The 144,179-nt window shown below is 42.1% G+C and overlaps 1 protein-coding gene across 2 annotated transcripts; it reads left to right on the top strand.

Annotated features, from left to right (window-relative positions):
* The first annotated feature begins 29,130 nt into the window (after positions 1–29,130).
* Positions 29,131–112,171, top strand: ENPEP (glutamyl aminopeptidase). Of its 2 annotated transcripts, none has more exons than XM_061585392.1 (20): positions 29,131–29,475; positions 39,081–39,222; positions 44,178–44,309; positions 51,712–51,832; positions 56,086–56,240; positions 57,194–57,307; positions 58,128–58,262; positions 61,031–61,096; positions 66,375–66,440; positions 68,890–69,041; positions 69,388–69,467; positions 76,400–76,539; positions 76,636–76,691; positions 92,424–92,574; positions 96,854–96,927; positions 100,333–100,434; positions 100,565–100,735; positions 101,813–101,953; positions 106,206–106,287; positions 109,441–112,171. In XM_061585392.1, the coding sequence occupies exons 1-20, from the start codon at positions 29,438–29,440 to the stop codon at positions 109,576–109,578; spliced, it is 2,256 nt and encodes a 751-aa protein (XP_061441376.1). In that variant the 5' UTR covers positions 29,131–29,437; the 3' UTR covers positions 109,579–112,171. The 2 variants fall into 2 exon arrangements, with proteins under 2 accessions (XP_061441376.1, XP_061441375.1); XM_061585391.1 differs by having other exon boundaries at positions 29,131–30,069.
* Positions 112,172–144,179: the final 32,008 nt, after the last annotated feature.

Below are 144,179 nucleotides of genomic sequence, written 5' to 3'. Positions count from 1 at the left end.
ATATTCATCAAAACCACAAATTCATACGACATGTTTTATGTGTCTTTGGATAGATAAAACACAGAAGCATAAAAATTAAAATTAATCAACAATAAAATAATGAATTAGCAAACCTCAATGCAGTAATACCACCAGAACACCCCAACTACCTGTGTAAAAAAACCAGGATTTAACTTGGTGCTGCTGGTGTGTCCTGGGCCTCTGAGGGGAAGGAATTTCATAACTGGGGTTCTACAGCAGAAAAGACTGTCTCTCACAACCCCACATAATGAATCGCTCCCCCAGAGGACATGCACATGCAGCCCCACTGCCTGCACAGTTGTTAATGCTTGGGCAGAGCAATATAGAAAAAGGAGTTTTGGAGAACATGGTATGGAGAAAGTGGATAGAGAAAAGTTTTTTCTCCCTTTCTCATAACATAAGCTAGAGGTGGGGGAGTAATTCACTCCAGTTTCCATTTTAATGAGAACTCAGCTTACCTAATTTGCACTTCCCAAAACAATGCAAGAACTGAAACACAGCTAGCCTACAAAATCTGCACTTCTCCAAATTTTGTGATGCACTTCTCCACTTAAAAATTGTGCATAAAAATATGTATATTAATGAAAATAACATACAACGTATATTAGTGAAAATGACACAAAAATGCACTTTATTAGGGGAATTTGCCTGCAAAAATGTATATATCAGAAGAAGAGCATACTAAAATGCTGATGATTTTTCATGAGGACTTAAATTGCATAAGAATGCAAACTGATGTGGAAATGTGGAGAACTAATGATTCACAAACTAATGACTCGAAAAATGAGAAATGAAGAGAATCTGAAATTGGCCGATTTATTCACTCCTGGTAGAAGCTAAAAGGAAACCATGTGTAAACTTCTGCCCCTCCATTGTAACTCTTGCCTCCTTTGAAATATATTGCAAACTGCCTCGAGAACTTTGACTCATGTGCAGTGTAGAAATACTCCAAACAGATATATAACTATTGATGGCAGAAGCATCTCAATGGTGGAATGGAGCCGCTATGCAAGCTTCCTGAGCATTGTTGCTTTCTGGGAAGGAGATGGGGAGGGGTGAAGAGGTAGTGGTTGTTGTGGGGCAAAACTGCACCAGCAGGGCCAATCCAGCACTCCTGATGGTGCCTTTGCATCATGTGGACCTCCCCATTGCTTTCTCCCCCCTCCTCTCCATCCTGGTAAGCAACTGTGACCCACCTACCAGGAAGCTAGGGTAGTGGCGTGGTTCTGCTCTTTCAGGCAAGCTGCTTCTGGTTGATGGGCAACTTCAATGGCCCTGCTCTCCCTTTAAGCAAAGACCACCTTAATGAACTGTTGTAGCAGCCTTGAAGATAAGATTGCAGCCGGGGAGTGGCATACTATCTGTTGGTCGTCTACAGCAGCTTAGAGCAGCTCAGAGCCGGGGTTGCTATTGAGAGCAACCGAAAACAACTCAGAAAGGAACATCATAGGAGTTAACCCACACTATAACTAAATCACTGTGGAACTAAGAAGAAAAAGACAAAAAGATATTTTAAGTTTATCATCTACTTTGACTGTTGAGCTGGTTCCACCCTGTTGGGTGAATACTGCTGATGAATGTTTGTGAGAGGCCTCTGTAGGCCATGCTCTGTTATCTATGATTCAGCAGTCTTGAGTGGAGGAGGACGCTGATTGAATATAGCCCAACAGGAGAGCTGATATTGAATAACGTTGTGGTGTTGTGGCGGCTAGCGTTTAGCTGAGTTGCATCTGTGACACTCTGTGGGGTATCTGCACTTTCCTGCTTCGGCGGATGCTCATTGACTGTTGCAGATCTGGGCCCTGGGAGTGACGGACACCTATAGATTACAAGAACATCTATGAGGAAAGAGACCATCTACAGGCGCCTGTTACATCTTAAACTAAATCTGGCAGAAGCTGGAAGAAGTAGAAGACCATCCGGCAGTTTTAGAAGCCTACAAGAACATCTATGAGGAGAGATACCATCTACAGGCTGCTATTGTTTGAGTGTGAACTGTGTTTATGTGAACGAGCTCGAGTGAACGTGCTTGGAGGATTCCATCTGAGGTCAAGGCGCGCCAAAGAGGAGAGATTTAGTGCTGGCTGCTTTTGGTTGTGTATGGAGTGTGTGGTATGAATGTGTTGAGTGATTGTGTATGTCTATGCAGTCCCAGGACTGGAAGGACTGGTTAGCCCCAGTGATGCTCTGTATTGTGTTGCTGGACCTGATTGACCCATCCCTTAATATCTCTAATAACATCTTTTGACTTTTAATATCTAGGCTTGTTGATTGGCGGACGGGATAGGGGCATGTGTAAACCAGGGGGGGAGGAAGGGGGGAGGGTTGGGGGCCAAAACATAACGAGATTGTGCGGCAGGCGCTGGAATGGTGCTGGGGGCAGACCACGTCAATCTAGAGGAACAAGGAATAGATACATAATATCCATCCCTTTTTCCAGGTCTGTCCAGAACCAGAAGGAAGCTGGGGGACGCAGGATTCCTACCAACCTCCGGCTGCTGATGTGTAATGCCAGGTCTGTAGTACAAAAAACATCTACCATCCGTGATGTGATCTTGGATGAATGTGCAGACCTGGCATGTATTACGGAGACCTGGTTGGATGAAGCCTCAGCTCCTATTCTTGAGGCCATGTGTCCACCAGGTTTCCGCTATGCACAGCAGCCGAGGGTGGGAAGGCGGGGAGGGGGAGTGGCAGTTATTTATCGAGAGTCATTGATCTTTGCCAGACCTCCCCTTCGTGGGACTAACTTTGTTGATTGTATGTACTGGAGGTTGGGCTCGAAGGGCAGTTTAGGGATCCTGCTCGTGTACCGCCCACCCCGCTGCACGGCAGACTCCCTGGCCGAGGTGCTGGAGGTGATCTCAGATGTGTGAATGTTGTCCCCGGAGCTGTTAGTTCTGGGTAACTTTAACATACATGGCGAGACCACTCTCATCGGAGCCCCTTGGGATTTCCTGGAAACCATGGCTTCCTGGGAACTGCGCCTTAGTAATACTGAGCCCACCCATGTAGCCGGTCATACTCTTGACCTTATATTTGTCCCGGGGGGGAGGGTAGTGTGCTGAAATTAGGGGTTATTTCTTCTACCCCCGTGTCATGGTCAGACCACTATCTGGTAAAGATGGATCTCTCGATGCCACACGCCCTCCGCAGGGGTAAAGGTCCTATTAGAATGGTCCGCCCCAGGCGCCTGATGGATCCAGATGGTTTCCTGACGGCGCTTGGGGAATTGGAACCTGCTGAAGGTCGCCCGGTCGAAGCCCTGGTGATGGAGTGGAACGAGAGGATCACCGGGGCGTTAGACCGAGTGGCTCCGAAACGTCCTCTCCCCCTGAACAGAACTCAAGTAGCACCATAGTACACACCACGGTTGCGTACTTTGAGACAGGAGGTGAGACGACTAGAGCGCCGGTGGCGGAAGTTGCGCTCCGAAGATGCTCGGACACAGGTTAGAGCAGCAATAGCTGCCTACCAGGTGGCGGTAAGGGCAGCAAAGAGGGAATTCTTTGCTGCCTCTATTGCATCAGCAGAGTGCTGTCCCAGGAGGTTGTTCCAGGTGGTCCGAAGCCTGGTCGGTCCAGTTGCTCAGGAACCCTTGGAACAGTCCAAGGCCTCCTGTGACAATTTGGCAAAGCACTGTGCTGATAAAATCGAGCACCTGAGGAGCTCGATTCCGTGCGCCGTGGATACAGTGAGTGAGCTAGAGTTGGCCAGTTGCAAACCGGTCAAATGGGATCGATTTCGGCCTCTTCCTTCTGAAGATGTGGACAAGGTGCTCTCATCTGTAAGGCCTACCACTTGTCTACTTGATCCTTGCCTGTCGTGGCTCCTCATGAGCTGCAAAGAGAGATTGGGTGAGGGGATCAAGGCAATGGTCAATGCATCCTTGCAAGAGGGTGTTATGCCACTAGCCCTCAAGGAGGCTATTATAAAGCCCATCTTAAAGAAGTCCTCCTTGGATCCCCAAATATTAAACAACTTTCGCCCAATTTCGAATCTACCATTCTTGGGCAAGGTCATTGAGCGAGTGGTGGCTAATCAGCTGCAGACACACTTGGATGAAACGGATTATCTAGATCCATACCAATTGGGTTTCAGGACTGGACATGGAACTGAAACAGACTTGGTCGCTCTGGTAGATGATATGAGGAGGGCATTGGATAGGGGAGAATTCACCTTCCTTGTCCTCCTAGATCTCTCAGCGGCTTTTGATACCATCGACCACGGTATCCTTTTAGATCGCCTGGAGAGTTTGGGATTGGGAGGCATGGTTTTATGGTGGTTCCATTCCTTTCTCCCCGATAGGCGTCAACAGGTAGCATTGGGTGATGAGGTTTCAGACCCTTGGCCTCTCAATTGCGGTGTGCCACAGGGTTCTATCCTCTCTCCCATGCTATTTAACATCTATGTAAAGCCGCTGGGAGCGATCATCAGGAGATTTGGGCTGCAGTGCCACCAATATGCGGATGACACTCAGCTCTATCTTTCATTCAAATCTTCACCGGAGAGGGCTGTGGAGACCATATCCAAGTGCCTGGAATCCGTGAGTGGATGGATGGGCAGGAACAGGCTGAAGCTGAACCCTGACAAGACCGAGGTACTACTTGTGGGAGACAAGGGAAGGTTGGGAGATGTTGACCTGGTGTTTGGCGGGATGAGGCTGCCCCTACAGGACCAGGTCCGTAGCCTTGGGGTAATTCTTGATTCCAAGCTGTCAATGGAGGCTCAGATTTCGGCCGTGAGCCGGGCAGCTTGGTATCAGTTACACCTTATACGTAGGCTACAACCCTACCTCCCTGTTCAACAGCTCCCACTCGTAATACATGCCCTGGTCGCCTCTCGATTGGACTGCTGTAATGCGCTCTACGTGGGGTTACCCTTGAAAACGACCTGGAAATTGCAACTTATACAGAATGCAGTTGCACGCTTACTTACCAACAGCCGCCGCCGTGATCACATTACGCCGGTGTTATTTGATCTACACTGGCTGCCGGTTGTTTTCCGGGCCCGATTCAAGGTGTTGGTATTAGCCTTTAAAACCCTGTACAGTTTCGGCCCAGTTTACCTGAAAGAGCGCCTCCACCGCCACCAATTATGCCGCCCGACCAGATCAGCCACGCAAGGCCTTCTCTCAATCCCACCAACCAAAACAGCTAGGTTGGTGGGTACTAGGGAGAGGGCTTTTTCTGTGGTGGCCCCCACTCTCTGGAACTCCCTCCCGTTTGATCTCCGACATGCCCCTTCTCTGGATGTATTCCTCAAGGCCCTGAAGACGTGGCTATTTCAACAGGCCTTTGAGATCTTTGGGATGGGTTAATCTCCATGATTTTGTCATCTATTATATGCTGTATATGTAAATGTTTTTATAAATGTACTGATGACTGTCCAGTATTTTATTTATTGAGATTAATGTGACTGCATTTGATACTATTGTATTTTATCCCATTTTAATGTACGTTGCCTAGAGTGGCTATCTGCCAGATAGGCGACACACAAATTTATTATTATTATTATTATTATTATTATTATTATTATTATTATTATTATTATTATTATTATTATTATTGTAGCTGAAGGCACTGGGCTAGGTGAAGGGAGAATGAGTGCATGAAAGGGCTCTTCAGCTGCCTCTGCTCGTATTGGTTACTGGAGGAAGGAAAGGAGAAGATAGAGATGAGCTTGTTTATGGCAGTGTAGGAATGTTCTTCCCTCATTGAGAGAGCTTTGTAGGCCCAGATATATGGCAGGTTCCCATCTAGAGAGAATGAAGGTATGAAAAGATCATGCCGGCTCAGACCCAACCTCTGCCCATTCACCAGATCTTCTATACAAAGCCCATGTATGCACACAGAGTCTTAATGTGGGATTTGCATTATGCATTTTTGCAAGATGTCAGGGCTGGACTGTGGGCAAGAGTGTCAAGAGAGCCAGGAACAAGAAGCCATGGGACAAGTAAGGATCAAAAAATAAACCAGGCTGGATCGAGGAGAAAGCCAGAAGTAAGGACTCAACAATAATCTAGAATACAGGAATGCATCATAACTCAGGAATACCATGTTGCTCAAGCAAGGCTCCACTGAAACAGGAAGCCCTTTATATTCCTTCCTGCTCAGGAGGATCCAATGGCGAACCTGGAAGGGAAGAATCAGTCCAGGGTCTTAAGACCCTTCACTGGGAAGTGGCCACCCGCAGTTCAGTGATGCATCACATGATGGAGCTGCACAGCTCCTGGCGCAGGAAAAGGGTCAGGTAGAGCGGGGAACCTTTTTGGCTTCATGGGCCACATTCCTATCAGGATCTGCCTTGTGGGCCAATTTTGACAGGTGGGCAGGGCCCACATGACACCATTATGATGTTACATGATTGGGGGACAGGCAAGTTGCCCACCTGCACTTCCTTTAAGTCTCCACAATCGGAAACTTAAAGGGGAGGTGGGAGACTTGCAAAAGCCTTTGCCCAGTCTCCCCATGCTCTCCTTTTAATTCTCCATGACTGGGGACTTAAAGGGGGAGGGGAAATACTTGGAAAAGCCTCGTCCAAGTCTCCCTTCCTCCCCCTTCAGTCCTCATTCATGGAGAATTAAAAGAGAATGCAAGAAGACTTGGAAAACGTTTTTGCAAGTCTCCCCCTCCTTTCACTGTCCCACTGCAAACACTTTAAGGCAGCCCCCACACCCCTGTTTGAGCAAACAGGAGCATAAGAGCTGTCTTCAAGCCTTTGCGAAAGCCTCTTTGATGTGTGCTGCTTCAAAGGGCAACTTTGAAGCAGGGCTTTAATTTCCACTCAGCTGGTGAGCAGGGCTTAAATCCTGCTGCTTTGGCTGTGCAATCTTGTTCCCTGCTGGGAACAGGATCATGCAACCAAGGCAGGATCCAATCCTGTCCTCCTACCCATCAGCTGACATCACTATTATTATTATTATTATTATTATTATTATTATTATTATTATTATTATTATTATTATTATTATTATTATTATTATTATTATTATTATTTGATTTATATCCTGTCCTTCCTCTCAGCAGGAGCCCAGGGCAGCAAACAAAAGCACTAAAAACATTAAAACATCATAAAAACAAACCTTAAAACACATTAAAACAACACATCTTCAAAAATGTTACTTTAAAAAAGCTGTGAAAACATCTTCTAAGATTAAAAACATGTTAAAAAAGAAAGTTTAAGTACGTATTAAAAAGCAATTCCAACACAGATGCAGATTGGGATAGGTCTCAACTTAAAAGGCTTGTTGAAAGAGGAAAGTCTTCAATAGGTGCTGAAAAGATAACAGAGATGGCGCCTAATATTTAAGGGGAGGAAATTCCACAGGGTAGGTGCAGCCACACTAAAGATCCATTTCCTATGTTGTGCGGAACGGACCTCCTCACCTGCAGGGCACACTGACATAAGCTGGTGGGTGGGCATGGTTTGAGGAAAATGGCTTCAAGGGACAAATGGCTTCACGGGCCCCGTTGGGGGGCCATGATTGGCCCAGACACTGAAGGTTCCTCACCCAAGGTAGAAGTTACATATACTTTGTATGCACATGGATTTTGTGAAGCAGTTAGGCTGAATGCATGGTGGTTGGAGGTAGGGACAGTAACCACAATCCATGCTTCCATTTTCCCTCCCTTGTTATTTGAACAGGGCCTTTGTGAATTGACTTTTACAGTACAACCCTTATTCCTGATCCAGCAGGTTCTTATGTTTTTAGAGCCCATTGAGTTCAGGGGACTTCATCCCAGGTAAATTGGCATAGGATTGCAGGTTTTTAGTTATGCATTCTGCATTGCATGAAGCCTAAAAGCCCATCCTAATTTTCATTGTTCAATATACACGATGACAAGGTGACTTGTTCTGGAAAATTTTGTCCCATTATTACTCGCCTCAAAAAAATCATTAAACCCTCACTGCAATTGATCAGAAATAACTTTACTAAGTCAATAAATCATATGAGAGAGAGACAGAGAGATCTGTGTTCTTTTCATGGAGTGGTCTGTCATGTTGTAAACAGGCTAGACCACTTGACAGAACTGTGTGAAAATCCTGCCAAGTTCTACCTTTACATATTATAGAAAACAAACTTCCCCATACACAGCATGACAAGAACATTTCCTGCAAAACCGTAAATGTACAATCCTCACTGAAGCCCCTTTCATTTGGGAGGCATCACTTTACTGACACTTTTCAGAAATGCATTTGCCACTCAGAGGTCACAGTGTATTTCTTTAACTTCTGAAGCCAGACCCTAAATGGCCCTAGGTAAACTGGGCTAGTAAGAAGATATATTGGGACACATTTGTACACTAAATTGGCTTAACTGTCACTGCTTCCCCTCATCATTGAAAATAGAGTAGGATCCTCCTGTTCCTCAAAAGCCCTTGAAGAGCTTTCCAAATGCTGAACCTGATGTTTAGCAAACAGAAATGCTCAGCAGTGGCTCCTACTGGACTTGATTTTGGTAGAGGTCTCCATCCCCTGGTCCATTAGGACAAATTTGGCATGGCCCCACCAACCTCAGTCTTCATTTAACCAAGTCCACCTGCCTTCCTTCCTATTTATAAGCAGCCCAGGTGGTAGAATTGCCTGTCATCCTCGTCCTCATCCTAAGCCTCAGTTTTGCCTGTGTAGAACTTAGCAGGGAGAAGCCTGGAGACACAAGAAGAATTAGTTGGCTCTTCCTGTCGTTGGCTCTGGCTCCATCTACTGCTGGTCTCCCCGTCTTCTGCCCTACCAATTCCAGTGGTTCTCTCAGTTTCTCATTTTTTCAGTCTTAGTTCTCCACACTTCTGCAGCAATTTGATTTTTTTTTAAAAAAATCTTCATGAAAAGTCTTCAGCATTTTAGTGCAAAGTTCTCCAAATAAGTGCATTTTTGTTTGCTGTTTTGACTAACATTCACATTTTTGCACATTTGGGTTGGTTGGAGAACTGCATTGCAAAATGCACAGAAGTGAAAACTTCAAAGGGTGGCTGTGTTTCGGTTCTCGTTTGTTTCAGAAAGTGTGAATTAGTCCACCTTTAAATGGAAACTGAATCCCCTTTCTCCCCAATCCCTAGAGGCAGCCTATCTCTGAGTACAAGGTTTGGGGGGGGGGAGGATATTGACCCTATGTCTTGCTTGCTGGCTTCCCAGAGGTTTCTGGTTGATCATTGTGGGAAACAGGATGCTGGGTTAGATCTGATCCAGCTCAAGTATGCCAGTTTTCACATGGGCTGCTAAGACATCACTTTTCTGGAGGGCTTTTGGACTTTCTTGTGATTAAATTATTCACCAAATGGAATCTCTCTGTTCAGATGCAATATGCTTCCAAACATCAGGTTTTGAGGACAAACTGGTCATTGGGTGGCTGTTAAGTTCCTCAAAACATCTGGTTGTCCACCATCGGACCATCGAAGAAATCACTCCAGCACCAGCAGAGCTACTATGTTCTTAATTCATCAGGCTTGCTCTGGAATAATGTGACGTTTTGAGAAAATGCTGTAAAGATCAGGTTACAGAATAAGCCAGTTTGCAAGCATTTCAGTCTGAAGTAGGAGAGGAATTACAAATGGCTTTCATTGCATGTATTCAGCTCAAAGTCCTTGTGCTTCCAAAATGGCTATACAATTCCAAGAGGACATCACTTACAAGTTACGAGTGAAAATTATGGCAAAATAAAATGTTTTTAAACAAACCAAGGCTCTCTATAAAACAGCAATGTTTACACCCTAGGCAGAATGAATGATCACTTGACAACTTTAAAAGCTGAGAAGAAGAGGCCAGTCTTTTATTCTGCAGGAAATGTGGAACCAGGGAAATTATTTCTATTGTAATTTGTTTGCGGTCTTAATTTTTTTCAGGACAATCAGTTCCATATTTCCTCTTCAGTTTTACAGATGCTTAAATTTCCCTGCAGTGAACTTTGAGGGAGGAAAAATATCCAAGTAGCCAGGGCATTGACCATTTGTCCCTGAAGGTGGCAGGTCTGAACTTCTTTCAACATGTAGCAAATTGGTATTCTGCAACCCAGCATATATCAACAATTTAGTGTATGGGGAAATTAAGGTACCCAGATGTGATGCTGGCCTTCTGTACCCTGAAAAGGCCAAATGGATTTCAGTATGTCTTGGAGCATTTTAGGACACAGTGGTTAAAATTTTCAGAGAGGGGCCTGTGTTTGGGCACTTCCAGAGACTGTTGCTATATTTGGGTGGGATTCAATCACATACTGGCAAATTCAGGTTATGCAATTAAAGTTGATTGGGAGCTCTTGCACAGTAAACCCACATCACTGATGGGAAAATGTACTGGAAAGTGTGCGATAACACTTGTTGGATACAACATCGACCTCATCTGCAGTATACCTTTAGAGCCATATTATACCACTTTAAACACTCTTGGCTTCCCCAGAGAATCCTGGAAACTGTAGTTTGTGAAGGATGTTGACAGGAGATTCCTATTCTCCTCACAGGGTGTAGCTCCCAGAGTACTCTGGGAAGATGGATTGATTGTTAAATCACTCTGAGAAAATTCCTGCAGGATTCATTAACAGAACTCTACCTTTTTTGGAGACTAACCAAAATATCACAAAAGCATGGCAAGCTTATGACCAGTGGTGTAGTTGTGCTGGGTTGCACTAGGTTGCTGTCCCCTTACTTTTTCTCTCTACTGGGGCCCTATAACTGGATGTGTGTCTGGGTGTTTCTATGGGTGGTAATGGTTATGTTACTGTAGGTCTTTCACCTGCTGATATTAGGCTGGCTGTGCTATATTCAGTGCAAGACCAGACACTGCATTTCAGATGGAGGGGGTCAAAAGTGATTTAAGATTTACAGCAATTCTGTTCAGATGCTCATGCTGGGATAAAGAGCTATTTTGCTATGGGCGGTATATAAATTGAACGAAATAAATAAATAAATAAATTCAAGATTTAAATAGTTTAAAACCAATCATTGATTGTGGTTATTTATTAATACTTTATAATAACTACAGCATTTTTTCTTTTTCATTTTGGGTAAAAAGGATTTGAAATCCTCCTCACTCAGCCATGAAGCTCACTTGGTACGCTTGGGCCATTCCTTATCTCTTAGCCTAACCTATCTCACAGGCTTGTTGTGAAGATATAGAAGGAGGTATGTAATGGCTGCAAAGGGAGACTTACTGCTTATCATAATCATCAAATTTTGTTTCCTTTAACCAGTGGCGTACCAAGGGGAGGGCGGGGGGAGGCGGCCCGCCCCGGGTGCACTCAGTAAGGGGGTGCATTGTCTGTTCTGCTACAGACCGTTGTTCCCCTGCCCCCTTGCAGAGCTTGGACAAGTTACTTTTTAAATTACAACTCCCATCAGCCCCAGCCAGCATGACCACTGGATTGGGCCGATGAGAGATGTAGTTCAAAAAAAGTAACTGGTCCAAGCTCTGCCCGCTCGTCATCGCGCAGGGCGCCGTCCTGCTGTACTGCCCCTCACCTGGGTTTGTATCCTGACCTGAGGCACCATGTAGTAGCCCTGCCCGGACTTGCTGCGCAAGTTGTCCAGCATACCTGCGAAGGCGCTGCCTCCGCCGCGGCCAGGCTGGTCTTGCTCCGTGGCCGAGTGCTGCGCTCGCGGCTCCAGTGAGCTCAGCGGCTCGCTCCGTAAAGGCAGCCGGAGCCCGACAGGCGCCTGGAGAGGGCCGCGCGCAACCCCAGAGCCCAGGCATAGCATGAGCCCCAGCAGTGCCCGAGCCATGCCGAGCTTCCTTGGCTCCAAGGGGGGGGGAGGAGGAGGAAAGGGCCTCCGCAAAGCCTCCCTCCCGGCTGTTGAAGGGTATGCAGTGGTGGGCCTCGAAGGAAGCAGCCAGCCCTGGGCCGACAAGGCTGCATGACTCCCCACGGAGCATATTACGGGTGAGGCAAAGTGGATTGGGCCGCTAATGGTGAGAAGGGCTCAGTTTTCTGCAGTGCTACTCTATGCCAAGCACTGTGACTTCAGACCTGGAAGAGATCTGGGGGTGGGGGAGAAGTGTATAGCAAGCCCTTCTTGGATTTCCCCCTGCGAAAAACTCCAGGAAGGTGGCATATGTATTGCAGGGGGGCAAAGGCGTTCTTTGCTTTATTGCAAAGCAGAACAGGGCATAAAAATGTGGATTTGGGACTAAAAAGGGCAAAAGCAGTTCACCAATTCCAGTGTTCTCTAGGATTGGGCTGCCGCTTGCAGCTTCTTTGTGACTTTGCCTCAAGCTTGTCTGTCACAGACTGGAGCAGGTCAGGGCAATCCTCTTGCCCCTGCCCAAGCCTGCACTCTCTTCTCTGCTGCAGGAGTTGTGCATGCCTTGTTTATGACAGGCACAAGCTTTAGGTCCAAGTAGTGTTGCTTTAAATTGTGTCCCTCCCAACATTCTTGATGTTTGGCCTGATCTGCAGGCAAAATGAGTGAGAGATCTCAACCTGCAAACTTCTTAAGAATTCCCTTCCAGCCTGACCAGCAACAGGCTGCCAGGAGGCACCAGGACAAGCACAGGCGCTCCTTGCTCATAGTCAGAAGCTGCACTTGCAACTCCCATCCTGCTTTCTTTCCCTGAGGAACAGATTTACCCTCATTTCTTCCTCAATTGGAAAATGGCAACCTTACCCAGCCCATTCCTTAGAGGTCTGTGCTAGAACCAGGAGCTTTCTGACAGCACCAAGTGAATATGTTTTGTCTAGTAACTCCACAAAATAACATAGACGAAGCTGCACTATAGTATCGCTCCACTGTAGCTGCATCAGACTGGCAAGTACTCTGTGTAATTTGGGGGTGGGGCTTTGTGGGTAGGAAATTCTGACCAAAAGCAAAATCTTGCTCTTTTGCTGATGCAGTCAGTCTTCTGTCCTCCCAGCAGAGCAGAGCAGAGGAGAGGAGGGGGTCGTTTTAGTGCAAATAGCGTTACCAACCATACTCTTTTAAGAGTACATGTACTCTTTTTGAGATGGTGCAACAGCACACTCATACTTTTCACACTCATACTTATCGAAGCCAAATGTACTCTTTTTGAAATGACAAAATGATGGTAACAATAAGTGCAAAGGCAACAAGTGTGCAGGAATCTAGAATCTTTGAGAGAGCATGCACATCTGACATGGTGCCATGAGTTGATGTGGCCACTGTACCCTGTGCCATGCTCATCTGGTCACTCTTGAAGCACAGCATTTTTAAATGTAAAGCATTACTTCAAATGTGGCCTCCTAGCAGAGGAGCAGCATTTACCTAGATTCTTAAGCGCCATGCCTGGGTGGCTTTTGGTGGGTCAGGGACCCACCTGGTGCTGGTTAGTACCCCTCTCTCTCCAGGGCATATTAGAGGGCCATGTAAGTGGAAAGATGTTCCAAACACTGTCTAGGTGGGTCCTGGTCTTTTTTCTCTTCCTGTTCCTCCCTCATCTGAAAACAAACCAACCCTGAAGATTGGAGGTTCTTGTTCCTTAAAACTAAATTGCCAACATATCTGCATTTATTGCTGTAGCCTAGAGCAGTCTTTTTTGTTGCTCTGGGGGCCCAAAGAGAATAAAACACTGAGGTACTTGTGGCTGGCTTAGCCCCTGATGTGTGTGTCAATTTTAGCCAGTCTCTCAGAGCCAGGGGCAAAGCCAGATGTGAGATGCCTTTAGTGTGCTCTTCCCAGAATGTGCTGCACTTGCCAGAGATTGCCAGCGGGGGTGGGTGGGGAGTGGGTAGGTCTTATTCGGCTTTAAAAAAAAAAAAAATTCTCCAGAATGAGATGGGAGCATCTTTCCTTCACCCTCTTGCTTTTGTGTCTGTTGTGGAGCTGGACAAGATCATGGACACAGGATACAAAAGCAGAAGTGCTAACAGCAGGCATCTCATTCTGATTTATTTTATTATTTTGACGAAGTCATTGACAGATTTGCAGAAGTTAAGGCTCGAAAACAGAAACTGTAATATTATTCATTACTGCGACAGACCAATATGTAGGTATACTTTTTTCCCCTTTTTTCAAAAAATACATTAATGTAATTAAAAAGTATTAATCCATTACTTTTTTCCTTTTTTGTACTGTAATATTTTTTTATTTTTTATTTTTTTTACTGGCATGATTATATATACGAAGATCAATAAAAGAAAATTTTCACTGTCTGTGTTTCTTTTCTGACCATTATTATTTGTTTCATTTCATGATTATTACTGAAAATAATTTTGTCGTATAGAGGAGGGGGGTGTTAAAAAATGATCCGCTCCGGGTATCAAATATGCTAGGTACGCCACTGCCTTTAACCAATCTAGAGAGCCAGTGTGACATAGTGGTTAAGGTGTTGGACTACAACCTGGGAGACCAGGATTCAAATCCACACAGCCATGAAACTCACTGGGTGATCTTGGGCCAGTCACTCACCCTCAGAGGAAGGCTTGGTAAACCACCTCAATACCACTTACCATGAAAAGCCTTTTCACAGGGTCTCCATAAGTCGGAATCAACCTGAAGGCCGTACATACACATCAACCAATCTGGCACGATTATTTTGTGTTTACATGCTTAAGTCCCAATTGTAGCCTACCAGCCTAACATCAATCCCTGGAAAAACTGTGGAGCAGATTATAAAGCAGTCAATCTGTAAGCGTCTTGAAAACAATGCAGTGATTGCTAGGAGCCAACATGGATTTATGTAGAACAAATCCTGCCAAACTAAACTTATCTCATTTTCTGATCGGGTAACCTCCCTGTAGACTGTGGAAATGCTGTGGACATAATATATCTCGACTTCAGCAAAGCTTTTGACAAAGTGCCCCATGATATTCTGATGAGCAAGCTAGCTAAATGTGGGCTAGATGGAACAACTATCAGGTGGATCCACAGCTGGCTCCAGAATTGTACTCAAAGAGTGCTTACCAATGGTTCCTTCTCAAACTAGGCGGAAGTAATGAGTGGGGTACCACAGGACTGGGCCCTGGGCCCAGTGCTCTTCAACATTTTTATTAATGACTTGGATGAGGAGGTACAGAGCATGCTTATCAAATTTGCAGGTGATACCAAATTGGGGGGCACAGCTAATACCGTGGAAGACAAACAAAATTCAAAGGGACCTTGATAGGCTGGAGCATTGGGCTGAAAACAATAGAATGAAATTCAATAGGGATAAATGCAAAGTTCTACATTAGGAACAAGAAACCAAATGCACAGTTATAAGATGTGGGATACTTGGCTCAGCAAGACGACATGTGAGAAGGATCTTGGAATTGTCGTTGATCACAAGCTGAATATGAGCCAACTGATGTGGCTGCAAAAAAGGCAAATGCTATATTAGGCTGCATTAACAGAAGTATAGTTTCTAAATCACGTGAAGTATTAGTTCCCCTCTATTTAGCACTGGTTAGGCCTCATCTTGAGTACTGCATCCAGTTCTGGTCTCCGCACTTCAAGAAGGATGCAGACAAATGAACAGGTTCAGAGGAGGGCAACAAGGATGATCAGGGGACTGGAAACCAAGCCCTATGAGGTGAGACTGAAAGAACTGGGCATGTTTAGCCTGGAAAAGAGAAGACTGAGGGGAGATATGATAGCACTCTTCAAGTACTTGAAAGGTCACACAGAGGAGGTCTGGGATCTCTTCTTGATCGTCCCAGAGTGCAGGACACGAAATAATAGGCTCAAGTTGCAGGAAGCCAGATTTCAACTGAACATCAGGAAAAACTTCCTGTTAGAGCTATACTAGAATGGAACCAATTACCTAGACAGATAGTGGGCTCTCCAACACTAGAGGCATTCAAGAGGCAGCTGGACAGCCATCTGTCGGGAATGCTTTGATTTGTATTCCTGCACTGAGCAGGGGGTTGGACTCGATGGCCTTATAGGCCCCTTCCAACTCTACTATTCTATGATTCTTTGTATTCAAGTGAGCTTACTCCCAGGTTGGTGTGAACAAGGAGCCCTCTCACCATGAATCCTTCTCTGCTGCTTCCTCACAAGAAAGACTAGGCTATAATTCTGTATCCACTTATCTGAGATTAAGCCCCATTCAACACACAGAGACTTACTTCTGAATAGTGTATACCATGGGATTTTAAACATCCACCCACACTTACTGTATAGTAGGAGGAGCTTATATCAAATGGAGATTGCAAGGGTAGAGGAGGAGGAAACAACAGCTCATTAGGACCCCAGGGATTACAGTTATACAGTAGGGCCCCGCTTTACAGTGCTTCGCTTTACAGCGTTCCACTAATGCAGCGGTTGTCAATTGCAGAAAGGCCCCGCTCTTACAGCGCTTGCTCTGCTTTTATGGCGTTTTTTTGCCGTCGGGCGACATTTTGGTCAATGTTAGTCAATGGGTTCCGCTTTACAGCGGGGGGCTGGAACGTGACCCGCTGTATGAGTGGGGCCCTACTGTATAGTTTTAGAAGGACGTGGCTGTGAGAAGTATGAGGGGTCATGACGTGACTATCATGAAGGAACCCTGCACTTCCTAATTTGCCACTACACTACTGCTTGTGACTTCTCTAGAACTCTTCATCAGACAAGATCTTACCAAAGCTGTTGTAAGGGGGACAAGTAAAAATCAAAAAGTAGAAAACAAGAATAGGCTAGACATTACAGCCATGATGAGATCAGCTGGTTGGGCTTATCCAAGATGGATATTGTAGGCTGAATAAGCCCCTCACAGATGCTATGGATTACCCACCTAGGTGTATAATCTCCATCATCAAATTAAGTCTACAAACTGACCTCTACCATACCCCTGCTTTTTGTATCATTTTGCCTGATGAAGAGTTCTGGAGAATTTAAAAGTTTGCCACACTTTTGTGCATTTTGTAAGTCCCAGTAAAGATATTGACCAATTGTGGATTTTGTATTTTTTTTTCTTTTGGATCAACATAGCTGTCTTTCCTTTTGTGTGTGTGGCACATTAAGTTATTATGGCATAATTCATTCTTTCACCCCTCTCCCCCCACACTTCTGAGTCTGAAAGGGTTGAACATCACCAAACTCTGAAAGCAGCAACTCCTTTCCTTCAGCACAAAAATCTATTCATAGAATGAATCTGAGGACACCTTATTGGAATGGGACTGATACAATGAGCTATTTTTAAATTTTATTATTACGCTTATATCCCACCTTTCCTTCAAAGAGCTCAAGATGGCATTATGTGGTTCTCCTTCCTCTCCATTTTATCCTCACAACAACCCTGTGAGGTAGGTTAAGCTGAGAGACTATGACTGGTCCAGGGTCACCCAGTCAGCTTCATGGCTGAGTGGAGATTTGAATCCTAGTCTCCCAGGTCCTAATCCAAGACTTTAATCAGTATACTGCACTGGCTATTCTTAAAGTGAGTCAGGTGGTGACATATCCTTCTAGCTTTGTTATGCTTATGGGTCTGGGTCCAGTCATTCCAGGTCTTTCCCAATCCTGTTTTCCCCAATTCATACTGTAAACTACCTTGAGGCTTGTTTGTTTAAAAAATGAAAAGACAGGCTTGAAGTTTCTAAAATTAAATAAACAAATTCTATGCAAAGAACACTTTCTGTAGCTGGGCTATTCCCAATATTTGTAGTAATACTGTGTGGATGTACAGAGTACACCAGCCTTTGCCAACCTGATGCCCTCCCAGATGTAGGTTGAGGCTGATGGGGGTTGCAGTCCAAAACAACCCAAGGATGCCAAGTTGACGAAGGCTGGATTATACAGTTTACAAGAAATGGGGCTGGCAGCAGCTGGGGAATGGAAATGTAAGACTCCAAAGGCTAAGAATAGGGTGTCCATTCATGAGATCCACTTAACCCATTGTGCTCTCATGTTCCAAAACAAGAAACCTATTGGCCCTCATGTCTCCACTAAGTTGGTTGGCGTGACATCAGAGAAGAATTTGTCTCAGTTCCATGTATGTTTGCTATGATTTGTCCTACTTTTTTCTTCTTTCCTTGTTGATGTCTATCTTTTTGAGTCTTTCCAGAGCAGCTCGTATGCTCTGTCAGCAGCAATCAAGGAAATGGCTACATTTTCTTTTGACCTCCTTTAAAGGCAAATTAATAAGCATTAACTCCCAGAGCTACTGGTAAGGACTAAATTTCCTTTTGTAGTTGGGGTGGGAGGCAAGTGGAGAGGAAAAAACCAGATATTGTAAAAATACCAAAATACTATTGTGAAAGCACCATTGAAGCTTGAAATACTAGCAGCATCATATTGCTATCATGCATATCCACCTACAAAGAGATGTGAATCTGGGATTGACAAGGTCATTCCCTGAATATAGTGGGATGCACTCCCATTACTTTTCAGGCAGATCTAAAATTATCCCATCACTTTTCAACATACATAACTGAGGCTGGTCTAATTTGAAACCACCCCATCTCCTTTTCCCCATTACCATATTGGCATTGTCCAAGGGTATAGCTGCAGATATGAACAGTTTTCATGTCACTGGAAACATGGAGAAAATCCCCAGATTTGCTGTGCTTGCAGATATATACCACTACACTGAAGAGCTGTCTTCCATCCCATTAGACCTAGGTCTTCTGTAGCAGTCTCTCTTGTGGAAGTGATTACAATGTGAAAATATATATTTTTGACTGGAGGGAATTTGTTTGATCTGCTTTTTGCAGCAGATGACCTGATCCAACATTCCTGACCTTGCTTGCGAACCGAGACACAAGTCCCAGTCAGATTCCTCACGTCCAGATTTTGTGATACAGCTTAAGTGTGCAAAAAATGCACACAAAATGGTATTTTATTTTTTTTAAAAATAAATCCTATATTTATGGAATGTAGTGTAAAAAAAGTTTTTAAAATTCTTTAATGAAAAATGCATATTTAGATACAAAGTGTGCATTTTATGTACAAGGTGCATAGAAAATATGTATAATGTAAATATCGACTTTTTGTGCATTCTTTCAAAAACTGCACAAAATGGGTTGGAACTAACCTATGATTGAGCACCAGCAAAACTGAAATGGGATGGAATTAGGCTGCTCAATCCATCTCTAAAGAGCGGGGAGTCTGGTGTTCCTGAAGGAAAATTCTCTGTCATGGCTATGTCTTTATCTTTGGGACATATATGGCACCACCTGCACCATAGATTTTAAGCACTATGATTCCACTTTAAACAGTCACAGTTTTTTTCTGAAGAAGCCTGGAAACTGTACTTTGTGAAGGCTGCTGAGAATTGTTAGGAGACTCCTTCTCACAGAAATACAATTCTCAGAGTTTCCTGGGAAGAGGGATTGATTGTTAAACCACTCTGGAGATTGTAGCTCTGTGAGCAGAATAGGGATCTCCTAACAAATCTAAACACCCTTCACAAACTACAGTTCTCAGGATGCTTGGAGGGAAGCTGTGACTAATTAAAATGGTCTAATACTGCTTTATGTGTATAGTGCAGATGGGACCTACATACAGAACTGAGTCACTTATGTGAACAGGCTGTTTATTTTGTCCACGTGATCTCTTCCCCCCCAAAAAAATATATATCAGAAATGGTTGCAGGCTATGAACTATTTTCAGATACAGTCCAGTTCATATCAAGTTTCCTACATTACATCTTATATTGGGTTGGGTGGGAAGGCCAAATGGAAAAAAACCATTGGCCAGTTCTCGTGTGTGATCTGTACCACAGTAATGCTTATGGTTTGTCCAGAAGGAAGCTGCACATAGTCCCAGCTAAGCACTGTAGAGCAGAACTAGGATCGTGGGACCACATCTGAAGAAAAGGCAAGTACCACTATGGGAAGCCAGGCATGCAGACTGTACATCCTGTACAGTGAGAGCATGTCCTTCATGGCTGAACCAGGAACCAAGTGAGATTAGGAGCAAAGATAGAACAAGACCAAAGCAATGGCAGAGTGAAGAATGCAGGACATCTAGCCTGTGCAAGCAAGGATCTATGACCTTCTGGAATATAAACACTGAATTCTGGGCGCAATTCATTTTTCTAGGCAGCTCCATGAACAACATTGGAACAAAATACTTCACTGCAACTTAGTCAAGAGTGGCAACTCAAAAGCTTTTCTGGTTTTATAATTTTCCATAATGAAGTCATTTTTAAAACTTACTTGGTTAGGTTGCATTGGCTCCTTATATGATTTCCACATTACGGTTCTTTCCCTAATTGCAAAATCACTTTCTTCACTTCATTCAGATAAATCAAGGGCTGCCTTTTGACATCAGAACTATTTCTTATTTTTTACTACCTCTACATGGTGTCTTATTTATTTATTTTAAGTTCAGGCTCAAAGATAGGCAATGGCGTTTTACCATTTGCAAACTTCCATGATTTCAGTGATTTACTACATGAAAATGAGCAAGGCAATTCAAAGTGAAGAGTGTTAAATAATGATCCACAGAGAACCCATTGCTTAGTGTGAATTACTCAAGTACCCCGTTAATATTCACAGTAGTGTAGGGGCTACTTTCTGATCTGAGAATCAAGAAGCCACCAATTCTGACCTCTTCCATGAACTGTTCCTCTTCCATTGCCTCACTTTCATCTCAGCTTCAGACCCTTCCTGCAATATGGAGAGAATAATAATGACCTTTCTTAAAGGGTTGTCATAAAGATTACTGCGATGATGTATATAAAATAACACATCACTCTTTTAAAATTATATTGATAATTAATATAATATAATTATGTTTAGAATTTTTAATTGATAAGGTTTACAGTATGTATCAAAACAGTTTAGAACAAGCAATCAAAATACTATTAAACCCCCAAGTACAGTACCTACTTAAATGTGTAAACTAGGGATGGGGACGAATATCTGCTAAATCAGATTTAGTATTTGATTCCAACTGAATTCAGCAGTCTGCTGTCTTTTCGGACCAGCACTGATTTCTTGCGGTGAACTGCGGCTGTAATCGGCATGGATTTTTTTGCGGTGGCCTGCGGCTGTAATTGGCATGGATTTTTTTTTTAAAAAAATCCCCAATTTTATGTAATTATCTTTGTAATTTCCTCTAAGTTGATGCATTCGTAATAGTGTGTAGGTGTGATAAGTAGGAAAAATAAGCGATGAGGAACACTGATCGTTTACATAAGCATTTACATTAAAAATTACATAATTTTTTTTGCAATAACCCCCCCTCACACACACACACACAGAGGATTGAATGGGCAAATGCCAAAGCAAGCGAGAAGAAAGCAAGGGTGGATCGGGATTGAACAACAGACTATTGGAATGCAAGCGGATTGGAGTAAGCAGCGAACCCCATCCCTAGTGCAAACACAGTAAAATATAGGGCCATAAACATATGGCAAGAGAAAATTGTTATTTGACCCAAGTGATGTAAGCATGTCAGCCCAGAAAGTGGGTCAATTTTTCAGCTCATATGATTCATGAAATCCTCAGACACCAACTTTGAACTGTGGAGCCTGTTGAGACTTTCCAGTTTGGGGCAGTTTCCGTTCTTGCTGCTGCAACTATCAACAGTGCTACTATCTCATGTGTTTATCATCAATGCAATGACATATCTCTCACCTGTGGGCTAGCAAAATGCATTCAGCCTGTAATTGCTTAAGTATGCTTGCCTGCTTCTCTCTCTCACATCCCCCCCTCAATTTCAACTAGTTGAGACTTGGTCTAAATTGTGCCATCTAAGAGGTTAGAATCTTTCAGGTGACTCATCTGATATTATTTAAAACAGCGCTGTAAATGTTCCCAGGGTCTGATCTTCACATGAGAACTTGCCAAGAAAGTAGAATTTTGTATTGACTCAGAACGCATGTGATGCAATAGTGATGTTGAGTTTGTCCGACCATCAGTTAATATATTGGGTCAGCTCAATTTCTAATGTGATTATTGCAGCTTCAGTGGCTACTTTCAAGATGTCTGCACTCTTTGGGGCCCTGTGCTTCTGTTTTCCTTCTTCCCTGCTGACTTCCTGCTCTGACTTATTTGCCAAAAGCAGAACTTACCATTCTTCTTGCCACACCCTCAGTAGACTTGAAGATAGCTGGTAAAAGAGATTCTGCTTCTCACAGATGACCACAGCCATTTCCCACACTTGATTCTAAAAGATGCCCCAGGGGATCGCCAATGCTTTACATCAGGAATAGCCAACATGGTGACCTCCAGATGTTGTAGACTACAACTTCCATCATTTCATTGACCATGCTGGCTGGGTCTGATGGGAGTTGTAGCCCACAGTATCTGAAGGGCACCACATTGGCGATCCCTGTTCTATATGCTACATGCAACTGTTGGTGTTAATGTGGGATGGTTTGTTTATTTTTTAATCAATACTTTTACATTTTACATTTACAATATACAGTATTTTACATTTAATAGAGCAAAATACCACATACCATGAGAGTAACAAAAGGAAAGTTGTAAGACATACCACAGGTAGAAATGAAGCATTTACATCCTGGTTCACTGAGTTCAGTATAATCAGGGGATTAATCAGAATAACAAACAAATAAAACAAATTTGTCAGGACTTCCTGGATGCTGTGCCTCACACATTTAACTCCACAATTCAAAGTGCTAGTTATGACTTACAAAGTCCCACATGATTTGGGACTAGGGATGTAGTTCACAGGGTGGTGCCAGTTCAGTTGACATTTCGATGAACTGGCAGCTGGTTATGGTCCATTGTAGTTAGTGCTTCGTTATCTTCTGCTTCTCCTATTTAATCATTGTTTATTGCCAAAAAATATTTTGGGTTTTTTTCTAATGATGGCCTGCATTTTTTTTAAAAAAAATCAAAATTAAATGAGTCAGGTAATTGGCCATCAGCATGTTGACTCAAGGTTATTGTCTGTTTGAGGAGAGGAGACAAACTCCCCATCACCACACAATTAAATGAGGTTTGTAAAGTTGGTTTTTTTCCCAGTTCAGGTATGTGATGCAATTTTGAAAGTTGAAAACTGAGCCCAATTTATCTTCAAGCCTTGAATGCTGCTGTCTACTGAGTTCTTGACGTTGCAGTTAGCCTGTTTGACCAACAGTTAACCAACTTATTTTTCTATCCTCCCCCTTTCCTCATGCCTTGGTCAGCTTTTCAATGTGCTGGTGGTGAGATTTTGCCTGCCTAAAGCAACAGATTACTAAAGAACTATAAGTATGGCTAAAGTCACAAAGGTAAAAAAAAAAAGATAAAAGGGGGAGACAGACTAAGAATGAAACAGTGAATGTTAATGGCTACCATTATCATCTCAATGACACCGAAGTGGCAAGGGAATACACATGCCAGTTGTTTACATCAAAGATGTCATTGATAACAATGTCATTGTACTTACCACTTGCTTAAAATAAAAAAAATCTGGTATCTGGAAAAGCACATAACAAGCAAGACTGATCTATAAAAAAAGCAAATGTGAAGGGGGGGTAGTCCGATGTATAGACTTTAGCAAATTTATCCCCCATCTCTACTTGGGACCAGGCCACATTCTCCCATACATGCTTGTCTGAGTTTTAAGATCCTCAGGCGAGTCCTTCTTTCTGTCCCACCAATACCTGAAGCACATTTGGCAGGAACTACAGATATGGCCTTCTTGGTGGCTGCTCCGAGGATCTGAAACTCCTTGCCAAAGGAGACCCAACAAGCTTTCTGGTGACCTTTCGTTTCAAGCAAAAACATTTCTATTTAGACAGCCCTTTGGTTCATAAGCTATATACTAAATATGAAGTAATTGGTTTTTAGCTTTTTTATTGAGTTTCTTTGATATTTGTAGTTGAATAAAACGGTATAATATCATGAAAGCAAAAAAAGGAAAGTCATTATTCTGCTTTGTTTTTTCTAATTTATTTGTACTTTGTATTTTATTGCTGTTTTGTTGTATATTATTATATCTTTTTTTTCAATTAATTTTTATTCAAGTTTCCAAAACCAAAACAATACAAAAAGACAAAACACAATTCAACAACTAATACAATAAAAAAAGAAAAAAAACATAAAAAATATTGACTTCCGATTTGTCTTAGTTCAGCTATAAATCTATAATATATAACAAGCCTGACTCTAAATAGATTATAAAATCACCCTCCTCCAGCGGTTATCTTAATTGGTTTCAAATCTCATTAACATCATATCATTTTATTCTTCCACAAAAAGTCAAAGAGAAGTTTCCAATCCTTGAGATATATGTCCATCAATTTTTTTCTAGATAAACATGTCAATTAATCCAACTCATCAAGTCTACTAAGTCCAGTAATTTCAAATCGCTCTTCTTCCATTATCCGTATTGATTCCATCTTCCATCTTCCATCTTCCATCTTTACGCACCCCATAATCTTGCTGTCATAGTCATATAATAAAAGTCTGATAGGAATTTCCTTTATCACAGATATTTTCTTGCCATCCATTCCGAACGTATCACTGAAGTATTGTTGCAAAGCCACATCTCTGTTCCTCTTTTTTACATGATACACTAGCACATCTCTTGAGGATTTTTCCATTGAAACAAAACAGGGATTAATTCTGTTAACTTTCTCCATTTCAAGTTCCATCAAATCCTTCCAGTCCAGGAATTTTTTTGAACCGATAATATCTTTATCTCCAATTTCTTTAATTCCTTCAGGGACAGCGCTGAGTTCCAAACCATAATATTTGTCTCCAGGATCCATCACAGCCAGGAAATCCAAATCTTTTTCCATGTCCATATTTAATCCAGTCTCCATAGTTTGAACCTTGCCTTTAATTTCTCTTTCATCCTTTTTTGGTTTTCCAGATCTATCTTTATTCTCCTTTCTCATAGAATCCTGAATTTCTTTCAGCTCCTGTCTCATTTCTTCAAATTCAATTCTCAACGCTTGACTATTATTTCTCAGTTCTTGTTTTATTGACTTAATCCCATTCATTATTTTCTGAAACATGTCTAAAGATAAAGTCCCTTCTTGTACATCCATAGTCTTCTTAATTGTCATTCTTAAAGCCAAAGGAACAAAACCCCTTCAATTTTCAATGTCCCAAGCAAAGAGCAGTTTATTTCTTTATCCAGTTACAAAGGAGTTAATCTTTCAAACCAACTGGTGTCACACTCTAGACAGCTCTTATCTCTTAAATGCCCAGAAGTGCAAAAACAGCTTTAGTTCACAGCGTACAAATAACTAGTAGCAGAAAGAGTGAGCAGATTCGTCAAAAAAAAAAGTAGATCAGAAAAAATAGTCCCAGACTTATGTTACACAGAAGTCTTATAAATCAAAAATCTCTTCCAATCAGAAACCCCTCATTCGTTGTAATCTTTATAATGCTATTTTCCATGTCAGCTTTTTGCAATAACAAAAAGATAGGCTATTTTTATTTTCTTCCCCCTTAATTCCGTGAGTAAAAGAGAAGGAGTTTTGACTCACCTAGGTTATCTTAATTGCTGTTCCTTTGACAAATCTCTTTAGCTGTATAGATAAGAAAGTGATAATCGTAGACTGGAGAATGCTTGCCTGCTAGTCCGTATTTTTTTAAAGAGAAAAAAAACACGGATCACTTGTTCAGCTGAGCTAGCTAAAAATCCTCGCTCCGTTCGAGCTGCTGGAAGACCTTCTTTCACAGACAATTCTGACGAATTCCAGTCTCCAACAATCACAACAAAGCTGTGTGGGAGATCTCACGTTTCTTCCTTATCCGGAAGAAATTATCCCCAGTCAAAAAAAAACTTTTCTGACTGGATTTATAGCTGAAAAAGTTTCATCCAAGACGACAGCCGTCTCAGAGGTTGCACAGGCGGAGGGATCCTCCTGGGAAGTCCATTGTATATTATTATATCTGTATTATTGCGCTTTCCACCACCATTTGGTAGAAAGGCAGGATAAAAATGTAACAAATGAATAAATAACTTTGTGCATGAACACAAACCTCCCACACTTTGGCAAACCAATCAGGACAAAACATTTCCATTTAGCAGCCCATGCAATTTTAGACTGCTAGTAATGGGAGAAAAAGCAAGTGTTTGTGTGGGTGTACTAGGTGATCTTGTTTCAGAATGCCCAAGAGGATCAACTGAAGGCCAAACTAGAAGACACATGAAAAACCTGGGTTTTGTTCAGTCACATTGCCACCATACTTTTAAAGCACATTTCACACACATTTACAGTGCAATCCAATACATGTCTACCCAGACGTAAGCTCCATTGGGTTCAGTGAGACTTCCTCCCAGGTAGGTGTGTATTGGATTGCAACCTTAAAACACATGGTGTCCCTCAAAGAATCCTGGGAACTATCATTTACCCTTCAGAAAGCTACAATTAGCAGCACTCTTAGCGAACTACACTTCACAGGATTCATGGGGGAAACCACATGTGTTTAAAAATGTAAATGCAAGTCGATTCTGAATAGGGTTTTCATGAGACTGAGAGTGACTGGCCCAAGGTCACCGAGTGAGCTTTATGGCTATGTGGGGATTCAAACCCTGGTGTCCCAGGTCGTAGTCCAACACCTTAACCACTACATCACACTGGCTCTCTCTTAACATGTGTTAAGTGTGCTTTAAATGTATGGTGTGGGAGGACCCAGTTGAAACTATGACTCATGGGGAAGGTTTTGATGAGTCTGTCCCCTCCCCCTACATGGTCTTGATAAAAATTGCTCCAAAACTGCTGTTTGGCATTGGAAGGGCACTGGTATTGGCCTCCGTATTAAGATCCCTTTTATGACAGCATCTCCCCATTTTTATTTAACATTACAGACATTCTCACCATGCTTGACAGAAAGTGCCTAATTGCTCATGTCTTCTGCATTTGGAATTATATTGGAGATTGCAAAGAAGCTGAATGTATTCTTTGTGGTTGTCTTTCCTATAAAAGATGTAGGGCAGCTACCTGTGCTTGAATGGACATTTGAGGAACTGGGACAAATAGTAGTGACAAGATTATGAAGCTGTAGAACGTATTGACAAATTCAAAACAGACAAATCCAGATGGTATACATCCAAGAGTTCTTGAACTCCAATGTGAAATTGCTGAACTTCTAACAAAAATATGTAACATACCCCTAAGATCAGTCTCTGAATCAGAGGACTGGAAACTGCTGGCCAATGTAATATCAGTTTTGAAAAGAGATCCAGAGGGAATCCAGGAAATTGCAGGCCAGCTACTTTAATATTTATTCTGGGTAAATTGATGGAAAGTATTATTAAAGATAAAATTATCAAGCCTATAGAAGAGCAGTTTGTTGAAGAAGAATCAACATGGCTTCACCACAAGATGGCCACCAACTGGACAACTTTAAAAGGGGATTAGACACATTCATGAAGTATAAGGGCTATAACTGGCTACTAGTCATGCTGGCTATATATTTCCTCCTGTGTCAGAGGCTGTATGTTTCTGAATACAAGTTGTGGAGGAACACAAGTGGGAGAGTATTATTGTGCTCATGTGCTGCTGGTGGGTCTCTTACAAGCATCTGGTTGGACAATGTGGGTACAGAACACTGGATTTGATGGGTCTTTGGTCTAATACAGAAGGGTTCTTCATATGCTCTTATACAGTAAGCCCCATCACTGCATACTTCATAGCTTCTGAATAGACTTGTATAGGATTGCACTGTTAGTGGAACATGATGTATAATGTCCTGTTCTAGCTGTTTCTAATGGTCTGGATCCAGACTAAATTAACTGTACTTAGGTCCCACTGAAATCAATATGAAAAATTAGTTATGACTTAAATCCTATTGATTTCAGTGGAAACATCAATGAGATTTCAGTGGCAGTCATGATGAACAGGACAATCTAAGAGTATTGGATTCGTTCATTACAGAATTACTACATGCAAGTAATTTCTATGTTGCTGTTCACATTAATCCTGCATGTGGATCAGTGATGATCTCTACATGTGTGTGTGACTTGTGACATTCTACATTTCTTTTCAATTGCCTTAATTGATCCTTTCTGCTGGATTATGGGAGAAGTCAAAATAATATACAGAAATGACCTCTGTATAGGAATCTAGAAATATACCAAACAGCCCTTAGCTGCACTTATGATCTAATACACTGTGGTCATGATGTTATGAAGCAATAGTGCATGCCACAATCTGTTTGATGTGTGGAGACTAGAGAGTTATAAATGGGTTGTCTATAGCTTTTCTTTAACCTCTTACCAGCACTGAAGTGCTATGCTGTTAGATGTCCATAAGAAAGGGAGTGGGATCAGTAAAAGCAACAAAAAAGCTCCAAAGAGTTTTCACTGGTAAAATTAACTATGGAGCTTTATTCTACATATGTGATCACAGGGAATGGGAAATAAATCCTGTTGTGTCCAGTCACATCCACACATGTGAGTAACTCCAATGAACGCAGCAGGGCTTATTTCTGAATAAATATTGAGGAGTGCATTTATGGGTGTCTGCAGGTTTTTCCTGGGGTGGGGGAGGGAGGATGTACATTATGCCTCACACTTCAAATTCCACAAATTCTAGAAATGTCCTCTTTCTTAAAAAAAAGTGGAATCTGGGAGTTTTGGTTCATCCAAGGTGGGGAGACACCTGCCCCCTTGTCTCCACTACCCCATGAACACCTATGAGTGCATTAGAAGAAGTCTAATACAAGACTATTGCAAAGCTTCATATTGTGACATGCAAACTAGCTGATCACACCATTCACTTTCTCTTAATTATCTGTTTACACAAAATGAATTAACTATAAATAGGAAAATTGGGAATGTACATCCTTAGCTGATTGTCTGCTTGGTGCGCAAATCGAAATGGACTCTTGAAGATTGCATTTGGCTTTCTGTGCACACTAAGAGCCAATGTTTACAGTCTTAAGCAAAAAGAGATTTCTTTTATGGCCAAGTGTTCTTTCTATAACCACACAGAATAACAGAGCGGGAAGTGGGGGTGGGGAGGGGATAAAACTCCATAACTCAAGACAGAGAAAACCCAAATAGAAAGAGACATGTGGTTTTTAAGAGAGGGAGAAATAGGGGGAGGGGGGAAACAAAGAACATTTTTCTTGCACAAATATCTGAGGTGGAAGTTCAAGGACATCCTTGCTCATAAAGGATGCAAGAGGGGAAAACCAGAGGTAGCGAGTGACAAAGGTTGAGGTTTCTGAGCAGTTACACCCCTGTCAGTCTATGATCTCTCTTTTGGAAAGCTGCTGACTGAGCCTTGGCATTTGATCGTCTCCCAACTGCTGATTAACACAGCACTGTTTTATATTTAACTCTGACCAGAGCAGGAGCAGTTGGGGGTGGGGTTACAGGGCTTATAAAACCAGGAGCAGCAGCTACAATGTTCTTCTGTGTCAGTTTCCTCTGTCTCTGCTCTCTAGCCGAATCCTTCTTTACGGGTCACTTTCCTTTGGATAAACGTTTTTTAAAAAATGAACTGAGCGTCAAGGAGGGAAGTGGCTGGGAAGTGAGACCAAGAAAGGAAGAGTGAGAGAGAGACAGAGAGACAGACAGAGAGAGACTATTTAACATAAACAGAGCCTGCTGAACCGATACGTATATATGTTTAAAAGGCTACAGCACTGTTGCTTAAAAAAGCCTTTGTCAACCATTTAATATACAACTTAGGTGCAGGGGGAGAGGAGATGCAGAGAATGGATTTGGAAGACAAGTCATCCAAAAGGTACTGCATGGAGAACAAGCATGTGGCCATCATTTGTGGTGTGATAGTTGCTGTAGGTTTAATTTTAGGACTGGGACTGGGACTGGGATTAAGACCGCAGGACTGCCGCCCTTCAGAAGACAATGGGCAGGGGTCACCGGAATCTCCCACCACGGGCCCCACTCCAGTGGAGAAAGACCATTGCCCAGCTCAGAATAATGACAATGGAGACTGGAAATATTTCAGACTGCCCTCCTACATTAGTCCAATTCATTATGACCTGGAGCTGAAGCCTGAGATGGAAGAGGATCGTTACACTGGAAAAGTTAATATCTCCATCAAGTTGGAAAACCTGACCAGGCACTTGTGGCTTCACCTCAGAGAGACTAAGATTACCCAGATGCCTTTGCTCATGAAATCATCAGGCCAGTCAATTACCCTAAAGGGTTGCTTTGAGTACAAACCGCAGGAATATGTGGTGGTGGAGGCAGCAGAAGAGCTCTCCCCTACCAGTGAAAATGACATCTATTTCCTGAGCATGGAATTTCAAGGCCATTTGAATGGATCCCTGGTTGGATTTTATAGAACAACCTATGTGGAGGATGGAAAGAACAAGTAAATCTATTTTTCCCAACATATTTCTGCTTTTCCTTTTTGCTCAGAGTTTCTCTCTGCCTCTGTCTCTCTTTCCCTCTCTCTCACCTTCTCCCTTCTCACCATAAAACTGTACTTTCAAATGAATTTAATGAGTGTTAAGGAAGATTGCAACTGGGTGGGATGGGCAAGTAAATCATTCCTAATGTCATTCTGAATTTTGAGAAGTGTGTTTACTTTTGTTTACTAATTCTCCCCATATTTACAGAATTCTGGTCATAAAATCAGCACATATTATTTCTGCAGTGCCGATCAGAGGCCACATTTTTGTCATGTGGAATTATCCTTATTTATCTATTCTTTGTGATGTTGGCCACTGGAATGTGCATTTAAATGTGTCAAGACAATTAAGACTGTAAGCTCCCTCTAAAATAATGGACAAGAATCTGTTCCTGGTCTGGCAGTCTAATCTAAATACATTTATTTGAAAGTTGTAAGAATTCTTGTTATTTTTGCAATAAATGTCTACCTTGCCTTTCCAGAAAAGTGCTCAAGGAAGCTTAGAAATAAGCAAACAGGCCCTCTTTTCTTTTTGTGGCCTGCAAAATATGTGCAAGGAAAGGTTGTAGATGAATGGCAGAACATCATCAGCTTTCTATGTGGAAGGTCCCAGGGTTCAATTCTTGGTGCCTCTTGGTGGTGGAGGTGGTGGTGGGGAGACCCATTTCTGAAAGTCCATGCCAGTTAGTGTAGTGTAGACTGAGCTAGATAGACCAATGGTCTGATTCAGTATAAAGTAGCTTTCTATGTTCTGATATTCCTCTCTTCACGTAGACATATTTGGCAGCAATACGGCAGCACTGAGACACTGTTTGCTGCTGCAAAGTAGTTTGCAGCAATGTGCCAGAGGCAGAATGGATGGGACCTTCTCTGCTGTGTCCCATCCTCCTGACTGCAGCAACTTACAGATGGCAGTTGCTGGCTGAGGCAGGAACGACATTTTCAGTGGTCTTGGCTCTAGCAATAACAGGCTCTTATACATAGTAAGAGCCCTGTAGGATAAGGTCAAAGGCCTATCTAGTCCAGCATCCTGTTTTCACAGTGGCCAGCCAGATGCCCATGGGAAGCATACAAGCAAGACAGGATTGCAGTTGTACTCTACCGATTTGTGCTCCCCAGCAACTGGTATTCAGATGCATACTCTGTCTGATACTGGAAGTGGTAAATAGCCATCATAGCTAGCAGCTACTGGTAGGCTTATCTTCCATGAATTTCTCCCTTTAAAGCCATTCAAGTTGATGACCATTGCTACATCTTGTGATCGCAAATCCCGTAGTTTAACTCTGTAAAGGATTATTTCCTTTTGTCAGTCCTGAATCTCCCAAAATTCAGCTTCGTTGGATGCCACTGGGTTCTAGTATTATGAATGAAGGAGAAAAACTGATTTCCATCCACTTCCTACACACAGTGCATGCTGTTAGACACCTCCATCATGTCCATTTCTTACTTGCTTCATTTCTAAACTAAAAAGACCAAGATGTTGCAATCTTTCCTCATAGGGAAGTGGTTTCAGCCCAATGATCATTTTGGTTCTGCTTTTCAGTATGACATATACTTAAGATTACAGCCTGTGTGGGCTAGTTTGACTTCCTTTTGTGCTGGCAGTGGGATCTGTATATTACACTATGTACTTCATACTTTCTTTCATTCACCTTTCTTCTCCTAATCCTATCACCTAGTCCATAATCACATCCCTTAGAAATTCTGCATTCATTTTTCTCTATAGCAAATGTATCTAGTTAAAGCCATACAAAATATTAGCATCTACAACAGGATACCTCTGTCTGGTCCTTGGAACTCTCCCCAAGTTCATTGCCTACCCCCAAGATTCTCCTCTCACTGGCTCTGCTTTGAACCCTGAGTGTTTTTGCCTGGCTAGAATTTGTCCTTGAACTCTGATAATACTTCCTGCTTGTCTGGATGGAGGGTAGAGAGGAGTGTGTGAGTGTGTGTAGAAATAAGCCAACTGTACAAAGGTAAAATCTGCATTTTTGCTCCACCCACTTTTGCCTCTGGCCCTACTCATCACTGGCATGTGGCCCTCAGAAGGTTGCCCTAAAAGGAAAGAAGGCTGTTGAGCTAAATGTTTTAAATTTAGTTGGGAAGGGCTGTAGCACAATATTAGAGCATCTGCTTTGCATGCAGAAGGTCCCAGGTTCAACTCCCAATATCTTGAGGTAAGGATGGGAGAGACTCTTGTCTGAAACCCTGAGAGTTTATGCAAATCAGTGTAAACAATACTGAACTATGACGGACCAATGGTCTTACTCAATATATGGCAGCTTCCTATGGTCCTAAAAGTTTCCACATCATTGATCTGTGTTATTACAGAGGATTAGTCCTCCATAACACACTACATTGTGCAGTGTAGAGATCTCCTTCCAACAGACATAACTCTTCAGTCCTGTTCAGTTGGAAGTAAGTTCTTCCTCTGTGAATTACATTTGCATATAGTCAGGATCGCAGCCTAAGACTGCAATCTTGACCACACTTTCATGGGTATAACCCCACTGAATATAGTAGGACTTCATAGAACTGCACTATATATCTTGCAAACCTCCTTGCCCCCCTCCCGCTCCCCCCCATGGTCTTAAATTAAAATCAGAGTAGCATCAGGAATAGTTGGCTGGCTTAATAACCAGATGTATCTGAGTGAGATCTTGACCTTCTCTCCCACATCTGCTTTGAATTATAGGTAGGCAAGCCTGAAGACTGAAGAAGGAGTGTGACTGGAGATATTTTTGCTCTTTGTTATCAAAGCCAAAAGAGCACTATCCAGAAACAAACCGTGTGGTTCTTCATGACCTTATTTAGCTAGACAAGGATAAACTCCCCAGTCTGGCCTTTCTTGCACTGAGATTTTAATAGATGCTTCAGAACAGTATGATATTTCTCTTGATAATATCCTGTAAATAGCTATTTGGCAGCACCATTTTATTGACAGAAAAGTGAGCTTAAAGGCAATAGCCTGGAATGATCAGTCTTCCTCGAAAACTGTAGTTCTGTGAGAGTTTAGGATATCTAACAGATCTTTCTCAACTGAAAAGAGGAGTAACTCAGTGACACTTGGGTCACATCAGCGCACCATACGTTGTAAGTATTCTTATACCATATTAACAGTCATGGAAAATCCTGCAAAATGTAGCTTGGTTAAGGATGCTGGGAGTTGTAGCTCTGTGAGGTCAGCACCCTTAACAAACTGCAGTTCCTAAGATTCTTTGAGGGAAGTCATGACTGTTAAAGCACTTTAAATGTATGGTATGGATGTGAGCTTTACAATGAAGAAACAGCCATCAGAATGTGAATCAGCATACCCTGAAACAGAGCAGGATAGATACACACAGAGTAGAGGAGGTTAAGTAGACAAAACCAGAAACAAAACAGGGTTTGTTTTATGTAACTTATGACTGACTCTTAACTCATAGCAAGCACCTCTTGAAACACTCTCCATCTGTGTCTTTAGTCAATCTGCACACAGATGCCATTAAGAAATACTAACGTCAATGGCCTCTGTATTAATACTCTTCCATGGATATTTTCCTTGGATTTTTCCTGATCCACTCGCCTAGTGATGAGTGACCAGGTCTCAACTGCATATGAGAATAAGCAGGCTATATTAGCAGGCAGCAGAAGAGGAGGCATCCCTGTTTCACAGGAAATCAGTTGAGGAGGTGGCAGATTATGGGGTGTAAAACATAGCAGCCATTAATTGATCTTAATCTTCCTTTTGAAATGACTCGGGGTGTGTGTTATATATTCAATATCAGTTAGTCTAATTTCTTTTTACTAATTTATACTGGGGGTGGGGAAGAGACATGAACAACTTGATCAATAGCCCCCTTAAGGGCTTAATCCGTAATTTAGGTCACAATCACACCATACAAATCCTGGAAACTAGTTTGTTAAGAGTGCTGGGAATGGTAGCTCTGTTAGGGGTAAACTATAGTTTCCAAGATTCTTTAGGAGAAACCATGTGCTTTAGATGTATGGGTGTGACTTTAGTTTCCAGTTGGGTTGTGTACTGTATTAGGCTGGCAATTTCACTGAAAATCTGTTTGGCCAAAAAAGAAAAAGGTAATTTGTCACAGCTTCGGTTATGCTTTATTTTGGGAACAACAGCTGGATGCAGTCACAGATGCACATTAGTATTCAGTGTATTTACCCATTTCTCACTTTCTGGTTCTCATTTGTAAGGCCTGGACATTCTAATACAAACAACAAGGGCAGGACAAGCGTTGAAGAAAAGGCAGAGCTTTATTATAACTCCACATAATACAGTTTGAGGGCGATCTACAATATTTCATCTTTTATTGCCATTTGCTCCATGCAAAGAGAGAAGGCATGGCCTCAGATTTATTTATTTTTAATCAGCCCTTGGGAAATACAACACAGAGAACTTTTCACCGTTGTCATCATTGCCATAATCTAATGGGCAGGTCTTCTCCATCGCTTGAAATGAATGAATGGGAGCCATATGCAAGTATGATGTTACATTGCCCCCATTTATTTGATGGGGATTGGACCTAGGATGGACAAAACTGTCAGTTTTGGTTTCTCTCAGTTTTTCATGTTTCCAGTCTTAAGTTTACTTCACTCCATTGTGATTAAAAAAAAAAGTCAGCATGAAAATTTGTATGCATTTCCATGCACATTCCTCCATATATATATATTCTACACAATTTTGCCTAGTATAAGCCGGGATCATATCACTCCAGTGTTGGTAGACCTACACTGGTTACCATTTGTTTTCCGGGCCCAATTCAAGGTGTTGGTGTTAACCTTTAAAACCCTATAGGGTTTCGGCCCAGTTTATCTGAAGGAACACCTCCAGTATCACCAATTATGCCGCCAGACAAGATCAGCCTCACAAGACCTTCTCTCGGTCCCACCAGTCAAAACAGCTAGGCTGGTGCGGACCAGAGAGAGGGCATTTTCGATTGTGGCCTCCACCCTTTGGAATTCACTTCCTTTTGACCTTCGACATGCCTCCTCCCTGATGGGTTTTCGCCGGGCCTTAAAGACCTGGCTATTCAGACAGGCCTATAGGATTTCTGGGGTGGATTAGTTTTTATGATGTATTAATTGAAGGATGGTTTTAGATTAATTGATAATTGTGGCTTTTTGATTGTATATTGTATTTATATTGTTGTACGTCGCCTAGAGTGTCCGTTAGCTCGGACAGATAGGCGACTAACAAATAACATTTTATTATTATTATTATTATTTTGCAATAGAATGTATCTTATTTTCACTAATATACATGTTTTTGTATGCACTGAAGAGCTATATCACAAAAGTCAGACAAGTGCAAATTTCAAAGGAGAGCTGTATTTTGATCTATGTATTAATTCAGAAAGTACAAATTTGGAAAATTTGCATTGAAATGAGAACCAAATGAGTTTCCCCTCCATCACTACCTGCACCCTTTCAGTCTATAAAAAAACTCCTTGGAGTTTCTTGGAGGAAAGGTGAGGTACAAATGTAATAAATAAATAATAATAATGAATAATAAACAAGATAGACCACCTGCATTGTCACATGGTACATAAGCCATAAGGTTCCTTTCTTACTGGTAGTGGACTGTAAGGGTGGAAGAACCTCAGAAGCGAGAGTCCTGCTTTAAAAACAATCACTTATTAAAATTTTGCCCTGTAGCTCCTGATACGATATTTGGGCATTTTGTAAACCCATAAGACCTACTTGCAGGTGACATTGTATAACTGCTTAGAAGCTATCAAACTTTAGTATTACTCGTGTAATAAAATCAAATGGTTTTCAAATGTCTGCCCAGCAAGTGGTTGCAGTGGAGCACATAAAAGTGAGGGGGTGCCTGGTTCTTTTTTGCACTTCTAACAGTTGGAGCTATGATCGACATTCATCTTGCAAAGCTTACTTGGTGTGATGGACCATCTGGTGGGGGAATAGTTTAAACACGTCAACAGACTGCCATATTCATTGCCTCCTCAGATCTCCAGAGAGAGGCAGCTAGTAATTCAAATTGCTCTTAGCTTCCAGAGCCCCAAAGCTCTGATCTCTTCAGCACTCTTCAGGTGTTATTAATGTGGAAGTGTGTCTGAAGCATGGGTCTGTGTGTCCTGTCCCCATTCCCAACCTTGCCACATTCAGTGGCAAAGTCTGAATGGGGCTTCACTAAACATGCTTAAAAGTCTCCCCAAATCAGGAACCCTGATCACACAGGGTTCCCGATTGTGGGGAAGCTTGTCAGTGTGTCCAAGCAAACATGTTTATAAGCCCCACTCAGATATTACTGCTGAATGCATCAAGATTCAGAGTGGAAGGGTTGGGGCTGTCACATATGGTCTTCTGCCTTGAACATGATTTCATTGAAATAATGCCTGAAGAGGGCTAAGGTCTGCTTCAAAATTGCAGTCTGCCCTTTGCTCACTTTCACCTTTACCTAGTCAGTGGGGGAAGGCCTGCTTTAGCCCCATTTAGAAGACTTAAGGAGGATTGTCTACCAATTAGTTCCCATGGAAGCGCATGACCTAAATATCCCAGACTATTAATACTCTGTTGAATCCAAAATTGTGCCCAGGTATTACCCACATACAGTGACAGACTTATTCATAGAAACCTGGTATGGGTTTGCTATCAGGGGTTTGCTACAATATGCTGATAGCTACCTTGGGTTGTGTCTGATAGCTACCTTGGGTTGATACCTGGAACCTTCAAATGGGCACAACTACCTGGTCTGAGAGTCTCCTGTCCTGGCTTTTTGTTCCAGCCCCCTGCCTGACCTGCTTTTTCCAGACTCCGTTGTGGACTTATACTTGCCAGTACTGGCATCCAAAGCCCATCTTTATGGCCATCTTTTCAACAACATCCCCACCATTCGGTTGGCACCTCACATAAACAGTCAAACCCTAGCTATATGCTTTTATTCATGTTTGAAGCAACTGCTGTAAGTTCTTTATGATCAGTTAAGCATTTAAGGTGTCATAGGAAAAAGGCAAGACCACTGACAAATGGACTGTCAAGATAACTTATAGATCTTCAGGAATGTTCCTTTGCTCTTAATTACTTTTTTCTGTTAAAAATCCCTATTTTCATATAACTGAAAAGTATTTGCAGACGTGTGGTTGGAAAACTACCAGCTGTTTAAATTAATTGAAGAGACAACTTAGTTGTATTCTCCTATCAATCATGCTCCATCACTGAGGGAGCACTACATAGATAAGAGTGTGATTCCATTTAGGGAGCAGATATTTTACGTAGATCTTGGCAACCATTTTAATGACCCTATTTTCCTCAGTCATTTATAACCCACACAGTTATGAAGTTCTGGTACCAGCTGTTAAGGTAAACATCACCATACCAATTTATATCAATGGTGTTCCATGGCAATTTATTTTGCTGTATCCTAGCAGTATTCCAGACTGTGAAAATGGCCATTATACTCTGTTCCATTAACAATGAAAGGCAGATGTGCAAGGTTATCGCAGAGTGATCAATGTCCCTGTTATGAGTGTGCTCTTTACAGCTAGATTTGACAAGCTGGTTAAAGCCATTGATCACTCATAAGAGACACGTACGTTTGTGTGTGTGTGTGTGTGTGTGAATTGTAGTCTTCCTGGAGAAAGAACACAACGTGGGTCAAAATAACAGATCCACATTGTGGTTGAACAGGGATAATTCACATGACTGAAGAGTCATGCTGGCAATATGTGTGAAACTGCACAGCTTTTTAGATGTGTGAAGCAGTTATAAGAGTAGGTCAGTACTTTGCTCAGCCCACGTTTACCAAACATGAAATTGTGTATTTCTCTTTATCAGTATACTGTTAGAATGGTTATTATTTTAATGATGATTTAAACTAATGATTATAATAGTGATTATTTAAAATGACGATGACTTAAATGTATAATAATGTGATTTGAATTTTGCTGATATTTATTGTTGCATGTATTCCTGCCCTGGGACCATACAGTGAGAGGCAGGTTAGAAATGCCATAAATAAATAAATGCCACCATAATGTTCCTGAAACTGGGTTGAGCTGTGATATCATAATGCTGTTAAGCAGCACAGTCACTGCATGATGTCATAACTACATAAATGTTTCAACATACACAGAATTCTGCATGGATTCAAATCAGCATTCTAAGTATATTCATTTGGTTGGGTAAATTGCCCCCCTTAGTCACAGCTAGTGCTGGAGGAGAAATTTGGTTCAGTTCATATTTTAATATGAACCTACCTAATTCACACTTCCCAAAGCCACAACCATCAAACTGAACTGCAGCTACCCTTTGAGATTTTGCAATGCAGTTCTCCAATCAAAACAAAATGTGTACAAAAATAACTATGTGAGGGGAAAGAGCATAAAAATGCATATATTAGTGAAAATAATGTACAAAAATGCATTGCATTAGGGGAAATTATGTGTATATTAGGAGAAAATGGCACTAAAATGCTGAGCAGGACCAGACACACTAGAACTCAGAGTGAACTTGTTGCTCAAGCAAAGCTCCACTGCGACAGGAAGTCCTTTTATACTCCTTCCTGGGCCAAATTGACAGATTCCTCCATCCTTAGTTACAGAATACCTCTGGATCCTCTCATTATGGTTTTATCTAGGCCTTCACAATCCACTATGTGCCAAGCCAAGATAATCAACCTTTATATATCTGTTTTTCCTTGCTCACTGGGAATGAAAAAAGTTTTTTTTAAAAAACAAACATGGTTGTTAGTTGTACATGGTTGTTAGCTGTATTTGGCTTGCCAGTTCACCGGTTATGTAGGCTGATCTTATTGCTTGTTTTAATTTAAAACTGATTATTCTTTAAAGTTTTACTTTGTAGAATGATGTCTCTAGACTGTTCAGATATGACCCATAGGAGTAGTAGTCTCCTGTCCTTTTATTTCTTTCATATGAAAGATTTATTTTATCACCTTCATACTTGATCCAGTTATCCATTTGTGAATAATGATTTGAAACTACCATTTATTTCAGGAGCATAGCAGCCACTGATCACGAGCCAACAGATGCACGGAAATCCTTTCCCTGCTTTGATGAGCCTAACAAAAAGGCAACTTTTAAGATATCTATTAACCATGAAGACACCTATCAAGCTCTGTCAAACATGCCAGTGGAGGTATGCATTCTACCATCTATGTCTGTAGTATATATAATGCTTGCAGTCTAGTGGCAGCTGTCACCAAATCACTTGGCTTGGTGCAAGCCTTTACTATTATCCAAAAGGACTTTGGTGAAGGTGGATTGTATCCTGTTAGAAGAATTCATATCAGAGTTACTGGGCATTAAGAGCAGAATGTTTGGCATTATGAAATATATTCCCTATTTGTTAAATCATAGATGTGAATGTTTGAAAACAAAAACAAAAACATTTCCTAGTCAAAGTTTATAGGTTCACAATTGATTGTTTTTAGTTTCTTTGGCTCAAATTCCAAATCTTCCATGGTAGTTAATGGTGTAAATTCTCTGCCTCTAGGATCTGCAGTAGAAAAGAGTTTTATGGATCTTGGCCAAAAAAGTCTACTGAATAGCCTAATTGAAAGTCAAAGCCACCACAAAACTTTGCATGAATGGTTTCTAAATTTACAGATTAAATGCACAATTAAAATGCAAATTCCAGCCATCCAAACTTCTGGATAAATATCTTTCCCAAGATAGTCCCATAAACATAAAATAAAAGTCCTAGAAACTTTATATTACTGTTACAGAAGAGAAAGATGAAATACACAAAAATCATACCACATCAATGTCTTTTATATTAAGGTAAATATGTCCTATTTACGACATGAAGTTTGTGGATGCAACAATGAAAATGGCCAAAATCCAGTGTATAGTTGTATGTATCTACAGTATACTGTATATAATTTATTTCCTTGGGACTTATGCACATATAATTATGCACTGGATTTGGGCAAATGTCTGTTCATGATTGCCATACAGTTCCCATCATTTTACTGTATGGTTGAAAATCTGTGGCTATTCCAGTATTATCTTCTAGACAGTAATAAACATAACTGTCCTGACATATGTATCTATTGCTAAGCTAGCCTATAGACAATTCTTACCACATTTTCCTCACACTACGTGTTTGTGTTCTAAGGGGGGGGGGAACTGTCTAGAAATGATGTCACTAGTTACAATGCTTTGTCTCAAACCTATCTGAAAGTTTAGTATAATTTGAAATAAATAAAATATGAATATTACTTAACATGTGAAATTGCAAGCTGCAGTTGTGGTTTCTGTCAAGTAGATTTGCATATGAAAGTTGTAACAAAAAGTTTGAAGTAAAAGTGCATAATTTTCTAGACATTTCCATGAAGCCTCATAAATTTCCTACTTATCAAGCTGCATACATTGCGATATTTCTTAACAAAGGCTGAAATTATAACCCACTTACCATTTAACATGGTTTACTTGAATAAACATGGTAGGGTAGTGGCAAATTCAGAAGTGCAGAGTCCCTACAATATAGTCACAGCCACACCCCTCTCCCCCTTTTTGCTGCTGGGTTGAGACCGAGATCTTTGTTAATGACTTCTCCCACAACAACAGAAGTCCCTAGAAGCCAATAAGCATGGAAGGGGAGAGGGTTAGCTACTGAAAAAGTGGCTCCAATCAGCAGGAAAGAACAAGGAAGCATGTTAGAAGACTCTTCTCAGTGGCCAACACACTCCCCTTTCAGGCTGATTGGCTTGGAGGAAGCTGGAGACATAGGGACCCTTCTCCCCCCCAAAAGGGGGTCTAAGACCCCCCCGAGACCCTGGACGACTACACCCCTGAATAGACATAGTTAAAATTGTGCTGTAAGCTAGATAATTCCATTACAATATTAGTCCTATTCAGGTGTTACTCAGTAGTAGGGCACTGCCTTGCAATGGCTGTATGTTAAGCATGGTTCTCTGTAACGAACCCCTCCATGTAATCAGGAACTCCTTGGAGTTAGGTGTCTGAATCACCTGGAGCCCAAGGCATGGGCACCTGCTTGTATATAGGGATTCCTTTACAGACAGCTTTGTTCAATGTACTGTCATTAGAAGGTGGAGTTAGCCCTGTGATGTGGAATTGGGGGTTGCGCAAGACGCATGGCATTTTCCAGCTTCAAACTGTAAGTGCCCAACATATGACTGACGTGAATCAGGGCTGGGGGAGAAATTTGATTCTATTTGCATTTAAAGGTTTACCTACCTAATTCACCCTTTCCAAAACAATGTGTGAACCAAAACATGGTCACCTTTTGAAATTTGCACTTTTCCAATTTTTGCAATGCAGTTCTCCAGCCAACTAATGTGTACAAAAACACATTTGCTGTGTGCAAAGTGTGCATGAAAATGCCTATATTAGTGAAAATGACATACAAACATGTATTATATTATGGGAAATTGCTTTACAAATATCTGTATACTAGGGGCTTCACCTCTGCTTGTTTTGTGCATCAACGCTGACACCCCTACACCCAGACACTCCCAAACACACACACACACACAGAGGTGCACACGGACACACAACACCGACATGCACACATATGTGCATACCACACACACAAATACCCGAAACCAAAAATACCGCCCAAACACACACGCACACATACGCTGGCCCTCCCAAACACGCACAAGTATCCAGGTGCACACGCATACACACACATATGCACACACAGGCCCTCCCAAACACACAAGCACATATGCACACACAGCCAGGTGCACATGGACACACACCATCAGATGAGCACGTGCACATACATACACTCACACACATAGGCATGCACACATGTGCACACCACACAAACACAGGCCCTCCCAAACACATGTGCGCATATACCCACACACCCAGGTGTGCACACACAGAGAGAGAGACAGATGTGCACATATATACACACACACAGGGAGGCATGTTTGTGCATGTTCACATGAACACACACATGGACACTCCCAAGTACACACACACACACACATACATAGAGGCACTCAATACACACACGCACACAGACTCCCAAACATGCACGGATGCACACATCCCCAGGTACTCCCAAACACATGCAGGCAACCTCCCCCCAAACAGGTCATAAAACTTCCTCTTCTCCCTGCCCCATAGGTTACCAAGATTCAGGCCTTGCAGTTACTCTCCTGTTCACTCTGGTGATCTCTCCCCTCCCCATAAACAAGTTTCCCTCCCACCCCAAACAGGTTCCAAGATTCTCCCCCACCCCCAATGGGTTGCCAAGGTTCTTGCTTTGTAGGCTTGGTGGTAGCAATGATGAGGCTTTGCGGAGCTGCCCTGGCCTGTTGCTCAGTGGCTTGCCCAGGCTGGTGCCTAGCACTGCTGCTTGCTCTCCAGCTCAGTCTGGCACTCTCTTCCTCCTCATCCCACCTCAATACAGATGGGTAGCAAGCTCGCCCCCCCCATGGGGACAGAAGTTTCTTGCTTTGTAGGCATGGCAGTAGTGATGCCAAGGCCTTGTGGAGCTGCCCCAGACTGTCGCTCCATGGCTTGTCCAGGCCAGCACCTGGCACTGCCCACTCTGCACCACCCATATCATCACACTATAGTTCACAGACCACCTGTGTGTGGCGTTGCAAATTGCAACATGATGCTTACAAAAATATGTTATAGAGATATTAGAAGAAATTCACACTAAAATACTAATGAATTTTCATGAGGACTTTAAAAACTGAATAAATAAATCGCAAACTGATGTGGAAATGTGGAGAACTGGACTTGAATGGAAAATGAGAAAATGAAATTGACCCATCCTTAGTGTGACTAGCGCTATTAACTGCTGTGACATCCAGAAATAGAATCATAATGAAAGCACATTATTTACCTTCCCACTACATTCAATAAACTCCTACTCAGAGTAGTCCCACTGAAGTTGATGGACATGACTAACTTAGGTTCATTAATTTCAGTGGATCTACTCCTAGTAGGACTTAGTTGAATATTTATTACATTTGTATTGAGCCCTTCTTCTCAAAGGACCCCAGGTCATCAAACAGCATGATGTTAAAGCAGTTCCATATAAAATAAAATATATATTTGGGACATTTAAAACAATTTAAGCCCATCTAAAAACTCTTAGAACATCTAAAAACATTTTAAAGCAATTGTATACCCTCACAGTTATTAATTTCATGGTTGCCATGGTGGGTATCTCTCAGCAATCAAATGCCTGGGTATACAGGAATGTTTTCAAATTCCTCCTGAAACTCAGTAATGAGGAAGACAGGCATACCTCATCGGGGAAGGCATTTCATAGATGGGGAACCACAACTGAGAAGGTCCTGTCAACCAGACAGCAGCTACTTTTTTGGCTATTAGGAGAAAGTGCCTGTAGAAAGAGACAGTGAAATTGAAAAGAAAACACCTAACATTAACACTGAAAAAGGCATATTATATATGTGGCAAAAACATAAAAATAAAAGTGTTGATCCTATCCTGCATATAAAGATAATTATTAATCTTATAGCAGTTCTTTACTTGTATTTATTTATTTATTTTTATTATTTGATTTATATCCCGCCCTTCCTCCCAGCAGGAGCCCAGGGCAGCAACCAAAAGCACCAAAAACACTTTAAAACATCATAAAAACAGACTTTAAAATACATTACAACAAAAAGTCTTTAAAAACATGTTTTTAAAAAACTTTCAAGACATCTTAAAAAAAGGTTTAAAAACATATTAAAAAGCAATTCCATCACAGACACAGACTGGGATAAAGCCTCAACTTAAAAGGCTTGTTGAAAGAGGAAGGTCTTCAATAGGCACCAAAAAGATAACAGAGATGGCGCCTGTCTAATATTTAAGGGGAGGGAATTCACAGTGTAGGTGCTGCCAAGCTAAAGGTCCATTTCCTATGTTGCGCAGAACGGACCTCCTGATAAGATGGTATCTGAAGGAGGCCCTCACCCATAGAGTGCAGTGATCGACTGGGTATATAAGGGATAAGACGTATCCTGGTCCCAAGCTGTATAGGGCTTTGTACACCAGAACTAGAACCTTGAACTTGGCCCGGTAGCAAATGGCCCGGTAGCACTTGTAGACAATGTGTTGTTTGTAATTATTTTTTCCACTTTTCCCCAGCAAACAGTTTCACTGGGTAGTGGCTGGAATCAGACAACATTCCGAACATCTGTTCCAATGAGCACGTACTTGGTGTGTTGGGCTGTACACCAGTTTCAGTTTATAGAAAGATATTCATCCCGAGGAATTCCTGTAAGTCTTATGTTAATTCTTAACAAATTTCTGCAATGTTTTTCCATTTTTTCCTTTGTAGATTGAAAGCATAATGAAATGAAATGACTCGTGAAATGGCTCACTAGTTGTAAGCCCCCTCCCCCACAGTTATTAATTCTGTGCAGAAGAAAAGAAATTATTTAGAAATACCTCTTCCAGTTTTTGGAAAATCCTTTGGTCTAGGTTGAACATGCTGGCCTCAGTTTAGCTATCGTTATGCGTGAAAATGGGACTTGAATGCAACTTAATCAATTACCGCTAAACAGCAAAACAGTGAATTTATTTACAGTAAGGGCGGACACATGTGTACCGTCAAAATCAATTGGAATGGAAAAACGAGCGTTTTTACTCCAGATTTTGGCTCCTATGTGAACCAGCCCTTAGTCTATGGATTTTGATGTGACTTAATAGTGCAATGTCTACTCAGGAGTCAGCCCTGATAAATTAACGGAGATGACATTCTCCTCCATACAGAGAGCAAATGCCTGGTGGAGGGAGGATTATACTGCTGGCTGTGCTTTTACAGGTATTCCTTGTCAGACCCCTGGCATCCTTTCTTTGGCTCTATGTGCAGAGATTGTGGGTAGTATCAGCACCATGCAGCGGTTTCAGGAGTGAAGCCAGGAGTACAATCCTTTTCTCTCCTCCATGCGTTTATGCATCGAGGAAAATATATGAAAAGGGTTTTGGTCAGTCTTAAATTGGGCTGGATCTGGTCCAATTTGTGTGTTGCAATCCTCCCCTCCCTGCTTAGGATGGGTTCATTAAAAATCATGGGATTTTTGGCTCATGGCTCAGAGCAAAAGAAATGGTTGACTGGACCAGACCAAAGGTCTGTCTCCAATCATCCTGCATTCTGTTTCCAACAGCCACCAAGCCAGATGCTACAAGAGAGCTCTCAGCAGGGCATGGCAATGATCATTTGGAGAAGGGCTGCAGCTCAGTAGCAGAGCATCTGCTTTCCATGCAGAAGGTCCCAGGAACAATCTCAGATATCAGCAGGTATGGCTGCCTGAAACCCTGGAGAGCTGCTTCCAGTCACTGTAGACAATACTGAGCTGGATGTACCAATTGTCTGATTCAATATAACATAGCTTCCTTTCACTGTCCCTGTTGACTGTCTCCAGTGATAAGAAGTAGGGGGCTTCAAGATAGTTGATTGTGGGATCAGTGCTGGTCATACAGGGTTTTTTTCAGCATCCACACAGCATCACCATCATTGACATGCCAGCCCATTATTATTATTTTTTTACATTTGATATGGATTTCTTGTAGCCGTGGAAAATCCAATTAGTAAAAATAACCCATTATACATTAGAAGTGCTGGTGTGGAACTTCATTAGTGCATTTTTTAGTGGACAATTTGTTATGTGTCTGAAGATGTTTTAATGGGTGGTCTCTATTTCCATTTGCTCTTCACTAGCCATTTTGTTTCTGGCAGCCCCCCAATATAAAAGGAAATCTACAGGAGGAAATTGATTGCCACTGATTGCCACATGCCCTGTTCAGAGGAGAGTCTCCAAAGAACTCCATACAGCAGTGGTTCCCAAACTTCTTCCCCGTGGATCACTTTAAAATTCCTGAGGGTCTTGGCGGACCACTTAATGACTTTTCTGCCTGTTTTAGCAATTGCAAGGTGTTGCGCTAGAAGCTGTATGATTTTTAACTGTATTTTTATAGGCATGCTGCAGACCACCTGAAGCATGGTCATGGACCACTGGTGGTCTGTGGACCACAGTTTGGGAGCCCTTGCTGTACAATAAATGTAGGGGATTATCTGGGAGTGTAATTGCAGTACATACATCAGGCTTTTAAATTATGAAATTAATATGGAAGTTGAGAAGGCACATTTATGACTTTTGCACTCTTGTGCAAGTCGTCAACATTAATTTAAAAAACAAAAACAAATGGAGAAGGATATTGATGTGTATGCACACACACACACACAGAGGTTCCACAACCCTCCATTTTGCCCATTGTGAAACATGGTAACTGGCTGGATAAGGATGGTAACATTTGCCCTTGTGCTTTTCCACACTTCCTCGGATATCTCTACCCAGGCCCTGAACAGGAAAACATAGCAGAGAATGAGGGAGGGACAAAAATGCAGTCCAGATGCATTCTGTCAAGCTCCACCCATGGGTGTGGACAGCAAGCAGTGGAATAGCACTGAATATTATGACTGATAAAAATGGGAATATGTGGAAGCTAATTTGTGAAATGATCACATGGAAAAATCAGATCAGAGTGACCCATTTGTGATTTAAGGTTGCTGTCTAGGAGTACCCATAGATTGCTCCTATTGAGGGACATGCAGTTCTGGGTTATAATCTTCTCACTATGCTAGGTTCTCCTGGAGGGAGAGCACAGTGGTGGCAGGGATGTTGGTGTGGTACAAATGCACTGGCAGGAGTGCCAAACTGGCTCTGCCCATGTGTTTGCACTGTGCTGACCTCCCCACCACCTCAACCCTCCCCCTCCCAGTAAGCAACAGTGACCACCTGGTGAGAAAAAGCAGGGGGTGGCCAGCATCCAAAAGAGAAACCAAAAAAGGGGTCAAAGACCAAGATGCTGGAAAATAGGAACTGATTATTGCAGGTTTACTTAGATCAGGGGCGGGAAACCTATCAGGATTGGCCCTGCAGGTCGAATTTGATGAGTAGATGGGGCCACTCACCCGTCAAATTTCCTTGTATGGCTTTGCAAGTCTCCCCCCATCCCCCTTTAAACTCACAGTCTTGGTGATTTAAAATGGGAGTGCCAGGAGACTAGTAAAGGCTATCAGATAGCCCCCACGCTCACATTTGAATCTGTGAAGGTTCAAATGGGAGCAAACAGGCTGTCTTAAAGCCCTTTGTAAAAGCACTCATTGAAGCAGCTTTGTGATTCTCCTTTAAGTGAGTGGGTGGGCAGCAGCGGAGGGTGGGGGGGAGGAGAACGGAGCCCGCCTGCTTAAAGAACAAGTGTGGAGATGCTTCCAAGAGCACAATTTTTAAAGCATTCTATTAAAACTAGCAAAAAGAATGAATAATTTCATTGTCTTGAAGCCCCGCTCATCAGCTGGGGATTAAATGCTGCTGTCCTGCTGTGTGATCCTGTTTCCTGCTGGGAACATAGCGCGCAGCCAGTGCAGGATTAAACCTCTCCTCCCACCCATCAGCTGAATATTAAAGCCAATGGAAGGACTCCCATTGATTGTAATGGTTCAATTGACTAACTTAGCTTTACTCCCATGCATATAGTTGGCTTCTTCTTAGATAAGCTCCATTAACAAGCTACTAAAATCATATGCCTCAGATTCCTTATGTGCAAATGAGGGCATCTTATTTACTGCATTATCATTTTACCAATCTCCTATAAGCAGTTCCCCCAATATTTCTAGGGGTCTTGCCCTAAAGATGTAGGGTGAAATCCAGCTGCTATTTATGCTGGGCTGAGGGGAGTTGGATATGGTGGATCTCCACCTGAGTTGGTTGGGTTCCAGCTCAGCTGGGCTATGCCAGCATAAGTCCCTCATTCCGCTCAGCTGGAGATCCTCCAGAGAAGCCCAACACAAGGGGAGCTGGCATAAGTCGGTGGAAGGCACAAAAATGGGGTGCTCTGGAGGAGTGTCAGGAAGGGGCCTGGGGGGGGATTTATGCTACATCCTGGTCCCGTTCAGCTCCCTCCTGTGGTCCTCCGTCCCAGCAGCCGATATGCCAAGGGGTGGCGGAAGGACATATGTATTTTGTTTCCTTCCGCCACACCCTTCAGGCTCCTGGAGACATTCTGGATATGGCAGACTCTTCCACCACACCGCTTCTACCAGCCTCCAACGAGATGGATTGCTCTGCCTGTAAAGGTTTAATTGCTCTCCATTTTATTATTTAATAATGTTTTTATGCTATGTTTGAAAAGATTGTTGAAGCTAAGCTGCCATTCATCGAAGGCAGTGAGAACATAGTGATCAAATCACTTTACTTTTCCTCCTCATGGTGCTTGTGTATTAATTGCTCATTTAAAGATAAAGCTGAAGGGTCACACGGTCATTAGTGGAGGGGGGGAGAGAGAGAGAAATATATGGGATTAACAGTAGCTATTAGATGCATAGTTCTTCTTGTTTGTAGCATTAATATTGTCTGGCCCAAACACTCAGACAGAGTCTTGGAAAAAGTTTCTGTGAAATTAAAATGTCTTTGAGGCTTTTGGAAAATATAGACAGGGAAAAAAAACTTGGAAAGAAACTTCAGCCAAGAATTAAGCTTTGTGCATTATGTTCTAGAGAGCCAGTGTGGCGTAGTGTAAAAGGTTAAAAGAGTGCCTATTAAACATACATTTGAGAGCATCCTATTCATGCACAACAAAACTTATTTGAATAGTATTAGATTATTTACTGTTCTGGGCCTACGGCACCTCCCTAAACATTGTCTTCTGAAAGTGTGAGGATTCCTTATAGGAGATGTTTAGTATTTTGGTGAGGGATTTGATGACAGAAGAGGTTTCATGCTGACATTTAAAATGCAATGAAAAGCCTCTGACAGAGTTCAAGGGGCTTTGGACTCAGCAGAGCACTTAATACTACCTGTGGTGAGTTTGATATATTTTACACTTGGGTGCTGTTCATACTAAGCACACCATGCTGAGAGTATCAACTAATGAAAGAATCACTGGAGACATCCCTTTATGTGAAAGGAAAGTCTAAACTTCAATTGCTTGTGCTTCGCAAAGAGCCGCATTTCTGCGTGAGTCACAGTGGCAGAAACGGGGAAACTTACCATCCATACAGTCCTCCTAGTTATACATTGCCAAAAAAAGAACTGCATCACAAAAAAGGAAGACACTAGTTTGCACAAAAATTACATGTGACGATATATAAGGGGAAAATTAGAAATAATTTCTATAATCTAAATTGAAATACAATACATCTCATCATAGTGTGGATGACACCAGGCGACTTGTGTGCCTGCTCAGTCTGCTGACCAGGTGCTGCTAAATATTGATGGGCAACTTCAAGGCTCTTGATCTCCATTTTTATGGTTCCTCTCTTTAAACCAGACTTGGACTTGACAACCCTCTAGTAGAGGATGCCTTCAAATAGCGAACCATCTTCTGACAGGCATTCAAAATAGAGGGCTGTCCTCTGTAAAGTAGGGCACATGGCCACTCTAAGTCCTACAGAGTGAAATACTTGGATGTGAAGCCCTGTCCCATGATTGGAGATGACACTTCTCTTCTTTTCTCCCAAGCTCTTCTCTCCCCTTAACCATTGGCATTGTTAGCAACCACTCTGTTGAACAGGTGTGTAACCTGGGTTTTCTTTGATCTCCCCTCTCTTCTCCATATTCACTCCATGGCCCAAGTCACTTTGCTTTACCCTTTACAGCACTGAAAAAAATATGTCTGTGCCTTTCTGCGCTCTTGCCTAAAGCTTTGGTCCATGACCTTGTCATCTCTCATCTAGACTACTGCAAGTTCCTCCTCTCTGATCTACCATTTTCTCATGATGATTTTCTTATATTTGTCCAGTACTCTGCCACCCAAATCATTCACCCCTCTCATTGCTCTGATCATCTGTCACATGCTTTTAAAGTGATCACTAGTGGAAAGCCAACAGGAGCTGAGAAGCATCCTGTTTGGGATATATCAGCCCTAAGATATCAGGGTGAACATGTTTAAGATTGTCCAAATAGAAAAGATGTAGAACTAGGCAATGAAATTGAAGGTGGGTATGACAGCAATACAAATAAGCCAAAACGCCATCGGGTAAAATGTATGTGTCAGAAGCAGTTAGAGAGTGACACTATGTATAGGTGTTTATATGCTAATACTTGAAGTTCTGAGCCAAGATCTAGCTCTCCTGCTTGGTTTTAAAAGAGAGCATAGATAAAGTGGGCATAACTGAAACCTGGTGGAGTGATGAAAACAGTGGGACACAATTATCTCTTTAGGAAGGACAAGGAATGGTATACTGGAAGTTGTGTCATTTTTTATGTCATAGAGAAGAGAGTCCAACAAGGAAGAGATCCTCAGAGGGGCGTACTCCTCCGCACAATCACTGTGTATGGTAATACCAGAACCCAAGAATAACTTAGTGGGGATGTATTACCACCCCCATGACCATAATGTCTGGGGTGATCTGGAAATAGAGAATGAAATGAAAGAGGCATCCAAAGGAGGAAATAGTGTAACATTGGATGATTTTTGGTTACCGTCACATAGACTGATAAATGCATGTCCAAGTCACGACAAATGTAAAATTTTGAGATACCCTAAATGACTGTGCCCTGGAACAACTGGAACATGGAACTGATCAGAGATGAGGTCACCTTAGACTTAAGCTTATGTGATGCCCAGGAGTGAGATGCAAGTGTTGTTGAACAGATGGGAAACACCACATTGTTATCAAATCCAACATACATGTAAGAGGACAATTCCTGAGCGTCCAGTACAGTCACATTTCACTTTAGAAGAAGAAACCTCAAAAATGTGGGGATTGGTAAAAGGAAGTTAATAATAAAGTTGGCATCACATAACAGTATGGTCTTCACAGGTAGGGAGTGCATGCCTTTGAGCAGAAAGGGATCATTGTCCATGTGGGAAAGTAAACTGAGCAGAAAGTCAGTGGTGTCTTCCCTTTCCACAATTTCCAACTTCCTATTCTACAACACAATAACATTGATATGCAATATTGAAGGTGAAAACTTTTGTCATGCCTGATTACAATTTGGTGATGTCTTTAAGCTGTCAAAGAGCTACTGCCAGTTAGAGCCAACAGTTCTTGGCTAGATAGTATAATGGCCTGATTTGGTAGAAGGTAGCTTCATATGTTCATATGAGACTGGGAAAGCACATGAAGTTGCTTTGGGACCCAGTTCCCGCACATCAGGGGCCTGTTAGCCATGTCTTTTTGTAAAAGAAATAAACACTTACCCAAGAAACAAAATGGTAATCCAGAAAGCAACATTACTGATCTCCTCTGAGTTTATTTTTAATTTAGATATATTTTAACTTTCCTACTCTCTGATGTTCTGAATATTTTGTAGTTTTGATCAATTGCTGGGATGATTTTACATTTTTAACAAATATCTACTGTGTAAACTGTCTTGAGCATTTCCTAATTAAGAGGGGAATTAATAAGCCTACAAAGTATGTCATATTCCAGTCACATTCCTAAAGTTATCTAGAGAAAGAAAAGTACTTCACTTGCCCATGAATACATTTGGATAAAATAGTCACACTTATATAAGTGGTTTTGAGAAGGTACTTCTGCCTTTCAGGTTCAGAAGAGTCAACCCTTTTAGCTCTGTAAATTGACTAAAGGTACCCTTTAGTACTAAAGAGCTAAACAGCTATTGTGTCTTGCTAGAAATACCTCTGATAACAACTCTGCTTTGTTTTACAGCTCCGCATTTATGCCCAGCCACAGCAAATACAGACAGCAGTATATGCAGCAAACGTCACTAAAGTGGTATTTGATTTCTTCGAAGAGTACTTCAACATGAACTATTCTCTTCCCAAACTGGGTAATGAATTACGACCATATCTGTTCCTCATTTCTTAATTTGCCTTCATAATTTTGTTTTCAGTCAATGAGTCATCTGAAAATTATAAGCAAGGGTGATGTTTGAAATAGTGGTGTTTAGCTGCTATGTTTAGGCCCAAAGTTATGCCCTGGTTCTTAACAATACATTAGCATTCTTTGATGGCTGCCTTATATTGGCCATGTTCACACATAAGGCTAAAGCTTCATTTAGCTCTATGTTGATGACTCTTCACAAACCCAAGTTAAGTGTCAAGGTTGCAGGCTCCCCTTCCCTCCTCCCACTCAGTTAAGAGGATGACTTTTCCTGAGTTTAGTTTTGCTTTCAAAGAGTTGGCTTAGTTTTATGTATGAATATGGGATCATAGTTTATAACAAGCAGTGATCAGTTGCTTACCAAGCCAAATTCGCCCTGGCCATGTATCCTAAGTTACAGAGGACAGTCCCTTATTTGAAGGTGCCCTCTATTAGTAGAGTTGTCTAGTCCAAGTCCAGTTCAAAGGGAACCAAAAGAAGGGAGAGCAGAAGGGGCTTTGCCCATCAAAAGTTAACACCTGGACAGCGGATTGCACACTGTGTTGAGATACACTGTATTTCTGTTTAAATAAATTATTTCTAAATTTACATCTATACACATGAATTAGCATATGCAAATTTCATGCAAATCTGCATTACATCCTCTTTAATGCATTCCTCTTTTTTATTACTTTCATTTGTCCACCTTACATAGAAGTGGCGGTTGGAAGCAGCAGATGTGTCTACGAGTACTGTTTTGGCCTGAGTAGTGTCATTCTCCACATGAACTTTCAATGTAGAGAAATGCTATGCCGGCCTCAAATGGCAAAAAAAGACAGGCTCACAGCTGCTCCAAACCTCCTACCTAAGAGGTTCCTGAGGCAAGCTCTCCCTTTCGGGAAGGGACAAGAGCTGTTCCACTGAAGGCATTTCCACAGAAAACCCTTCAAAGTTCACCTGAGCATCTCTCATGGTACTTGTGTCATGTTGCACATGTGATTGTTGCTAATGCAGGGGAATGTCAGGATACCATGATTTTAAGACCTACCTTGGCTAGAATGTATAGCTGCATTTCACAAAACAGCAACATGCAGTCCAAAATCATATATGCATTTTCAATGGATCATGCAGGAATCTTGCCCTGCTTCAGCTCTTTCACATGGCCATCATTCTAAGGGAGTGGCTGTAGCTCAGTGACAGAGCATCTGCTTTGCACGCAGAAGGTCCCAGGTTCTTCAGTTCCTGACATCTCTAGATAGGGCTGGGAATGTCTCCTAACAGAGAAACCTGGAGAGCTGCTTCCAGTCAGTGTAGACAAGCACTGAGTTAGATAGGTCTGACTCATTATAAGGTGACTTCCTATATTCCTGTTCACAAGTAAGGGAGCTGTTCCATGTTTTACATACAGAAATAAGAGATTAAAGTGTATGTTGGTGGTGGTGTTAGCGGCGGGATTTCCTAAAGTACACAATTCCATAGGAACAATGGTGGATGGTGACCTTCTCATAGGTAGCACAAAGATTCAGACAGGTTGAACTGCAATTGTAAATCTGCCTTCCTGCATGGTCTCAAAATGAAACCCATTTTGACCAAAATTAATAAAAAACACACACAGTGATTTCAGGCTTTTGAACCATGGTCCTGCTTTAGCATTGTCCATCTTAGAATCAATTTGAATTCTATACGAGCCCAAGCAGTGGTGCTGTTCAGCCTCTCAGAGGAACCCAACATCCATAATTCTCATTTAAGCTGGTATTGATTGCCAGCCATGAAGACATGACCCTCCATGTAGTGGGGAGCAGAAGCAGATGTTCTTCATTACATGGGGATTTAGTTTACTTAATTTGCCAATAAATATTTCTTAGTCCCATTTACAAAATTCTTTTACAAATGAATCACAGGAAGACACTGTAGAGATTAGTTTGGCATTACCAATAAGGCAGCGGAAAGTATTCCAGCATGTGTGAGGAGCAGATAGCCTGCTGAGTGTCTTATTTAGGGATTGGGGATTGTGAAGAGCCCCAAAGGGATGTCTCCAAACAAGGTGAATAGGCTTTAAAGTGCCAAATGTGGTTCAGTGTAAATAAATATGAAGTGCACACTGGGGCAAAAAATCCAACTTCTCATGTACGCTGATTGGGTCTGAGCTGGCAAGGACTGTCCAGGAAAGAGGTATTGGGATTGTGGTGGAGAGCTCAATGAAAATGTCGACCCAATGCACTGCTGCTGAGAAAAGGGTGGATTCTATGTTGAAGATTGTTAGGAAAGGACTCAGAAATAAAACTGTTCATCTCATAATGCCTTTATACAAATCTATGGCGCAACCACACTTGAAATACTGTTGTGGTCATTGCATTTCCCAAAGTATTCTGTAGAGCTGGAAAGATGCAGAAAAGAGAAGTCAGAAGGATCAATGTCTGGAGCAACTCTCCTATGAGGAAAGGCTGTAAGATTTGGGGCTTTTTAGCTTAGAAAAAAGGCAAGTAAAGGGGGGAACATGATAAAAGTGTGTTCAGTTATAGATAGTATAGAGAAAGTGGATAGAGAGATTTCCCCCTTTTTCATAATACCAAAACCCAAGGTCATCCAATGAACAGAAATGGTTGGAGACTCCAGACAGACAAAAGGCAGCACTTCTTCACAAAGTACATAGTTAAATTATAGAACTATAGAATTCACTACCGCAAGATGTAGCAATGGCCACCAACATGGGTGTTTAGGTGTTTAAACAGCTTTATGGAGAACAAGCCTATGAATGGCTACCAGTCATGACACCTATGTATTGCCTCCAGTATCAGAGGCCATATGCCTTTGAAGACCAGTTGCTGGGTAAGACAAATGCAAGAGGGCTTTTGCACACCCGTCTTGGTTATGGGCTTCCCAGGAGCATCTGGCTGGCCACTGAGGGAATAGAATACTCAACTATATGGTCCTTTGGTTTCATCCAGCAGGACTCTTCTTACATTCTTAAAAGCTGTGTGTCTGCAAGACACTATGTTTCCCTGTAGAACAGTGATTCTCAAACGGTGCGCACAGGCACACTGGTGCTCCATAAGAGGTGGCTAGGTGTGCCTCAAATATTATGAAAGTATATTTTAAAAATGAGAAGAAACCCATTTGTATAGGGTAAGTAATAGTTTTCTATAGTTTATTTTTATTCATAGTTTAAAATATATTAATAGATTTTTAATTTTATACATGAAGTGCGGCAGAAAATTTTTATATGTTTTACAGTGCACCGCGAACCAAAAAAGTTTGAGAACCACTGCTGTAGAACATGTACATTGCATAGCTCCTTTCTCTACCCCATCATCCTGTGTTTTGACTGAGGAAAATAGCTATATATCTGAAAAGGGAGATTATGAGAAAACCATAAAGAGCAGGCCATTGACTGATTTGCGTTCATCTGGGACTATAAACCCTAATCCTAACATTTGCATAGCTTTTGGATGGAACTTTAGGTTACATCCTTCAGTGGAGATACTTCACCAGGGGCTGGACATCCATTCACTACTCATGCAGGCATCCTCCTACAGTGTAAATCCTGCATTAATCAGGGGGCAGACTAGATGACCTCCAAGTTCCTTCCAACTCTAAAGTTTGATGATTCTAACAGCCTGCACAACATACTATACCTGTGCAAGGGCAAGCTCACCTTTAATCTTTCTGCCTTATTTCCTCATTGCTTCGTTATGTTAGTTCTTACTCTCAGTGTCTCTCCTTCCCTCGCTGTTTCCACTGGATACATTCCAGTGGGCAGATGAACAGACAGACAGACACAGCCAGGCACTGTCCTGTATACACCATGGCTCATGGCTACCTTGCCTGGCTTTACATGCTCTTCCCCTTTAAATCCATATGGTCTCTAAAATATTAATCTTAGTAGCATCCATGTTGCCTTAATGGGGATGGAAAACTGGGAGCAGGAGACCCTGGTGTTTCAGCAGTCCAGACATATATGGAGTTTTATATTGAGTGAGACCATTAGTCCATCAAGTTCCATATTGCCTAAACTGAATGGCTGCAGCTCTCCCAAGGGTGGAACCGTAGGCATTTCAGTGCTGCAGGGGACACCAGAAACCAGATTCAGCACTTCTGTAAGATGCAGCAGTTCTGTGACTGGAGGGAGATGAAAGTATTGGCTTGGTATACACCAATGAGCCATAGCTCAAGAGAAGGAGCTTCAGCACTTGGGGTAAACATCTCTTTTTTCCCATGTAGACAAAATTGCCATTCCTGATTTTGGCACTGGGGCCATGGAGAACTGGGGGCTGATCACTTACAGAGAAACAAATCTCCTTTATGATCCACAAGAATCTGCCGCTTCTAACAAGCAAAGAGTAGCAGCTGTGATTGCCCATGAGCTTGTTCACCAGGTACAGCTTGCAAAGTATTTTCTCGAGAAGGCATCAAAAGATAATATTTTGTTCAAGAAAATAATTTGCTTATCCCTTACATTTTCTTTGGTGGGTTTTTTCTTTTTTGCTTCTTGGTTGCAAAATAAGTGGATTTATTTTAAAGCTTCAAAGAACTGAAATATATTTCAGACAATATTTTCATCTCCTGCATCAGCAGCACATCCTTTGCTGGAGATTTACTTTTGGGGGCTACTACAGCACAAAGTTGTAGTTTGGTATTAATTTCCTGTGCCCATTTTTGCTGATGCAAATCATGCTTAATTGCAGGGCCCGTCTTCTCCCACAGGAGAGTGGGAGAAAACACAATATGAGAAATCACTTGTAACTGCCTCCACCACGTTGATTTCAGCAACATCACAGCATATCAGCTGAAGTTGTTCATCCCAGAGTCAGCTCTACTGTTAAGCAGAATGAGGTGGCTGCCTCAAGTGACATGTGCTGGGGAGGGCGGCTGCAGGTGGGGAGTGACACCAAGATGGTAATGGTCAGAGCTATAAGTTGGGATGGGGGTGAGAATTCAGTTTTGTTTGCATTTGAATGACAAACTTCCTAATTTGCATTTCTCAAACCAATGTCCAGCTATCCTTTGAAATTCACCTTTCTCTGAATTTTGGATATAGCTCTCCAACCAAACAATGCATACAAAAATGTATCTGTTGGGGAAGTGTACATTAAAATGCATATATTATGGAAAATAATGTATAATAATGCATTATATTTGATAAAATTGCTTGTAAAAATATGTATATTAGTCAAAGCTGCAGACAAAAATGTGTATATTCAAAGAAATTTGGTCTAAAATGCTGACAAATTTAAAAAACCTGCATATTAGCTGTATTAAGTTTTGCTAAGCTACCATAGAACTGTTATCCAGACAGATAATGCTGCTTCTTTCATGCTTCCTGTTGTAGTGGTTTGGGAATATTGTGACCATGGACTGGTGGGATGACTTGTGGCTGAACGAAGGATTCGCCAGCTTCTTTGAGTTTATGGGGGTAAATGCTGCAGAAGGAAATTGGCAAATGGTAAATATTCATGTTGCTTACATTACAGTACGTGCTTATATTGGTGATGTGGAACAAAGCAGCCTTTATTACTGATTTGTCGATTTTTTTAGCCAAAGACGTAGATAATAATGATTTACCAAAAACACAAAACAAGCCATGAGCAAGGTGTAGAAAAAGCATTCTTTTTAAAATGTCATGATGCGTTACCACCCTAGCGACTATGACCTTTTCTTTTTCATGAATTAAATCGGGGTGAGGAACTTGTGGTCCTCCAAATGTTAAACTCCCATCAGCCCCAGCAAGCATGCCAATGCAGTCTACCAGCATCGGGAGGGCCACTTCTAAATTAAATGACAACATTGGGCTGGCCAGGTACAGAGAATTCTGCTAACTACTGGAAATCAAGCCTAAATTAGAAGATAGTTCTATGTTTCTAAATACTCAGGCTAGGAATTGTTGAAGGGAGGCATTTCAGGAGATGAGTTGTCGAATACTACGGAAGATAGTATTCCATTGATTACAGTTGATCAGTGGAACATCTTGACTAGAGAAACTGCAGTTACTTCTTCCTATAAATGATTTAAAGAAGATACATCCACTAGGTATTGATCGAGTATAGCCCCATAGATTGAGATACATAATGGTGATAACTGATAAGGTGATACCTGGCACTTGTCATGTTGGGTGAAGATGTACAAATCATTCCTAATGCACCTGGTCTTCATTGAAGCCAAATTAACTCTGAAACGTCTACATTGTTATAAACAAAATAATAATTTTCTGCAACAGTTCTAGTTCAGTGTAATTTGCTTTCCCTTCCTTTCATTTTTCTCTACAGCTGGACCAAATTTTGATTGACGATGTATTCCCTGTTCTGAAGGAGGACTCCTTGCTCTCCTCCCATGCAATTGTAGTAAATGTGTCTTCTCCTAATGAAATAACCTCTGTGTTTGATGGCATATCCTACAGCAAAGTAAGAAAGACCTTGTAACCGCTTCAATGCAATGGTGAAAAGGGAGATACAAACTCGGTAGTGTTTGAGTTGATATGTGGTTCTTCAGGAGAGGCCAAGAGATGAAGCTTGAAAGAAGTAGGTTTCAAAGCCCATTCTGAGGATGTGTCTATACTGTGTGATGCTGTGGCTTCAATGGAGAAGATATAGGGACAAGTGGAAGAGGTGGTTTTCTTTAATATCATAACCATGTTGTGCAGAGAGAATTGGAGTAACAGTTGCATCAGCAATCCTGGCATTCTGCACTGTTGTAAAATCTACATTTATCTACATGCAAAAGCAGAGCCATTGTTTATCCAAGTGAGTGCATGATACATATATTTAGTGATTTATTTATATTTAGTTTTTAGTGCTTTGGTTTGCCGCCCTGGGCTCCTGCTGGGAGGAAGGGCGGGATATAAATCAAATAATAAATAAATCAAATAAAATATATTACATAATAGTGGCACACAGCCACAGTTAAATTAATCTTCATATTTGCACTCTAGCAGACTGAGGACAAAAACATGCCTTTTGTATTTGGGCCTCGCTGCTATACTATAAAATCAATGTGCAGTACATCTATTGTGAATAGTGCACTTAGATGAAAATGGCCACTTGTTTCTGTAGTGTACGTGGCTCCTCATCACCACTTCCTTGTATAATACAAGGGAAAGTAATCACTGAAGTGCATATACACCATTCATAACTGACCCCTTGAATATTTATTTTGTATGTGGGTATCCAGGCACAAGTGCAAAAGGAAAAGTGTGAATTGGCCCTACACCAGTGATTTCAGATTACCAACAACTGATTTTATACAGCATCACATCCTGTATAGCACACATGATGATGTGCTTGTACTGCAAGATTGTTAGGATCAACTCATATGGACTTTCTGCTCATGGTCAGGCATTAACCCCACTCCTTCACCACTCACAGTGGTTGGATCATCCAAATCTTTTACTACAAGCTGAAGCAATACAGTTTGGTTGACTGATAGCAAGCAGAACTTCTTCCAGTAAAACATTTAAACAACCATTTCACCCTAAATATGGATTAGGAAACTGCCGTATTCTAAGTCAGACTGTTAGTCCATCTCACTCAGTATTGTCTATGCTGATTGGCAGCAGATCTCCAGGATTTCACGTAAGACAGGAGTCCTTCTCAGTCCTTCCTGCCTAGCCAAGAGGAATTAAGCCTGGGGCCCTCAGCATGAAAAAACATGTGCTCCACAACCAAAGATGCAGGAGAATTTGATACAGTTTGTATTTGAAGGCAAATCTATCTAATTTGCACTTTCTTTCTGAAACAGTAACTGAAGAATAAGTGAACCCAAACCCATTTTTCTGAATGGAGTTCTCAAGCCAAGTAATATGTACAAGAATGCATATACTAGGGTAAAGTGTGCATAAAAATGCATATATTAATGAAGATAACATACAAAAATTCATTATACTGGGGAAATTGCTTTGCAAAAACATTTATAACGCAACGTTGCATGCACAAATGTGTATATTAGGAGAAATTTGCACTAAAATGCTGATACATTTTTGTGAGGACTTTTTTTAAAAAAAATGCAAATTGAAGTAGAAATGTCAAGAAGTGAATGTAGGACTGAAAAAATGAGAAACCTAGAGAAACTGAAATTGATAGATTTGTCATGATTCACTGGAAAAGACAATAATGCTGGGAAGGGAGTAGAAAAAGAGGAAGGCCAAACAAGAGATGAATTGATTCCATAAAGGAAGCCACAGACCTGAACTTACAAGATCTGAACAGGGTGGTTTATTGGAGGTTGTTGATTCATAGGGTCTCCATAAGTCGTAATTGACTTAAAGGCACGTAGCAACAACATATACAACTGAGCTACAGCCTTTCTGCCAATTGGATTGCCAGAAACAAAGGCAGGGGAAGAGAGAGCAAGGAACTGGCCGTCAGCAGAATGGTTATGTGAACTGGGCCTTGCTCTAGCACAAATGGCTAGAGTGAGTATGCCAAGTGGGTCTGTCTCATGTTTACCAGAGAATGTATTCACTCATGAATGCTGAAAAGGCCCATCCACACAGCGTCCTTGTGTATGTATGTGGTGTTGTATGGAGGCTAGAATCTTATGCAGACTGCACTTTCTGAGAACCTTGGCTTTTTCTTAATATTGTCAGAAGTGGCCAAACATTATTCATTCATTTATTTATAAAATTATTTGTATGCTGCTATTCATTATACAAAGCAGTTTACAACAAATATAAATACACGATAAAACCATGTAAAAAATTAAAATAATCATTGAGTAGCTATTGCAGTTTTAAAAGGGACTGCATGCAGTGTCCATTAAAGCCACCGAAAACAAACAAGACCACGGGCAGAGCGATTTTATCTGCCTTAACACAGGCAGCATTTAAGGTAAGACTCAGACAAACCCTGGTGAATTGCTTAAGGCTGAAGCTGGGTGATTTATGCCTACTTCTGCTCTGTGATTGCTGGCCCATTGTGGGGCATGTTGACTCTCACGCTGGAAGGAGGAAGCCTGTGGGCTAAGGACAGCAGTTCACCTAAATGTTTTTGTTTTTTTAAAAGAGCTGTATGCATATGTTGCTGGGGTGTGCAGAAATAAGGAAGTTACATTTTATCAATGTATTTTGCTCAATCAGTCTTTCGGGCAAAGGTTTTTTTCAAGCTTCAAGAACACGGCTTGATTGAAACGAGTATGAACTGATTATTGCTGATATGCCCAATTTCCGCTTACTTAGGGAGCATCAATTCTCAGAATGCTTGAAGACTGGCTCTCACCAGAGAGGTTCAAAGCTGGATGTCAGGTATGATCTCCTGAGATGAGTGCAGAACAGAAAAAAAGGGTGAATGTTAATAACACAAGGCTGCAGTCCTACGTACTCTTACTTGAGAGAATAGGTCCTACTGAAAACAGTGAGTTTTACTGTTCTGAGTAAACATGCTTAGGATTGTGCTGTGAATTACTGTATGGGATTTTGATCAAAATGTTAGAGAATTATTTCTCTTTCATGCTTAATATGAGAATCAGGCACCGCTAAAGACAGATAGCACAACCCATATTGGTTCTTAAAATAAGTATAGAAATGGCTGTATCTTCTCTGTGATGTCTCCTACAGCAGCTATTTTAGTGTGCAAACATGTGTATAATGTCTCCCCCACCTCTGTCTGTCCATCTCTCTAACGCACACACACACACACACACACTTTGAAGCAGTGTCCTAAGTTTATGTATCCACATCAAATTTGTCTTATGCTGCTGTTTAACAACAGGCAACCCCACTCATAAGGCATTCCTGTGCCTGAAACGATAAGGCGGAAGTACTGATCAGTAAGGCTCAGTTCATATGTTGCTATGGCAACATGGTTGCCACAAAAAAACCAGCAGCCCTTTCCAGGCCACCACATTGCTGCTTGATTACATTACAGCTGCGACCAGTTAGGTTGCCCAGAATGTATAGGAGATTCTCACACAAGCCTTAGTACTGTAGTAGATGGAGATGTAGTGCTGGCATGGGAACTAGTCATGCGACCCCACATGGTTGAGGGTTGCTAACATTGAGGGTCCCATGTGGAGCCCTAGCCATGTGGAAATGTGTGGCGGAGTTGTCACATTCTTTAGAGGTTCTAGAAAAATCCTTGGGGTTTCTACAAGTTAAATTCTGAGTTTAGGATCAGATGGATCCTCTCCCATGCACAAAAATGGACTCTAAAGCTACAATCCTAATCCCATCTACCTGGGAGTAAGCCCCACTGAATTCAGTAGAAATGACTTCAGAGTAGACATGGTTAGGGCTGCACTGTAAGCTAAGGCACCTACCCTTTCACACACTGCAGTTCCTGAAATATATTTTGAGCTGCTGATAACCTATTATAGAGCATTTATTTATTTTTGCATTTCTATCCCACCTTTTCCTCTAAGGTGCTCATGGTGGTGTACACACTTCTTCCCTGCTCTATTTCATCCACATGACAAGCCAAGTGTGGTAGGGTAGGTTGAGAGATGGTGACTGGCCCAAGATCACTCAGGGTTTTGAACCCTGGTCTCCTAGGACCTAGTTTGACACTCTAGCCACTACACCACATTGGTGGTGCTCAAAACCTTGATATGATTGCTAATCATATCATTAATGTAATGTCTATTTAGGCCCTAAGGTGCTTACATAGTCCACGCTCAGCATTCTGTCTCTGTGTTTTTCTTAGCCCGTGTCTCAGACCTGCAGTTTCTCTAGATTACAACATCCTTAGCTGAAGTGAGGAGGGAAAGACATACTTTTCTGCCACAATGGTTCCCATGTTCTACAGCAGGGGCAGCTAATTTATGGCTTGAGACCCACATCCATTCCCTTCCCAAAGTATTGTTCTTCTACCCCAAGACCTCTCAAAATTTATCATCTTTGAATATATATATATATATATATATATTAACCCCACCTCCACTGTGATGACATAATGCCATAAAGTTTTTGTGACTCCTTCCATGCCCCTCTATTTTTTCCTTTTCTGTTATTTATTTATTTAAAATATTCCTGGCTACTCCCATACATTGTGATGCCACCAGGTTGCTTGTGGCCCTTCAAGGTTCCCACAAAATGCTCCATCCCCCTCCCCAAACCATCCCTGCAGGTTCTCTGGTGTTATTGTGTTGCTAAAAGGTTTAGCAATTGCAAAATTGTCCTTTATAAAAAAGGGGCCACACCCACATTTACACTTTGGCCATGTCCACTTTGACATGTGACCTCTCCCCCCAAGTGTGACTGTGGGTCAATGCAACACTTGGCCCAAAAAAGATTATCCACCCTTGTTCTGGAGGAGTGTCCAGCTATTCCCTAGTCAATGTAGGTTATTTGCTTATAATTTGTCTAAGAAACAAAGGAGATGCTTGCTCCCTACAGAGCCTCTTGGGTGTTGAAATCAGCAGAGGGGCCCCTTTTGCTAGTTCCACTACCCTCAGAAGCTCGGAGGGTGGTGGCCTGGGAGAAGACATTCTCTTTGGCAGCCCCTAAGTTGTGGAACTCCCTCCCGTGCGAGGTGCATCTGGCAGTGTCATTGTACAGTTTTGGGCTGAAGACACACCTCTTAACCCTTGCCTTTGACACCTGAGATGTATATTTTTGGACCCACCCTATTTTGTTATTTTAGGTTGTTTTTAATAGTCTTTAATTCTGTATTTTAAAACTGTTGTAAACCACCCTGCGACCTTTGAGTGAAGGGTGGATAGTAAATGATGGTGATGATACTTTTGTCAGCGCCATTAAGGTAGTCCCCAACAGTACTTCTGCCCCATTAACCCCCTCCTATCCAAAACTCCATTTTTACAGCAGCATTATTGAGCCTAAGAAAAATGTGTGCCTTGCTGCCCTTGAGAGAGACTGCAGAACCACAGACACTAGCTGCAGATTGTTTAAAAGACATGATTTCCCATACTGTTACATCACATTGTTGCTCATTGTTATATCCCAGATGCATCCAGCACCCAAAGCCAGAATTGAGCTCAAAGTGATAAAGAGCCTTTAGGATGTTACATTATGTCCTCCCTGTTCTTATGCTAGTAGATTAAGATCACAGTTGGGATGGAGGTAGCCTCCCACCCTTATTTCTATAAGTCGTAGTCTGTCTGCCATAATACAAGCTAGTGCGGTCTGTGTACACTGCCCTTATGAAAGCACAGAAGTAGCTGAGAGTGAGAAATAGCGCCACCTACTGTTCCACTGTAGCTGACTCAGATGCCAGGGAAAAATGGATGACTCTACTTTATCTAATTTAGCTATCGAAATGGCACTTCTAAAGTAGAAGGTGAGGTGGCTGGAGAGGTGGTAGTAATGTTGGAGAGATGCAATGCAGTGGTCAGTTGTTGCAGCTGGTGCTACAACCAGTTTTATTGCTGGTGCACATGCACACACATACACACACATGCGCGTGCACACACACATACATCAGAGAGTTTCATAAGCATCCAAGCCATCTTTAGACAACCACAAAACAAAAGAAAGGGAGATAAAATCTCTCTCTCTCATACACACACACACACACACAGAGAGAGAGAGTTACTGTCACCGTCACTGATACTTCATTCTCGGGAATGTATAAAAACTTCTTCCAAGTAGCTAATTTCCTTGGCAGGAAGGCCAGCCAACCATGTGGGCAGAAGCTTTATACACATTCCTGGGAGTGATGCAATAGCAGCTGCAGAGGCAATGCCAGCCTGGGAGCCCTACACAAATACGTATTATTCCAGCAGATGAGCCCTTTCTGGTTTCTGCATAAGAACATAGAAAGGGCCCTGCTGGATCAGACCTCAGGTATAAGTTTGAAAAGGGGAGGAAAAATTCTATCTCAGTTAAAAACAATAGTGGGGGTGGGCTTAAAAGACAATTCAGCAGAAACACAGCTGTGTTCTGTGACAATATAATCTAGAGTGAAAAATACTTTTTTCCATGCTCATATCTGCAGGATCCATTCTTTGGTCCCTGAAAGCAAGTTTCAATGATTTCCAAAGGACAGATCTATTCTTTTTCCAGTGGTGACACTGGGAGTCAGCATTTTCCAGCCTGACACATTTACTGGGCAATACATTAGCGCTGGAAAGCTGAGAAGGGGAGAGAGAGACCTCTGGCTGTGTTCTTTTTTTGTTTACTGAAGCCTACATGGTGTACCTGGGTTATAAATTCCTGTCTTGTTAAATGGATGAGAGTTGTTTTAAGATGTGTTTGCAAATAATGGGTATATGAACTGGACCAGGGTACAATAAGAACAATCTGCTCTCTTACATAAATAGCTTTTAGTTGAGGGGTAATAATTAAGTTCAGTGAGAATTACATTTGTGACTGTTTAATCAAGGACATTTAAAAAACACACACCCTCAGATCCCTTTTATTCATCTTGTAAAACTTTTTGGTGAAATCATTCGGGCCACAAATGAGTGAAATTGCTGGGTGTTCAGCATCTTACCCCCGTGATCTTGGAATCAGCATCCTATACCTGTATCCTGTACAACAGGTCTGGGGGACTTGTGGCACTCCAGATGTTGTAGGACTACCACTCCCATCATACCGGGCCAATGGCTGTGTGTTGGCTGAAGCTAGTGGGAGTTGTAGTCCAACATCACCTGTAGAGCCACATATTCTGCATCTTTGTTATGCATGGTCATTCATAAGCTCCACTTTGTTCAGCGGAGCTTACTTCTGACTGAAAGCATTTAGGTAGCACCCATGCAGTCCAATGTTATGCATGTTTCCTCAGGAGCATATCCCATAGTGTTCAGCAGGACTTACTGGCAGTGGAGGCTGCTCCATTTACGCAAGTTGGCCCCTCCCCACCAATCTCAGCCTGCCGTCAGCTAGATTCTGTCCACCTGCTTTTGTACATACAGCCAGTCCGCGGTGGTGGTGGCACTGACTCCTCCTCAGTTTGAGTGTTACCCTTGTAGAACTCAGCAGGGAAGAAGACGGTGACAAAACTAGAATCAGCTGGCTCTGCCTGTGACTGCTTCTAGTTCCACCTGTCATTGGCCTCCTTGCCTTCCGCCCTACCAGTTCCAGTGGGCACCAACCACCACTGCTTTTCTGGATTGAATTGCAGCATGAAAATCACAACCTGAACTCTCTTGAGAATCTGGTCTTGATCACTATCATTTGATTTAACTGTCTCTATGTCTTGGATACAGGCCTATTGCTTGCATGTAGGTCTTCAGATTGACTGTTGTAGCACATATGTGAGAGCTACCAACAGTTGCACCAGCACTCTGACCAAAGTCATGACATGATACCCCATTGGAATGCAAGCCCCTGCAATGATTTGGTGCATGGATGGAATGGGCATGAAGGAAAGAGATTAAGAGAAAGTCTGTTGTGTCATTCAAAGAATCCCAAGCCATTTAAAGGCTTCAAAAACCAACATCAGCTTCTTGAATTGTGTCCATGAAACAATAAGAAGCCACTGCAGAGTGTGAAGCTGCAGTTGCTAATCCACTCCATTAGGAGGGTGACCACTGCATGTTGCAGAACTTCCAGTATCAGACCATGAGAGCTGTTGTGTTGGGTGATTATATTAATATTTAGTCATTATTTCCATTTTCTCCAACAGAAATATTTAAAAGACCATCATTTCAAAAATGCAAAAACAGATGACTTCTGGAGAGCCCTGGGACAGGTATGTTTGGATGTGTGTGTGTGCGTGCGTGAATCAGTTCTCTTATGAAAAGTTTGTGTTGTTTTATTGCGGAGAGCCCTCCAGCCCCACTTCCCAATCTTTCCATTTGGATAGGAAATCTAACTAATCTTAAGAACAACTTGTCCATCCCTTCTTAATGTATCGCTTATGGCTCACACAAAAGCCCATTAAGAGTGACAATATTTTGCTATGAGAAAATGGCTCAAGGCAGAATGATAAAAAGAAAGCCATAATGAAAATAAACTGCAAAAGAATTGCAATGTATTGTTCATATATGTTCAATATGCCTTATTCATAATGTGCCCTGCTATGCAAAAAAAAAAAAAAGACACACATGGTGGATGCACTGGGAAAGCCAATCTCCCAGTGTGCCTGTGCAACCCTGACTTTGCTGCCATCTTGCCCCTCTCTGTAAGTGATACTGCTTCAAAGAGGCTAGGGGTGGAGCTGCAACATTAGGCTCCTGGCAGTGGCCGAGATGCCACTTACTGGGAGGGACAAGGAGGCAGCTCAATTCTGGTACTGAAAACAAATTCCTAGGATCAGAATGTGCTCAGAGGCACCCTCATTAATTTTAACCATAGGCTTGTTCACACGTTATAGAGCACACAGGTACAAGCTGTCTCTACACATTTATAAGTGTCTGTGTGAAAGAGTATAAACGTGTTGATTTGTATAGCTCAGCAGTTGTTTACACAGGTACACAGACTGTACAATCATTGAATGTAACATCTGAACATCCATATATCTCTTACTCTTGGCTGTTGGGGTTCTGGCAAAAAACACAACCTAGATCCAAGAAGCCTGAAGTCTGCCCACCCCTGGCTTATCGCTTCCCTTGCTGCCCTGATTGCAAAATTATGGAGAGGAGAAGGGAGGCCATGAATGAATCAAGAAGCACAGACCACTAGGAATGGATGAGCCTGGTTGCAGTCTTCAGATTTCTTCTTCTTCTCTGGGGAATAGAAGCATTTCAGCTAATTCCTGCGGGTTTCATAGCCATAGTGCATGCATAGGAGTAGCCAGTACATTTTCTCCCATCATTGTAGCACATTCTGGTGGGTGAGTTTGCCGCCTGTACAGATTTTTCCAGAGCCAGAGCATATATCTGAAAAACTGAGTCTCCCTACCCCCCAGCACCTTGAATCTGGCAATGCCTGCATTTCTCTACTTCCTTTTTTGTTATATCAGTTATAGTGCAGACTTTCCCAATCATTGGGTCCCCAGATTTTACTGGACTACAGTTCCCCTAATTCCTGACCATTGGCCATGCTGGCTAGGGCTAATGGGAGTTGTAGTCTGTGATGTTCCTATATTAATGTATATATGGTAAGTGTTGTTGTTTTAGAAGATACATGGTAAGTGTAGTGAAAGAGGAGGGGGAGTGAATGGGCAGTAGAATGCGAGATGATTGGCTGAGTGTTTAAAATGGCTGAATGTATAAAAGGAAGAGTGAGAGTGGAATCTGGGGGGGAGAAGAGAACTGAGTGGGTTGCTTGGTGGGGTTTAGAGAGTTGTTTGCCAGGAGGGAGGTGGAGTTCGGATTAGTATTGAGTAAAACCATATGCTTATGTGCCTTAAGAAGAAATCTTGTTAATCTTGTTAGCTTTGTTATCTGTAATAAATACTTAATTTGGTTTACCAAAGGCCTGATCCTTGGCTGGGGTTTCACAGACCAGAAGGGAGGGTAAGGTAATGACCAAGGCTGAAGGGGAACTGTAACAAATGGTGGCAGCGGTGAAGAGAATAACAATACCAGTATTCAGAGTCTCTGGGAATACTAGTATTGGGACGTGACTGGTGGTTGCCTAGCAGGGGGATCTGTTGAGATCTGTGCTAGAGCGGATAGATAAACCATAAGAGAGTGCGGTCCGGACTGGTGGAGTCCCTGGTGGTGCCTAGAGACAGGCAGTAACCACGAGCAGGTAGGAACCTGACAGGGAGAGCCAGGGAAGGACGCCTCACATAGTCCAGCAACATCCCGGGACCCAAAGGATGGGATTGAATTATAGCAATATCAAATTTTCTTTCTCATCCCTCCCCCCAAAAAATCCTGTTATGGGGGGAATATGTAAGATATCAGATGTTGTCACCTTAGGTATCTTGCAATAATTTGCGCATCCACCCTTTCAGAAGCTCCAAAAGGCAGCCGTCTATGGAAACAGTGTATAATAAATGGTTGGACTTTCCTGGTTGTTTACAATCAGTAAATACAGTTATGATTTATGATTTATTTATTAAATTTATATCCTGCCTTTCCTCCTAATAGTTATCTGGACCAATTGTTCCCATGCAGTTTCTAAAACCAGCATTTATGAGGGACAAGTGCTCTCTCTATAGATTTTCACTTCCTGAGCAGAAGAGTTATATCTTTCTTCAGTCCGTCTCCTTTGGCTTTCTCAATATAATCATCCACTATTATTCTTAGGAAAGTGGTGAACTCGTCCAAGAAGTGATGGACACCTGGACCAGGCAGATGGGATACCCTGTGCTGACGGTGTATTCAAACTCAACAATCACACAACAGCGTTTTCTCCTGGATCCCAAAGCAGATCCTTCCCAGCTAACTTCAGCATTTGGGTACAGTTTCTGCAGTAGATGACTTTGCTGTTGCAATGTTGGCCAGAGTCAAGATGGACATAGTTTGCTTTTTCAAATGGTTTAAACACATAAAAGAAGTTCCCTGGGTGAAAGCTGTGAAGAAAAAAATAAGCTGCATCAGATATGTGTCTGTGTAAATATTCTGCCACTTTGGTAATGCTGGGCTCAACACACCACAGTTGATTAATGTCTTTCCTTTTTTTTTCTTATTTAATCTAGCAAGACTATGGGCCATTCCTACATGTTTCATAAATAAATAAATAAAATGCTTCATAGATGTTGTTTTTAATCTCTTTTTAAAACTCTCTCTTTTCCAAATGTTCAGTTACAGGTGGAATATTCCAGTGAAATGGTATGAGGGAAGTACGGCTAACACAATACTCTACAATAAATCAGAATTAGCAGGTAATTTTCACTAGCAGCCAGCAGCTATCTATGCAACATGTTTTATTAAGCATCAAGAAAATAGCAAGCTTCATGTTAAACATTAGTCTGGCAATGCTCAGTATAATTATTAAATGTAAGTGCCGCAGTGACTTTGTGTTCAAAACATGCTATCAGCCAGTTTGATATTACAGCCCTGAAAGCCAGTGTGGTATAGCGGTTGAGGGACTAGACTGAGGAGATCCAGGTTCAAGTCCCCACTGAGTGTTCTTGGATGTCACTCTATCTCAGCCTAACCTACCTCATAGGGTTGTTGTGAGGATAAAATGAGGGGGAACCATATATGCTGCCTTGAGGAAAAGGTGGCATATAAATGAAATAAATAGATATTCATTATTTAAGAGTTGATATAGAGGTGGAATCCAACTGATGCCCTTGTGCTCACAGAAGGGCTTCTGATCCAGTGGTCTCTGCTAACATGCATCAAACTGAGCTCAAATCCATTCTGCAACGGTCACCAGATAAATGCGTCCTAACTGGACAAGTGCTAAACACTAAATCTGGGGTTAATCTGCAGCCAAGAGATTGTTTGAATGTTTCAACATAAGCCCCAAGCACAGACTGAAGCAGTGCATTGTTGAGCATAAATTGTGATCTAGATTCATGGGGGAGCAATCAGATAACCCCCCTGCCAGTGATTCACTCATACTGTTACCGCTACCATACTGTTGTCATAGTATGATGGAAGTGCTTTTGTCTTGCTGATAGCTGGGTATGTGACAACAGCAGAATCTATGACAATGGGCGGAAGGGGTTCAGATTTGTAAATAGACACAGACAGTATAGTCAAATTCCCTAGGTTCTCTACCTTCCATCCACCTGATATTCGGCAAGGTGAGCCCCTCCGTTTAGGCAGCTTCATAGACAGACCCACTGACAGTGGAATTAAGTTAGTCATGACTCTGAGTCTTACTTTGGTGGCAATCCAATACACACTTACATGGGAGTAAGTCCCATTGAACCCAATGGAGCTTACTTCTGAGTAGACATGTATTGGATTGCAGCCTTAGTCAGATACAATCCTATTTAACTCACTGACTGATAAGTAAATAGACTTAGATTCGTGCTTTTACTAAGCCCAATAATAAATATTAACAGAAACACTCTTCCATCTATCAAGGGGTGATAAATATTTCCAATTAACATCCTGTCTGCATGAGAATATTGCCAATTAAACTACATTTCATTAAATTAGTAAAGTTCATTTCAGTTTTTAGAAAGTCTTTTTATCACAGTGAAAGGCTTCCTAAGCTAGTGTGGCAAAGGTTTCACAACTAAACAAGTTTCCAAACGGATTTTAATTAAATTGGCTCAGATTTCTTGTGACTACAGGATGTAACTATTTGATTTGCTTTGTCTTCATGAGGTACTTGAACAGGCAGAAGGGGAAGTTTAAGAACAGAGATAGCCTTGCCTCAGTTATCAAATTGTCCTGGTAACAGCCTGACTTGATTACTACAGTGTGTTGTATGTGGGGCTGCCCTTCAAACTTCAATTGGTTCATAATATGGCAGTCAGATTATTGCTTAGAACTGACTGGAATATATGTTGGCAGCAGGAGCAGCCAGCAGGAAGGGATGCCACTACCCACCTGGCCTCCTGGCCTAGGCTGCTCTGACTGGGAGGGATGAGGCAGCAGGGAGATTGGTGCTGTGTGGGCGCACTGGCAGAGCCAACCCAGTGCTCTCACTGCTGCATCTGCATAGCTGCTCCCTGCTAGCTCACCCCTTCCTCCTGGGAAGTGCAGTGACTCCAGTGATGGGAGGCTAGATTTGCAGCAGGGCCCCTCTTCACCAACCACACCTGTTGGGCAGTATTATCAAATCTTTTCTGGGTTCCAGTTTGCTTCCAGGCACAATTCAAGATCCTGGTTTGTCCTATAAAGTCCTATAGGGCAGAGATGGAGAACCTTTGGCCCTCTGGATGTTGCTGTACTGAAACTCCCATCAGCAACTCCCATCATCTTGGCCAATGGCCAGGGAGGATGGGAGCTGTCATTCAGCAACACCTGGAAGGCCAAAGACTCTCCCCACCCCTGCTATGTAGGGCTTGGGAAGCAGAGTGTCTAAAAGACCAAATACTCTGTATGAATCCGCTATCTCTCCAGAGGAGCATCAGAGGGCCTTTTCTGAGTTTAGGCAACTTCAGGCTGCACAATTAAAGTTGATTTGGCACTCTTGAGCAATAAATCACCCCCCCCCCAAAAAAACCCCAGACTTTTTGTGATAAGGCAAGTGATGTGAAAATGCACCGGAAAGTGTGGGCTAACATTTGCTTGATGTAACATCATCTAACATCCCTACAAACAAATCAGAATGAATGCTCAATAAATAACCAAGGGAAAGAAATAATGTTTATTGCTCAATAAATGTGTCATCTGCAAGTGACCTCCGTTAGCTTTCAGGTACTTGATGAAGACCATTTCATTTTCCCAAGCTTTTATGGAAGTTGCACTTTGCTGGTTTTTCTGCCTTTATTCCAATTTTGTCTTCAGTTGCCTCTTGCTTTGCTTCTGCCTTACCTTTTTATTATTATTACTTGTCTTTGCTCTTTTATCATACCACATTATTATTCCATTGTATACTTTTAATTTATGGTTTTATAATCTTTATTGTTAGGTGCCTTGGAAGTGTTATCCTGAAAGGAGGGATTTTTTAAAAAAAGTTTTTAAAAATCTCCAGGCTGACAATGTTGATGTCAGCTTAGCTCTAAGTAATGGAACTACAGAAGGATGAATTTAGGATGAACTATGACATTCCATCAAATTCAGGTTTGAAAGAAATGTATGGCTTATTGCTGTGGTTTCCCAAAATGAAATATATCTGTGGAAACTGAGACAAGCTGCAAGAAAAAAATGAAAAGAAAAAAAAAGATACAGAAGATAAATGCTCCTGGAAAGGAAAAATATTCAATCAGGCTAGTGAAAGCTATAAATCTAGATACAGAAGATGATAATTTTAAGGAAAAGATGCTGTTATAGTTTTTTCATCTTGCTGTTATAACCATTTTCCCCCTTGGAAAAAGCAACCTAGGCTGAAACCCTAACTTTTTCTGCTCAGAAGTAAATCCCATTTAATTCAATGGGGTTTACTACCAGTAAGTGAGTTAAGATCGCAGGTTATCACAGCAGTCCAAAATTGAGCTGGCCTTAGTGGTGATGGGCAGCTCATACTTATTTAGGATTTATATTTACTATGATACAACATATTTAAGGTGTTTACAACACTTCACAGACATTATTTCAGTAATCCTTATGAAAAGCCATTATGATAGTTCACGATTATTATCCACATGTTACTGATGGCAGTCTGAGGCTAAGAAAAGTCCTGTTGTTCCTAAATGCAAGCTAATGAATTTGTGGATGAAAACCAGGGCCTTTTTGACACTCACTGGATATATGTGGCTTAGTTCTGAGACAACATGCATTGGATTGCCTTGTGAGGGTCTTACGACATGTCAGCTGTCCACACCCTCTAAGGTGAAACCAGACTTGACGTTGAAGGTGTCTTTGCATTTAAAGTGAATATTGTTTTTTTTTAATGGAAATAGTGGTGGATGTGGGGGAGGCTGATAATTATTGGGATCACAACAGGCAAAGAGAGTGAATTTAACCAATGGAGGTTACTCCATTAGAACAAGTCGGGCATTCACCCTCCAACCTCAGTCTGCCCTCATCCAGCCCCTGCCTGTCTGCCTTCTTACAACCAATCATGGGGTGGTTCTGTATGTCATTGGCTCCAGCTCCACCTATTGTTGGTCTCCCGGCCTTCTGTCCTATCAGTTCCAATGGGCACCATCCACCACTGAGTTTAAGTCTTTCCTTCCCTGCTGTGGTCCTGATGAAAGCCTTCTCAAGCTGCTATTTGCAGTGGGAGGAAAGCAAATAATGAGAGTTTTTGTCCCTATGCAAAGACCAGCTTTGTAGAAGAGCTGCCCACTATGTAGATCCAGATGTTCCAGCTGAAGAGGCCTCTTCCTCCTCCAGTTGCCAACACAAGGCTATCTGAGGGCCATCTTACCTGAGGGAAAGAAAGGGAGAGGACAGGACAGCCTGGGGAGATGCCCACCATCTAGCTCCTGGTGTTCCAGCTGATGTGTTCTCTTCTTTCCTTAACTGCCAACATAGAACCATCTTGTCCTGAGGATTGATCTAGTTTTCAAAGAGTCCTTGCCCCCCACCCACTGTAGCTTGTCTTGGCTGTTTTATTATATAGTTGTAATGAATGTTTATTGTTTTAATATTTCTGTGTAAACCAGGGAAGAATGCAAAGAGACAATACCTCTAGTTAAAAAGAGAGAAAGACCCCAATGGATGACTGAAGAAACTCTTAAAATGGTTAAATAGAGAAGGAAAGCAAAAGCAAAAGGAGATAGAAACACTGTCAGAACCCTAAATGCAACAATACAGCAACTAGTACGTAGGGACAAATAGAACTATTACAATAGTTACTGTATAGAAATAGAAGAGGACAACAAAAAGGGTAGAACAAGAGCCCTGTTCCAAAAGATTAGAGAAATGAAAGGGAAATTTAAACCAAGAGTAGGGATGTTGAATAATCAACAGGGGAACACACTGACTGACCAAGATGAAATAAAAGGAAGATGGAAGCAATACACTGAAGAACTCTACAAAAGAGATGCCAGGATGACAGATTCATTCATGGAGGAACCGTATGATGAAGAACCAGAATTTTAGAATGCGAGGTGAAAGCTGCTCTTAAAATACTTGGAAGAAACAAATCACCAGGAATAGATAGCATACCAATAGAGTTGCTACAAGCTACTGAGACTGAATCTATCCAAATTTTGACAAAAATTTGTCAAGAAATATGGAAAACTAAACAATGGCCCACAGACTGGAAGCGTTCCATATACATCCCAATTCCAAAGAAAGGGGATCCCAGGGAATGCAGTAATTATCGAACTATTGCCTTAATATCCCATGCAAGTAAAGTAATGCTCAAGATTCTACAACAAAGGCTTTTACCATATATGGAGCAAGAAATGCCAGATGTCCAAGCTGGATTTAGAAAGGGAAGAGGCACAAGAGATCACATCGCAAACATACGTTGGATAATGGAACGGACCAAGGAATTTTAGAAGAAAATCACCTGTGCTTTATAGATTACAGCAAAGCCTTTGATTGTGTAGATGATAAAAAACTATGGAATGCTTTAAAAGAAATGGGGGTGCCACAGCATCTGATTGTCCTGATGTGCAACCTATACTCTGGACAAGAGGCTACTGTAAGGACGGAATATGGAGAAACTGACTGGTTCCCCATCGGAAAGGGTGTGAGACAGGGGTGTATTTTATCACCCTATTTATTTAATCTATACGCAGAACATATCATACAGAAAGCAGTATTGGACCAAGATAAAGGAGGTGTGAAAATTGGAGAGAGAAATATCAATAATTTAAGATATGCAGATGATACCATACTGCTAGCAGAAACCAGTAATGATTTGAAACAGATGCTGATGAAAGTTAAAGAGGAAAGCACAAAAGCAGGACTACAGCTGAATGTCAAGAAGACTAAAGTAATGACAACAAAAGATTTATGTAACTTTACAGTTGACAATGAGGACATTGAACTTGTCAAGGATTATTAATACCTTGGCACAGTCATTAACCAAAATGGAGACAATAGTCAAGAAATCAGAAGAAGGCTAGGACTGGGGAGGGCAGCTGTGAGAGAACTAGAAAAGGTCCTTAAACGCAAAGATGTATCACTGAACACTAAAGTCAGGATCATTCAGACCATGGTATTTCCAATCTCTATGTATGGATGTGAAAGTTGGACAGTGAAAAAAGTGGACAAGAGAAAAACAAACTCATTTGAAATGTGGTGTTGGAGGAGAGCTTTGCACATACCATGGACTGCAAAAAAGACCAATGGTTGGGTGTTAGAACAAATTAAACCAGAACTATCACTAGAAGCTAAAATGATGAAATTGAGATTATCCTACTTTGGACACATCATGAGAAGACATGATTCACTAGAAAAGACAATAATGCTGGGAAAAACATCAGGGAGTAGAAAAAGAGGAAGGCCAAACAAGAGATGTATTGATTCTATAAAGGAAGCCACAGACCTGAACTTACAAGATCTGAACAGGGTGGTTCATGACAGATGCTCTTGGAGGTCACTGATTCATAGGGTCACCATAAGTCGCAGTCGACTTGGAGGCACATAACAACAACAATGTAAACCACTGTGTGAGATTTATATTTTTAATTGCTTTTTAAAAAATGTGTTTTTAAATTTGTATATTTGTATTTGATGTTTTTAATTGTTGTGAACCGGCCAAAGAGCTTTGGCTATGGGGCGGTATACAAATGCAATAAATAAATAAATAATAAAATAAATAAATTTATCTGAAAAAGCAGAATATAAAAATATATGAATGATGATGATGATAATTTACTATTTATTTTGTACTATATAAGTTGTATATAGTTGTACTTTATAAGTTGTTTGTTTGTTATGCATTTAACACCTCTTAAGATACCATAATGAAATTTTGCATGATGGTTCCTGAGATGAAGATGTTTGAATGCAACTGGACACCATTTTAAATCAAGATAGTGGACTGAACCTTTCAAAATTGCATTGATTTTAACCACTGATTTCAAAACTGCATTGTTTTTGTTTGTGTCTTAGAATTTTCAAGCAACACTAGGTACAAGGCTGATAGTAATAAATATTTGCATTTTCCACCAAAATGTGCACATTCAATGCAAAGATGAATTTAATGTCCCATCTAGCCTGGCCATCAGATATAAGTGTGGTTCTTCCTTGTGCTGGTTGGAAACTGACTTGTCATTTGGAGAGATATGTCAATATAGCCACATGTTCACAAGTCCTTTACTGCTTTTTTTTATGACCACAGGAATTAATATTGCACGGCCCAACAATCCAGCTGTCAATTCTTTCTTGAAAGTGAACCAAGATCATGTTGGGTTTTATCGTGTCAACTATGAAATGCAGGCCTGGAATGAATTAGCCAGTATTATGAACAATAGCCCCCAGGTCAGTCTGCTGCAATTATACTTGTATAGATGATTCTCGCGACATCTTAGTTTTGCCACCAGAACTCAACTGTTCCTTTTCTTTTTCTCCCACAAGAATTTCAGCCTGGCGGATCGTGCTGGCTTTTTAGATGATGCCTTTTCATTGGCCAGGTAGGAGTCATAATGAAATGAACTTATGTTGACACATCATCTTACCATATGTACTGTGCAATGTTGAACTTTAGCCAGCACCTATTATATTTAGGTGAAGAAAAAAATCAGGAATTGTCATATGTAAGCATATTTTTACAATACTCTATGTCCTCCTTGTCTTAAGGCTACTACCTTATGCACACTTCCTTTGGAGCAAGCCCCATTTAATAAGTGGAACAAATTTCAGAACAGACATGCATAGCATCTGGCAGCATGGTCTGGTGGCCCTTTTCATGCTCTAGGCAAGGGATCATACAGTTACCTCTTCTAGGAATGGGATGACCTGGCTCCTACATAACATCTAGGAGAGGGATGAGGAACCTGTGGCCCTCCAGTGTTGTTGGACTCTAACTTCCATCATCCCCAGCCAGCATGGCCAATGGTCAGGGACAATGTCTGGAGGGCTGCAGGCATCCAAGCAAGGCCAGGAGTAACCAATGTAGTGTCCTCCATCATCCCTGACCATTGGCGGGAGTTGGAGTGCAACAACATCTGGAGGTCACCACCTGATCAAGGCACTGATTCTTCACATGTCCCAAAGATAATGATACGTTCTGTGGGTACAAGAGATAAATACGCCAACATCTTGGTATTTTCACCAGCCCCTTCCTTACCTCACTTCCTGCTCCATTTCCCTCTTCCCATGGAGATCTTCCATATATCTTTTCTTTTCAATGTGCTGACATGCATCCAAGTCCCAACCTTCTTACGAGCTTCTCTTGGGTAGGAGCATGGCTATATCATTTTGGGCACTTTTTTTTATCCCTTTTCTCTTTTTACTCTTTTCCTTCTGAAGAGCCAAGCACTCTTTAAGGGCTGTATCAGGGGTGGGAAACATCAAGCCCATGCGCTGAACGCAGCTCTCCTGATGTCTGTATCTGGCTCTTGGGACTTTTCCCAGGCTACTCACCTCACTGGCCCTGCTTTGCACCCTTCTTGCATGTCTTTGCCTGGCTGGAATGTGTCTTTAACTTCAATGACGCCTCTTGCTTGTCTGGATGGAGGATAGAGATGGGTGTGCATGTGTGTGTGGAAAGCAGCCCATTGTACAAAGATAAATTTTGCATCTGTTATTTCACCCACTTTTGCCTCTGGCCTGGCCCACCCCTGGAGTATGGCCCTTAGATGGTTGCCCAGAAAGAAATGTGGCCATTGGGCTAAGAAATGTTCTTTACCCACATCTCCCACAAATATAATGTAGAAATGGCCCTTATTAGTTGAAGCACACGGTGAAGCACAAGGACATTAAAAAAAACCCCTATGGTGACATCCAATGATATCAGCCCACATGCTCAATGGAAATCCACTTGCACAAATTTATTTTTATTTATTTATTTATTGAATTTTTATACCACCCCACTAGCATAGCTCTCTGGGCGGTGTACAACAAATATAATAAATACAATAGAATCACATAGAACAATACAAAAAATATAAATGCAAATCCATAATCTAAAACCAGTTAAAACATATTTAAGAAAAACTAAAATGCCTGATAAAATAGGAAGGTTTTAACTTGGTGCCGAAAGGATAGCAATGTCGGCGCCAAGCGCACTTCTTCATGATTCCTTTCCTCCCCCCTCTAGACCCTCATGACCACCAATCTGTTCTCATTGTTCTCTCAACCCTCTGGGTCATATTTTGGGAGTGCAGGGGGGATGCAGGAAGGGAAGGAGAAGCCCCATTGCACAAACGGATGGCCACTCATGCTACAATGAATTCCAAGGTTCAGTCTCCAAGCTCTAAAATTTTCACTCCTCTCACTTTCCTCTCACCAATCTGTTTAGTTCCAGTTTTGCAAAACAGTAATCATAAAGTTAGAATCCTCTGACACCAGTGCTATTGCCTTATTCTCCATTCAATCATTTTCCCCCTTGAAATTCTTATTTCCATCTTTGGAGATTCTAGTCAGGCTTGATTATAACAAATACCAATACACTGGCTATTTCTAGCTTCAACTTATCACCACTGTGTAATGCCTTCTCTTTCCCATTGATTTTGGGGAGGCATCAGAATAGGAAATATGAGGGAAAGGTTGTGTGTATGTGGAAAGTTAGGGGCTACAGTCCTGAGGACTAGCTCCTGGGTTTTTTGCAAAAGGAACCTGAGAGTGAGAAAGCTTAACATGGTTTAATTAAGGACATTCAATTTCTTCATAACCACCACCACTACCACACCTTTTAGACAGGGATAGACTTTCTGGCTTGGGACTGGGAACTGTGTCTGCCACACTTCTATTTCTTGGGGAACACCACATTATGTCAGTGGTAGCTGGTATATATTGGAATTGGTAGGGCATAAGACAGGAGACCAACAGTAGGTGGTGCCAGAGTCAATGACAGGCAAAACCACAGCCAACTAATTCTAATTTTGTCCCTCTCCTCCTCCCTGCTGAGTTCTACAAGCGACAACACTGAGACTAAGGAGGAGGAAGCTAACAGCCTGGACTGGTTGTAAGAAGGCAGGCAGGCAGGTGTGGGGGGGCTGGCTGAGGGCAGACTGAGGCTTTGTTCTCATGAACTGGCTTCTGCAGCTTACCATGGTCTGACCTCAGAGAGTCCATCTCACTTCTGAGTGTTCCTGTGACAAGGTAGTTATCTTGCCCCAAAAAAACCAAAAAGAAGGAAACCCACTGAAATTATTCTAGGATTATTGAGATTATACAGTTGTTGTCTTAGTCAAAAGACTTAGAGTTGTTATAAAAAAAGAATACTAATATCATGCAGTATTTTGCACATTTAAATGTTACATAAATTATTAACACTAAAGGCAAAATCACCCACTGAATTAAATAAGACTTGTGTATTCCATACATTTATGAGCTTTTAATTTCATTGGGACTTTAAGTGCACTTAAGTTTCTCTATTAGCTTTTTGCAGTGCTGTTGTCATTTTAAAAATCCTGTATCCACTTACCTGTGAGTAAGCCCCATAGAGCTCAACAGAGACTTTTGAATACGGATGGACGGATCTATCAGTGTCAGTTCCCAGTTTCTCATATTTCCAGTCTTAAACTCAGTTCTTCACATTTCTGCAGCAGGTTGGGATTTTTTTTAAAAAAAACCTTCAGCATTTTAGTGTGAAGTTTTCCTACTGAATTTATTTATTATTTATTTATTGCATTTATTGCATTTATATACCACCCCATAGCCGAAGCTCTCTGGGTGATTTACAACAATTAAAAACATTAAAAACAAGTATATACATTTTAAAAAACACATTTTTAAAAAGCAATTTAAAAACACATGCTAAAATGCATGGGAGAAGAGGAAAGTCTTGACCTGGCACCGAAAAAATAACAGTGTTGGTACCAGGCACACCTCGTCAAGGAGGTTATTCCATAATTTGGGGGCCACCACTGAGAAGGCCCTCTCCCTTGTTGCCAGACTCCCAGCTTCCCTCCGAGTAGGCACCCGGATGAGAGCCTTGGATGTTGAGCATAGTGTACAGGTGGGTTCGTGTCGGGAGAGGCATTCCATCAGGTATTGTGGTCCCAAGCCATGTAAAGCTTTATAGGTTAAAACCACCACCTTGAATCAAGCTCGGAAACAGCCAATGCAAGTGGGCCAGAATCGGTTTTATACGTTCGAACCATCTGGTCCCTGTTAGCAATCTGGCCATTGCATTTTGCACAAGCTGCAGTTTCTGAACCGTCTTCAAAGGCAGCCCCACATAGAGTGGGTCATGGTCAGATCACTACCTGGTAAATGTGGACTTCTCGTTGCCGTGTCCCCTCCGCAGGGGTGAAGGACCTATTAGAATGGTCCGCCCTAGGCGCCTGATGGATCCGGATGGATTCCTGACTGCGCTAGGGGAATTGGAACCTGCTGAAGGTCGCCCGGTCGAAACCCTGGTGAAGGAGTGGAATGAGGGGATCACCAGGGCATTAGACCGGGTGGCTCCGAAACGTCCTCTCCCCCTGAATAGAACTCAGCTAGCACCATGGTATACACCGCGGTTGCGTAGTCTGAGACAGGAGGTGAGACGACTAGAACGCCGGTGGCGGAAATCCCGCTCCGAAGATGTCCGGACACAGGTTAGAACAGCAGTAGCTGCCTACCAAGTGGCAATAAAGGCAGGAAAGAAGGCTTTCTTTGCTGCCTCTATTGCGTCTGCGGAGTGCTGTCCCAGGAGGCTGTTCCAGGTGGTCCGAAGCCTGGTCAGTCCAGTTGCTCAGGAACCCTTGGAACAGTCAAAGGCCTCCTGTGACATATTAGCAAAGCACTTCGCTGATAAAATCGAACACTTACGGAGCTCAATCCCGTGCGCCGTGGATACAGTGGATGAACCAGAGTTGGCCAGTTGCATGCCGGTGGATTGGGATTGGTTTCAGCTTCTCCCTTCTGAGGATGTGGACAAGGTGCTTTCATCTGTGAAGCCTACCACTTGCCTAACTGATCCTTGCCCTTCGTGGCTCCTTATGAGCTGCAGAGAGAAATTGGGCGAGGGGATCAAAGCGGTGGTAAACGCATCCTTGAAAGAGGGTGTGATGCCATCAGCCTTCAAGGAGGCAATTGTAAAGCCCATCCTGAAGAAGCCCTCCTTGGATCCCCAAGTTTTCAATAACTTCCGCCCAATTTCGAACCTACCATTTTTGGGCAAGGTCATCGACCGAGTGGTGACCAACCAGTTGTCAGCACACTTGGATGAAACGGATTACTTGGATCCATACCAATCGGGTTTCAGGACTGGTCACGGAACTGAAACAGCCTTGGTCGCTCTGGTAGATGATTTGAGGAGGGCATTAGATAGGGGAGAATTCACCTTTCTTGTCCTCCTCGATCTCTCAGCGGCTTTTGATACTGTCGACCACAGTATCCTTTTATGTTGCCTGGAGGGATTGGGAATTGGAGGCACTGTATTACAGTGGTCCCATTCCTTTCCCTCCGATAGGTATCAACAGGTAGCATTGGGGGAGGAGGTTTCAGACCCTTGGCCTCTCAATTGTGGTGTGCCACAGGGTTCTATCCTCTCTCCCATGCTATTTAACATTTATATGAAGCCGCTGGGGACAATCATTAGGAGATTTGGGCTGCAGTGTCACCAATATGCAGATGACACTCAGCTCTATCTCTCGTTTAAATCTTCGCCAGAGTTGGCTGTGGAGACTGTGACGCCCTTCCCTGGCTCTCCCTGTCAGGTTCCTACCTGCGCGTGGCTACTGCCTGTCACTAGGCACCACCAGGGACTCCACCAGTCTGGACTGTCCTTTATTTTATTGTTTCTCTCCCCGCTCGGGCACAGATCTCAACAGATCCCCATGCTAGGCAACCACCAGTCACGTCCTAATACTAGTATTCGCAGAGACTCTGAATACTGGTATTGTTATTCTCTTCACCGCTGCCACCATTTGTTACAGTTCCCCTTCAGCCTTGGTCATTACCTTACCCTCCCTTCTGGTCTGTGAAACCCCAGCCAAGGATCAGGCCTTTGGTAAACCAAATTAAGTATTTATTAAAGATAACAAAGCTAACAAGATTAACAAGATTTCTTCTTAAGGCACATAAGCATATGGTTTTACTCAATACTAATCCGAATTCCACCCCCCTCCTTCTCCACTCTCTCCTGGCAAACAACTCTCTCAAACCCCACCAAGCAACCCACTCTTTCTCTTCTCCCCCCAGATTCCACTCTCACTCTTCCTTTTATACGTTCAGCCATTTTAAACACTCAGCCAATCATCTAGCATTCTACTGCCCATTCACTCCCCCTCCTCTTTCACTCCACTTACCATGTATCTTCTAAACAACCAACACTTACCATATATACATTAATATAGGAACATCACATTTCCCCCCCCCCCTTAAAACAACGGCAGAGTATTATTCCTGTTCCAGGATTTATACGTCGCGTTAACAAATAAAAGTCTCTATGGGGAAAATGTCTTTCTTTGTTCCTCCGTCTGTCACGTCACTGCAGTCCCAGCCACTTGCCTGGAAAGTCCATCGGCCAGTACATTGTCCTTGCCTTTTATGAACTGGAAGTCCACTTGATAGTCCTGTAGGGCCCAGGACCACCTCTGCAGCATAGTGTTATGGTTTTTCATAGTCTGCAACCATAACAAGGCCCGATGATCCGTAGTCACTGTGAATCTTCGTCCCCACACGTATGGGCGCAACTTGTTCAGTCCCCACACGACCGCTAGGCACTCCTTCTGGACCGACGAATAGTTTTTCTCCCTCGGCATCAGCTTGCGACTCAGGTACGCCACTGGATGTCTGGTGCCTTCTCTCTCCTGTAGCAAGACAACTCCCAGCGCCAGGTCCGACGCATCTGTAGCCACGATGAATGGTTTCTCATAGTCTGGTGCTATTAATATGGGTCCTTGGCAGAAGGCTTGCTTCAGTAGATCAAAAGCCTTCTGACATTCATCCGTCCATACCACACGCTCAGAACACTTCTTCTTTGTTAATTCATGCAAGGGGATAGGCCACGATTGCACTGCCTCTACCTTGCTCCATAAGGGGGTGACTTTCCCACTCCCCACCCAATGTCCTACACAGATTACTTCACTCACAACTTTTCCATTCACACAGCACGGTACAGATCTGACTGGGGCATGCTCTCCAGTATCAATGGAATGTCTGGCTGTACTGGTTCGGCCAGGTTTATTGCCAAAGAGATTCCCATAGTTTTTCAAAACTCTCAGAATCTCTTCTGACCATTCCACTTGATCTACCCCTCCTTTGTCTTTGCTTTCCTGTACCAAATCTGGAAGTTCAGGCCCACTTCCCTCAGGGAATAAGGTAACTTGCAACACCTGTGCATCCCTGGTATGGTAAGGCTTCAACATATTTACATGAACCACTTTGCTTTTGTTTAATTGGTCTGTGGTGATTACATACGTCACTGTGTCAAGCCTTTCTCTGATGGTATATGGTCCTTCCCAGTTAGCCTGTAATTTGTCATGTTTCCTGGGTATGAACGCCATAACCATATCTCCCACATCATACACACGTTCCCTGGCTGTTCTGTCATACCAGTAACGTTGCTTCTCCTGTGCTTGACTCAAATTCTTTTTCACCACCTCCATCATTGATGTTAATTTATTGCGGAATTCCAATACAAAATCTACTACAGATGTTTTGTACTCTCCCAGGGTTCCTTCCCATGAATTTTTTAATAGTTCCAAAGGTCCCCTCACTTTTCTAGTGAACATGAGTTCAAAGGGTGAGAAGCCTGTTGACTCTTGAGGGACTTCTCTATATGCAAATAAGAAGCATCCCAAACATTCATCCCAGTCTTGTGGGTGATCTTGAACATAGCTTCTGATCATGCCCTTCAAAACGCCATTGAATCTCTCTGTTAACCCATTAGTGGCGGGATGGTAAGTAGTGGTCTTTAGATGTTTTAGACCACAACATTTCCACATACATTGCATCACTTCTCCCATGAATACACTGCCTTGATCCGTCAGCACTTCATGAGGGAAACCCAGCCTCATAAAGATTTTTAATAAAGCCTCTGCCACTACAGGGGCTTCTACAGATCTTAGTGCTTCTGCGTCTGGGTACCTGGTGGCAAAATCCACCACCACCACTAGATATTTCTTGCCATGCCTTGTGGGTTTGGAAAAAGGGCCCACCAAATCTATTCCCACTCTATAAAAGGGTTGTCCAATTATAGGAAGGGGCTTTAAGGGTGCCTTAGTCTTTACTCCACTTTTTCCCACCTTTTGGCATATTCCACAAGATAGACAATGTTGTTTTACATCTTTGGAGATGTTTGACCAATAATAGTGTGCTGCCAATCTCCTCTTGGTCTTTTTTATTCCCAGATGTCCTGCACATGGGACATCGTGGGCTACCTCTAGCAATCTGGTTCTGTATTTGCTAGGTACTATCAATTGCTTCACTGGTTCACATTCATTCTTTCTCTCAGCGGGCATCCACAGTCTATATAAAATCCCATTCTCACACACAACTTGATTCCTCAGTTTGTCAGTGAAAGGAATCTGTTGGGTCAGAGCTTGTTCTTTTATCTGCTTCAAACTTGTATCTTTATGCAGCTCTTCCCTGAATTGCTCTGCTTCTTTCTTATCAGCGACCACTTGATGCAGTTTGTCTCCTTCAGCAGGCCTGCTAGTGGTTGCTATGGTGACCTGAGGCTGGTTAACAGATTCCACCCTGTTTGTTTCAGCCCCCCTTAATATGGCTTCTTTTTCTCTGCCAATTTGCTGTCTGGTCATTACATATATCTTTCCTTGGGCTCCCATTACATCTCTTCCCAGTATTACTGGTTCTTGTTGCTGGGCATTAATGCCTACTTTATATCGGCCCTCTCGGCCTCTCCAAGTCATTTCCACCAGGGCCACAGGCAAACTTTCTGGTTGACCCCTCACTCCTTGGATAGTCACAGTTTCCTGAGGTAATATTACCTCAGATTTTATTAAATCTGGCCTCAATAATGTCTGAGCGGCACCAGTATCAAGCAATGCCCAATAATTTGCCCCTTGTACACTCACTTCCTCTCTCAGACTTGAATCAAGGTCTGTTACTTCTGTCCAGTTTATCTGGCAGAACTGAACCTTTTTCGCTGTTTCTAAAGCCTTGGGCTCTGTTTTCACTGCCCTTGTCTGAGCAGGATTACTAATGAGGTTGGCAACCTCACATTGAAAACGTAGGTGCCCCGGTCTACCACATTTGTAGCATAATTTCTCCTCACTTTTAGGGTACACAGATCCACTCTGGGGTGTCCTGTGCCCTTCAGATTTTACTGGAGGACTCACTCTCTGTGGTACCACATCCCTTCTGCCAGCGTTATATGGTCTGGGTTTAAAATCTCTTGATGTTTTCCCCACCCAGCCAGTTCTGTTGGAGGCGAAGTGATCCGCCATCTCTGCGGCCTCCTGCACCGATGTAGGGGAACGGTCTTTGACCAGGAGCCTTATTTCTGGTGGTAACTGATGGTATAATTGATCCAATATCATGAGGTTTTTCACCTCCTCCACAGACTGAGCTTTTGCACTTGTCAGCCATTTCCCAAATATGTCCATCAGTTTTGCCCCCAGCTCCACGAAACACCTCCCTGTCTGTATCTGGCAGTTTCTGAAAAGCTTTCTATAATAATCAGGCCCCAGTCTGAATCTTTTAAACACTGCTTCTTTGAATTCAGCATAGGTGACGGGCCTGTCTGAGGGGAAATATTGGTATACCTCAGCCAATTCCCCTTTAATCAGGTTTGATAAATACTGCATGTATTTATCCTCAGGTAGCCCCCACAACTGAGCTGCTTTTTCAAAGGTGCTGAGGTAAATTTGAGGATTTTGACCAGGCTCATAGACAGCAAAGTCCTTTGGAGTAATTTTTATTTTTGCTCCATCTCTGTCCTTTCTTGTTTCATCAGAATGAAACTTCTCTCTTTCAAATTTTAACTTTTCTACTTGTAATTCAGCATCCAATGCTCGTTGCTTCTCCCTCTCCTCAAACCCCAATCTCATTCTCTCAATTTCCAACTCCCTCTGTTTTTCCTTCTCTGCACCTTCCATCCTCAATCTCTCAGCTTCCATCCTCAGTCTCTCAGCTTCCAACTCCCTCTGCTTGTCTTTTTCCTCAGCCTCCCATCTTAACTTCTCTCTCAAGTACTCTATATAAGCGGGATTGCTTAAGTATCCCTCTGGGGTCTCTTCTCTGACAGGTTGTTTTTGCTGGGCAGTAGCAAATCCTATAAGTGCTACCCTCAATTCATCTACCCCTTTACCCTCATGAGGTAAATTGAATGTTATGCACTTCTCCACCAGCTCCTCTCTTTTCATTTTTATGTATTCAGCCATGGTGTTTGAGTTCACTCACTCTTTGCCACACACTCTTTGCCAGTCACTCTCACAAGAAATCTTGTTTTGTTATTTCTGTTTGCCACACCACTGTTCTGGATTCTCTAGTATTCGTATCTGGATTCTCTGTTGTTCGTATCCCACCGCTACTGACACCACCTGTGACGCCCTTCCCTGGCTCTCCCTGTCAGGTTCCTACCTGCGCGTGGCTACTGCCTGTCACTAGGCACCACCAGGGACTCCACCAGTCCGGACTGTCCTTTATTTTATTGTTTCTCTCCCCGCTCTAGCACAGATCTCAACAGATCCCCCTGCTAGGCAACCACCAGTCACGTCCTAATACTAGTATTCGCAGAGACTCTGAATACTGGTATTGTTATTCTCTTCACCGCTGCCACCATTTGTTACAGTTCCCCTTCAGCCTTGGTCATTACCTTACCCTCCCTTCTGGTCTGTGAAACCCCAGCCAAGGATCAGGCCTTTGGTAAACCAAATTAAGTATTTATTAAAGATAACAAAGCTAACAAGATTAACAAGATTTCTTCTTAAGGCACATAGGCATATGGTTTTACTCAATACTAATCCGAACTCCACCCCCCTCCTTCTCCACTCTCTCCTGGCAAACAACTCTCTCAAACCCCACCAAGCAACCCACTCTTTCTCTTCTCCCCCCAGATTCCACTCTCACTCTTCCTTTTATATGTTCAGCCATTTAAAACACTCAGCCAATCATCTAGCATTCTACTGCCCATTCACTCCCCCTCCTCTTTCACTCCACTTACCATGTATCTTCTAAACAACCAACACTTACCATATATACATTAATATAGGAACATCACAGAGACCTTGTCCAAGTGCCTGGAATCTGTGAGTGGATGGATGGGAAGGAACAAGCTGAAGCTGAACCCTGATAAGACCAAGGTGCTGCTCGTGGGGGACAAAGGAAGGCTGGGAGATGTTGACTTGAAGTTCAGTGGGTTGAGTCTACCCCTGAAGGACCAAGTCCGCAGCCTTGGGGTTGTACTTGATTCCAGGCTGTCCATGGAGGCTCAGATTTTGGCAGTGAGCCGGGCAGCTTGGTATCAACTACACCTCATACGAAGGCTGCAACCCTACCTTCCTGTTCATCAGCTCCCACTGGTGGCACACGCCCTGGTCACCTCTCGTTTGGATTACTGTAATGCGCTCTACGTGGGGTTACCCTTGAAAACGGTCCGGAAATTACAACTCATACAAAATGCGGTGGCTCGACTACTTATGAATAGTCGCAGCTGGGATCACATCACACCAGTGTTGTTCGATCTACACTGGCTTCCAGTTGTTTTCCGAGCCCAATTCAAGGTGTTGGTATTAACCTTTAAATCCCTATACGGTTTCAGCCCAGTTTATCTTACGGAGCGCCTTCAACGCCACCAATTATGCCGCCCAACAAGATTGGCCACACAGGGCCTTCTCTCAATCCCGCCGACAAAAACAGCTAGATTGGCGGGTACTAGAGAGAGGGCGCCTTCTCTCAATCCCGCCGACAAAAACAGCTAGATTGGCGGGTACTAGAGAGAGGGCATTCTCAGTGGTGGCCCCCTCCCTCTGGAACTCCCTTCCACAAGATCTCCGGCACGCCTCTTCCCTAAATGTATTCCGTAAAGCCTTAAAGACCTGGCTCTTTCAACAGGCCTTCGGGATCTCCGGGGAGGGTTAATTGCTATGACTGTAATGCCTCCTGCCCTGTTTTAATATTGTTGTTGCTGCTGTATTGCTTTTATATTGTTTTTATACTGTATTACTGTATTTTATCATATTGTGTTTTAACGATTTTGTACGTCGCCTAGAGTGGCCATTGGCCAGATAGGCGACACAGAAATTAAGTTTATTATTAGAGGGCATTGCAGTAATATAACTGCACCTTTGTATGTAGTTCTGACTGATGTACACATTTTGTAAGCAATTTCTCCTAATCTCCTGCATTTTTCTATGCCATTTTCACGAATATACTCATTTTTATGCACATTTCCCCCTAATATAGGCATTTTTGTAAACATTGCTTAGTTGGACAACTGCATCGCAAAATTCAGATAAGTGTGAATTTGGAAGGATGTCTGTGTTTTGGTTCTCATATTGTTTCGGAAAGTCTGAATGTGATAGATTCAGCTTGAAATGAGAAATGAATAAAATTTCTCCCCCAACCTTACTTCTGAATAGACATGTGTAGAAATGAAAGTAAGAATCACTAGCCAATTTATTATTGTTGTAGGCTGATAATCACAGCATCAGGTGCATATATTCTTTGCACAGAGTCAGAATGGTTTCTTGGAATTCTGGCAAGGGCCTTCTTTCCCCAGTTTTTATTTATATGGCTGGATTTAAGCAGCAGGTTCACCTATGATTGATTGAATGTGCTATATCACTAAGCCTGATGATCCCCAAAGAACAAGGTACTAAGTAAAGTCTTTGCATATGTTTACGTAACTTGTTTGCATATGTTTTTGTGTCTGAGACTCTTGGATTGTAGCACTTGCATTGGTCTTGCTAGATCCCCATGTATTAGCCATCCACACAGGGATCATCACCATTCCAGTCTGGCTTGTGAATGTCAATCATATTGAATCAATACTCCTGACACTTGGCAGAAGAGGAGAAAAAGCCCCTTCCATCTAGAAGTACCCCAAGATCAAATTGTGTGGCACTATGATGACAGTTTTAGGAGTTTCCTGTCTATTATCACCTAGTGCAGGCAATTGCTTTTGCTATGGAATGAAGCTGAAGGGCTCTTGTAAGAGTAAAACTAAGCAACTGTGTACAGAAAGGATAAATACAGACAACTGGGGAGGCTCTTCATAGGAATCTCATAGAAAGTCAAGAGAACATAAAGGCAACTTGAAAGTTGTTGCTAAATCCGTTAGGCATGGATCTGGAGGAACAAAATGAAGTCAAAGGCTTGTTCCTGGGTTGCTTGGAGCTACTCAAATGACATTTTTCAAACAAAACAGCACTGTCTATGGACAGAGCTGGCTTGCCTCAGATTCTCTGCTTATAAACACAGGCCAGGGTAACAAGGGATGAATATGAACCAATGCAGCTACATGTCCTTAGGCGTTATTTCAGGTGGGTATGAAAACGAAGAACTTAAGACAAAGAAAATGGGTTTTAAGGAGGGATTTGAAAGTAGGGAGAGTACTACCATTGTACAGGACTTATGGGAAGTAGTTCCCTATATAGGGAAGGGCTGGGAGAAAGGGTGAAGGTGGTGGATTCTCCTTTGCTGGAGGTGTTTAAGCAGAGGCTGGATGGCTATATGTCAGGACTGCTGTAGTTGCATCAAGCATTGCAGATCCTGCATTGAGCAGAGAGTGACTAGGTGATCTCCAGAACTCTTTGCTCTACGATTCAAGTGGCTGAGAGCAGAGATGGGCATATCTGCCTATTTCTGGTCCATGTCACTTGTACAGATTTCCCCCAAAATTCAGCTCTTTTCCATTTCCACATTAATATTTTGGGAAAGAGAAGGGGAAATTATATTTATCTCAAAATACTATTTGAATGTGTATTTTCTCTCCAAATGCATATTTAAAGGGATATTTTGATACTTTTAAAAGTGCGTCACAACTTAAAAGAAGCACACAGTCTGGTGGATAACTAAGTTCTAATCTGTGCATTTATCTGAGGAGTTTGAATAATTTCATATAGGAATTCCTTGAACATTCCTAGCTGAGAGATGGAAGAGCAGAGGTAGGAATGTGGCAAGGACCTATCTGTGTTGCCTGTGTCAGTCAGGCCCCATGGGCACAATACATTTGAAGCAGTATCATACCACTTAAGCAGTCATGGCTTTCTGGGAAGTGTAGTTTGTGAAGAGCGCTGAGAACTCTTAGGAGACCCCTCTTCCCCTCACAGAGCTAAAGTTCTCAGAGTGGTTTAACAATTAATCCCTTTTCCTAACAAATGCTGGGGAATTGTAGCCCTGTGAGTGGAATAGGGGTCTCCTAACAACTCTTAGCACCCTTAACAAACTACAGTTTCCAGGATTCTTTGGGGAAAGCCATGACTGTTTAAAGTGGTATAATATTGCTTTTAATGTACAGTGCAGATAGAGCCTCAATAAGACATTATGTATACCGAAGGTGAAGTATAAGTAATCAATAGCAGCAATATAATGGGTAAAACAAAATATTCCTTGTGAGGCAATTCCCAACAAGTGGGACAAGCTCCCTGGCCTCTACAGATGTTGTGCACTTTCCTTCTCCTGTGCTAGAGCACACATTTGTCCTGATCTTATCACCCCACAAACAAAATGAGTTCCTGCAGTAAGAATATTCCCCTCTGCCTCCCCAACTCCCTTCCATATGTTATTTTTGTATGGCACAAAACAAAACTGATACTTTAGGGGATCTCTCACAGAGCACAGGTCTTGATTGCTCCAAATGTCTTCTTTCCTCATTCCTTCTTGCATCCTTGTTGACAGCATTCCAAATCCTGCACACAAACATGCCCTTTCAACGTTACTGCTATTGCAGGAGCAGATGCACTCATCAAAAAGCATCACTGCTGTGTAGGGAAGGGTGAGAATTCTGATTCAGTTTGCATTTCAAGCAGAATTTATCAAATGTGCACTTTCTGAAACGGTATGAGAACTGAAACACAGCCATCCTTTGAAATTCGCATTTATTAGAATTTTGGGATGCAGTTCGCCAACTAAACAACATTTACAAAAATGCATATATTGGGGGAAAGTGTGCATAAAAATGAATACATAGTGAAAATAACATGCAAAAATGCATTATATGATGAAAAATGGCTTGCAAAAATGTGTGCATTACTCAAAACTCCCTACAAAAATGTGTTTATTAGGAGAAATTCACACTAAAATGCTGGAGAATTTTCATGAGGATTTAAAAAAAAATAATCACAAATTGCTGCAGAAATGTGGAGAACTGAATTTCAGATTGGAAAAAAAGGAGACACTGAGAGAACAGAAATTGACAGATCTTTCCATCCTTACTGCAAAACTGACAGATCTAAAGGGCAAAATATTCTGAAATTATATTGATGCAAACCTCCATGCATTATTGCAATAGTAACATCTGGCTTTTCTAGTCTCAGAATTTAGGGAGGGATGGGAGATGCAGGGTACAAATTGTATATCTTCCCCCATATTCCATGCAGGGATGGATTTTTCTCTTCTCTCCTCTTACCTCCCAGTATGCCAGTCTGATCTGTCAAGAAACTGGGCATGCCTCCAAAGCAGGCTTTGAGGGCAATTGCTGTGTTATTACAAGCTCCCCAGCAGGCATAGTGCTGATCTGTTGCTGGTTTTTGATGTGCCCTGATTTAATCTTAAAGCCAGTCAACATAAACTGAATTCTCATGAGTGCCTGAAAATGGTCAAGCTGAATACTCCATATGAATAAGGAGTTAAGCCAGTGCGCAGTCTGCCTTGCTTCGTCTTTGTGGTATTTGAGAGACTGAAATATTTTGATACAGTGCCTATAATATATGTGCCTAGATTTCCACTGGTGTTGGCGCAGGCAGAGCTTCACTGGGAATAACAATATACGCATCCGCATGCCTGACCAATTTAGCCCTGTGTGTTATTTGGAATTTGCTTAAAGGCCCTTACCCCCCCACACACAACATGCTAAAGACTCCAATCACTTCCACACTTTATTTATTTAATCCTTTAATTATTTTCAGAATAGTACCAAACCTAATCTGCAAATACATATGAAGGCGGAAGGGGATAATACAGTTGTAACTATAACCACCACCACCACTACTACCACTACTTATCATCATCATCATTATTAATTATTATTATTATTTAGTTGCTTGTTATCTAAAAGGTTCCAAGTAAGTTATATTTAAAATCTAAGTAGTAGTCCTATAATAAAGCAACATTAGAAATGTCTCTTTTTTATTTTTCAGAGCTGGACTTCTGAATTATAGTTATGCCTTGAACCTATCAAGATATCTGCAAAATGAGAAAGAATATATACCATGGCAAAGAGCGGTAGTAGCTGTCTCCTATCTTGGAGACATGCTTGAAAATGATAATACACTGTATCCCAAATTTCAGGTAAGGTTGCCAAAGTGTTATATATATATATATATATATATATATATAAAACACTTTATACTAACAATAAAAAACAGAAGGGTGTAGCCCTCGCTTTCATTTATTCCTTCTAGCTATGAGGGGAGTAGATCTCCAATGTGATTGAGGGAGGGGGTGAGAACATAAGACTGTCCTCCATGTGCGCTGCTTTCCCCAGTAAAAATCCTCCCCCCAGTGCCTTTATTTATTTATTCATTTATTGCATTTATATACCGCCATACTACTAGCAGAAACCAGTAATGATTTGAAACGAATCATTCCATAATTTGTGGGCCACCACTGAGAAGGCCCTCTCCCTTGTTGTCATCCTCCGAGCTTCCCTTGGTGTAGGCACCTGGAGGAGGACCTTTGATGTTGAGTGTAGTGTACAGGTGGATTTGTGTCAGGAGAGGCATTCCATCAGGTATTGTGATGGATTATTTAAGGACAAACACATGTAGCTGCATGCTATGTATTAAGCAAATGTTGAGTTTGGCCCTGAGGATTGCAGCCTGAATATCTTTTCAAAGGCTGATGCTGGTTAAGTATAACTACATTTCTGAATATTCCAGACCTACAACAGAATGTTGTGGTGTAGAGTTCTACCATTCAGACTGCCAGCCAGCCAGCCAGCCATGCTCTCCTTCCATTCCATCTCCCTGGTTGTTTACTCCCATCCCCAACAGACATTCAGCATGCTCAGCCCTCATTGATCTGGGTTTTTTTGGGCGGGGGGTCTGAAGTTTTTCTGTACTCCTGCAAACTTCAGGGTTTCTCCAAGCCTGCTGATAACTCCCTCCTGTGTGTGGATTGGCAGTTGAAGAATAAGTTCAATATAGTATTGGTATTATGATTTGGGGGATGATTCTACCAGTGTAAGACTTTGAGCCCCTCCAGACTGGTGGGTATTTGCAGGTGTATTCTGTAATGTGTCATTGACTCAGTAACAGTTCATTAGTGTTCAGTTTATACTGGACCGTCCATAAATCATTCCGCTTTATTAGTTGTCCCCAGTGTTACCACATTGCTATCTGGAGGGATACTCTTGTACTATAGCACAACAGAAGCAGGACAAAAAAATCTGGAACATATGTGGCATGAAAAGTTACAGAATTTCAGCAGGAAGTTATGGGACATGTTGTTGGATGTTGGATCGTGCACAAGCAGATGCCCAGAATGTAGAACAGAATAGTGACAGGCTAGGTCCCGTTGCAAGTAATCAGCCAGACACGCAATAGGTTTTTAAGAGTCACTTTACTGACATGAAAAGTTTCAGGACACAATTACAAGCTCTTTCTCTCTACTAACAAACTCCTTGACCCCCACCTATTTTTCCATAAGCAGCACCTTTTACATTTGTTCACATTTTTGCTTCCATTTGTCATTACATTTACATTTACATTTCTTGTATTCATTTAAATCACATTTCTCCACATGATACAGTTTACTTCAACATCAGTTATCTTTCATTTTATTCAGCATCACCTTTTATTAAAAAAAAAGTTGAACATCACAACATATGTACCAGTTGGAAACAAAGCAGTATGTCCACCCCAAAATGTTTGCAGGCGTAAACAGTACTCAAAGCGGGATTGTGTATAACTGCCCCATTACCCTAATGAGCACAAATCATGATGAATGCACAATAAAAAAGCACATCTGGAGAAGCCTTTTGTGTAATAAAAAAGCCTAACTTTTCACCATTTTGATAACTTGTTGCCCATGACAGTGATTAGGAAAACTACAGTCATATTTACACTTACATATCTCAAAAGTATTTCATAGGTTTATCTATCATAGTTTCTGCCAAAAGATCCAGGAATTGTGGCTTGATACAAATGCTAAGTGATCCCAATACCTTTAAAGAACTACAGTTTCCTGTGTTCAGTTGAAGAAAATATTAACAAAATTAGTTGGACATGACCTAAAAAGCAATTGGAAACAGGAGATACTCTCAATTTTCTGGTACAATGTTATCTGTGTATTTTTATTTTTATTATCATGTTAATTTATGTATAAGCTATTTTTCCATCCAAAAAAGGGGCCCTCCAAGTGGCATAATTCATGATAAATAAAAGCAAACAAACTTCAAATTGATAAGAAAATAAAATCTTGAACAGCACAAAAACAGGAACCATCAGATGGGACAGAGCTCTGAGCAAGCATGCAGTTCTGACTCCTCTTCCATCATTACTCCATCACTATCAGAAGTCGGATGGTTCTCACCTGACCTCCTGTCACGGCTGTGCTGCGGCTGGTAACCAGAAAGGAGACAGGGAGGGACAAGGTACTGTGGAGGCTAGCATGGTGCAAGTTCCCCGGGCAGGAGCACTGGTTTGGCTCTACCAGTGTGTTTGTACCACACAGATCTCCCCACCGCCTTGCCCATCTCCCTCTCCTTCCCAGTAAGCAGCAGCAACTCAGCCATCAGGAAGTCAGATGAGCACCACCACACCACTCCACCTTCTGGTATTGATCTTTAACTCAGCCTTTCCCAACCTTTGGGTCCCCAGGTGTTGCTGGACTATAGGGATGGGGTTTGCTGCCTAGGTCCAATTATCTTGTATTCTGATCATTGTCATTTGATCCCAATCTGCCATTTTTGTTGTTCATGCTTCCTTTGGCACTTGCTGATTCAATGCACTGGGGGGGGGGTTGGGTGATTCAAGCCACTTTTTTTGGTGGCAAAAAAATGCATAATCTTTAACATAAATACTTAGGTCAATGATAATTGTGTTCCACATGTTTTTTTTTCCTATTTACACATTAATGAGGCAGATCACCTTTGGGTCTGTCTCTTGCCTCGGGCTACCTGATGTGCTGTTTAATGACTCCCCTTCCTTTCGCTATTCGCTATTCTTGTTTAGTTCACAGTACTATTTTAACATCTTTTTTCCTGCTAAATTTTAAGCTTATTATATACACAGTGTTACGAATGCAGCAACTTAGAGGAAATTATGAAGATAATTACGTAAAATAGGGAGAAGAAATTGGAAAAGAATATTCATGCCGCAAGAAATCAGTGCCGGTCTGACCGGACTGTTGAATTCGGTCAAAATCCGGTACTAAGTCCGGTTTAGTGGATATTCTCCCCCATCTCTACTGCATTACAATTCCCTTCATTGCTGACTATTGGCCCTGCTGGCTGGGGCTGATGGGAGTTGTAGTCCATCAACATCTGGGTACCCAAAGGTTGGGAAAGGCTGCTCTACCATATGTTCTCCTTTTGTTGTAAGTGTTCTGCCAGCATAGGGGCTACTCTGACTCAGCAGTCTCCTGGAGCAACAGTATTCCTGTGCTAGCTTAAATGCTCATGCCAGCACAATGGTTTGCACCGCCAGCACAAGGGGATTTAGTTGTGTGATCTTGTCTTTGTCCATGTGGCATAACTGGAGAACTGTAAAATGACATCTGACAAATATGAGTCGTAACCATTCTCCTGAATATTTGTTATTTAGCACTGGTGTGAGAGAGAACTATTACCAGTAGCTCTCAAGGATAACACAACACAGACTATATTTCACTAGAACCAGTTCTGTTGACACAACAGAATGCAGACTTTTGTGATAACAATGGATGAAGCTGGAATGCATGTGGTGGGGCGACTGTTTGGCCAGACACAATGACAATGGGATGAGGAATAGCCTGCTCATTGTGCTGGAGCCTCGCCCACACCCATTTGAGTGAAATTCCACCTGCTAACAAGGGTCTAGTGAATACAAAGGTTTACGTTGTGCTCACCAATTAAAGTTAGCCCATGAAAAAGGAAACACCTTACTTATGCTGACTCCCTTTCACTCTGATGTTGCTCCCCATAATGAACATTTCTTTCTTACAAATTGCAATGGAGGCAAGGGATTAAGTCCATTGAGCTCCACTCGTACACAGTCCTATCCATTTCAGTGGGCTTACTTGGAGACCAAGCGCTATAGACTGCATCCAGGAGCTGCAAGTGTTGTGTGGCATCAGTTTACACAACCAATGTCATAACCAACATTATTTTACTGCCTGCCTGATTTTCATAGCAAGCAATTTATGTGGAAAAAAATGATCATGTCTTTGTTTTTCAACTTTTTAAAACAAAGGGTTGTATCCAGCTAGGTTTTGCTCAGAGTAGACCGCCTAACTTAGCCATGTCTATTCATTTCAATGGGTCTACTCTAAGTAGGACTAACATTGGATGCAACCCAAATAGTGAATCAATGAAAACCTTGTTATCTGAAGCTTCACGGTGGTCATTGCTACTATGTCTGTCTTCCAGGAATATTTTCGTAGTCTGGTCAAACCCATTGCAAATCAACTGGGATGGGATAACGATGGAGTCCATATCAATAGGTGAAACATTTATTTCAGTTATACATACATACAGACTTATTTTCGGAGAACTCATTTGTCTGATCTTTCTATATTCCAAGCGCGCCTCATGTCTCCCATTACTCTCGAATTCGTTGGTCCATTCTCTATTTGAAGGATGGAAGTTGCAGATAAATTTTGGAATCCTGGTCATAATAATACAATTTTAATGTCCTAACTGTGCAAATGGAAGCAGTTAAGACTCATTAGTGTTAAACAGCATTGCTAAACATCTGATTAGCTCTTTAATACTAGAACTCTTTAACATTACATAGGTGAACATCTTCCAACTTTGAAATGCTCCCTTTTATGATGCAAGTTGTATGTTTCAAAAATGTATGCATAATTCTATGAAATATTCACTAATAGGCAAAAAACCTTGCGGTTTAAGAATGTATAGCCAACAGATATTTCTACCAAACTTTAAAAAGCAGGGAAATTGGGCAGCTATAGTGAATGCACCAGGGGAGCAGGAGACCTGACCTCCTCTCTGAGATATTGTACTGCCCTACAAAGTTGTCAAAATGCAAACACCATTTGGGTTGGTCTTTCACAGTCCAATCCACTTGCTGTGTAGCTTGGAAGAATTTGGTAACATGTGCCTCTGAGCATATGGTGAGTGGTGGCAACACCTGCCATCTCCAAAGATGGAGAATTATATTTTTGTATGTTTGTTGGTGTTCTTCTTACTTTGCTTCTTTCCTGTGTTACTAATGTTTCTACAGAGAATCTAAACTAGAAAATTTTATTTCCCTCATTATTCATCCTAGAAATCAGTGTCAAATTTATTTTTATTAATTTCAAAGCCTTTTTATTGGTCAATGTCATATGATGGTGAAGATAGCCTTTTTTGTTTCAAACTGGAGGTTATGGTCTATTTCTATTTTGGGTGCATTAACAGTTGGACCTGAAACTGCAGTTTAATGTAAAATCAGACTGATTACAATATGCTGCTACTTTAGCAATGACTCTTGTTGTTGGAAAAAAGAGGATGCATGTTTTCAGCCTGCTATGTTTAAACCACTTTATTTAAGGCAAGGTGTTCACGATCAATTAAAAACATAGAGCACACCTAGAATTTTGCTAGAATATATTTCACCTCCCACTGTTTTATCTTGTGCAAATTGAGACACTTCTGAGGTCCACTGGAGACTATTTTGCAGAAGTCAGTGCCATTATTCCACAATTATGTTTGGAGTTTTTTTAGTATAAATTTTGCAAAGTGTTGCTGTACTCCACATATTCATAGAAACAAAAGCAAAAGAAAATGATTTCCTATAGAAAACTTCACTAAAATTGCAAAGTAAATCAGACATATTTAAAGTGACCATCTAAACTATATCAACTGTCTTAATAATGTTGCTTCCTCCTGGCTAAAACAAGATCAGCACAGGACATATCTTCTTTCTATTATTTGGGCTGATTACAGATGTTGCCACCACTCACCATATGCTCAGAGGCACATGTTACCAAATTCTTCCAAGCTACACAGCAAGTGGATTGGACTGTGAAAGACCAACCCAAATGGTGTTTGCATTTTGACAACTTTGTAGGGCAGTACAATATCTCAGAGAGGAGTTCAGGTCTCCTGCTCCCCTGGTGCATTCACTATAGCTGCCCAATTTCCCTGCTTTTTAAAGTTTGGTAGAAATATCTGTTGGCTATAGGTACATTCTTAAACCGCAAGGTTTTTTGCCTATTAGTGAATTTCCCTGCTTTTTAATCCGGGAGGTAAGAAATGGGATCCTGTGCAAGTTTGCTGAGAATGGATTGATCATTTGCATGCTTATTGAGTTCAGTGGGATTTACTCCCATGCAATCATGCTTAGGATAGGTAAAACTGACTGGCAGGGAGGGACGGAGGGCTGGAGTGGGCAGGGAAGGTGGAAGAAGGAAGAGGGGAGGAGAAAGGGAGAGGAAAGGGGAAGGAGGGAAAAGGCAGGTCTGATCATTTGTGTGATTATTGAGTTGAATCGGATATACTCCTATGCAGTCATGAGTAGGATAGGTAAAACTGACCAGGCTGGGCCTGCCAACCAAGACGTCTTCTGTATCTTTCACAGTTGTGCTGGGGGAAGGTACAATTCTACCTTGTGGTTTTTCCCATTACAATGTTGCAAGAACACCAGCACTTGGCTGACTTTCTCTTCTCCTAAAGATAAAGATCAGTCTCAGGCCCTGAACCTGGCAACCCTACCTCCCACCCAAATTTAAAACAAAGCTGTCTCTGGCCACATCCACACCAGGCCTCTATTACACTTTGGACAATCATTATTTATTTATATATTTATTTAGTGTATTTATATACCGCCCCATAGCCGAAGCTCTCTGGGAGGTTTACAATAAATAAAACATTAAAAACAAATATACAAATTTAAAAACACATCTTTTAAAAACAATTTAAAACAATTTATCATGGCTTCTCTCAAAGCCATGGCTCAAAGCCAATCATGGCTTCTCTCAAAGAATCCTGGGACGTGTAGTTAGTGAAAGGTGCTGAGAGTTGCTAGGAGACGCCCTGTTTCTCTCACAGACCTAGTCAGAGAGGCTGACTGTTAAACCATTCTCTCAGGGGAATAGGAGTCTCCTCTCAGCACCCTTCACAAACTACACTTCCCAGGAGTCTTTGAGGGAAGCCATGACTGTCTCAAGTGAAATCAAGTCTGGTGTGGGTGTGGCCCTCTTATTAGCCAAGCCCAGCAGCTATGAGGCTTTTAGAACACTGACAGTTGGTCCTTACTGAGCATGCTCCGCGCTATGATTGGGTCCCAGCCAAAATTTATTAAATTAATTAAAAATCAGCCAGGCATTTTTTAAACTTTTAAACTGCAGCAGATGAAGGTCAGAGTATGGGGCAATGTCAGTATTAGGATTACAGGTACTTTGTGAACATGGCTGATTTTTAATGAATGACAACAGATTATAACTCTCAGAGAAAAAAGTCCAAAAGGGCTCTGAGGTTTTTCTCTCTCTTTTTACACTTTGAACTGTCTATTCTCTCTGACTGTTTTGTGTATCGCCATGAAAATTGACAGGGTTGTTAAGCAAGCGTTTCTGAGTTCAGGACTATAAGTTATGTAAGGTTTTGTTTTGAAATGAGCTTATGGGAAGCATCAGAATGGCATGGGGGTATTTTCCATTTAACATTGCGGAATGCGAAAAATCCCCGCTGACTATAGTATACAGCCACTCTCGTGGCTGTATAATATAGCACATTGTAAGCACTGTATAAAATATGGGACATGCAGAGCGGTTGTTTAAGAACCCCAAGCTCAAAATCCCCTTGTGTGTGTGCACACAGGCAGTTGAATTACTGCTTTACATTATTTAATATATAATATTAAAAACAAATAAAACAAACTTTCTTTTTTCTCCCTTACTTCCCAGTCTCCTCCGTGTGACAGTTCTAGAGTTTGCGTGCAGCATGGAAGACCCAGAGGCTTTGATCAATGCATCTAGCTTATTTAAAGATTGGCTAAAAGGAACAAAGTGAATATCTATCTCTGTTTCTTACCTACATATATATATATTTAATTCAAAGAAATGCATGGCATACACATGCAGAATAAGCTGAAAATTGTACCACCTCCCCTAATAGTATTATTCTCTTAAATGTTAGTCTAGATGTAAACCTCCGCCTCCTGGTATACCGCTATGGGATGCAGAACTCTGGCGATGAGGATGCCTGGAATTATATGTTTCAGAAGTACCAAAATACAACATTAGCTCAAGAAAAGGAGAAGCTGCTATATGGCCTGGCATCAGTGAAAAACGTCACCCTGTTGGACAGGTTTGTTTGAAATCTTATTTATTTTCTGTGTAAAAGCATTTATTAGCTGCTTTTCAGCCTTGGCACCCAGATGGACATACAATATAAAAACATCAAATATCATTCTTTAAAAAAACAGCAAATTGCAGCAAACAGTTTTTTTTTTAAAAAAAATCCAGCATAAAAATAAGCACAAAACCAAAAGGCCTGAGCAAATAAGTTTTCAACTGGCACTGAAATGAAAACAAAGATGGTGTCAGGCAAGCCTCTCTGACAAAGTAGTTCTACAAAGAGAGTGCCACCACTCAAAAGGCCCTGTCTCCTGTAACCAACCTCTTGCCTTTAGCTGATGGAAGGGGAGGGAGCTGGGCCTCTGACGCTGGTCTTAATGGCCAGGCACGATCAGGAGGGAGCAGATGGTCCTTAAAATAAGCTATTTGTTGACTTCTCTGTCGATGCCACTCTGCTTTTCTAACAGTCCTTTAACTGTGTCCTTGGGCTATTGTTTCAAATCCACCAGATAAATTAGAACTATGTTTTGTTTTTCAAATTGTATCTCACTGCCAGTAAACTGTGAGGTTATTTAGAAGATGATCAGGAGTTCCTCAGTTAGAAGATTGGTAATGGAAAACATAACTGAAGAACAATTTACCAAGCACTACCAATCTTCCCTTGCAACAGGCAGCTGAAGAGGAGTGTTGGGTCTGTTCACAAGGGGCGACAGAGATACCCAAATGGCTTTGCCAGTGCCCTGGGTCATAATCTATTCCTTTCCTTAAAAGTGCTATCATTTAACATGAAAACAGACCATATTGCAACTTCAAAGTCCATCTAGTCCACAGCCTCTCACTCATGCCATGCTGATTAAACCCCTCCGGAGTGACTTCTTCATGATTCTGGCTTTGTGACTACAAGCAACGGAAACAGGCTTTTTGTTTTGTTCTTTTTCTTTATGTTTTTAAAAAGAACTTTTTTATTTCTTACAAATTAGTCTTGATGGAAGGATATTTCAAGATGTCATTTACAGCTCATTTCCCATGCAGCCCTATTGGGATACTAATCATTATGTGTAATTGCTTCACATCTGATTGTTCTTAGGTTTTTACGGCACATCAAGGACACAAATCTCATTAGAAGTCAAGATGTGTTCACTGTCTTGAGATACATCTCTTATAACAGCTATGGCAAAACAATGGTTTGGGACTGGGTCCGTCTCAACTGGGAATATTTAGTCAGCAGGTAAGTGCATAGGCTCTCAGTGTAGCTTGCTCTACCTTCAGAGCCTCTGGACTTTTTTTGGGGGGGGAGAGGAAATACATATGGCTTCCATTTTACCATATCCACTTGCCATCAAAGCTAGAAGATAAAGTTATTTCGTTTTGCTCCCTTCTTGTGCAAACAAACACACCCTAAGAATAATTATATTTGCACAATAAATCCAGGAACAGTATTTATGCAGAACCTTCCCAAGACATTTTGCTGCCTGATCCAAGAGCCATGCCCAGAATCTCTTGTAATGCCACAGATACTCCACGCCTAAAGAGCAAAACATATGTTTGGGTGATGCTTTCTGCCAAATCAAATGAAGGAAGCCTCCAAGTGTACACATGAGAGCCCAGGATTTGATGAAGGTCACAGGCCATACTGGGACAGAGGGGTGAAATAAAGTGGCCGGGTGGTGTGTACCCAGATAACAGAATAACTTTCCATTCTTATTTCTCCACTGCCTTTAGATTTCTGAATCACTGACGCTCCTGCTATGGAAGCTGGAAAACATGTTTTAAAGCAAGGAGGCGGAACCTGTGCCCCCTCCGGGTGTTGTGGGACTCCAACTCCCATCAGCCCCAGCCAACATGGCCAATGATCAGGGGTGATGGGAGTTGTAGACTTGTCCAACAACATCTGGTTCCCCATCCCTGCTGAAAAGTATCATCTTGAAGTAGCATACACTATATCAAGGAAAGCCGACAGGGTGCCTTCCAGATATTCCTGAACTCCAGTGTATGCTGCTTTTCACTCCTTGGATATAAATGTAATAAATAATTCACTAATAAGCAAAAAAACTTGCAGTTTAAGAACGTACCTATAGCCCACAGATATTTCTATCAAACTTTAAAAAGCAGGGAAATTTGGCAGCTATAGTGAATGCACCAGGCGAGCAGGAGGCTTGATCTCCTCTCTGAGATAGTGGACTGCCCTACAAATTTGTCAAAATGCAAACACCATTTGGGTTGGTCTTTCACAGTCCAATCCACTTCCTATGTACCTTGGAAGAATTTGGTAACAAGTGACTCTGGGAGAGATGACGGGAGTTGGAGTCCAGCAACATCTGGAGTGTGCAGGGTTGGCTACCCCTGAACTTTATGTTCCATTTCCTCCACACATCCACACAAGACACACATTGGTACTTTTTTCTCCAGGTCTATGATATGGTAGAGTTCACACGTTTTGTGAATACAAAATAAGAATTAACCCTCCTAGCATTCACAGGGAATATACAGAAGAAGAAAACATAAACAGAAAGACTTATGTCATGTCAAGATATTTTTGTTGGTTATATGAGCTGACTATATATCCTAAAGCAGGTCAGGGATTATGGGATTTGGAGTCCAGTAATATCTAAAGAGCTACACATTCCCCATACCTGTTTTAAAAGAACAAACACAAAGCGTTAAATCTGATAATTTTATCAGATTCTGGGAGGAAAGGCAGAATATAATTTTAAATAAATAAATAAATTGCAGGGAATTCAAACCCTGTGCATAGAGACCAGCTCCAGATTTGGGGGGTTCACTTGGTAAAATGCACTCTTATGGGCCCCCTCCTATGTTAGTGACAAAAACACCCCTTTGTGGCTTTCTTTGGCAGAAGCAGCACTCTAGTCAGTGCTAGCTTGTGAGCCACTCAGGGATGGCTGGTGACCATTGAGACTGGTGGGATGGAAGGCAGGGAGATCAACAGTACGGGGAGTCAGAGCCAATGATAAGCAGAGCCACCCCATGATTGGTTGTAGATAAGGCAGGCAGGTGGGGGCTGGCTGAGGGCAGACTCAGGTTGATGAGACAGTGTTTTGTTCCCCCTAATTGGACAGTCATTGTTTTAATATTTCCAGACTCCACGCCACTTTAATTGCATAAGACTGTAAGAATAGCCATGCTGGATCAGGCCAAAGGCCCATCTAGTCCAGCATCCTGTTCTTACAATGGCCAACCAGATGCCTCACAAACAGGGCCTGAGTGAAATAGGACTCTTGCCACTTGTGATTCATAGAAACTGGTATTCAGTGGCACACTGCCTTCATCAGTGAAGGCAGAACATTGCAATTGTGGCTAGTAGCCACTGAGAGCCTTCTCCACTATCAAGTTTTCCTTGAATGGCCAGGAGCGAAACTGCAGCAGGGTCACTGTAGGAAATTTAAGTGGCAGCTTGCTGCCTGACACTGATCAAAGGGTGTGACACAGTCAGCAGCAGTAGACCCTGCTATAATGGTGAAGCCAGGCCCGGCACCAATGGGTGACCAGATTGGGCATTGTCTGAGGGGCCCTGTGGCTGGCAGAGGCCCCTGTGGCCGGGCTGGGCAGGTATAGCTCCTGCTCCATGGTCTGCACTAGCATCAGGTTGTGGAGCATGCATCCCACAACCGGATGTTGCTGCAGATCACAGAGCAAGAGCCATCCTTCCAGGCAGCCCCCCTGCCACCGGCACCAGTGGCTGCACTACTTCCTGCATAGTCACATTGGCATGCTATGCATGCGTGCTTGCCATCTTGGGTAACAGCAGGCATGCATGCACAGTGCACTAATGCACTGGTGCTGTCAGGCATTTTTAAGTCCCCAGCAGTGGTGGCAGTAGTGCCACCATGTCACGGTAGCCACTTCGAGGAACCACTGCAGTCTGGTGCCGGCCCTGGGTAAAGCCCTGTCAGCTGCCCAAGGATGCCACATGCTGATGTCAAACCTGATTGTCATGGGATGGTTTTGTAAGGCAGAGTTCTCTAATAGTGCTGATTTGCTTCCATAGAAGGCATAGATCCTTAACAATAATTTCTAAGATCCAAGTGACAATTGTCCTAAGTCATAAATGTGAGAAGGTGCACAAAATATCCTTAATCTTAAGATCCTTGGATATTTCTTTTGAATTCTAGAAAACTGACAACAGAGGATAATGCTTTGTGCATCTGATGAAGTGGGTTCCACAAAAACATATGCCACAATATCTTATAGTGCAATTCTATGCATGGCTACTCAGAAGTAAGCCCCACTGAGTTCAATGGGACTTAGTATTGGATAAGTGTGTATAGGATTGCAACCAGAGCCTTGAGAGTCCCACAAGACTCTTTTTTTCTACTTGGTGTAACTAAGGGCCCAACTAAACATGACTCCAAACTCTGCATTATACAAACCACATCTGTATTTTTAAGGGAAATAATTAGCAGGCACAGGGACATTTTATCCAAGAGCACAACACATGGGGAGAGAAGGTTTAACCCTTTCCTCCCTATGATAGCATTGACAACACCCCCTGCTGTTATTAACTCTGAGAAGGAAGAAGTTCCCATTGGCATTGATGGGAGCTTTTTACAGGGGAGAATAGCAGCTTGGGGTCCACAGCAGAGGAGGAAAGGGTTGCACCTTCCCTCACTATGACGGTGGGCACACTAGTCACTTCAAAAACAGCCAAAATGGTTTTTCTGGCTGCGTTTTGAAGCGACACTGCCCTCTGCTGGCCACACCACCCTTCCGCACTGCTGCCTTCAGACCTTTCAGGACCGCCCACAGTACAGCATTGGGCCAATACCTGTCTCTGCATGAGCCTGCAGCAAAGAGTTTCCATTGGCCACACCTGGAAGACAAAGGGGTCGATCTATCCATCAGTTGTGAAACCTCCCTGAAACGCTGGAGCTGATCTTACGAGGTTTTAAGAGTAAAAAGGAGTGGAGTTTGACTAAAGTCGTGTGCCCACATTTTGAGAAAAGAGAGGTAGAGACTCACTGGTAAGTGTGTCTCTACCCTACGTGCTGTGATCCAGATGGAAACTGACCTCTCCCCCCCCCCCATCTTACAGCAAGATATGTGGTTTATAATGACACTTCTAATAAAAGATCTAGTTTGGCTCTAACATAGCAACTGCTCTAAAAACACTAGGTTGTGAAGAAATAATGGGATAACTTCTATGTATGCCTATCTGTACTCTTTGAAGTAGGGTTGTATGTAAATGGGATAACAGCTGGAAATGAAATATTCTAAAAAGCAGAGCATTAATGTTATTCATTGTGCCCTTTCCATTCAATATTAAATTTAAAAAGCCAACATACTTCATGTCAGAAATGTGAAACCTGTGGCCTTCCATATGTTGTTAGATTCCACCTCCAAGTTGGCATGGCCAATGGTCAGGGTTGATGGGAGTTGTAGTCCAACATCTGGAGGGCCATAGGTTCCTCATCCCTGCTTTATGTGAATGTATCCATAACAGACTCTTGTTATTTTTCCAGATACACTCTCAATGACAGAAACCTTGGTAACCTTGTGTCAAGAATAACAGGAACATTCAACACGGATCTCCAGCTTTGGCAGGTAAGGGAACAACCTTGGTTCCCAACTGTTCAGCTATAATAAAGATACCTAACGTGGTACCCTCCAATTGTTCTTGGATGACAACTCCCATCATCCCTGAGCATTAGCCACGCTGGATGGAGCTGATGGAGCTGGAGTTCAGTGACATCTGGCAGGCACCACATTGGCTTCTCCAGTGTGATGGGCTATAAGCTTGTCTGAGCATTAAAGGTCTACATTGTAATCGTAAATCACTTAAAGGCTACCTGAGCAAAATTAAAGTGCCTTTCACAGACTTGAGGAAAACACAATAGCTAGCTCCTGTTTAGTAAAACCAATTCATTTGAACTTTTCCTATAAGTTGCCAGACTTTGGAAATTCTTTAGACTGTCCAGATTAAAGGGGTCATTCTTGAGCTGCATATATACTAGATTGGTAGGATTAAGTCTGGAGCCTCATTGAGACAGTACAGTAGTTTCAAAGACACCTATAAAGAATCTGTCTGCAGTCTGGGTGAAACAGATAGGAGCTGCTTCTTAAGAACAGTGTTCTCACAGATCCTTTATTGCAGGATGATGGTCTAGGATGCTGGGAGTTATAGCCCAACAATATCTGGAGGGTACCACGCTGGCTATCTTTGCCTTGGTGCATAACTCTGCACTTATTCTCTGCAGCTGACTACATAAACTAGCAAAACAATCTACACAAGTTCTGTCTTTGCTGGGCCATTTTGGATATAACACTAAATCATAGCTTAGTGCTACAGGCATGAACAGAATTTACTCTGGGGCTCTCACACCCACCCACCCTTCACCTTTGGCACAACCATGAGGAAGAGATTAAAAGTTATTTGTTTATTGTTTTAAACTAACTGGAGTTCATGGAGTTCATGTCTCAGCGGCTTTTGATACCGTCGACCACAGTATCCTTTTAAATCTGGAGGGATTAGGACTAGGGGGCACTGTTTTACAGTGGTTCCGTTCCTATCTCACACAGGCATCAACGAGTGGCATTGGGAGATGAAGTTTCAGACCCTTGGCCTCTTAATTGTGGAGTACCACAGGGTTCTATCCTCTCTCCCATGCTGTTCAACATCTATGTGAAACCGCTGGGGGCCATCATCAGGAGTTTTGGGCTGCAGTGTCACCAATATGCAGATGACACTCAGCTCTATCTCTCATTTAAGTCCTCACCAGAGTTGGCTGTGGATACCATGTCCAAGTGCCTGGAATCCGTAAGTGGATGGATGGGAGAGAATAGGCTGAAACTAAACCCTGACAAGACCGAGGTGTTGCTCGTGGGAGATAAAAGAAGGTTGGGAATTACAGACCTGGTGCTTAATGGGGTTAGTTTACCCCTGAAGGACCAGGTCTGCAGCCTCGGAGTCATCCTTGACTCCCAGCTGTCCATGGAGGCTCAGGTTTTAGCAGTGAGCCGGGCAGCTTGGTATCAATTACATCTGATACAGAGACTGAGACCCTACCTTCCTGTTCATCTACTCCCACGAGTGATACATGCCCTGGTCTCCTCCCGCTTAGACTACTGTAATGCGCTCTACGTGGGGTTACCCTTGAAAACGATCCAGAAGTTACAGCTGGTACAGAATGTGGCGGCACGCCCGATCAAGCACAGCCATCGCTGTGATCATATCACTCCAGTGTTAATAGACATCACTGGTTACCAGTTGTCTACCGGGCCCAGTTCAAGGTGTTGGTGCTGACCTTTAAAACCCTATACGGTTTCGGCCCAGTTTATCTGAAGGAGCGCCTCCAGAATCACCAATTATGCCGCCTGACAAGATCAGCCTCACAAGACCTTCTCTCGGTCCCACCGGTTAAAACAGCTAGGCTGGTGTGGACCAGAGAGAGGGCATTCTTGATCGTGGCCCCCACCCTCTGGAATTCCCTTCCTTTTGAACTCCGACATGCTGTCTCCCTGATAAGTTTTCGCCGAGCCTTAAAGACCTGGCTATTCAGACGGGCCTACAAGATTGGGGTGGATTAGTTTTATAATGTTTTAATTGAAGGCTGGTTTTAAATTGATTATGATTGTTGTTTTGATATGTATATTATGTTTTATATTGTTGTATGTCACCTAGAGTGTCCGTTAACCCGGACAGATAGGCGACTCAAAAATAAAATTTATTATTTATTATTATTATGTTTGTGTCCAAACTGAGGGGAGCTCTGGCTAGATTAAACTATGGTTTATTAACAATCCATGACCACAAGCCTCAGTTTAATCCTGGCTTTTTTCAACAAAACAGGAGTTGAAACTAACCAGAGTTTCTCCCAGTTCAGACATAATTATAAACTCCGGTTAGTTTAAAACAGGAAGCAAATGCTTCTCCTCATGGACAAACTGCAGGAGAAGAGGGAAGGAGAAGCACTCATGCCTCGGTAGGCTCATTCATCAAGTTTATGGTTCAGTATTATGTCCTAAACAGGGCACTGTTGAATTGTACATTATGTGGAATCCCAAATGCTAGGAGTTCCATTTTTATAAATCAGCTGATTTTGATCCAGGGCTATGGCAGGGGTTGAGGTTCTAATCCTTTACCCCTGTGCCAATTCCCCAATTTATATCCCCTTTGAAGCTGCCATTAACCACTTTGGGGAGGGAGAAATTTAGATTGGGACTGTGACACTAGTACAAAAGGTTAGAACTCTGCCCCTCTCTGCCTATGCTGCAGCCCTAATCTAAACTGGGGACTTCCATATCTGTATTTTATTTCAAGAAAGAAGATGATAGAAGGTTTCAAATCAGTCACTGAACCTCCCATGGGATGTGGACCTCAGACACAGCAGGAATAGGATTACAAAGTGATACACTGAGATTATCTAAACCAGGAATGGCATGGCATAGGACAGCTTAGATCTGGCATTGTAACCATGCAATTCTGCTATAGATGATTCTGTGGTTCAGATACATATTTCAGACAGACAGGCAGACGCACACCAGTCAGCATGCAACAGATTGCAAAACCCAGTTACAGACTACACAGAATGGCTGTATAGTGGTATTGCAGCTGATATCCATGATAATGATATGCAACCAGCGGACATGCAAAGACTGTGCTCCTAAAATCTTGCAAACCTGCAATAAGCTAGACAATGATTAATCTTCTAGCAAATGAGTTCTATCATGCTAATTAACATGTATTTTTTTCTTAAGATGGAGTATTTCTTTGAGAAATATCCTAATGCTGGAGCTGGAGAAGCATCCAGAAAACAGGCTGTTGAAACAGTGAAGAGCAATATTGAATGGCTAAAGCGATACAGAGAAGAGATTGCAGCATGGTTTATGAGTTAGAATTGATCATCCCCTTCTACCTTAAATAAACTCTTGGGACTTTATTTTCAAAGTACATCAAATTAGGGATGTGTAGAAATCTTACTTCCAAAGCCTGATCAAGCTGCCAATTCTGCAAAGGAAACAACACTGAGATGCATTAATTTATTGAAATGTGCATTCAAATAAGTCAGACAGCAACTCTAGATCCTGCAAATCATTTTTCCCCACTAGTACATGTTTTCTTCTTTTAGCCGGACTACTTACAATGCATAAAATTACCATTATCGCAGAGCTAATAATATGATCCTAGTCTTCTTTGTGAGGATCACTGGTGTGTGTATTTACCACACATACACACACAACTTTGAAAATCCAATAAGTCCTTTGTTTATCGAAAAACCATATTATTCCATGTGCTCAGGGCACCCTTCCAAATGTACCTTAAAAGTGATCCATTCCAAAGTAAGAATTTTACAATTAAAGAAAATTAGGTTAGAAACATTTTTCTGTCTCTCAGAGGAAGTTCAGTAGGAATTTAAAGCATCTAACATGACTTTGTAAAACAGACCTCAATTATATTATCTTCTACTGTATATACAGGTACACTATTATTTCCATTCATTTCAGCATTTCATGAAGATAGCATGGCACTGAAACAACATTACATGCATAGTGTAGTATCCAGGTGTTACCCAAGTGACCTTGGAGCAGCCAAAGCTCGCTGGAAGAGTACATGTTTTGCATAGAGAAGATCTCATATTCAAGAATCTCAGGGCCAAGTGCCATGTGGTTAAATACATAGCAGGTAGCTACGTATCTTGTTTTTCTTTAACTAATTTTGTAGGGGGGGCAATTACACAAACCCACTGAGGCAGGTGGGGGGAACTTTGGCCCTCCAGCTGCTGCTGAACTACAACTCCCATCAGCCCCAGCAAGTATGGCCAATGGTCAGGGATGATGGGAGTTGTCATTCAGCAACATCTGGAAGGTCAAAGGTTCCCCATACTTGCACTAAGATTGGAATGGAAAATGTACCCTACCCCCAAGGCAAGGTACCAATGGTGACTTTTTTGAAGGCACCCTTTACAAACCTTGTGCCCTCCAGATGTTTTGGATTCCCATCAGCCCCAATCAGCATGGGATAGAACTGGGGACACAATGTTCATTTTGCACTTGCAAGGAATTTATCTTTCAGTGTAGCAGCATCTACACTTTGGAACTCCCTGTCCATTGATATTAGGCAGGCGTCTTCACTGTAGTATTTTCTGTGCCTGCTATAACAGATTTTTGTTTAGGCAACCCCACCCAGACATGTAAATTTGATATTGTTTTATAATGTACTTTATTTTATAATATATATTTTAAAGCTGCTGATTTTATCTGGGGGAAAAATAGGCTAACTTGTTTGTAATATCTGATGTTCTCTGTGATTTTAATGTATATTGTATATAACCCCCTTAGAATTTTGATGATTAAGTGGTATATAAATCCTGCTAAATAAATAAAACATTTGGAGGGCACCAGGTTAGTGAATGCTATTCTAAGACTTCTAGTCCCATATAGGAATGGGATCTCCATTCTGATGTTGATGGGGGGAGTGAAGAGATAAGATTCTCTTTCCTGCATGCTGCCTTCACAGTTCTGACTGCCAATTCTTATTGCCTTCACTGTAAGAATTGAGCTTCCCTAACCCTGGAATTAATGAAGAAAGAACAAGATGCCTGCCTGCCTGCCTGCCTGCTATGTAGTAAGTCAGGGAAAGCCAACATGATGCCCTCCAGATGTAGTTGGACTATAGCTCCCCTCATCCCTGATTATTGGCCATACTAGCTGGAGCTAAAGGGAGTTGGAGTCCAACCATATCTAGAGGACACCACATTGGCTATCTCTGTATTAAGTGCATGTCTAGTTTGGTCCATGGGTAAATAATCTTAGACAGCAGTTGATCTGGTATATTTTCTGTCTGGGATCCTGGAAGGCTGCTGCCAGTCTAAGGAAACAATACTGAACTAGATAGACCAGCTGTTTGACTCAGTGGAAGGAAGTTTTGTATGTTCAGATAAGCGTCCTCTTATGTGTCTGCACGTGTAGGGGAGGACAACATATCTAAGAAAACCTTGGCATAGTAGGTGAGTGTGCAAGTCTACCCTAATTTCAAGTGCAGATACCTGCATATCTTTTATCCATATACAATGGCATTCAGAGCCAACACATGAGCTCAATGCTTTGCTTGGGCTCGCTAAGGCTATTCCCTGTGTCAGCGGTAATGTTTACAAGGTGATGAACTGTCATCGTTGTGGAAAATGTCTCTGCCTATGCCCCACCAGCACCTGTCAGAAAGATTCAATGGGAACACAGACCATCTTTGTTTGAGAACGACAATGCACATAGAAAACCAAGTGGTCCTCCGGATGTTGCTCCCATCTGCCCCAGACATCATGGTTCAATGGCCAAGGAGGAGGAAAGTTGCAGTCCAGCAACACAGATTCCCGACCCCTGGAGTAAACAGTCCTAAACATTGTAGCCAGGACTGTATTCCCTTGCCTGTTGTCAGTGACTTGGCTGGAGTGAGAGTCACATGCACAGCGGCCCTGCTTGCCAAGTATTTTTAATCAGGGTATCACAATTTACTGCCTGGATGCTGCATCAATAATGGGTGGGCTTTGTTTTCTTTAAAGTCACTGAAAACAATAACGTTTTCCACTTTTTTGTCCCTTCTTTTAAAGAACTCTTATGATATATCCTGTAGTAGCAAAAAAAAAAAAAAAAAGCAGCAATATTGGTTGCTGTAAACCGCCCAGAGAGCTTCGGTTATGGGGCAGTATACAAGTGCAATAAATAAATAAATAAATAAATAAAAAGAGTGCATGTCATTTCAATATTTTATTAGTACAGCTGCCCTTGAAGATTGTACAGAAGTTTCAAGCTGGTGCAAGTTCTGGCTGCCCATTTCCTAATGGAGGTGGTTTTTAGGAACACTTAAAACTAGTTCATGCTTGACTGTATTGGCTCTTGGTGTGCTTCTGTGTCTGGTTAATACCTATCAAGCCCTTAATGGTCTGGGTCTGATGGGCTGTGGTTAACTAGTCTGGTACATACTTTTATTGCAGGGTGTTTAGAAAAGGACTGTGAGAAATGTAAGACTGAAAGCCTATATGCACTTACTGGAAGAAAGCCCCATTGAAAGTGGGACTTGTGAGTAGACGTGGATAGGATTGCAGTTGTTGGCACTCCTATTTGAAAATGAGCCTAAAAAACACATGAAAGTTATTTATTTAAAGCATTTAAAAAAAATCCTACTCAGCCTAAAAAGACTCCTAGAGCAGCCTACACATATCAAGGATAACACCGTAAGCCTGAGAGGGCAGCAACTGTCTAAAAGACATGACAAAAGGAAAAGAGACTAGAAGGGGATGAAATGTTTCACAGATACAGTTTTTGATTTGTATGCGTGTCTCTCAAGGACTGAAAGTAGGATACATCTCACCTAAGAAACCTTAGTTACAGCTAGGGATGGAGGAGAGATTCAATTCAGTTCACATTTAAAGCTGAATTTATCAAATTAACACTTTCCAAAACATTGTGAAAACCAAAACAGCCTTCCTTCAAAACTCACACTTATCCAAGTTCTATGATGCAGTTCTCCAACCAATGTTTACAAAACTGAATATATTAGGGAAAAGTGTGCATAAAAATGAATATACTGTATTAGTGAAAATAACTTACAGAAATCCATTGTATTAGGAGAAATTGCATGCAAAAATGTGTGTATTAATCAAAACTACATACAAAAATATGTTTCTTAGAAATTCACACTAAAATGCTGAAAAAAATCATGAGGATTTTTTTAAAAATCGCAAAACTGCTGCAGAAATGTGGAGAACTGAATTTAAGATGGGGAATATGAGAAACGGAGATGACGAATATTGATATATCCTTTCATCCCTTGCTACAGCTCGTGATTAGTGAGGCGAGAGCTTAACCACAGTGGAGTCTGGTCCATGAGACTGAATGGGGCGCTGCCCCTCCAACCTGCGTCTGCTCTTAGCCAGCCCCCACCTGCCTGCCTTCTCACTTATAACCAGTCCAGTCCACCTTCCCCCTCCTTAGGCTCAGTTTTGCCCTTCTAGAACTCAGCTGGGTGAAGGATGGGGACAATGCTAGAATTAGTTGGCTCTTCCTATCATTGGCTCTGGCTGTGCCTGTCATTGGCTCTGGTGCCACCTACCATTGGCCTCCCTGGCTTATGCTTTCCTACTACCAATGAGCATCAGCCACCACTGCTTAACCATGTGCTTTGTTATGGATGTCACGCTAAGCCAAAGCTTGCTCAGGGTGACGTGGTAGCAAAAGGGACCAGGGTGGATCTAAGTTGCTTTGTGCTCCTCTCTAGGAGCCCACATGTTCATGCAGTGCCAATAAGTCATAGTTTGGCTCCATGTGCCATGCAAATCAGGCCAGTGATTTGCCAAAGACAAACCAGTGACTTGGACAGTTCCAGGCATTTGACTTGAGAGCACCTTCCACATTAGGGACCTTCAGCGCTGCTAGGATATTGCTCTTCTGCAAACAAGCAGAAAGCACGTTTAGCACTGTGGTTCCTTCTACAGAGCTTTATAGTGCTATATTCCACATGATATTTCCATAAAGCCCATCTCCACAACAAAGGCAAATGCTGAGCAAAAAAGGTTTGAATGTTTTCCCATGAATGTTTTTATTTTGTTTTTTATTAGTGCACCTGTGCTTTGCTGGAAAACCAAAAGGAAAAATTAAGAAAAATATAAAATGTGGGCTATTGAAAAAACAATGGCAGAAAGGAGCCCATTAAATAACAGTTGTAACCTACTCAGAGTGCTGTTTTGGCACTAGAAGGGTGGGATACAAATCTTTTAATTAATAAAAATAAAATAAAATAATAATAGCCAGTGTTGTTATTGTTGTTGCCATTTAAACTTGTCAGTAACTTCTTATGCAAAAAAGTCTCCAGGCAACTTTCAATGTATTTAAGAACATAAGCAAAAGTAAAAATGCATTATAATATAAACATTTAAACAAAAGTACATGCATTTAATAAAAAATACACAAAGCAACCCCCTCATTTGGTGGTGAAGGGGAATCAAAGAGGTGGGTGGAGTTAAATTTATTTGTTTACTTATTTAACAAGATTTACATTTACCACTTTAATATTTCTACCTGTGGCTGTTCCATTCTAGACATGAAATACTGCATTGCAATTGTGTGAAAATCCCCCCCAAAAACACTACAAACAAACCCAGTTTTATGGCCCCTGCAGATGTAATTCATTATGATTGGAGGATTATTATTTGTTGTACACCGCCCTGAGAGCTTTCTGCTATAGGGCGGTCTAGAAATGTAATTAAATAAATAAAATAAATAAATAAATTATCACTACTAGTCACAGTGACTCTGTTCTGCCTTCATTGTGCCAATCGCTGTAAATCATGACTTGGGAGGGGGTTGGACTTAGGTCCTGTTGCAGGCTTCTCACAGGCATCTGGTTGCCTACTGTAAGAATATGGTGTTGGACTAGATGGGCCATTGGCCTGATCCAGCAGGTTTTTCTTCTGTTCTTATGATTTGTGCTCATGATGGTATTGGAGCAGTTATATGTGATCCCACTTTCAATACTATTTGCGCCTGCAAAAGTTTTGTGGTGCACATACTGCTTCATTTCCGATCAGAGCACTTCCCAGAGCTTTCTGCTGAAATCCTGTAACTTTTCATACCTCAAATGTTTCTTTCTTCTTTTTTGTCCCTCTTTTGTTGTGCTATAGCTCAAGAGTGCCCCTCCAGACAGAAATAATACAGTAACATTGGGGAAGCATCACAGAACTGCTAATAATGATGTTTTGATGGTCCAGTATAAATCCACCATTAATGTACTATTATTGTGTCAAGGACATGTTGCAGATTATACCCACCAAAAGAAAAGGACACCAGTCTGGAGAGGCCCTTAAAAAGCAAACAAACAGGAATTTAACAAGGAAAATGTAACCGTTTGGCAGCAAAACCTTATGAATTCACTGAGCGAACAAATAATATCAATTCCAAAGAAAATAGCTAGTGTGGAAGCACCTTGGTTCATTCAGCCAACCCACATCTTCCTTCCACTCTGTCATACTGGCTCTTGGGGATTTTTTTTATCTAATTCATACAACCAGCTGTCTCACAGTTGCTAAATACTGATGTCCAAAGCCAACGTTATGCAAACAAGTTTGTTGAAAAGAGGAAAAGAAAAAACTGAACATATGAAATTAGTAAACAAAAGGCAGGAATTTACCAATATTGGTGAACTACACTAATTTCCAAGTCATTTTTCACCCTAATGTATGAAGAGCAGCCCCTAGTGGCACAGAGCAGTCATTGCAATTGAAAATTCATGAAGTCTTAATTTATACAAACTTGAGCTGCCCTTTGTTGTCATATATTCTACAGGTTCCCAATCAAAGCTGCATAACGACATGGTGCTGTAGTGTTTTATCATGGACCCATTCATTCATCCTAGCCAGAATTCCAGAAGGCCCCAAATGCACTTTAATCCATTCCATCTCTTCTTTTGGATTTTTGAATTTTTATCCAGAGATGACTTGTCCCCAGCACTCCATGCTCTGGTAACTTCCAGATTGGATTATTGCAGGATGCTTTATGTGGGGCTGCCCTTGAAGATGACTCAGAAACTTCATCTGATCCAAAATGCAGTGGCCAGAGTACTGGCTGGGGTTCCATTTAGATCTCATATAACCTCCGTTTTAGAGCAGCTGTATTGGTTGCAAGTTCATTTCCAGACTGTAGTGTTTAGAGTGCTGGGTCAGGGAAGTGATTAATGCTTCTCTGCGAGAGGGGGTGGTCCCTGGCTGCCTGAAAGAGGTGGTAGTGAGATCACTCCTGAAGAGACCCTCCCTGGACCCAGAAAATCTTAATAACTATAGGCCGGTGGCAAATATTCCATTCCTGGGCAAGGTCCTTGAATGAGTGGATGCGGACCAGCTCCTGACACTCTTGGATGAGATGAATTATCTGGATCCATTTCAGTCGGGTTTCAGGCCTGGTTTTAGCATGGAAACAGCCTTGGTCACCCTGTATGATGACATTTATCGGGAGAGGGACAGGGAGAGTGTGACTCTGTTGATTCTTCTTGATCTCTCAGCAGCTTTTGATACCATCAACCATGGTATCCTTCTGGGAAGACTGGATGAGTTGGGAGTGGGAGGGACTGCATGGTGGTGGTTCCACTCCTACTTGGCGGGTCGTCTCCAAAAGGTGGTGCTTCGGGAACATTGCTCAGCACCCTGTACTCTCCAGTATGGGGTTCCACAGGGATCAGTTCTGTCCCCCATGCTGTTCAACATATACATGAAACCGTTGGGTGAGGTCATCCAGAGCTTTGGAGTGCATTGCCATCAGTATGCTGATGACACATAGCTCTATTTTTCCTTTTCATCTTCTTCAGATGAGGCTGTCAATGTGCTGAACCAGTGCCTGGCTGCAACAATGGACTGGATGAGGGCTAATAAACTGAGGCTCAATCCAGACAAGACTGAGATGCTGCTAGTGGGTGGTTCTTCTGACTGGATGGTAGAAGTCCAACCTGTCCTGGATGGGGTTGCACTCCCCCTGAAGGAGCAGGTTCGTAGCTTGGGGGTTTTCCTAGAACAGCCTTTCCCAACTAGTGGGCCACCAGAAGTTGTTGGACCACAATTCCCATCTTTCCTGACCGTTGGCAATGCTGGCTGAGGCTGATGGGAGTTGTGGTCCAACAACATCTGGTGGCCCACTAGTTGGGAAAGGCTGTCTTAGAACCATCTCTGTCACTTGAGGCTCAGGTAGCCTCGGTGGCAATGAGTGCCTTCTACCAACTTTGGTTGGTGGCCCAGTTGTGCCCCTATCTGGACAGGGATAACCTCGCTTCAGTTGTCCATACTCTGCTAACCTGCAAGTTAAATTACTGCACTGCGCTCTACATGGGACTGCCTTTGAAGACGGTTCGGAAACTGCAGCTTGTGCAAAATGCAGCGGCCAGATTGCTAACAGGGACCAGACGGTTCAAACATATAAAACCGATTCTGGCCCACTTGCATTGGCTGCCTGTATGTTTCCAAGCTTGATTCATGGTGCTGGTTTTAACCTATAAAGCCTTGCACGGCTTGGGACCATGATACCTGATGGAACACCTCTCCCGATACGAACCCACCCATACACTATGCTCATCATCAAAGGCCCTCCTCCAGGTACCTACTCGGAGGGAAGCTGGGAGTCTGGCAACAAGGAAGAGGGCCTTCTCAGTGGTGGCCCCCAAATTATGGAATGATCTTACTGATGAGGTGTGCCTGGCGCCAATACTGTTATCTTTTCACAGCCAGGTCAAGACTTTCCTCTTGTCCCATGCATTTTAGCATGTGTTTTTAAATTGTTTTAAATTTTTAAATTGTGTTTTAAATTGTTTTTAAAAGATGTGTTTTAAATTTGTATATTTGTTTTTAATGTTTTTAGTTACTGTAAACCACCCTGAGAGCTTCGGCTATGGGGAGGTATATAAATAAATAAATAAATGACTTTTACTCCAAATATCTGAGAGATCACCTCCTTCCTTACAGACCATCTTGGTTGCTGAAGTCAGCAGAGGAGACCCCCTTGGTAGTTCCATTGTCCTCAGAAGCTCAGGGTGGCAGCCAGGGAAAGGGTGTTCTTTGTAGCAGCCCCTACATTGTGTAATTCCCTCTTCACAAAGGTGTGTCTAGCTCCTTCACTGTACAGTTTTCAGTGAATGCTGAAGAGGCATCTCTTTACCCTGGCCTATGACACCTGAGATGTGTGTTTTCAGGACCTACCCTATACCTGTAATTTTTCTTGACTATTTTAATACGGAATTTTAAATGGTCATAACCTACCCTGGGACCTGCTGATGAAGAGTAATAACAACAACAACAACAACAATAATGTGTATATCTAGTGACAACAAATGATCCTGTGTTTGTTAACTTGGTTAAAGGTTCAAACCTTGGTGTCTATTATTTCTTGGTGTTACAGTGCACAGAAACACAACATTGGCAGAGGCAGACAAATAGACATAGCCAGATACACCCTGCAATTCAGCAGCTCTTCCAGCGTAATCACACTTCTAAATGAAGCAATGCCTCCCCTCAAAACCCTGGTCTCATCCAATCTTATTGGCACCAGCCATGCCACAATATCTGAAAACAAAAAGGGACTTTCTGTTTAGTCTTTCAGCTCACAATATAAACCCTTTAGACAGAGAAGTAAACAATTCCTTTGCTGGCCATGCCTTGCTTTGATCCTGGAAAGACATCTGTATTTTGGGGGGGTGCAAGCCCTGATGGAAATCAGTGCTAATTGTTTGTGGTCTTCCTATTGGAGGACCTCTGTCAGCTAGCACTGATTATTATTCTCACAACTCAGCAGCAGAAAATGGTCATAAAAACATAAGAGGTCTGTTGGATCAGGCCAAAGGTTCATCGAGTCCAGCATCCTGTTCTCACAGTAGCTAACCAGATGCCCATGGGAAGCCCCAAAGTGGGACCTGAGCTCAACAGCACTTTCCCCACATGCAATTCCCAGTATCTAGTATTCAGAGGAGAGAGTCAGTGTGGTGTAGTAGTTAAGGTGTTGGACTACGACCTGGGAGACTAGGGTTCAAATCCCCACATAGCCATGAAGCTCACTGGGTGACTTTGGGCCAGTCACTGCCTCTCAGCCACCAGAAAAACCTATTCAGAGGGTCGCCATAAGTCAGAATCGACTTGGAGGCAGTACATTTACATTTAGTATTCAGAGGCATACTGCCTCCAACAGTGGAGGTCATTACTACTTTAACAAAGAAAAAAAATCCCAGTTTGATAATAGGACTGAAAAAAATAAAATAAAATGAAATACCTGCTATTGTTAGAAGTGACAACGGCCCATTTTTTCAAAGTTTACAATTTGCAGGATACATAGGGTTGAAGTATAATAAAACAGCCCGCATTGGGCACAAGCAAATAGTGAAGCTGTGATTTATGTAGGCATTCAAGATGGTACTAGGTTGCCACAACAATAGAAGTTAATATAGCAAGAATTATTTCAATTTCTCTGTAGCTATCAAAAACTCCCCATTGCTCATCTGGCATGGCACAAGTTACCTACCATCCTGTAAGTCTTTCTCTCCAGAGGAGTTACCATCTTAGTATGTTGCATCAAAAACTACAGAGACTTGTGACACCTTAAAGCTTAAGCTATAGTCTACTCAGATGGATGAAGTGTTATCCTTTCAGGTATGTATGTGTATGCGGATGTAGGATAGGGAATTGTAAACAGTGAGACCCTCTTTGGCACAGCAAATGATACTGCTGATTGATTTATTGATTTATGAACTTGATACAATTTTTCTCCTGATGTAATCATCACATTTTTCTTTCTTTCCAGTATTGTAATAAATGTTATTTTACTTCTTTGTAATTTTTGCTAAAATAAAAATAAATGAAGCCAGCTATAAGCAAAGCTGTCTCAAATGGATCTTAACTAAATATGTACCCTTTCAAAATGATGAAAACAACATGATAACCAGGGCAGGTGACTTATATAGAATCATTAGTTGGGAGTCATACAGTATCCAGGAAAGAAAAACAGAAAAAATGGGGGGAAATGGGGGGGAGAAGATGGGGGAAATCTTCTTTTCTGATTTTTTTCAGTTGTTTTCTTTTACTGAGCCTTCACATCTCTAGTCAAAACTGCACACAAGAATGTGTTTATTAGAAGAAATGTACACTAATATGCTGATAAATTTTCAAGAGACCTTTTTTAAAAAGAATTCATAAATTGCTACACAAATGTGGAGAACTGAATTTAAAATTGGAAAAATGAGAAACTGGGAGAAATCACAATTAACTGATTCACCCTTTCCTACTCAGACGTAAGTCCCACTAACTTAAATGAAGACAGGTAAGTATAGGCTTTAGGCTAGAATCCTGGAGGCGGCACGCTTCTGAATACCAGTTGCTGGAAACCGCAGGAGTGGAGAGTGCTCTTTGCACACTAGCACAAACTTGGTTGGCCACTGTGAGAACAGGATGCTGGCCTAGATTGCCCTCATTCAGGAGGCTCTTCCTAAGTTCTTATGTTCTTATTGACCTGATGGAACTTGCCACACGATTCTTTGCATCCTGGCTGTAGGATATTAATATAATATAATTAATATAGAAGGAAATAAATTTCTATTAACCCCAGCAGAAACCTTAACCAACAAAGGAGCTCTGCCGGTAATTAATGAAGGGGGAATTGTAGGATCATAAGAACAAAGCACAAGTCAGTGGTACTGCCGTGCCTAACAGGCATCAGTTCTGTTGTGACCTCACTAGAGGGAGCAATTTATTTTGAAATATTAGTCAATATTAGCTCAGTGCTCAGTCAAAGCTCTTGTGAGCCAAAACTCTGAAGACATTTTTGAAGCAAACATGAAGTATCAGGGAAAGTTGGAGGGAGGGAGGGAGAAAAGCAGATGAGTGCACAATGACATTCATTCAAAAGCTTCTGAAAACTTCCAGGCTTTCCCAAAATCAGTTGTAAACTGGAATCTTTCTGATCATTATTAACTTTGATTTTTCTGCTGAGATTGCTGCTGTTAACATTTTACTTATGTGTTCCTGTTCTCAATAATTTCTTCTGCTTTAAGAAAATAATTTGAAGTTTTATTTTAAGAGACCAGCCCTTTAAAAGTCTCATCTAGAATTCAAAATAAATTCCAAAATACTGATTTCTCCCCTTTTAACTAACAATGGGTTGAGTGTGTGTAAACATTTACTTTATAACCTCTATTCAAATGTTAGACATTTATGACTACTGTAAACATTCATTTAGGACTGCCTCTTAAGAGGCAAAGGCCACAGCTGAGGTAATATGTTCATTTTATTGTTCAATACCTTAAGCGGCTGCTTGTTTTGAGGCAACATTTTCAAGGCTAATAGTCTGATCCACAACCCAGTACAAGTGAAGTTTGGGAACTTCAAAGTTATTGAGACCTGGCAAAGTCAACCCAGGCAACATTGTTTTAATCCAAATTTTTCAGATTAACTGGATTATAGATTGGGCTATTATTTACAATGAGTTTTCTAAAGTTTCCAGAATGAACCAGTTGTGTGTTGTTGTTTCATATATCTATAAATAGATATATACTTTTTGTTATTTTTGTAAACCACTTAGAGACTATTTTAGTATTAAGAAGTATATAAATATAGCAAATAACTAACTACATAATAATACAAGCCACTTTTCATTAAGCCTCCCCCCCCTTAAAAAAAAAAACTGGTCCTGAAAATACATGGACAGTGCACCCACATCAATGCAGTCAAACTGTTGATTCTGCAATAGAAGTAATCTGCTACGTGTGCCACATAAATATCTCTATAGATATATATACAAACAGGACACTCAGGAGATGATCCTTTAGATATTTTCTGATCTTGAGTCAGGAATGGCTGCAACACCTCCCATATTAGTAAAGGGAATTTATGAATCCCCACCAGCCACCGTATCAATACAAATGCATGCCATCTGACTTATGCTGAGTTAGCCTAAGCCTGTGGTTCCCAAACTCCCCTTTCTGGACCACCTGAAAATGGCTGTGGGTCTTGGCAGACCACTCTGCCTGTTGTAGCAATTGTAATGCAGCGTGCTAGATGCTGCATGATTTTTGTTGAATCAAGATTACCCCTCTTAATTCTAGCCTCCCATTAACTTCATTGCTCACGCTCTCCACTCCTTTCAAAAGCCTCCTTCCCCCACCCCTTCCAGTCTGTTCCACTCACCTTCCAGGTGGACCACTGGATTCTAAGAACAACAGAGCAGCTGCTGTGCCCACTGCTCTTCACAGACCTGCTGCAGATCCCCTGAATGAAGTTTGCAGATCACTGGTGATCCACAGATTACACTTTGGGAACCCCTGCCCTACGCCTGCCCTAGATAACAGACTAAGGCCCAACTCTCACAAACAAAACGTATGTGGTGTTGCCAGACAATACTGGTCTAGGCAGCATAACTGGTTTGACTCAGCATAAGAGAGCTTCATATGTTTGTATGTCTGTGTACTGATACGATTACCAATGACGATTCATAAAACCCAAATAGCCAAGTTGAGAAAATGAATGGACCGCTCCCTTCTATGCATTTATGCTACTAGCACAAATCAGATTGGTGGGTGGTGCTGCAGCTACCTTTCTCTGGATCTTCACAGGTGAGAAGGAATGGGAGTTCATACTGTGTTTGAGGGGGAAATACAAGATTCAGGTAATTTAGTGAAAATCAAAGATGTTGAAGTCTCTTTAAAATGTTCTAATAAAAACATCTGAGCTACAAAGGGTTAAACCTGAACCTAAATTTCCCTGCAAAAGGTCGTCTTGGATTACATGTAAAATCTTTTAAACACTTGAGCTTACCTATGAGGCCCAGGGAAGCTCAACATCTTTGGCCTTTGGGAGATTTCACAATGTGCCACCCACAGAGAAAGTTGAAGTTGGCACCTATGCCAGTGCAGGCTGCTTCCAAATACTGTTTCCAAAATACTGCTGTGTAGTCTACTGCTCTTCCAAATATTTCTACAGACTTCTCTGTGGAAACAGAAACAGTAATGAAAGTGACTGGTCTGGTTGATATGATCTGGAAAAGGTCTAAGGTATAGGTTGTATATGACATTACATTCTTTAAAACATTTGGTTGTGGTCAACTGAAGTCCTCAGAACAAACACATTGAAATTAATGAAGCTAAGTTAGCCATGTCTATGAAGTTCAGGGCATTTAGAATAGGACTAGCATTCAATACCATCTATTGGAGTTAAGACTCTTATATTGTCCAATATGGTCTACTTCAGTCAGCTACTAGTCAGTCATAGGAACATTGAAGCTGTCTTATACTGAATCAGACCATTGGTCCATCTAGACCAATACTCTAGACACTACTCTAGACCACAGTAGTGTTTACAATGACTGGCAGCAGCTCTCCAGGGTTTTGGGCAGAAACCTCTTCCAGCCATACTTGGAGATGCTGGGGATTGAGCCCAAGACCTTCTGCATTCAAAATAACATCATATAAAAGAAAATGCTCTATCACTGAGCTATGGCCCTTCCACAGTTCACTAGTGCAAAATGACTGGAGATACATAGAGAGACATAAAAGTATCAGAGCTGAAAGCTTTATAATCAGTACCTGGCCATTCAGCCTTGTGTATTTTTATTCTAATTCTAATTCTAATGTGTTGTTTTAATGACAACAAAAGAATAATAATGTTTATTTATTTATTTAAAATATTTCTATCCCACCCTTCTACCCTATAATAGGGCACTCAGGATGGCTTACAAAAATAAAATCAAACATGTACATAATAAAATTGTAAACAGTAAAATCACAAAAACATTAAAATAAATTAAAATACATAAAATAAAAAAGGTGTTATGCCTTTTTTTAACAGCAGACTATGATGGGCCTTAAGAGGGAGCCTTGCACCCACTGTACACATGACCTTTAATTAGAACTATTTGATGAAAATATGTTTGTGGTGAGTAGCCAGCTCTGCTATAGCATACTGTTGCTATAGTGGGCATGTCCTGTGAGCAAGATCTACTTCACAGACAGTGGTGTAGTGGCAAATCCAGAAGTGCAGGGTCCCTTCATGATAGTAACACCACACCCACTCACAGCCCTGTGCCCTCACGGCCACTTTCCCTTCTAAGATTACACAACCTTCTAAGATTATATATTAAAATGAGCTTTCAGTCTCTTACTTTGGAGTATTTTCTCTTAGTGACGTATTGCAATAACCAGTGCAGATCTCCATGCGTTGACTTTCAGCTAGATCTGTTATTTTCTGTGCACACACATGGGCAAATGTACTAAGATGCTGTTAGGTAAGGAACTTCCTTTGCTGAGTTTCCCTTCTTGATTGCCATACTAAGACTAAATGGGAGTATGTTAGCTACTGAGAAGAGTCTCTTCTCAGTAGTTGACTCACTTTCTTTCACTCTGATTGGCTCCAATCAGCTGAAAAGGACACTGAAGACATAGGGACCCTGCTCTCAAAAAGGGGGTGTAAACCTGCCCTGGGACCCTGGATGACTATATCCCTTGTTCACAGTGTCGTGTGCAAATGCTCTGGTTCTAATCGAAGATAATATTTGCAGGGGGAGTGGTGAGCACTGAATTCTCACTCTCAGACCCTGCCTGAATACCCAGAAAATATAAGGATCAGCACAATGATTGGAACCAGTCATTTACTAAATTGTAAGGCTCACACTTGCTTCAACCCCCCCCCCCACATGTTGGGGTTTTGATAATATGCAAATTTATTTAAATATCAATTGATTCATTAATAGATTTGCCAGTTTAATCATTTTAATTGATTTAAAACTATATGTATAAATGTAAGCAAAGCAGGCCAGATCATTATCTTTCTTCACTCCTTGAAGGCAAAGTTTGACAGGTGGGTGGGGCTGCCCACCTGTCAACACTGGATGCCAAAATGATGTCAGGTAGCCTTTTTTGCTTGCATGGGTCTTGCAGAGTACTTTGCAAAGGGATCTGCCAGGAAGTACTTCCCAAGAACCCACATTCAACTGATTGTCAGGTCTTGCAAAGCCCTATGCATTGGGCTTTGCAGGTGCCTCCTTTCAGCTAAAGACCCTCTTTCAGCTGAGCCAGGCCTTTAACTGTCCCACACCTGACATTATATATAATGTCAGGTGTAAAGCAGGTGAGCATGGCTTGTCCAAAAAGGACCCTACAGGCCAAATGGGGATGCCTGTCAGGCCTAATTAGGCCCGTGGGCCAGAGGTTCTCCATCCCTACTATACTGTGTGTTAACTGCATTAAGCAATAAATTAAATTACTGTATCTTCAGTCTTCAAATGCTGACACATCAGAAACCATGTGACATCTCTTGGTGGAGATCCATTGCTCCCTTACGGTTGAAAAGCTTGTGGGAGCTCTTTGGCCAAGGCTTTCCAGATATCCCACAAAAATCACATTTCAGCTGTTGATGAATGTTCATTTCATTTGCTCCGAGAATCACCTTTTGTTTTTTCTCCAAGATGAGAGCCTTTGTGAGGAAATCTAATTTGGAAATAAAGGTTTTGTCTGATGAAAGAAGAAGGCAATTAAGAGCAAAGATGTCACATAGGCCTCAGCCACATTGTAGATTGCTGAAGACAGTACGCCCAGGAAGACTAGGACAAGAGCTGAGATGAAGCACAGGGCAGCTTCACAAGAGAATCTGTCCCAAAGCAGAAGAGAACACAGGATGAGCTGAGAAATCCAATTGACCGGAGCTTGAATGAGGTTGCAGGGAAGTGGCAGGCAGGAAAGGACACCTAGAACAAGGCAAGATCAGATGGGAGTCTGGGTTATTAGCCAGACCTCATGCAGCAGCATTTATAACAGGTCTGGGAAACCTTTGAGTCTCCAGATGTTGCTGAACTACAACTCTCATTAACCCCAACAAGCATGTCTAATGGCCAGGGATGACGGATCTCAGCAACATCTGGAAGGCCAAAGGTTTCCTGCACCTGGATTATAACCAGGCCAAATCTGGTGGGGAGAAGCCATACTAGGACCTTTGAGGATAAAGCTATCCCTTTTTGTATCCCACTTTTCTGATTCACTGTCTCACCACAAGGGGCACCAGCATGCAGACCAAGAGGCTCCTGGTTCAAATCCCAGACCTTGATCTTGACACCAAAAATTTATAGCAATTTTGCAGAATGAAATAAAGGACATTCACAAACACCCCTTGGCCAACTTGAAAGTAAGGTAAGGGCAACAAAAACCATCCCATCCATAACTATTAATAACTAATAATTAAATAAATAATAATAATGAGATGCATATTTTAGGACCCATCCTATCTTTTGTGGTGGTGTGATTTTTGTTGTTTTTAATTATGTATTTTAAACTTCTGCAGCCTGCCCAGGGTCTTCAGGGTGAAGGGCAGGTGATTACTAGAGTTCTCTCTCTCTCTCTTTCCCCACCCCTATCCAATTTTTGAAGCAACTCCAAAAAGAGCCTTCTAATGGTTGCACTCAGACTTTGAAACTTCCAAAGGGAAACTCTTCTAGACCTCTCACTGATGGCCTTCCATCAATAGGCAAAGCCCATTCTATTTGAACAGGCATTTTGGCTTAGTGGTTTGTTTTGTATTGCTAACTTAAAACAAAAAGGAAAGAAACCCAACCTAAACAAACCTAGAAGAATTAAATTGGGCTAAATGGTTTATCTATTCAAGCATTACATGTAATATTATTCTGTTTGAAATGGCTATCAGTCATAAGACATAATAAAAACTTTCATATATATCAATACAATTCTTTGTGCTGGGTATTTCTAGCAAGTATAAGTTAAATATACATAAAATGGGTAGCATTTATAAACCCATGTATAAAATAATCATATATAACTATAAAATATCATTGTGCTGAACATATTCCAAATTCATTTCAACCTATACAGGTCTTCAGTGGGAACTGTAAATTTTTATCAGTTAAATGCTGTTGTGCTCCTTTAGCATTCCTTTTCTGTACAAATGTATATCTTGTGCAGTCAGTTGAGGCTGAAGAATAAATATTAAGGATCCATAGTAATGCAGGTCTCTCTTATTCAATGAAATTGCTTGTTATCTCAGCCAGCTTCATTATTTTCATTATTATTTTCGGTTACATGTTACTTTTCTGTTACATTATCTATTATTATTTAATTTGTTACATTTATACCCCACCTTGGGAATTTTATATGGAAAGGTGGGTTATAGAACTAACAAACAAACAAACCCATTTTTCTTTATTAAGCCTGGAGAACATTCAGGGGTGATTATTAGTAGCTGCAAATGCTCCCAAGATTGCTTGAGAAGCTGTGAATGTCAACCAAAATTCTTTGAATGATCCCAAAACTCAGATATCTGCTTCACTGCTTCAGTGGATTTGGAGTCTGAAATAAGCCTGTTTTCCATTGAGATAATGCAGAGTGGGGGAAAAAAACAGTTTTATCTTATCAATATTTTGCTAAAGCCCATATCCAGGACCCTGTCCTACCTTTTGTATTTGTTCACAGGGGTCCAAATGGGCAATGATGTAAAATCTGGACAAGGATGTGAAATCTGATCTTTAATAAATACTGTGCGTAATTTTATCTCCAACAAGACTAGGAACACATGCTAACTGGGCTATAAATGCCATGCTTTGTTTCATTTTTGGAGACTTTTGCTATTCAGAAGGCAAGCAACCCTCCATTAAAGAGATCCATGTGGCCCAAAGGTGGCTTCAAGACATGCTCTTGTGTGATCATACTACATATCACTTAACTTTTTTTAAAAACTTTTTTTTCATTTTTAAGACAGTATCTGAATGCTGGGTGACATCTAATGGTGTCTGTGCATGATTTCCACTCATTCAGTGAGAGTTCCTCTTCTGTCCCTCCCCCCTAACACCCCTCGCATACCCTTAAAATCTACTCCATAGGACTGGAGGATATTCTAGAGCAGATTGGGAGAGGGGGCTGTAGGGAAGAGGAGAGGAAGGGGAAGTCCCATGAAGCAAGCAGAAGTCTTTGCTCACACAGTTTTCACCCATTCTTTGGAGAAATTAAACTTTCTTTGGGAATCAAAACTTTTAACTAAACATCTTGACAACAAACTCAGTAGACAGCTTTAAAGTACATGGCTAATGAGCAATAAGAAGCATGCAAAAGCTTCATATGCTAAGACATACAGTTTCCCATCTGAAAAATGGGAGCATGAAGGACTTATGTTATAAGGTTCTTTGGAACACAAAAGCATGCAAATAATAAAGTAGAAAGAGTGAATAGAATCAATAGAACACAATGGGCCCCTTTCAGTCTCTGAATGGAGGTTGGCCAACCAAGACCACAAAATCAACTCCAGAACAAAGGATGAATGGGTGGGAGGGCAAATAATGGTTTCCTTGCATACCTAAAACTGGCAGACAGAGACAGTTGCTCATTTTAGCAACCTTCCCCATACGATGAAAGTTGAGAAAAATATAGCTACTGTTGTTTGTTTGCTTAGAAAACTATGGTGGATGGGCTGTGATTTTGCTAAACGGGAAGAATTGGGGCATGGGATTTGTGGGTTTCCTTCAGTCCCCCTCACCTAATTTACAGAATAAATACCTTAATCCAGGTGTCTTCTGAGGATCCTGGAGAAAGACTGTCTCTCTCTTAAAATGTGACATAACTTGAAACTTAACTAAACAAAAACTACCGGTCATTACAAGAATGAATGGCTCATTTTTTTATTTTTTCACCTGAGAACTTAGAAAACAGAATATTCTCTATTAACAATAACCCTGAGAGGCAATATGGGTTCAAAGAAACAAATTTAAGGTCCATCAGTATTATAGAAAATGCATATTGACATTGACTGGCACTTTTGGTTCTTTGGGACACACATGGAAACCACTTGTAGGTAGAGAAAACAGTAAACTGTAGATTGTTGTATGCAAAGGTTGCACATGATGCTACATGTACATGCAACAAGCTAGTATGGCCATGATGGTGTAGATAGGTAACATTTCTTTGCCACTAATGAATCCTACACTTTAAAAGGATCCATGCCACAATGGAAGCCATTGTACACTGCTATGACTAAGAGCAGATCCACACCATATATTTAAAGCACATCCAACACACATTTAAAGCACATAACTTCCCCCAAAGAATCATAGGAACTGTAGTTTGTTAAGGGTGCTGGGAATATGTAGCTCTATGAAGGGAAAATCACAATTCCCAGAATTCTTTGGAGGAAGCCATGTGCTTGAAATGAAGTTGCTGATTCAGACTTTCCCTCTCAATAAACTCACTGAGTAGCCTTAATTATGGTGCCCATAAACTCCACTATTTTTCAGCTTCAGTCCCCCATCTGCAAATGGGGATGTTTATACTTACATATCTTAGATTACTGAGATAATGGAAATAAGATTCAGAATAATGGTCCCAGCCCAATATAACGTTATTTATTTATAATTATTTATAATGAGTTCTGTGCCTGCATGTACACCCCTTGCCTTCCCTTCCATCATCCTCTTGTGCACCTGACTTCAGTGAAATTATCTTACTTCCTTAAATCACAGTTTCCCATGACCTCTGAACTGGGAAACTGTGGTTTAAAGGGTCTTTCCAAACTGGCATATAGAACCAGGATCAGAACCTGGTTTTGCAAGACACCTTCAGCCAATTTCCCAATTCAGATATCATGGGAGATTAAAGTTTAAGAAACTAAGGCAGCTTTGCTCAAGCTGAACAGACAAAAGGAAAAGGAGGAGGTCAGTGGGCATACAGCTTGTTCCCAGGATCACCACGTCTAAATTTGGACATTTGACATGCTTAGAACAATCTAAAGCATCATGTGAATAGTAGTATTATTGTGAATCATCAACTTGAGTGCAAGTTCCCCATCTCCATTCTGATAATCTCCCTTACTTTGTCATCTACTTCAAGTTTTACTTCTGTTAAACTTTTTAAAATAATGGATTTAGGATCCAGAGACTTGTCCAGTGATTCAAAATCCCTTCTCTGAGCAAGGAGCCACTGAACACAGGGAAAAGGGAAAACCAAAACATCACGTTGTGCATGATATTTGTGTCAGATAGATCTGAATTATGACCAAGATGAGGTACTAATAATTAAAGACAGACATGTGACATCATAAATTATGGGGAAAGGCATGTCCCAGTCATGAAGAAACAACTGAAAACACAGACCCACACTTGCAGAATACACCTCTTCCTTGTGACAAAATGCATTGTACTTCACAGTAAAACCACATAAATGGACTCCTTTGGCATAAGAGATCAGGCTCTCTGAAGAGCCATTCAGGACTGCTGCCAAAAGAAAGTAGTTTCAGTCATTCCTATTCTATATTGTTATGGGGTTTTTTTCCTTCATTTTATTTCTGGACTGTGAATGTGTCAGCTGTGAATCCTTGCCATTCTCCCAACTCCCCCAACCCCCACTGAAGAGGAAATTCTAAAATCTTCACCCCTGTCATAGCTGTTTGGTCTCAACAAGGGATCCAGCCATACATCTCTGGTTATAGGCCACACAAAGTATATGCACACCACCCCATTGATTCAAATATCAATGTCCTTAGAATCACTGGACATGACACCACTGCCAGTGTGTGTATGAGTCCAAGCTATGAGTTCCACCAATGGGGTTCCTTTCCATATAATAGGCACAGTTCAAAGAACATTGGGTCTCATTCATGTATATGGGACTTTTACTGCTAAAGTGGATGAGCCTCTACTGATACCATTATCCCAGATGCTACAGACTCCACTCCTACTGCTGATGGTGAGGAATTCCTGCTTGCATGGATGGAGCTCAAGTATTGGGCCACAGCCATAGGGGAGGTATTCACCTTCTCTGTTTGTGCATGTCACTGCTTCTCTGTGTGCAAACATATCCCAGTCCTGTTCCCGTTACAAAATGTGCATAACACTCACACTGTATCCAGCCTCCAGAACTGTATGGGTGCAAATAGTTATCTGGCCATTGTGCTTTGGTAATATCCAGACTAGATGAATACAATATGCCATGTGTAGGCTTGCCCCTGAAAACCTCAGCTGGTTCAAAATCTGGCACTCTTGTTATCTTTTGAATACATTTGCTTATTTTGTTTGTTTACTTATTTATAGCATTATTATACCACCGATTAAGAATAAGTTTTCTGGGCATCACACAAAAGAAGCCCATAAAATATAAAAATATAACATGAACATACAATCAGTTAAAACAACATCAAAATAGAGGAGAATAAAAGCAGTAGTGCCCAAGGTCTGAAAAGTACTGAAACGGGTTTTCAAAACTGAGAATCCTGGGGAAAAAAGAAGGCCACAGCATAGGCACCAGCTGAGCCTCACTGGGGAGGGCTTTCCACAACCAGGACAACATCACTTAAAAGGCCCTCTCCTTAGTAGCCACCCACATTACATCACTTAATGGGGATCTTTTGGCTGACTGATCTTAAAAATCTGTTGTGACTTCCCATGGATTTCCAAACACAATTCAGAATTTTGATCTGGACCTATAATGCCCTAACAGTCTGGGATCACAATATCTTATTTTATTTATTTATTTTATTTTATTAAATTTATTAGTCGCCCATCTGGGTGGTTGTCCAGCCACTCTGGGTGACGTACAAAATAAAAACATACAAATACATTAAAACATTAAAAATCTCAACAACAATAATAAAACTTAGCCCACCCCAAAGCCTGCCTGAAGAGCCAGGTTTTCAAGGCCCGGCGAAAGCTCATCATAGAGGGGGCATGGCGGAGATCATTTGGGAGGGAATTCCACAAAGTGGGGGCACAATTGAAGAAGCCCCCTCCCTAGTCCTCACCAGTCTAGCTGTTTTAACTGGTGAGATAGAGAGAAGGCCTTTTGAGGCTGATCTTGTTGGGCAGCATCGCTGCTGATGCTGGAGGCGCTCCTTCAGATAGACTGGGCTGAAACCGTATAGGGTTTTAAAGGTCAGAACCAACACGTTGAATTGGGCCCGGAAAACAACCGGTAACCAGTGCAACTCCTTTAGCACTGGAGTGATGTGATCTCGCCGGCAGCTGCCTTTAATCAGGCAAGCCGCCGCATTCTGTACCAGTTGCAGCTTCCGGACTGTTTTCAAGGGTAACCCCACGTAGAGCGCTTTACAATAGTCTAGGCGAGAGGAGACCAGGGAATGTACCACTAATGGGAGCAGATGATTGGGAAGGTAGGGGCGCAGCCTCCGTATCAGATGGAGTTGATACAGCGCTGCCCGGCTCTCAGCCGAGACCTGAGCCTCCATGGACAGCTGGGAGTCAAGAATGACCCCCAGGCTGCGGACCTGGTCTTTCAGGTGCAGTTGTACCCCATTGAGCACCAGGTTAACATCCCCCAACCTTCCCTTGTCTCCCACAAACAGTACCTCTGTTTTGTCAGGGTTCAGCTTCAGCTTATTCCTTTCTATCTAGCCACTCACCAACTCGAGGCACTGAAGAACAACCTCACTCATATGAATCTGTTCACTAATTAAGGACTTCTTCTGAGGCCTTTGTCTGTGCCCCGCCTTTGGAGAATAGTTGGAGGGCCTTCTCCATGGTGGTTTCTCCACTGTGTAACTAAATACAGCCATTATTATATTTTAGGTGCCAGGACAAGTTCATCCCATTCACCCAAGTTTTTAATAGTAACTCACTCCAATCATTTTTCCATTTTTTAGACTGCTGCTTGATAAGGATTGGAAGAACTCCCCATGTCAGGCTCAGAAAAGTATTTTCCTAAGGCTTGGGAAATAGTTTGGTTAATTCTGAGCCTAGTTTGGAATCTGCAGCACCTTTAGTAATGTCATCATGAGCATGTTGTGGTCTGATCCTTCCTGGCCTCACATCTTCCCCTGTAGACCTCCATGCTGCCTCCATCGCATTTGCCCTCCCTCCACCCACACATTTATTTTCAGTGCTGCTCTCGTGGCAGCAGTGGAGGAAGGAAGGGAGGTGTCTCTGCTCCCTTGCCATAGCAGCTGGCCTGATAGTAGGAACGAGGTACCTGTGCCTCTAGTGACAGGGATGGTTCTAAAAGAACTCCCAAACTACGAACCTGTTCCTTCAGGGGGAGTGCAACCCCATCCAGGACAGGTTGAACATCCACCATCTGATCAGGAGAACCACCTACTAAAAGCATCTCAGTCTTGTCTGGATTGAGCCTCAATTTATTCGCTCTCATCCAGTCTATTATCGCAGCCAGGCATCGGTTCAGCACCTTGATAGCCTCACCTGAAAAAGATGCACAGGAGAAGTAGAGCTGCGTGTCATCAGCATACTGATGGCATCGCACTCCAAAACTCCTGTTGATGGCACCCAGCGGCTTCATGTAGATGTTAAAAAGCATGGGGGATAGCACTGACCCCTGTGGAACTCCATATTGGAGAGCCCAAGGTGTCGAGCAAAACTCCCCAAGCACTACCTTCTGGAGACGACCCGCCAAGTAGGAGCAGAACCACTGCCAAGCAGTACCTCCAACTCCCAGATCAGCGAGTCTCCCCAGAAGGATACCATGGTCGATGGTATCAAAAGCCGCTGAGAGATCAAGGAGAATCAACAGAGTTACACTCCCCCTGTCTTTCTCCCTACAAAGGTCATCATACAGGGCGACCAAGGCCATCTCCATGCCAAAACTGGGCCTGAAACCCGATTGAAATGGATCCAGATAATTGGTTTCATCCAAGAGCGTCTGGAGCTGGTCCGCAACCACTCTTTCTAGGACCTTGCCCAGGAATGGGATATTTGCTACCGGCCTGTAATTGTTAAAATTTCCTGGGTCCAGGGAAGATTTCTTCAGAAGCCAGGGACCACTCCCTCTCATAGTGAGGCATTAATCACTTCCCTGGCCCAGCCAGCAGTTCCAACCCTGCTAGCTTTTATTAGCCAAGAGGGGCAAGGGTCCAACACAGAAGTGGTTGCACGCACCTGTCCAAGCACCTTGTCAACGTCCTCGAGCTGCACCAATTGAAACTCATCCAAAAAATCATGACCAGACTGTGCTCCGGATACCTCATTTGATTCCTCTGCTATAACATTGGAGTCCAAGTCCTGACGGATGCAAGAGATTTTATCCTGGAAGTGCCTAGCAAATTCATTACAACGGGCTTCAGATGGATCTATCATGTCCCTAGGACCAGAATGTAACAGCCCTCGGACAATTTTAAAAAGCTCCGCCAGCCAGCAGATAGAAGATTGTATAGTGGCAACAAAATATTGTTTTTTTGCTGCTCGCACTGCCCCTAAGTACAACTTGGTATAGGCACTTGGTATAGGCACAGCACCATTGCTACCTCAAGCTAGTTGTGCCACTGTAAATCGATGGGATGCAAAACGTCTTGACTTTCATTGCAGTCTGATACATATCTTCCCATGCAAGCAAGTATAGCATTGCAAGGCAATTCCATTCAAGCCCTCATTAGGCAACAGTACTTCTAAAAGCAACCTATTCTTTTCTTTTAATAAGCTGGCTACATACCTTCTAAAGTGTGTTTGCTTTGCAGAAAGGTTGCAGCAGCATTGTTTTTTTTAAATCCCAGACCATTTTGAGCACTGTATACTCTAGCAACAAAGACTAACAATATTGAAGAGGACTTCACTGTGCTATGGGAACAAAGTATTATGGATGCATTTAAGTAGTCTGTGCTAGCCACTGGCCTGTTCAGCTGAGTTTTCCTCTGTAGGGTTAATCAGCCTGTGTTAAGGTGTCAAGTAAAATATACTTAATATGGATTTAGAAAGCCTGTTTTGTGTTGAGCCAGTCTTAACCTTGTTTGAATAAGAGTCAAATGTAATGTGCTCACAGCACGTTTGATCAGTGCTAAAAACTGTCTGAATAGTCTTAAAATGGGCTAGCTAACCTATATTGGCTAACACAGCTTAATTGCTCTAGTGGTGGTGGGGAAACCCTCCCTACAGACAAACCCTCTAATTATTAACTCAAAATGTGCATTAAATGGGCATTACTTAACCTACCAGAGCTAATTAACCTACTGAGCTCAGAAAGTTAAGCTCCTAACCTTTGCTCAAAATAATCCTAGGGTAGGAAACCAATGGAGGTTGTAATTCAAACTGGACCTTGATAAATACAGAGGAGGAAGCTAGTATTTGTTTGGGTTCTCTAAAAGAAAAATCAGCTTGTTTGTTTGTATGGGGTCAACATAAGAGCCCCATTTCACAATGAATGCTGCTGCAGAAACTCTCTTTCTAGAAAGATGGGGACAAAGAGTGCTCTCATTCCTCCTGTTGCTAGCAAAACAACTCCTCCTGGTTTTCCTACCTGTGGGTGGTCATCACCACAAGACTGCTGCCTATTCCAAAGCAGGGATGGATGCAGGAGCGGGCCAGGACAGTACATCTAGACCTCATAAACACACCAATTGTCTGTAGTTATAACATAGGTAACAATGTTGATGCAACCATGTGCTAGTCGTTCTTATCCATTTTTTTTAAAAAAAATACTGTTTCTTCTGTGCCTCATTGATTTCAGTGAGAGAATTGACTACTTGCCCTTATTGTAATTCGTGGAAGAATGGACGGATTGAGCCCTGCACATGTGGAAGATCAATAGTGTAGTGGCAAATTCAGAACTGCAGGTTCCCTTCATGTTAATCATAGCCATGCCCCCCCTTTTTGTTGTGGGATTAAGAAGGAGATCCTTGTTAATGCCTTCTCCAACAACAACAGACATCCCTAGGAGCCAATAAGCATTAAGGAGGAGAGTGTTAGCTACTGAGAAGAGTCTTCTCAGTGGCTGACTCACCTCCTTTCACTCTAATTTGCTCCAATCAGCAGGAAAGAACAAAGAAGCATGTTAGAAGATTCTTCTCAGTCGCTAACACACTCTCCTTTCATGCTGAGTAGTTTGTAGGATGCTGGAGACATAGGGACCCTGCTTGGACCCTGCTCCCAAAAAAGTAAGGAGTCTAAGCCCCCTAACTTCCTGGCCGACTACGCCTCTAGGGAAGATACTTTCGTAATCCAAGCCGTTTTAAGGAAGATAATTTCTTTAAGGATGATCCAATGAAAGAGAGTTCTCTCTCGTTTTGTCAGTTTCTCTGCTACAGCTTTTGAGCGTCTTTTGGGCGCGCGTAACGTTTCTTTTTTCATGAATGGGTTCGCCAGCTTTTTAATGGAGCGTTTGGGATCATAAAAACAACGCCGGCAATCAGCACGAGCAAAGGAGACTTTGGTCGACTCTTTCAGGAAAAGTGACTGCCCTTCCACATTCAGTTGATTGGTTCTCCCAGCAGCGCTCCAGCTAGGCAGGTGCCGGAACGATCACTTTTGATGTTTGCCTGCTTAGGCTGCGATCCTATATCATCTTACCTGGGGATAAACTCTATTGGAAATCTGCAAGACTTGAACAGACATACATAGGACTGGATTGCACTGTTACAAGTATGTAATTCATGAGCGCCTTTTAAAACGTGCCAGTGCAAATTACATCCCTCCCTTGGGGTTGACTAGAGGCGTGTTTTTCTCAAATGTGCTGAGGGAAAACAGCCGAAAGACCCCTACGTTAGAGTGCAATTCAGGGATTGATTTTTTTTTTTTACATCTGAGGGCTGTGCATAAGGTCCCGTTTTGCCCAAATAGGCAGAGCTTGGAAAAGTTACTTTTTTTGAACTACAACTCCCATCAGCCCAATCCAGTGGCCATGCTGGCTGGGGCTGATGGGAGTTGTAGTTCAAAAAAGTAACTTTTCCAAGCTCTGCAAATAGGTGTGCACAGAATTGCTGTCCTTGTGTGAGTGGGTGGCATCCCACGCCCACAGATACCTGTTTGAATAAAATACACTTTCATGGATGAGGGCAAAGCAGATTTCTCATCCGTGAGAGTAAAACAGAATGCCCTCCCTTTACCAAGAAGCCCAATGCAATGTAACCCAGAAATAATTTCCATTGTTTTGAATAGCATTTACTCCCAGGTACTTACAGATGCACAGGAACGAACCTTTGAGCAGTATACACACCATACATTTAAAACACATCCTCCTCCCCCAAGAATCCTGGGAACTGTAGTTTACCTCTCACAGAACTACAATTCCCAGCACCCTTAACAAACTACAGTTCCCAGAATTCTTGGAATGTGTGTGCTTTCAATGTGCTCTTGCTATCCTACACACATTGATTTGGGAATAATCCCTAATGAAAGCAGTAGGATTTACTGCAAAGCAAGCATTCACAGGATGGGACTGAGCTTCAGTAAAATCCCATTTCCTAATTGCATTGTTAGAATCACAAGTTTTGAGAGCTGGAAGGATATTTGGAGATCATACAGTCCAGCCCCCAGTTCCGTACAGACATCTGGAATATGCAGTCCTTCACTTCTCTGTTCTGAGGCAAGGAGTCTACCAAGAGTCAGTTGAGTTATGAGTTATTCTAAGAGAGCAAATAATTTCAAGGCAAGTTTCAGATCACTTCTTACATTCACTCACATTGAAATCTCTCTCGCTCTCTTCTTTCCGTTCATGAAGTAATTCTGAGTTACATGCAGGAGAATCCTATGCGGCTTTATTCAAAATTAAAGTCCCCCTCAAATCAAGCAAACTTGCTCGCTGTTAACCGTGCAGCCTCAGCACTCACTTATCTAAGAGTAAGCCACAAGAATAGGGTGGGACTTACTTTCAGTAAACAATGATAACCTTGCACAGTTGATCCGGTGTACAAATATGGGATCCCAAATAAGCATCCAAAAACAAGGAGGGGTTGGGAAGAGAAAACTTTCCAAAAAGGAATGATGGATTAAAAAATTATATAATTATACAAGTTTGGCACCTTAAAGTGGAGCTGTCTAGAATGGATTGAAGGAAAGTAAGGCAGATGTGGACTGCCCTGTCTACCTACTCCAGAATAGCCCCTGGATCCTCTAGTCCGTAACCCATTGACTGTCTTTTAGCAATCTCGTTCAGTGCGCTTCCCTGTGTGTATCGCAGTGGGTCTCTCATTTTTGCTTGCCACCTCGGTTGACAAATCTCCCTGAGATTTCTGCCCGTTTAAACGGTGGTGATAGCAGCAGTAGCAGTGATGGGGTCATTTAGCTATTGTGGCTTTAGCGGGACGAAAGAACCTCCAGACAGTCATTTAATAGCAAGCAGCCACACCAGGTTTCTTCCTTTCAGGGTGCAAATATTTAGTGGAAACATAAGAAGTCAAGTCGAAAGGATTAAGTGCATACCAAGATTTATAGAGCTACTTTTATGGGGCCTTTTACGAGAATCTGAGAGATGATTCATTTTTATATGTAACATTTTACACCGCAATGCAGCTCCCAGGCTGTTAATGTTCAACAGAGTTTGGGGGCAGGAGAACTTCCCCCCCTTTATTCTTTTTGGCTGGGCGGCTTCACCCCCTTCTTTTCTCCTTAGAAACTATTTTAACTCTTGGAGTCCAAGAATGGGTTAAGGGTTAGAAAGACTGTGTTGTTCTTTTACTCTCCCTTTGTTTACATGACTGGCGGGTACCCTCAAAGAGGAATTATGAAAAAGAAAATAATAGTTTCCACCTGTACGGTGATCCTAAGGCTGCAGCCTCTCTGCATATATGGGGGGGTGGGGTGGGAAAGAGGGAGCGAGCGAGCGAGCTGGTCAGCTCCATTGCACAGAGTAGAACTGACTTCCTAATAAATAAGATGGGATTGTATGGTGCTCAACAAGGATATTATAGAGTTGGAAAAGGTTCAGAAGAGGGCAACCAGAATGATCAAGGGGATGGAGTGACTCCCTTATGAGGAAAGGTTGCAGCATTGGGGGCTTTTTAGTTTAGAGAAAATTTAGAATTTGCTCCCACAAGATGCAGTAATGGCCACCAGCTTGGATGGCTTTAAAATAAGATTAGACAAATTCATGGAGGACAGGGCTATCAATGGCTACTAGCCATGATGGCTGTGCTCTGCCAGCCTAGTCAGAGGCAGCATGCTTCTGAAAACCAGTTGCTGGAAGCCTCAGGAGGGGAGAGAGTTCTTGCACTCGGGTCCTGCTTGCGGGCTTCCCCCAGGCACCTGGTTGGCCACTGTGAGAACAGGATGCTGGACTAGATGGGCCACTGGCCTGATCCAGTAGGCACTTCTTATGTTCTTAAATCGACGGGACGCGCTTTCTGCAACCTCGGCCGTTGCTTCTTTCCTTGGAAGAATGCCATACAGCGTTCAGCGGAGTTTACGCCCACCTTTGCTGCAATCCTAACTTATTTGGGAGTAAGCCCACATTGACTTCAATAAGATTTACTCCTGAGCAGACATAGGTTAGGCTTCAGCTGTAAATGAACTGAATGTACAAGCAGGATCTCAGGATCGCAGCTCAAACGCCAAAAGCTAAGAAACCGGGAGATGCCTGCGGCAAATTTTGCGGAGTTTCCGCCCACCAGGGTCTTGTTGTTTTCTTCCCTCTGAAGAAGGGAAGATGTTGCTGTGTTTGCCCTTAGTTGTTTGAAGGCCAGGCTAGCTCAACAACCCGGTGGGAAGGGGAGGAAGGTCTTTGGGAAGAGTATTAGCCAGCTCAGTTCAGTGGGACTTACTCCAAAGTATGTATGCATGTATTGCGGCTATAGTGTGTCTGGCTTTCATAAAAAAATCACAGGTTTGGGATAAGGGGGAAGTTATCTCCCGAGAATGGGGTTCGACTACTCTCCCCGTTAATGATGAGGTGCTGTAAAATTAGCGCAGCAACACTGGGCACACACATTCAGAGAGATCCTATATATGTCGTCTCGGAGATCCGCTGCAGTGACTTCAATGAGACTTACTCCCAGGTGTGTGTATTGGATTGCATCCTTAGGCCTCATTGTTTTCATTGGGGCTTTCTTGCCTTAGGCTGCAATCCAATACACATTAACCTGGGAGTAAGTCCCATTGAACCCAATGGAGCTTACTTCTGAGTAGATATTTATTGGATTGCAGCCTTAGTGACTTCCGACTGCAATCCTCTACACACACTTACTTGGAAATAGGTCTCACTGAATTCAGTGGGATTTACCTCTGAGTTGACATGCATAGGATTGCAAGGCCTGTTGTAAAATGTAGTGTGCGCAGTGGGTTTACTTTCGAGTAAACACCCAAAGAATCGGCTGTAATTCTATATATGATCCCCTTAGGCGAAAGTTAAGTCCCATTGAACCTAGGGGCACTTCGAAATTAACCAATTAGTAACTTAAACTTACTAAAAAGTAAGATCTCAGTGATATTACAGTGTCTTCCTTCCAGGTAAAGATGGTTAGGCTACAAAATGAGCGGTCAACCTTTCTCCCCGGTTCAATAGGTGCTAGGAGTTGAATTCGCTTGGAGTTAATTTCTGAATAAGCAAACATTGGATTGGATTCAGGGCTGCCATCTTGAGCGTCCCTTCTTAGAAAGCCCTTGGAAATCAGTGGCAGAATAAACAGGTTATGATTGGGCTGAAGCAATGCCATTCTTGGCATGCATTTTTGAGATTGTCCCATTGGACTCTATGGACTTCGTCGCTGGTTAAAAACGCGTAGAATCTCCCTGTAAGGAATCTTCATCTGAAGCAACAGTTGTTAAAATCCTAGTAAATGTGCGTTTAGGATGGGGCACCTGGGGCTCCGATAGTTGTGCCAGCCGGTCCTGTGCACTTTTACTTGAAAGTAAGCCCTACTGCGTTCAATGGGGCTTACTCCAAGATAAACACACCCAGGATTGCAACCTTAAAAACATTTTTTTCAGTCAGAAGCAAGCCACATTGTTTTCATTGGGACTTTTTTGCCCAGCGCAGCTTACTGGGAAGTCCCAATGAATTCTCCGTGACTGGTTTCAAAGAAAGAGTGGATAGGACTGCAAGTCTTCCAGCGCAATCCTATGCACGATTCCCCAAAAGTAAGTCCCACTGTGTTCGACGGGGCTTACTATAGGTAAGTGTGGACAGGATTGCAGCCTTCGGCGTGCAGAGCCAATTCTGCGTATTAGATGTATTCGACTGTTTGGCCTTTGTCGAGACTGCGCGTTTTCCCCTACCTCCTGGAAAAGGGGGGGGGCGTGGAAAGATTTATTCCCCCAGCGAAAAGTGACAGAAAGCCGGGCGAACGTGTCGCTCCAGGTGCACTCCGGAAAATGTGTCGAATAAGTAACCTTAGACTCTGGCTACTGCTATTGGAGCCCATAAGGCACGGATTTTCTGGAATTAAATTGCACCCTACAACTCTGAAGTAACCTTATATTCCGCAGCTACGGCAATTGAACAACTACAGACAAAAGACATAATCCCCGGGGAAGTTCTCCTCCGCAAGGCCCACTGAAGTGAACCTGACTGCCTGACAGCACACGTGATGTGCCCAGCTCTTACCTGGCTGCAGAGACAAAGTTAAGGCAGAACGTTTTATTTTATTGCAGATATAGCTATGGACTTTCGGCTCCAGAGACAGTTCCTTAAATCTCCGCACCTCTGGTGGATTCTGTTCCTCAGCGCTTTTAACCGAAGAGGCGCGGCTGGTCAGCCCGGGAAAAGAAAAAAGTAAAAAGGTTTAAGTCAGTGTATCCCAATTGACGCCAGTTCTTCCAGAATCACATCCTAAACTTGTGGGATCTAAGGGACGTTGCTCCCTATGGTATATCACCTTGCACGTTAAACAAAACACGGTAGGATCGCACCCTAACAGCCCGGTCCTTAAGTTTACTAAGTTCCAGAAAGTCCCATGAGACTTAGGACGCAATCCTATACATACCCACGCAGAAGTAAGTCCCTCTGAGTTCAGTGAGACTTACTCCCAAGTAAGTGTGCATAGGCTTGTAGCCTTCACTTTGGTAAATCCAAGTAGGATTGCTGACTGAATCATGCATTCCAAGGGTCATGAATTCTGCTGATAAACTGTCTTTCCTCTCTCCTATCCCCCCCCGAAACTTTTTTTAAAATCCTGTCAGTTTGGAAAAGGGGGTGGGGTGGGGGAGACCCAGGCGCCTCTTGGCCGGTCAAGAGATCGAGGCAAAAAGACATCTCTCCTATGGGGCAAAGAGGACTCGGAATTTTGATCCTTGCGGAAGAAAGATGAAGACATAACTGCTGACAAGTCTAAGGCAATTCTGCAAACAGACTTCAAATCCTAGCCCAATCTCTCTCCCCAACCCCCCCAGCCCCGCCTCCTTTCGGAAGCAAAGAAAAAAGATGTTCAAGGTAGGAAAGAAACTTTTTTTTAAAAAAGGTTTTGCTATAGACACTACTAGGCAAGGGGACCAAGTCTAAACCTACCATTTTGGGGACTTGGGCTGTAATCCTCTGCACAACTGCTGTGAGTCCCACTGAGCCCAGTGGGGTCTACTTCAGGGTAGGCATGTATAGGGTTATTGTTGTTTATTAATCACATTGATATGCCGCCCTTCCTCCCAAAAGGAGCCCAAGGCGGCAAACAACAAGTGATAAAACAATGAAACATATTTAAAAATAAAACACACACATCCTCCAGTTTAGATGCAGACTGGGGTTGCACTGCAACAATGGGATTTCTTGGCAAAGGCCTCAGATCTCACAACTGCTATCTAAAATCAGACTCAAACCAGGATCCCATGCAGAGAGATGGGGAACCCCAGACCGCCGGTCTCATATTTATTTATTTAATTAATTTATATCCTGCCCTTCCTCCTGAAGGAGCCCAGGGTGGCAAACATAAATCAATTTATGAAAAAGAAGGGGGGAAGCTAAAAACAGTTAAAAACATTCCAAAACCACAATTAGGATTAAAAGCATTATAAAGCACAGTTAAAATATTCTAACACACACCTTAAAAAAAGTATTTCACCAGTGATGTTCAGGTTGGCCGGAACAGTCCTCTTTAGCTATCAAATGCCTGGGTAAACAGGAATGTTTTCAAATTCACCCTGAAAGTTAATAGTAATGGAGACAGACACACCTCACTGGGGAGAGAATGCCACAAATGGGGGACCACCACTGAAAAGTCCCTGCCATGGGTCAGCACCAACCAGGCAACGCTCCATGGCGGTGGCACAACAAGGCCAAATATGGCCCTCCAGGCTTCTTTTCCAACCCTCAAGACTCTTCCCAGGCTACATCCACTTTTCAGACTACATCACTTCTTCCCAGGCTGCATTTCCTCCCCTCTCCCCTGCTCCATGACTTCTTTTGTCTGGCTGGAATGTGTCCCTGAACTGTGACAATGCCTCATTTACCTGGATGGAGAGAGGGGTGTGTAGAAAAAACATCTGAGTTTTGCATGGCTGAAATGTGTCGTGCTGTGCACATCTATTACTTCACCCACTTTTACCTCTGACCCCCCCCCACTACTGGCATGGGCTTCCCCCCCCCAATTTTCCATGAGGCAATGTAGCCTTGGACTGAAAAAAATTCCTATTATGCCACCATACGGTATGCCTAACTCAGCAGTAATAGTGCAGTCCTCTACATGTCCGTACCAGATGTAAGCCTCACTGAATGCAGTGGAACATAGTCCCAGGTAAATGGGTGTAGGATTGCAGTTTAAGAGTTCCATTTGGACTGGACATTTAATTTAGTGCCATCTGGGCTCCAGGAGCTGTACAGAGCAAATATGACATGGTCCATATTCAGAGGTACAGGTGTAGTCGTCCAGGGTCTCAGCAAGGGTGAAGTCTTAGACCACTTACTTTTTTGTGAGCAGGATCCCTATGTCTCCAATGACCTATGAGATAATCAGCATGAAAGGGGAGTGTGTTAGCCACTGAGAAGAATCTTCCAACATGCTTCCTTGTCGTTTCCTGCTGATTGGAGCCAATCAGATGAAAGCAGGTGAGTCTTCTCGTAGCTAACACTCCCTCCTTTCATGAATATTGGCTCCTAGAGATGTCTGTTGTTCTGGGGAAAGGCATTAACAAGGATTTCATTCTCAACCCAGCAGCAAAAACTGAGGTGGCTGGCTGTGATTATCATGAAGGCCCCCTGCACTTCTGAATTTACCACTACACTACTGATCAGAGGGGAAGAAAAGAGATGGAAGAGAGCTCTGGGGTAGAGAAACGTATGATAGAGTGTGAGGTAGAGGCAAATTAGGATGTATCTACACATAGACAAAACTCTGGAAACTGTAGTTCTATAA

This window comes from Rhineura floridana, chromosome 9 (assembly GCF_030035675.1).
Source record: "Rhineura floridana isolate rRhiFlo1 chromosome 9, rRhiFlo1.hap2, whole genome shotgun sequence".
Lineage (NCBI taxonomy): Eukaryota > Metazoa > Chordata > Lepidosauria > Squamata > Rhineuridae > Rhineura > Rhineura floridana.
Note: the sequence above shows the minus strand (reverse complement) of the source record. Positions and strands in the feature narration are given on the sequence as shown.

Excerpts from the sequence above, each read along its gene's own strand:
- ENPEP (XM_061585391.1), top strand. The coding sequence starts at position 29,438 with ATGCAGAGAATGGATTTGGAAGACAAGTCATCCAAAAGGTACTGCATG. Across the intron at positions 56,241-57,193 it reads CCCATGAGCTTGTTCACCAG|TGGTTTGGGAATATTGTGAC; the intron begins GTACAGCTTGCA and ends TTCCTGTTGTAG. Across the intron at positions 76,692-92,423 it reads GATGCCTTTTCATTGGCCAG|AGCTGGACTTCTGAATTATA; the intron begins GTAGGAGTCATA and ends TTTATTTTTCAG.